At 42.9% G+C, this 144,179-nt stretch overlaps 1 protein-coding gene across 5 annotated transcripts; it reads right to left on the bottom strand.

Annotated features, from left to right (window-relative positions):
* Positions 1-59,604: 59,604 nt before the first annotated feature.
* ELAVL4 (ELAV like RNA binding protein 4) lies at positions 59,605-143,163 on the bottom strand. 5 transcript variants are annotated; one of them, XM_036850217.1, is made up of 7 exons: positions 142,890-143,163; positions 109,002-109,242; positions 84,754-84,857; positions 69,171-69,324; positions 66,724-66,949; positions 65,006-65,044; positions 59,605-61,977 (listed from the first exon to the last, which is right to left on the bottom strand). In XM_036850217.1, exons 1-7 carry the CDS (start codon positions 142,896-142,898, stop codon positions 61,650-61,652), a joined length of 1,101 nt encoding a protein of 366 aa, XP_036706112.1. In that variant the 5' UTR covers positions 142,899-143,163; the 3' UTR covers positions 59,605-61,649. The 5 variants fall into 5 exon arrangements, with proteins under 5 accessions (XP_036706112.1, XP_036705934.1, XP_036705844.1 ...); XM_036850039.1 differs by having other exon boundaries at positions 61,213-62,019; positions 142,890-143,119; XM_036849949.1 differs by lacking the exon at positions 142,890-143,163 and adding an exon at positions 142,118-142,233 and having other exon boundaries at positions 61,213-62,019.
* Between the last annotated feature and the right edge of the window lie 1,016 nt (positions 143,164-144,179).

Below are 144,179 nucleotides of genomic sequence, written 5' to 3'. Positions count from 1 at the left end.
TCTGTGTACAATGGATTTGAGGGCTGCATTCTCTAATCACCATTCTTACTCAGACTGCTTTCCATCTCTTAGGCAAAAACTTTTCTGTGCCAGGCTCTGTGCTAGGCATTGGGCACGCAGTGGTGATTCAGAAGTGAGCCTTGACCTCCAGGTGAGAAAATAGGCATATAAATAGTGATGACCATATGGTGTGATAAGGCTGGGACAGAGGACTCGCCAGAGCCCAGAGAGGGCACCAGAGGGAGGTTGGGAATCAAGAGAGGCTTCCTGGAAGAGGTGACTCCAGAACCAGTTCTTGAAACCTGGGTAGGAGTTAACTGGGTGATTGAGGAATAACAGGCAATCCTGAGGACAGAAAGGGGGTTGTGAGAGAACATGGTATGTTCAGGCAGTCTATGAGGGGAACCAGGCCGGAGGAAGGCAGGGCTGGGCTTTCCTGGCCTGGTTCTTTGTGCACTCTGCTCTTTCAACGTAAGATGTTTTTCTCTTTGGCCCACCTCACACCACCCTTCAAGGTCCACTTTAGATTCAAAGTCTCTCTTGAAGCCTTCCTTGATCCCTTCCCTGGTCCCAAGTAATTTATTTTGAGGACCTACTAAGTGCTCTTTACATACTTCATTTCATTTATTCATTATGGCATCCCTCTGAGGTGAACTGGGCAGTTCAGTTCAACATCTGTCTAGTCCCTACTATGTGCCATGCTCTGAAAACATAGAGATAAATCATACATTGTTTTTGCCCCCAGGTAGCTCACATTCTAATGGAAAGATACACCTATCAACAGATTATTTTCAATAAAAATCATATTGGTGATCCAAAGTTCTTAGTAGCATTATTTACAATTGTCAAGATATGGAAACAACTAAAGTGTCCATCAACAGATGAATGAATAAAGAAGATGTGATACACACACACACACACACACACACACACACACATACACACACAAACAATGGAATACTACTCAGCCATAAAAAGGAATGAAATGTTGCCATTTGCAACAACGTGGATGGACTTGAAGGGTATTACTAAGTGAAATAAGTCAGACAGAGAAAGACAAATATTGTATGATATCTCTTATATGTGGAATCTGAAACATAAAACAAACTGGTGAATATAACATGAAAGAAACAGACTCACAGATATGGAGAACAAACCAGTGGTTACCAGTGGGGAGAGGGAAGTGGGGAGGGGCAATACAGGTATAGGGGATTAAGAGGTACAGACTACTATGTATAAAATAGATAAGCTACAAGGATATATTATACAACACAGGGAATATAGGCAATATTTTATAACTATAAATGGAATATAACCTTTAAAAATTGAGTCACCGTGTTGTATACCTGACACTTATATGATAGTGTACATCAACAATACCTCAATGATAAAAAAATAATATTGGTGCTGTTATCTCATTTTTTGCAGATGAGGAACTCAGACTCATATTTATTTATTAATGACTTTGCCCAGGCTCATAAGGACAGTAAGTGGAACCCAGCTCTGGGTGGTGTTGAAGCCAGCGCTCTGCTCCCTGCTCCTAAGACACTTAATCATGGTCTGTCTGCCTTGAGGAAAGGATGTATAAATAGAGATGCTGATAGACTTGACTTACCCCTGTACTTGGTTTTTAACTCATTGGAAGCAGGATCCAGTGTTGTAGAATGCTCCTGCGGAGAGAGATCTTGAGGAGGGGATGTGAACTAGCACTTAGGAAGTGCCCACTGACAGCCTGGGCTTCTGATGCCAGTCCCACTTCCCGCTCATGTGCCCCTTCCTCTGTGCTTCCAACATGCTCCCACCCTCATCGCCCCTGCTTCTTATCTCATGATGAACAACTCTTGGTCCTTGCCCATTCATTTGTCTGTCTTCCTTACTGGCACAGTTTGGAATCTTCAGAGCCCAGCATAGTGTGTGGGCTGCTGTCAGAATGTGGTAATCTTGAACTGGATTGATTTGAATTCTCCTTATTGATTTTCACACGCTCTTACAGAGTTTGCATGTGTCTCTGTGAGCATTTGTGTGTGTTGAGTCTCTGGTTTTTGTGTGGGCTCATTCGTAGTTTGCATTGCATGCGTGTAGCTCCTGTGTGGGGTCTTGCATCTGTACGTTTCCTGTAAGGGCATCCAGAGCCCCTTCTGAACCCTATGCCTCTTCGCCTCATAGGCATCATATCCTGGCCAATCCTAAATGTCCCTCTTTTCCAGAAATACATTTCAAGGTAACTTTTGTCTCCTAGCCATGATTGAGATAGTTCTGAACACCATGGGGTTTAAAGTCTGGCCTCTTGGTGCTTTATCAAGAGCCTGCGTTTGCCGGCTGAGCTCCCCAGCTCTGTGACTGCCGGCAGTGAGAGTGGGCTGGCTTGGTCCTGCAGGGGAGTGGGCAGTAAATGGTAAAACTGTGCTCAAGCCCCTGCCTTGTCGGCAGCCCCCAAATTACCCGAGCTGCTTTACAGTTTCTTTAAGGGGCTAAGCTTTCGGAGGGAGGGATGGAAAGGTAGGAATTTGGAAATTGTTGTCTTCAGACAGTTTGTGTTTTTGGGTGTATAAGAAAGTCATGTCTCCCGCCCCCCCAACAAACCCCCCCAATCAGGGTGTTTTAATGATTCAAAATCATGAATATTAAACCGATGGAAAGTTGACAGTATTTAAATGAGCATTATTAAGAGACACATAAATTAACAGGGTTTTTAGTTCTTGTGGAACCGCCATTTCAATGTTAATTAAACAACCGGAGTGCTCGGGCGCTTTTGCAGCAAACTGTCCCCAAAGTGTGCTGCAGAATATCATTAGGGGTGGCTGCCTTGCTGTTTAATTATTTCCAAGTTTTTTTTTTTTCATTGCTGCAATAGTTTTATGCTTGTCTTGCATTTGGAAAAGGTGATGGGGCTGAACCTCCAAGGAAGAGGTAATGTGATCTGTCGGCCCCATGGTGACGACCTGACTTGAGCAGTGCTTGTCCCTTCATGCCAGCCCCTTGTGAAGGAAGCCCCAGATGACCCTTCGGGCCTCCTGATGGACTGGTCCATGACTGAGTCTAGAAGGCACCTGGATCCTTAGTTGCAGATAATCTTGCTCTTAGAAAGTTGGGGGCCTGAATTCGGATAGAGCCCCAAGCTGGGGAAGGAAAGGCAGGGGTGACAGTGAGACAGGAGGTATAAAGGCCTCCACAGCTATATTTGAGGCAGTGTGGAGTGGAGGAGCCAGGAATCCTGGATCTGCTCTTGACTCCATAGGTCTGAGCTAAGTGACCTTGAGGCACTGCCTTGCACTCTGTGGTATCAGTTTCTTCGACTGTAAAATGAGAAGTTTAGATTAGATCCTGCATTCTCAAAGGCAGCAATATTGCCCCCAAGAAAGTGGCGATATTTCACCCCAAGAGGGTGAAAAGTGGTTCTTGGGGGTTGAAAAAAGCTTACTCTTTCAAAAATGTATAAAACACAGATACACAGAGTACACAGATACACAGTGTATCTGTAGTATTAAAATTTCATGGGGCAGAGGGGATTAAGAGAAAAAACTGTTTAAAAACACTTCTTAGGTAGTAAACAATGGAAAAAAGATTGAGAAATAGCGGACTGGATGAACCCTAGGATCTTCATCTGTAAAGAAAAGAAAGCCCACTGTGAGGTGGCCTGATGGCCACATGCCCTGGATACAGAAATGGTCTGTTATTACCTGTGTGAATTTGGCTGAGCTCTTATCTCCCCTGGGCCTCAGGGGCCTCGTCTTTCAAATGAGGACATTCATATCTTGCCAGTCCAAAGGCAGAGGGCTGGACCAAATGAACTTTTGGCCTTTAGATGCCAGGGAAGTGGCTGGTGAAGTAGAAAGATGCAGTTCTGAGTCCATACTGGGCTGCAAAGGCAGAGGGTGTGGCTTCTGGAACAAGACCACTGGCATCAAAGCTCAACTCTACCACTTAAAACTGTGATTTGCTGATCCCCATCCTATGCAAGTATTTCCCTGGAAATACTGAAGGAGGAAGGGGGAAGGGAGGCTTCAGCATGGTCCTGAGTCCCTTGATCACAGCACCGTCTACTAGAGGGCTGGTCTCACCAATATTGCCAACACCCAGCATGAAATGCTATAAGAAGGAGGCCCACTTCACTCATTCATTTGTTCATTAAATATTGTCTCCTATGTGCCAGGCCCTCTTCTAGATGCTGGGGTTGCAGCAGTGACCCAAACAGACCTGAATCCATGCCCTCAGGGAATGTACATCCTGGTGAGGGCTAGACAATAAAGGAAATGCATAAGAAGACAAGTAAAGCTGAGGAGGGTATGAGGAATATCTTGTGCGAAGTAGTTTTCAATGGGGCGGTGAAAGATGGTCTCCTGAAGAAAGTGATATTTGAGCAAAGACTTGGAGGAGGTGAAGGAGGGGAGGGTGTGGGGCAACACAGAAATAAACAGTAGAAATGAGGAAGGAAGCAGTCCATGGTGAGGGAGGTACGTCATGCAGGAGCCCTGAAGAGAGCACTTAAGCCTATCTGAGGGGGTCAAGGAAGGTTTCCCAGGGGCATGATGGCTGAGTGGGGACTTTGGAGACAAGTAGGAGTTTGCCCAGTAGGCACAGACAAAGGGCATTCTAGCAGAGGAAGAAGTCTGTGCAAAAACATCATGAAGCCACGAAACATGTGTCAGGGTGAAACATGAAACCCGGGCCCAAAGGGGCTCAGTGACTCACTCAAGGCCACTTAGTAATAACAATAAAACAAATTAATGTTAATAGTGGTGGGTAGAGTCAACACTGAGTGAGCTCTTAGTGTCTGTCGGGCCCTGTTAAAGTCTTTCTTTGTGTTGATTGCCTTAGTCCTCACAACAACCCTACAGAGTATGTACTGTTCCTAACTCCATTTTGTTAATGGGGTTCAGAACTCCCCCAAGGTTGCACCGGAAGGCCCAGACATGCTTTACTGTTAACTAAGGTTTTCACTCCAAGCTCCAGGGAGCTGAGCTGGGCCACAGGGTAAATTTCTTTCCCTAAGCTCATCAGGGCTGTATTTCCCCAGACTGCAGCAGGCCACTGATGCTAAAATCCAGCTCTCGGATCTTATCTCTATGATTCAAGGAAATACTAATCCAATGCCCAGAGAAGCGGAGGGAGGGAGTGACGGTGGGTGCTTGTCCCTATGCTTGGTTGCAGTGGGAGGTTGGGGATGGAGAGACCCTCCAAACAGAGGTGCTTGGGTAAACAACTTCTCTTTTTTTTTAAGACTTTTTTTTAATGTGGCCCATTTTAAAATTCTTTTTATTGAATTTGTTACAGCATTGTTTCTGTTTTAGGCTTTGCTTTTTTGGCCCCAGGACATGTAGGATCTTAGCTCCCCAACCAGAGATCCAACCCGCACCCCCTGCATTGGAAGGCGAAGTCTTAACCACTGGACTGCCAGGGAAGTTCCCAAACAACTTCTCTTTTATGGTTCTTTAATATTCATTTAGTTGTTCTATATCCTTCAAGGTAGATTTATTTAATGGCATGTGACAATTTTCCTAATACATTGTTAAATGGAGAAAAGAAAAATACAAAACTATCTATTTAACTATCTATTGTTTATCTATATCTATCTATCTATCATGTCTATCTATCATCTATCTATTGTCTATCTATCTATCTATCATCTATCTATCTATCATCTATCTATCATCTATCTATCTGCCTATCTATCATCTACAGCTATGTAGGTATATAGGAATGTATACATTTGAATGAAATCCACTCAAATGCTACTGAGAGGTCCAATTATCCATCAGGTTGTGCATTAAAACATCTGTGAGAAGGGCCCAACAGGAGATCTGGTAACAGAAAACAGACTAGATTTGGGTCGACATCAAGTCTGGGCTGATATAAGTAGGGTCTCTAACCTCTCTCTAATAGTGTCCACCTGGGGAGGCCACATAATGTGAAAGGAACACAGCATCAGTCTTTTCAGGAGAGGCCAAGACCTGGGTCTGGCGTTGAACTAGGGTTTCCCCTCCTTTGGTCTTGGCCTTCTGGCTGGGCCTGGGTTTGTTCACTGGGGACCCAAGTTAAGAGGGCCTCCAGCCGGGGATCTACCTTCCTTCTTTCACAAACCCATTTGGACAAGTAAATGTTTGTTTAATCTTGGGGTTATGGAAGGCTTTAAAAGTCAAGACTCTAAAGACAGAAATCAGAAAGGAAAAGATTAGTAAAGCCATAAAAACATAATACATATCAAATTATTACAGATACTTGTTTAAGATGTTTTCTATATTACACTGTAAATTCCATGGGAAACAGTATTGTGTATACTTTTTCCATTGTTATTTGACTGGTCTCTGACACATAGGAGGTGCTCAGTAAATAATAATAACATATAATAATAAATAAACCACAGGGATTTCACCACACTCTTAGTATATGTTATGGTTATAGGGAATAATTCAATTAACAAAAATAATAAAAACTTTCTTTGGAATGTTCTCCATTCTTTCTTCCTAGCATATACCAGGATTAATAGAAAAAAGTTCATAAACCTTAGGGTGGATTGCAAAAATGGCCACAATGCTTTAAAATTCTTTCATCAAGAGGTGTAGTGCATTTCAGGCTGGTTTTGTCTTGCTTTGGCCAATAGAATAAATGGCATTGGGAGAGTTTTAAGTCTAGACTTCAAGAGGCCTCACAGCTTCCTCTCTTGGTGTTCTTGAAACACTGAGACTACCACCATGTGACCAAGCCCAGGCTAGCCTGCTAGCTGATGAAAAATATGTGGCTCTGTTGACCCCCTTACCCTCAGTTGATAGCCAGTGAACCCCCCAGAAACAAAGCTTCCTAGCTGACCCACAGCTATACACTGACAGATGAATCAGCCCAGCCAAGACCAGCAGGAGAACCCACTTGAGGATAGCCCAAATTGCCAACCTACAGAGTCCTGAGCCAGGGCTGTGCTAAGCCATTAAGTTTAAGATGGTTTATTACACAGCAATCGATAACTGGTTAAGACCTCTTCAGGGGGATATTCAGGACTAATTAGAAAGTGTTTCATCTTACACCCTGCCAGTAGAATCACAAACAAAGCTCATTGGGAGAGAGTGTGTAATGACTATCTGGTGTAGGAGCAAAATTTTCAAGAAGAACCAGTTTGAGCAGGTTTTTCCACAATGGATAGCTGTCTAAGGGAGAGATCGTTGAAGTGTGGTGGTGGTGGTGTTGTGGTTGTATGTTGGTGGTAATGATTATGAAGGTCCAGACGTTTCTCCAGTTTTTATTTTAAATTTATTTATTTATTTATTTATTTTATTATTTATTTTTGGCTGTGTTGGGTCTTTGTTTCTGTGTGACGGCTCTCTCTAGTTGTGGCAAGCGGAGGCCACTCTTCATCGCGGTGCACGGGCCTCTCACTATCGCGGCCTCTCTTGTTGCAGAGCACAGGCTCCAGTCGCGCAGGCTCAGTAGTTGTGGCTCATGGGCCTAGTTGCACCGCAGCATGTGGGATCTTCCCAGACCAGGGCTTGAACCCATGTCCCCTGCATTGGCAGGCAGATTCTCAACCACTGCGCCACCAGGGAAGCCCTCTCCAGTTTTTAAAGTACAAGTTGCCACAACTCTTCTTCCTCGGCCCCAAACAGATTTTGTCCACCTATTCCTAACGCCACTACAACTCTCATGCCAGAGAAAGTCCCCATTACCTGTAGAAAAGTATTCACAATTCCTCTATATTATTTGACCTCAAGAGACTTACCCATTCCCTCTCAGGTCTCAACACCATCCCATATACACAATTGTCATCCAGACCAGTCTTGATGATCTAAACACACCTCTCTTTTCATGCCTCTGTGTCTCTATATATGTTCCTTCTACCCAGACCTAGTCTTCATCTGGCAAGTCCCCACTCATCCTTCAGGGCACAATTATACAATGTTACCTTCTTTGGGAAACTTCCTCATTAGATGACATAAGTCAAACTGTCTCTGAGCTCCCAGATCTTGATTACAGCATCTTGTCTCATTAGGAGCTAAACTTTTCTCCTCTCCTCATCTCCTCTCCTAAACTTGTCTCCTCTCCATCTACAAGTAGAGTCCCCATCTAATTCCTGTTTGTAGGTGGATTTCTAGGACGTGGCCTGGCATAGTGTAGGAACTCAGAAATATTCTTTGAATGAATGAATAAATGAAAACTAACCTTGGAGCAGGGTTTTGCAGCATACAAAGCATTTTTATCCATTGTCTCAGATATTCTCATTAACCCCATTTTCTAAATGAGGAAACTGAGGCTCAGAGCAATTAAATGACTTGTTGGAGGTTTCTCAGTGAGTAAGCAGAAGAGTCGGGAATCAAGGCCTTTGAATTCCAAAGCCCAGGCTGTGTAATGCATAGTCATTCATTCATTTATTTATTCCACCAATATTTAATTTGTGGCCACTCTCTGCCAGGTCTGCTCCTATACCTCTTCCCGCCTTACCCCTATGCTGCAAATACTGCCAAGATAACTCTTTTCTGCCATATTTCCTCTATATCCTTCACATTAGTCTCCCTGGGAAGTCTTCATTGAACCCAGGTTGGGTCATGTACCTTATCTCTATTCCCAAAGCTCTTAGATTTTCCTGTCATAACCCTGTCTTCCCTACTGGGCTATGAGGAGTGTGAGGGCTCCCCGGAACCCCATATGATCTCCATACCAGCAAGTTCTTTGTTGGGTTAGAGTGAGGGGGCCACGTGAATGATGAGGCTTGGGGTGTTCAGCAGAGGACAGACCATGAAGGGGCTTCTTAATCCAGTGAAGGGGCTTGGACTTTATCCTGTAGGCAGTCAGGAGCCAGGGAAAGGTTTTAAGCAGCTGAAATACCAACATGTAAGTGATAGAGAAAGTGGAGTTCTTATAGGAAAATGAGAAGGGTTGCCGGAGAGACTGGGAAACCAATACACAGGCCGGGGGAAACCAACACAAATGAAAACCTCTACACAGGTCTCCTTATATACCCACCCCTCACTTCATGTGCTTCAGTGGCACCTGTGACTTTTCTTTAGGGGACGGCTCTCAGGCTACTGGATGCTAGCACTAGCCCACTATCACATACAGCCAAAAGTACCTGGGAGTTGACCGATGATTGTTGGGTGGTTGCAAGGGAGAGTGTGAAAGCCCAGCTCCACTCTTGAGTTGGGACAACTTACACTCTGGAGTTCTCCTGCAGGATCAGGCTAAAATATACTCTGTGTAGGACTTGTACCTGAGCTCACACCTTTGTTTGGCTCCTTTCCCTTCCTGTCCTGCTTTTCCTACTTCCTTACTAGTTTCTCCTGGGAGCATTTCCTTAATAAATCACTTGTACATGAATCCCCATCTCAGAGTCTGCTCTGAAGAAGCCAATGTAAGACACATACATGGGTATACACATTGATATACAATTGGGCATACAAACTGTGCTCATGCCCCAGAGCAGTGGCTCAGAAACACACACTCCCCACTCCCCACACACCAGGTCTGTGAATAGATACAGGGGACCATGGATCCTACCTCCTAGGACCCCAGTGAGAATTGACCAATCCCATAAAGCTGAAATGAACTTCTTCTGCCTTCTTACATCAGTTCTTTCACAGGGCATCCAAAACATCCTGCAATATGGGCAAGGATTGCTTCAGCTCCTTTTAACAGGTGAGGAAACTGAAGCTCAGAGTGATTGGGTGACTTGCCAGAGGCCACAGAACTCACCTGGTTTCCTTGATTTCACTGTCTGATTTTCTTTACCATTCTGTTCCTCTGAGGGACACTGTATCTAAACTTAGGGAAAAGGTTTATACCTTTGTGCTACAAGATGAAGATGAGTAGCACAAGGGAGTAAATGGATTCCTGCATAGAAATCCAGTGCATCCAACCAAACCAAAGACACAAAGGTGTCTGGGAGTTAGTGTCAGGGTTAAGCAGAGCACCTGAATGGTGGACAGAAAATACTGGGAAGTACCGAGGTTGAAGAAAACTATGTGTTCTTCAGGACCTTGTTGGCTAGAGGAAGAGCAGGAGTGTCCCTTAAAACTAACTCTGCATTCACAGTGTACTGGGGGCAATTGAAGAACGTACTACGTGAATGAGGCCACATGCTCAAAACAATGATATAATAAAGGACATTGAAATGAAGCTGCTCAGGTTCTTATGGACTCACAGTTCTAGCATAACCTTCTCGGGAAGGTATTCCCTGGCCTCCAAGACTGGACAATCTGGCCCTCTCTTGTGTTCTTATTGTTTCCTGTTACCCTCTTTCACAACTCTTAATAGTTGGTAATTTCAGTTTACTGTCTCCCTGACTAGACTATGAAATCCCTGAGCAGGGACTAGGTCTAAATCGTTTATGGGGACTTCCCTGGTGGTCCAGTGGTTAGGACTCTGCGCTTTTGCTGCCAAGGGCGAGCGTTCGATCCCTGGTCGGGGAACTAAGATCCCACTTGCTGAGTAGTGTGGCCAAAAAACAAAGTCGTTTATGAATCCTATTGTCATGTCACAAATTGAGCCACGATTCCGATCACAATTTAACCTGGCTCTGGCCAGAGACTGATTCTGGACCCCAGGTCTCAATCTTGGCCAGAGACTGAGCCCTAATCTTGTTCATAGCCTGAGTCTTGATCTTGGTCACAACCGGAGCCCTGACTTTGGTCCCAGCCTGAGTCTGATCCTGGCCATATATTGAGCCATAAACCTGGCCCCAGACTGAGTCCTGATCTTGGTCGTAGACTAGACCCTGGATCCATCTAATACGCCCATCATTTCACAAGGGGCTCAGTCCAGCCAACTCTCTTGCTATTTAAACTGTTCCTTGCATATGTTTTCCCCTTATTTCACCTGTTTCAGCCCCACATCTCTACTAGCCCTTGAGCACCCCCAGGGCATGTCTGCCCCACAGGCTAGCTCAGGGTGGAGCCTCTGCAGGCTGCTGAGAAGGTGTGTTTACTGTGGCTGCCCTGGGCAAGAAACAGGAACCAGTAAGGTCAGATCATAAAGGAACTTCCTGATTTCCTCTACCCTGGCCATCTCTGTGATCAAAGGACATTTGAGAAGATTTATCTTTTTACATGCTACAGAATCCCATGTAACAGAATCTGCTTTTCCTTAACCAAAAGTCTGCCAGAAGTGTGAGAACCGTCAGTAACTTGAGGGCAAAGCAAGTGGGAAGGAGGACTTTCGCCCTCCCAGGCAGAAAATTAATTATAAAATCAGATTGTGTTACCAGAATTGTTTATATCTGTGTTTAAGGAATTTGCCATCTTCTGAATCTAATAGATGGAGCAGTCAGAGCTTGACTGCTACAACAGTTTTAATTTGTTTGGAAATTAGTCCAAATAATGAAGAAATGCTTTTCAATACAACACGAAGGCAATACAATTGGCATGTTTCCTTTAAACAACAAGGACAATACAGTTCACAACATTGAATAATTAAAGAAATGCATATGTCAGAAACAGGTACACTTCTCGTTTGGATGGATGCCTCTTCTAAGGGGATACTAACACCTAACAAGGTTCATAGTTTAGTCTTTGGTGTCTGTATCATTTTTGCCCTTTAGAATAGACATGGAAGCGGGTAGGCCACCTTACCTTCCATTTCAGAGCAGGAAACTCAGACTGAGAGGATGGGGTCATCTGCCCAGGGGCACAGAGCTGAGCTGGTGCTCTCAGCACCCTCCATGCTGTCCCTTTCTGGGTTTGGTAAAGGCTTTGCCCTGGCAAGAAATAGGTAAATGGTTTTCCCTGGTAACTTGTGGGTTTTAAAAATGGGTAAATTAATCCGAAGTGTTAATTGTGAATGGTGATATAGACAGAGTCCATACATTACAGCCTCAGAGTCTATTTTCACATAGAACTGTCTCCCTGCCCCAGTTTTATCATTATCAAGCCACTGTGTGACCCTGTGCATGTCACTTTTCCTCTCTGAGCCTCAGTTTCCTCCTCAGCAAATGGGGGTAATATCTACTTCACCGATTTGTATGGAAATTAAAGACATTGTGAATATGCTAACAAATAGTTGTGAATTAGTTAATTGGCGGTTGTGAAGTGTTAGACACTGGTCAAGTCCAAGATGCTATAGTGCTTAGAGCCATGCTTGGTGCCCAGCAAGTTGTGAGCCGTGCCTTCTGGGGTTGCCCCTGTGCCCATCCTCAGGGCATGCCCGTCCTTGAGGTGAGATGTAGCCCCTCGGTTCCAGGAGTCACAGAAATGGCATTCCTCAATAAATGATTGAGCTTTGAGAGATCTCATCATAAAGTTTGGGAAAGCTTCTCAAACTCACTCCTGAAGAGGAGAAGGTTGCTCCTTGGTTCCCTGCTCCTTCTTTTGCTGGGAAATTTCAGTAGATTCGGGTATGGCCTTGGGGTTGGGGGGCAGGCTTGCCTGTTGGAGCTGAATTTTATTTTATTTTTTCTGGGTACTGAGAGGTAGACCAGATTTCAAAAAGCAAACAGCTGGAGGAAGGGTTTGCCAGGCAGACGCAGCAGCCTGAGCAAATGTGCAGAGGTTCAGGGAGCAGGGGAGGGAGAGGCTGGGCAGTGGGTGGGGGCCAGGTGGGGCTAAGGAATTAGACTTGTTCTTCTGACAATTGGGAGCCATTAAAGTTTGGGGGAGAAGAGTAGCATTTGCTGATTTCCCAATAGGCACTTTGCATATGTCAGCCATTTAACCCTGTGAGGTAGGTATCATCATGCCCATTTTACAGACTGAGAAACTGAAATTCAAAAGGCAGAAGTAACTTGCTACAGTCACACACTTTGGAAGGGTGAGAGTCAGGATTTGAAGATTTGAGGCTAGTTCTAATCATTTCCAAAACCCTTGCTCTTTCTAGCACAGCTCGCTGCCTCCCAGTGCAAAACGGTATATACTCAAGTGGGAAATTGGTGAGGTCAAGTTCCTGCGGGTGGGGACCATGAGGGATTGAGCAAAAGGAGAGACCAGAACTGCCAACTCCTGATTTCCTCTGTTCCTCCCAACAGGAGGCTCAGAGGCCTGCAATACCAGGTGGGCAAGGCAGTATTCTCCCCTCCTTCCCTTCTCTCATCTTCTCACCCCTGCTGTTCTACTGGCCTCCCTTCCCCTCCAGCCTGTTAACCAGCCTTTTATCACACTCCGAGATGTCTGGGGACAGCCTATTTCCGTGGCTGGGTCTCAGTCCTGATAAATGATTTGCATGCACAACACACAGCTGAGAAATGGTGGAGCTGGGCTGGAATCCAGGAAGTTAGAGCTTTTTGCATTGCACTGTTCTCACCATGCCTAGCACATAGTACGCGCTCAGCGAATAGTAGCTCTTTCCCTTCCTGCAGGAGCCAATGTCCATCCCACTGGAGGGTCAGAATTTCAGAACCTGAAGCTACATTGGCTCCACCTTTCCCTTTGGAGGTAGCTCTTGTCCCTGGCCAGATTTCAGCTTTTTCTGGAGGAGTAGGGGTGCGGGGGTTTTCCTGGGTCCACAGCTTAGGCTGAGGAGGCTGTGGTCCAAGGGTCTGGCCGTGGAGAGAAAAAGGGTGGCTCAGGGAGGCCCTGGCTGCTTTGCATGCGGGATGAGGTCTCCTCTGGTCAATTTGCTTTCACTAATGTCAGGCCCCTGCGGCGCTGTCGTCGGTTGCGTAGCAACTGACCGAGCAGCACGGCAGAGGTGGCCATGCATAAAAGATGACACATGATGGTGGGGCATGGGGTGACGATTTGAACATTTAGATACAGTCGCAGCAGGAATATGAACTGGGCGCTCCACATGCGGCATGGGGGTGGGGGACTCTCTTTGTCTCCTCTCACGTCATTCAGAAAGCCGGGTTCCCACCATATTTATAGAGGTTTGGGGAAAGGGAGCAGAAAGGGGAAAGGGTGGTGTTCGGCTCCAGCCCCCAGAGAGCCAGGGGCTGAGTTGGTGGGGGCTGAGAGGGGAACAGGGAAGGAAACAGGATGGGCGGCAATGCCAGCAAGGACAGAGGGCCTCAGGGCACCCTGAGGACCTTCTCTGGCGGCTTGGATCCTGGAGACCATCCCTGCCCTGGTGCAAGAGTAGTGAGAGCGGCTGGTCTGGATACCCCTCCTCTCGGGTGGGTCTCCTCTGTGCTGCTCCTGACAGCTGCGGGGAGATGAAGAGTGCTGGACTTGGCGTCTCCAGGTCTGGATTCTAGTCCCAGTCTTGCCTTTTCCTGAAACTAAGAACTTCAGCAGGTGACTTTAAATTACATTCAGTTTAATCCATTCAATACCAATTGAGCACCCGCTATGAGCTGCCCGATGACCTAGGGCCTGGGGACACAACATTATAAAATACAGTCCCTGCCCTTGAGTAGCTCTCAGTGCGTTGGGAGAACAGATGTTCAAATCAATAAATTATACTCCAGTGCAATGAGTGCAAAAATAGACAGACTAGGGAGGAGGTGATTTCTGCCCTGAGTTTTAAAGGTAATATAGGGCCTGACCAGGAAGGCAAGGACCGGAGGGGAGCTCCTAGGCAAAGGAAGCAGCGTGTGGTCTCAGCAGGAGGTGAAGGGAACTTGAAGATGTTTGATGTGGCCAGGCAGTAAAACTTAGTGCCTCAGTGTCAATGAGGTCATGTCTGGTCATCTCTAAAGGTCCTCCTGGATGTGTGGGCTCAGCTTCCTGCCCACTCCCACCTCATCATGCAAGGGAGAGATCCCCTCTAGGAAAGAGTAACAAACCACACAATCACTGACGGCCACTTAGAAGTTCCTGGAAATCCATCTGACCCCAGCTCCTGATTTTCGAGAGAAGGAAACAGGCCCAGGGTAAGGGAGGGATGGGCAGAGGCCACTCCTGAACCTGGTGGGGGCAGGGGAGGGAGAAGAGGGGACAGCAGTCAGTGGGGTGGTGGGTCCCTGTCAGTGGGGATCCTGAGGTTCTGATGTGTCAGGGAATGTGGTGGTTTCATAGAGACTGGCTCCTGCAGGAAGAGCTGGTCTGGGAAATAACTCCACTGCAAATGTCACCTTCAAATGTAAACTCTGAGAGAGCAGGTCTTTATTTTTTGTCTGTCCTAACATCAACAGGCACAGGTAGGTGCTGGCTGAGTAATTGTGGAATGAATCATTTCTCTTTTGCCCAGGGCTTCAACGAGGTTTTGATCCTTTCACAGTCTTTAAGGTGGGTATTGTATGCCCATTCTTCAGATGAGGAAACAGCTCGGAGAGGAGCAGGGACTTGTCTAAAATCACACACAGTGTCAGATGCTGACCCCAAGTTTTCTGACAGCTCTGCCGTGCTCTTGTGCCTCCACACCTAGGACTTCTGTTCTGAGTGAACCAAGGGTCAGCTTGACACTGGTGACAGATAGAATTATGATGTTGGGAGTTTGGCCAGAAAGTTGGATTTGAGGCTATCCCTGAGGAATAAAACTGCCCAGAAAAAAGATGTAATTTGGCTAAAAACTTTGTTTGGGCCTCCCTGTATGGGCTCATATATCAAAACGGAAACTCTGACCAGGCAAGGGGGCTTCCTTTGTACCTCCTCACAGTTTTTCATCACTCAAGGGCACCATGCGGGAGTTCAAATTGCAGCTCTACCACTTATTTGCTAAGTGAACTTGAGTCATTCTTTTTGCCTCTATTTCTCAGTGTCCTTCTCTGTAAAATAAGGACACTAATAGTACCCACCTTGTGGTGGTGTTGCAAGAACTAAATAGATCAATATATGTGGCATGTTTAGAGCAGTGCCTGGCATGTGGTAAGTGCTTAATAAGGTTATTATTATCTTGGAGGGATGCAATCCAGCTTGGGATAGGAGTTAGAAGATGAAAGTTGGGGAAAGACCTCCGAAGGGATCTAATAACATGGGTTGAGTCTAGGAAGGTATAGGAGTTAACCAGTCGAGAAGTGGAGGGAGGACTTGCCAGACAGGGGGAACAGGAGGTACTAAACGTCAGAGCCTCCGACCTTTTATTTAGTGGATGGGGACCTGAGGTGCAGAGAGGGTAGCTTCCCTGTGGAAGGTCACGCGCTAGGTAGTAGCAGAGCCAGGCTGACCTCCAGGCCCAAGGCCTGAGGGCAGAGAAGAGCTCTGGGTACCCCAGGGGCAGAGCCTGCACAGAAACCCAGCCCCAGCCCTCTCTACTGGACTGTGTCTGGAGGGCAGAGGGCAGGGGAATGGTGGAGAGGCGAGATGGGCCTTCTTCCATGTCCAGCGAGTCAGAGGGAAAGCCAGGTCCTGCTTGACCTTTGAGCTGCCCCCTGGGAAGAAGGGAGTGGTAACTCAGATGGGCTGGGGGCGCTGATGCTTGGAGCCTCTGGCAGCTGAGGGGCTCACTGGGCTGCCAAGTAAACGGGTCAAGCCCTGGCATTATTTGTAGATCTGGAACCTGAGTGTGGGAGCAGGTGCTGGTCTGTTTAAGGTCTCAGGAGGCGCCCGGAGGAGGCAGATGCCCCCACAGTCCACATCGCCCTGTGCAGGGTCTGTGCATCTCCAGTTGCCTTTATAACCTCTACGGGCTTTAGCACCTGTGCGGGGCTGGACGGAGATTCTCACCTGGAAGTTCCCTGGGTGAGTCCTTGACTGACCTGAGCCAAGACTGACACGACGTGAACCCTTGACTGACATGAGCCTAAGAATGTTGGTCTTGGAGACAGCCTCTCTCGTAAGATGTATTCTGGTTGATCCTGCGAATTGAGTCATGGTGGCCAACGGGAGTGGTAGCTTCTTGGGAACAATTGCTGTCTAGAGAAATGCACCGAGGGTTCAAATCTCTGCTCTACCTCCTCCTGGATGTCTGACCTTGGCCAAATTACTTAACCTTCCTCCCTTTCCTTAGCCATAAAATGAGGATAGTAGTAGCACCAGCCTCAGAATTATTCAGAAGATTAAATGAGACTGTGTAGGCAAAACACTTGGCAAATGAACGATCTGATGCAAAGGAAATGCTCAGCCAATGTTAACTATTACAGTAAGTTTCAAATTTAACTCACACTCCAGCCCAACTCTGCAGAAAGATTGCATTATTTTTTCTATTGATGATCTGGCCTTCCTTTTGAGACTCCCTTCTCTCCCCCTGCTAGTTGTGGGGAAGATATAGCTTTTAGTTCCAGCCAAGATAAAATTCTGGCTATTATTTTAATGTCAGAGGCTACATATTACTTCATCTTTCTCTTGGAATTCTTTCTGGAAGATTCTCAACTTTACATTAGACTGGGCAAGTCTCATGTACTTGGAGAAGCAAAAGAAAATAATGCATTAATAATTTCCAAAATGTTGCCTCTGCTACCCTTGTATTATTGTATTAAAGATGCAGGGCTCGCACCATCCACTCTAGGCGGTGGCTAAGGTTGCAGCACATCTTATACCTCGAGGCCAGAACCAGGCACAGGCTATCCTGGGCGGGACTGCTGGAGTGGGGCCCCTTGAGGGCACCTGCCTGCACTTGCAGAGGCAGCTGGTCACAGAAGCCCTCAGCAGACGGCCCCTCGTCTCTCCACAGGCCCCGTCTGCACCCCCTGCTGCCACTCCTGTAGGGAACACAGTTCCAGCCACCTGATCTCCAGCTGCAGCCCTGGTCTGGTCCTCAGAGCACTGTTCAGAGACTTCCTTCAACAGCTAACAGAGAAGAGCAGCGGCTCTTGGGCTTGTGTTATATTTCTTTATTTTTTAAAAAACCAAACACCCCAAAATCCACTCCCTTCTCTCCTTCTGGAAACTCTTCTCTGGATCAGCATCCAACTGTCTCTCCCCCACCGGCCACAGAACCCAGACTCACAGTCAGACGGAGAGCCCCAGAGGGCCCTGGAGGAGCGGTCTGATGGGGGCGGCCCACAGATGCCGCCTGCAGGAATCAGCCGGCAGCTATTCAGAACTCTGAGTCAGAGCAGTATCCCTGGCCACATGCCTGCAGCTCAGGCCTGGACAGTGGCCTGGGCCACTCTAACTCACCAAAGCATGCTTGATTTTAGGTGATATGTAAGGTGGTTTGAGGTGACCTTTTGCAAGTTACTGAACCTCTGTGTGCCTCAATTTTTTCTCTCTAAAGTGGGAAGAATGCTAAACCACATAGGACTATTAGATGAATTAAATGGATTAAATAAGTCAATTTTTAAAAAAGCTTTTAGAACAGCCTCTGACACATAGTATGTGCTATGTAAACATTTGTTATTTGTTAAATTTGTTATTTGTTATAACAAATATATGTTATAACATATATACTATAAATAACATTTGTTATTTATTTGTTAAATAAATAAACTGCAAAGGACATTGCATTAAACAGCACTGAACTCATACGTTGAGAAAGTGGATTCCATTTAACTCCTCTTCCAATCTGTCTGATTACATCAAGAGGTACATACACCTTGGTTTCACACTAATATGTCTTGAGCGTCTCTCTAAGACTTGCTTTTTCCCAAATAGAAGGCAGGCTTCAGACTCATAACCTCTAGCAGGCAAGGACCTGTCTAGAATGTAATAATTTTGTTTTCAATGTAATTAATTTTACATTTACTTTTCTCTTCCTGGTATGTAATACTGATTTTCCATTTATGACGTGATATAAAATTTATTTAAGATAAAAAGGGAATAAATTTAAAGAAAAATATAAATTAAATAATGGTATTGGTGACTTATGGACATGGCAAAAATGGCGATACTGGGAAGTATATCCTGGAAGTTAGGGAAACACAGCAATGAAAAAAATCTGTCTATCTATCTATCTATCATCTATCTCTATCTATCTTCCTTCCTCCCCCACCCCCATCCCTCCTCTCTCTCTCTCTCTCTCTTTCTCTCCCTCTCTCACATCCCTAAAGAGGAGTTAGGACATCAATCTTTGGATATGCTTTGAGGAGTGTCTTTCTCTGCCTGTGACCCACGTGGGCCCAGCCTGGCAGAAGCCATCCTAGTGTACCAGTGTGTGTGGCCCAGCTCTCCAGACGTGCCCCAGGCTGGTGTCTCTTGAGGCTCTGCCACTGCACATCTCTCTCCCCTCATTCTCTCTCTCCCTCTCCTTTAATCTTCTTGCCTGGCAGAGTGGCTGTAAATTACCACATTAATTTCCAAATCAAGCCAAGTTCCATAGTAACGGAACAGCTTCCATCCAGACCTGAAAAGATTCATTAGGAAGTTGATTTGCTAAGTGCCCTCAACTTACTCCTTCAAAAGAACTGCTGCATTTACCCAATTGTGGTAGCTCTCCAGGGACCAGGGCTCCAAGTAGCTGTGAGCCTGACACCCAGGCTGCAGAGTGAGTCCTTGATCCAGTGGGGTGGGAAATTTGGGGATTCAGTAACAGTGGAATGTAGACATTGGGTGGACATCAGAAATTTGGGTACATCGGTGGGGAGACGCTGATCTGCCTGTCCCCTTTGAGACCTCCTGGATGCCTTCAAGTTCTGTTTGTAGGTGGGCTTGCTAAACTTGCTGGGAGAGGTGCCTGAGGAACACTTTAGGAGGGACAGTCAGGTCCCAGGATGCTGGGATTGTGACAGTGGGGCAAAAGTAGGGGCATAGGACACCCCAACCTCTTTATGTCAGGGGGAGGGCCTGAGTAGCCAGGGAATATATTTCATGGTTAAAAGGGGCTGGTAAAATATTTGTTTTATAAGGTTCGAGTCATTTTCGATGTAAAGTGTCCCAAATAGGCTATTGCTTGGAAGCCTTCATATTCTCATCTATAAAATGAGGATAGTAATACCTTCTTACAGAGTTGCTTGTAGTGAGGCCTGAATGGGATCATGTATGTAAAGCCCTTAGTACGGTGCCTGGCCTGAAATGACTTCTCTCCATCGATGATGATGACAGTGACGATGAGCAGTGACGAAGGTGACGATTCACGGTCCACGTTTCTGACAGCAGCGCTACTATCTCCTCATCCATCCATCCCTCTCCCTCAGCACTCCCTTACTTAGCGAGCGAACAGATCCTGAAGGCGCCCCTTCCGAAACATCTCTCCGTTCCACCGCCTGCTCTCCCCTCACCCGCAACTGCTGAGGCTGTGGTCACGTTTCATTTGGACGCTGGAAACAGCTTCCTAACAAATGTCCCTGCCCTAGTCAAAGCTGAGAGGGGCGAGCGAAGCAGTTTCTTCTCCTCTTCCCTCCCTCCCCTCTAAGAAATAGTGGTTAAGGTTAGGCTCTGAAGTGATTCAAACTCTGGGGAAGAAAGACACAGAGTCTGGTCAGGATCCACTGCTCAGTAGCTGTGTGACTTCTGGTAAGGGACTTGACTTCTCTGAGCCTACATAAAACTATGTGGTGCTTCTTCTTACCTTACGAAGTACTATTAGATTCAGTGAGATTGTGTTTGTGAATTGGTTAGCCCAGAGCCTTCCGCAGAGCAAATGTCTGGTAAATTTTAGCTGTTCTGCTCATTTTCCTGGGCTGGGCCTTATGCTAAGTCCTGGGGCCCAGACCTGACAGTCAGAGGTCAGCCAGCCTGGCCAATATATCTGTGAGCTGTGAGGTCTTTTTGAGGGAGTGACAGTAGAGCCATTCTTTTAAATTTGAGAAAATATTTTGAAGAGGCATCATGTTTATTGCTTTCACATATTTTACATGATTTAATTTAACTGTGAGGAAGGCAATAATAACAACAATAGCTGACAAATTATTGAGGATCTACTATGTAGCCTAGCTCCGACTGAGTGCTTTTCGTGTATTGTATTTTTTGATTCTCAGACAGTCCCATAGGGTTAACATGACTGTCGTTTCCCCATTTAACTGGCGAAACAGAGGCTCAGAGAGGTTAGACAGCTCAGGATCACGCAGCTAGAATGTGGGGTCTTCCTGACTCTGGATGGAGTCTCAACTCCTGAAGACCCAGAAGACCCATTTTGCACATGGGAAAACCAAGGTTCAGAGAGGCGGCAATCCTTTTGGAAGGGAGTTGCAGGGCAGTGGTGTGACATGGGGGGGTGGGTAGGTTCAAGGACTGTCTGTGGGGGAAAGCCAGGGCTGATGCGGAGGGCCACCCTTCCAGGAATAGAAACACGGTGCTACCCCTCCTGGCAGCACCTTCCGTGGGGAGTGCCAGCAGTTTCCTTTGAAACAACTTGAGGCCAGTGTGCAGGCTCGCCCAGCAAAGTCTTCCTAATGGCATTCCATATTTGCATTACACATTCCTGTGTGCCATGGTGGTGGGGGGTGCCCTTGTTTGAATTTGGCAGAAATTAATAAGTCTGAGCAGAGAGACACCACACATCGGGCTTAACATGGCATTGTCACCCCCTCTAATCTGTTAGGCAATACAGCCCTACCGCAGCTTCCAGTGTAGATGAGGAAAATAAACACATGCATATTTATGACTTTAAAAGATTTCTCTTTATCCAAGCGTGTCGCTTTCTTTTTATTCAGCATATCATCAGATCAATAATTAGTCCCCATACATTTTAATAACTGGAGTTTTCACTTATGATTGTTTTTTCATAATTTTGCATTTATGTTTGACAAGTTCAGGAACTTGTTCAGTTTGAAAAGGGAGGAAAGAAGTCAGGGATGTTTTTTTCTTGTGCTGTATGTCCCAAATCTAAAAAAGCAGAGGAGGTGTGAGCTGAGAGTGGCTCACCGAAATCTGGGGAGTCTCTTGGCCTGACTCTGTTCTGAGTGGTTCTAACCTCAGGGCTGTGTGTGTTGGAGTTGGGGGCAGGAATTGTATTCTTCATTATCCACTGTTTTTTGTTTTATAATTAGCAATAAGCTCCGTTCAGAAGGAGATCCACTGGGGAAGGTGTGGAGTGGTTCTGCATGTGTAGAACTACAGCAAAGCTTATTCAAGAGGTGTCTCGGCTGCACACACTTCTAGCTTTGAGCTCCTGTCTCTTTTAGGAAAGGCCATTGTCCCAGTGGTGGTTGGTGGGACGGACCTAATATCCACTGACACCTACTTTATGCCAGGTCCTTTCTGTGTTGCCATTAAACCCATGATAAAGTTTTCTGTAGGTACTATTACCCCACTTTACAGAAGAGGAAACTGAGTTCCATAGAGGGTACATGAGTCACCCTGGGCCACACAGCTGAGAAGACTCTGAACCGCAGTCTGCTTGACTCTGGTGGCTGTACTCCTTTTACTGTATATTCTCACTCTTTCCTTGGCAAGTGGCTCTTTTCCACTTTTCTGTTAAGATCCAGCCCATGAGTAAGTTCTTCCAGAGAACCTCCTCTGGCTGCTCAGGTGTCCTCTGTGGCCTCCACACTACTGTGCTTCCCTCTGTCATGGCGCTGGTCTCTGCTGTGGGCATGTATATCAATGCACCATATATGCACCCATGTGTTGTGGACATCTGTCTACACTATGTCTCCCCCATTAGAAACTGGACTCCTCAGAGAAAGGACTATATCTTATTTACCTTTGTGTTTCCAGGCTTGGAAAATAAGTATTTGTGGGAGAAAGGAAGGGAGGGAAGGACAGAGCAAGGTGGGGAAAGAACAATAATTATATTAAAATAAATTGAGCAGATTCTAGAGTTGCAGTCTTTCTCAGTGCACCATATTCAGGCCAAATGGAGGAACCTCATTTCTCTTTCCCCATCTTCATTTTATTTTTTATGAATGTGAAGGTTTATTTATTATTAAAGACATATGATTATTTTAAAATGAACTGGGTGCTCTGAGTAAGGCAAGGAAGGCTACAACTCGGTCTTTACTTTCTCAGACCTTATAATGGAGCTTGAGAGAGACACACACACAGGATATGTTAAATAAGTAAATAAGGGAGCTTATTAGGCAGGGTAAGAAGGAGTGGGAATGCACAGTTACTTAGCATCCGCAACTGGCCAGGAGCTGAGCTAGGTACTTCACATACATTATCTCCCTTAATCCTCACCCTTGTGCAGTGGGCATGACAGCCCCCATTTGATAAACAAGGAGTCTGAGGCTAAGGTGGTGTAGGGGCTGAGTAAGTGATTAACAGAACTAGCTGGTCAGGAATGTGGACTCAGGTTTGTAAAATTTCCAAGGTTTGTTCTCAGTCAAGTTCCCAAATGAAGAGAACAGTCAACCCAGAGTATGTGAGTGTCTAGGGGTAGTGGAGGCTGGGAGAAGATATTCTGTTGGCTTTTCATCTCCTAGCCTGCTCAGCTGCCAGCCCCAAGGCACTCAGGCCCTGAGCCATCCTGATTCTGGTGGGATGCTTTGGGGCTCAGCCTCAGTAGTGGGTGGGTTCTGGAATTAGACTCACAGTCTGAGACTAGCATGCTGGATATCTGCTGGGAGCCCTCTGACCTGCAACCTCCTTTCTTGGTGTTGGCCCAGTGGATGCTTGCCTCAGTTTCCCCGATGGATCTCCATTGTCTGCCAGAGGCCTCAGCTTAGCCTTCAGCCTGCTTGGCTGATACCTTGATTCTATATATAACTGGTTATTCATTCTGATTAAAGGGGTACTAAGAGCGATACCGTGTCAGCAGGTGTCTAGTCGAGAAGCAAACCCCTCTAGATATTTTAAGCAGAGAGACTTTGTTACAAAGCTATTGGATGGGCTGGAGAGTAAAAGGGGATTAAAGGGGATGCTCCCCAGAAATCAGTTACTGAAAGGCAGGCATTACTGCTCCTCAGTCTGGAGAAGTAAAAGGGGGAGAGTGGAGGCTGCACCCCTGCCGACACTCATGGAGCCGATGTCAGTGCAGCTCCTGGAATCCAAGAGTTCATACTCTCGCAGGGATGGAAGCTGAAAATGGCTTCAGTTTTCTTCCTGTCTTCTTATGGCTCATGTGTGCCTTCCAACTGCAGAACCAGACTGGAACCCAGCTGGCACGGAGGCTTGAAACATGTAGTTCTCAGGTTTCCAGCCCTAATGGTGCACAGAGGAGTATAGAACAGCAGGTGTAGGGCTGAAGACCAATGACAACATCCAGTGCAGGATGGAAAGAGCAGGGGCTTGGGAATCAGATAGCTTTGGGTTCAAATCCTGGCTCTGCATTAATGGGTCCTTGGGCAACTTACTTAACAACCTCTTAGTTTTCTCACCTGTAAAAAGGGAATAATAATAATAATAATAATAATACCGTCCTTTTAGGGCTAGTGTGAGGCTTAAATAAGATTATACACATAAAGCACTTAACAGTCCCTGTCCGTAGTAAGTACTCTCTATAAATGTTAGCTCTTGTCGGCAAGAGTGTTTCAGTTCACTTCCCTTCCATATGCACACAACCCTATGTTTCCTGAACTGCTTACCTCTGCTTCCTAAACATTACGAATCAGTGCCCAAGTTTACCACCCACGGGGGCTTTTAAAAACAGGCCAGGTCCTTGGAAGATATTGTACATTTGCAGAGAACCTTCCCATCTACGCTGCAATGAAGTGGGATCCTACCCAAAGTTGTGCTTTTCCTCACTCTCTTCACCTCAGTTTCCCTCTGTGATACCAAGAAAGTTAACAGGGGTTTAGCAAGAGTAGAAAGTGCCCATTATGTGCCCACATCTGTGACCTCCTTGACTGCCCCTGATGACCATTACGGTAGGGATTATTGACTCCATTTCATAGAGATATTGTAGATTCAGGTGACCTACCTTCTGCTTGCCACCTACTCCTGCCTCCGAGGCCCCGTGGTAGGAGTTGGAGGGCTGGACTGCTTGGGTGGCGCTCAGCTCCTTTCAGCAAGTGTTTCCTGGGCGCCCACGGCTGGAGGGCACACAGCCCGGCAGCCACTGCCAAGCCCATCCCATCTGGAGTCAACTCACGAGACTCACGCGGCTAGGAGGGGGCTGGCAGCAGGAAGAGGACGGTGTGAGAAAAGAACATCTCATGCTCCCCTTGCCCACGCACGAGCCTCTCCTGGAGAAGTTGGATCCAGACACTTGATTCTGCTTTCTGGCTCTTCAAATGCAATACTGGGCTGGTTCCAATTCAATCCCATTTTATGTGGGTTTGTCGAGCATCTGCACAGACGGGTCAGGCCCAGAGTCTACCCTGGAGGAGCTCAAAGTCTGGGGAGGCAGACGTGAAACAGGAAGAAGACACTGTGTGGTCAGCTCGATGTCAAGTAGGCACAGGGCTTGTGGGAACACAGAACATGGGCTCCTAATTCTGCCTGGGGGGTCAGGCACAGCATCTCAGAAGCTGCGGCTTGAAGGAGACAGAGCATCTGGTTTGATAAAGGAGTTGGGGATGGTGTCCAGGCACAGAGATCAGAATATGCAAAAGCCATTTGGGGAGCTGAGAAGTGCTCAGGTGGCTGATGCATAGAGGGCAGAAGCAACTGAGGCAAATGCTGAGGCTGTGAGAGGATGGAAAGAGCTGGCTCATGAAGGACATTGTGAGTTCTGTCTGCAAGCTTAGACATCTTCCTGGGGACAGTGGAGCGCCGCTGATGGGTTTTAAGCAGGGAAGTGACATGGCCAGATTCATGGTTCAGAAATAGCATTTTGGGGCCAGAGTGGAGCAAAGAACTGTCCAGTGGAAGACATGGAGGCCACGGAGGGGGAGGCTGCCGTGTCTGGGGAGAAATGGTGGTGGCCTGGATTGGGGCAGTAGAACAAGGCATGGAAAGAGGGGCAGGTTTGCCTGGGTGACACTGAGGAAGTAGAAGCAACCAATATAATAACCTTAACCATAACAGCAAACACACAGAGCTCTCACCATATGCCAAGCACCGCTCTAAGCACTTGACATATGACTCATTTGGTTCTCACAATAACCCGAAGAAACAGGCCCGGAGGGGTATATGTCATATTCCAGGTTATATGCCTAGTAAGTGGTGGAGACAGGATTCAAAGTCAGGCAGTCTGGCTCCAGAGTTCATGCTCTCAACCTCACACTCTACTGCCTCTTGAGATCGCAGTGCTTGGTGGCTGATTAAGTGTGGGACAAGGGAGAGTCCATGATGCCTCCCAGTTTCTATAGACGCTCATGCTGTCCTGTGCCTTTAAGCAGAGCAAGGGCAAAGCTGGGGGAAAATAGAGAAGGAAACACGGCTGGACTCCTCTGTGGCTCCTGACCACCTAGACTCAGATCCCATTTTCTTTCTGGGCCCAGCTTTTTGTCCTCCCTTTTTATATAGATTGAATATTTGTGTCACCCCAAGATTCATACTTTGAAAACTAACCCGCAATGTGATGATATTTGGAGGTGGGGCCTTTGGGCAGTGATTAGATCATGAGGCAGGGCCCTCATGAATGAGCTCAGTGACCTTATAAAAGAGACCCCAGAGGGCTCCCTTGCCCCTTCCTCCATGTGAGGACACAGCAAGAAGATGACTCTCTATGAACTAGGAAGCAGGCTCTCACCAGACACCAGATCTGCCAATGCCTTGATCTCAGACTTGTCAGCCTCCAGAACTGTGAGAAATAATTTTTTGTTGTTGTTGTTTAAGCTGCCCAGTCTGGTATTTTGTTATAGCAGCACAAACAGACTAAGATACCTTTCCTGGCATTCTGTGGGAGCCTTGGCATTGTTCAGAAGCATCAACTCCTGATGAACCCTGGGACTTCCTTTCCTCCCCAAGGGGTCCTGAGGACACAGAGATGCTTCAGACATGACCTGTGTCATTGACAGTCTTTCAGGGGACATCCCTGCTTCCTCTCTCCCACTCCCTAACATGCCCCACTCATTAGCATGTCCTCTAAACTATCTGTGGTGAAGGACCTTTTATTTTTCCATTTCTGCTATGTTTTGGACCAACACTCTTGTAAAATATAATAAAAACGTCTCAGCAATATCAGATTGCTATAAAGGTTTCTAAGTCCCTACTCTCACCTTTCCCTTTTTGTACTTCTGTCATTACGGACTGGTTATAGCTCACGGACCAGCCCCAGTTCACAGACCACACTTTGCTGAGCACTGCTCAAGTCCGTTTCCAGTTCCACTACCACCACTCTGGACTAAGCGAACGTTGTTACTTGCCTATTTCTGCAACAGTCTCCTAAATGGTCTGCCCTCATGCATTCTGGTCCTCTCCAAGCCATCCTCCCCCTAGTAACTAGATGGATTATTCTAGCACATAAATCTGACCATGTCACGCCCTTGCTTAAACCTTCCTGGGACTTCCCACTGTCTTCAGCGTGGTTCATGATAGACGCATTCCCACTTCTTGCTTCTTATTTAAATTCTCACTTTCCTCCTCATTCACACACACCAGGGTTCAAGTCATACGAAACTGCTGCAGTTTTTGAAAATGAACGCATCCTCTCATGCCTCAGGGCTTTCGTACAGGCTGTTCTCTCTACGTGGAATGTCTTCTACTAAAAAACCATTCATTCTTTTAACCGACACTTATGGGCTACTCACTCTAAGCTAAACATGCGAAGCACTGGGACTGCCAAGGTGAAGAAGATACAGCCCCTGTCCTTTAGGAGGCCGTGATCCAGTGGAGGGAGAGAGGCAAGTAGACTGACAGTGACTGCACAGTGGGGCAGGGCAGTGACAAAAGAAAGCACAGGGGCAGTGGGAGACCAGAGGAGGATCTTGCAACCCAGCCTGGGGTCAGGAAAGTCTGCCTGGAGTAGATAACACTTGGACAGATCACCAAGGAATCATTCAGAGTAGCCTGGCAATAGCAGAGGTGGGAGTGAGGAAGGGTGATCTGGGCTGAGGAACAGACTACGCAAAGGCTTGGTGGTACCAGGCAGGAAAGGGGATGGAGGAATGGCAAACGAAGTCTTCCTCATTGCCCAGCTGTTCATTGTCACACCCTGTGCAAGGGACACAGCAGTGGTGCCAAATATCCCACACGTGAACACACACCTATGACTTAAATACACACAGATGTAAAAACATATATGGACAACCTCGCAAATATTATGCTAAGTGAAAGGAGCCAGACACAAAAAGTTATATGATTGTATTTATATGAAATATCAAGAATAGGTAAATCCATAGAGACAGAAAGCAGATTAGTGTTTGCCCGGGGCTGGGGGGAGGGGAACGTGGAGTGACTGCTTCATGAGTACAAGATTTCTTTTTGGGATGATGAAAATGTTTTGGAACTAGAATGGAGGCGATGATTGTACAACATTGTGAATGTGTACTAAGTGCTGCTGAACTATACACTCAAATTGATTAATTTTATATTATGCAAATTTTACCTTGATTAAAAAAAAAATATGTGGAAACCCACAGACATATTCACTCAACAAATAATTACCGAGTGGCTTCGGTGTGCCAGGCACTGTATAAAGCACAATAGATTAGGGATAGTTCCTACCCTGAAGGTCCCACACAAGTAAGTCACACGGATATGAGCCCATACAGACAAAACCACAGGCCTCACGAAGACATGTGTGCACATTCAGTTAACGTTCATTTAACAAATATTTATTGAGTGCCTACCATGTGTCAGGCAATAGGCGGGGTGCTGGGCCTGAATGGGGAATGAATAGACATAATTACTGTCCTCGTGGCTTAAGGACACAAACACACCTCTGTAGGCCTCACCTACAGAGGCACACCCAGACTGAAGTACACAAACACACACGTACCTAAACAAGGACGCAGCCAAAGTCCACCAGCCAAATACGTGTTGGGTGAAATAAATGAGCAATAACACACAGACAGGCGAGCGTAACCCCATCTCCCCAACCTGTACACATCCCTCATGCAATCAATAGGAGTTCCATTAACAGTCAGATTAAAAGAGGCTCGGGATTTCAGAGCCTTCTCAGGAGAGGGGAATAAGCAGGCCTCAGTAGAAGGGCCTGGAGCATTAAGAAAAAAATCTCCAAGTCTCACTTAAGTGATTTTTGGCAGAAATCAAATTAACGGCGAGACTATGGACTGCTGACAAGGTGCTCCATCACACTCTGCTGTGTGAATGTGTTTCTTACACATGTTGTTTTCATTAGCACTTCATTTGATAATGATAAATGGCATTTTCATTTGAAAGGAAAATATTAAAAAGTTCTGATTTGCAAGAGTGAGTTAGAATAAATGATATTATTATGTTCTGCCACTTGTGTGGCTCAGAGAAAAATAATAATAATGATAATAAAAAACCCCAACAGCTTTCCCTGCTGAAGAAACACAAGCATTTTATTTCTCCAGCGGGCCATTTGCTCGCCATCAAATCTGTCCTTGGCGCAGAACCTGCTGAAAGGCGATGGTTTAGAAGAGTGGGGGAGAAATGCTGGAGACATCAAAGGCCATCAGGAAAGGTGACCTTGGGAAATCCTGGCCCCCCACAGGCTAGCAGGAGCGATTACGCACTGGCTGAGCCTCTGTTGGGGCCTGGAATGCACTTTCTTGTCTTTGAGTCTGATTTCAGCATTTTCTCCTTCAGTTTGTAGAAATCTGGCCTCTTCTGGACCTACTTCAAGGACCCTGGGGTCATTTTGAGGGTTGATCAAGTCACTACCCTGCTTACAACCCACAAAGGGCTCCTATCACCTACAGGATAAAGTCCTAACTCTTTAGCTTGGCATCCAAGGCCCTCGGCTACCTTTTCCCTGTCCCCAGCCTCAACTCCCACATTCCCCCACGCTCCTCTTATGCTCCAGTTACAATGAACTCTGTACCATCCCCTGTACATGCTTTCTTTCCTACCCACATGCCACGAGGAACCCCTGGACGACTCCTTGGGTGAACTCCTACTCATTCCAAGAGCCAACTCAAGCATCTCCCTATGAGACCTTGTCTGAATCCTCTTCAGGAAGAGGCTTCACTCATCAGTTCCCAAGCCTCATTTTACATACTTTATCATGGGTGTGATTGCATGAAATGGCCTGGAGCAGATGAAAGGCTGCAGGTCATTGGCGTGGTGATGCAGAGGATGCGGGCAGGTGCAGAGAAAGAAGCACTGTGGCCGCATTCGGGCCCAGCCTGTAGAGGGTCTGGTACCTTTAAAACCTCTTTGGCCTTGCCCACCTCAGGCTAATGAGTGTTCCCTTCTCTGGCTCTCACAGCACTCTGGGCTACCTCATCCTATGACCCATCACACCCAGTTGTCTGCGTCCACAGCTCTGCCCTTTTCTTGCCCCTAGACCAGGAGCTTCTTTAGCACAGGGTCTGCTCTGTGTTCTCTTGGTGCTCTCAGGGCCTGGCTCAGGGTCTGCTCAAAGTGAGCATTTGTTAATCAAGTAAGTGGATGGTGGCCTCTCTAAGAAGGGCATGTCACCTAAACCTAAACAGAAGTTGGGAAAGTTGAAGCCTGGGGAGAATTGTTGTTGTTTGGATGACTTTGTTCTTGGTATTTCTTCATAGCAATAATGTAACCTTTCTTTTCTTCAGAGGTGAATCAGAGTCAAATAAACTTGTTTGAAAACCCAGCACATCCTAGCGAGGTCGATGGCATTAGCATGTACTGGGAGATTTCCAATGTCTGGCATCAGTCCAGGCAATTGATGCATCTCCCTCCTGTCTCCTCTGCAGCAGCGGGAGCTTGGCATGAAGCGAGAGGGCTGAGAGTTTGCTGCCTCTGGTTGGAGTGAGAGCAGCTCAAGGTCAGTGACCATGGCAATAACGCAGGGCTTTGAGGCCATCTTTGGTCTTTCTTCCTAATCGTGCAACCATCTACCACCTCATTTTTTTTTTTTTTTTTTTTTTTTTTTTTTTTTTTAAACATCTTTATTGAAGTATAATTGCCTTACAATAGTGTGTTAGCTTCTGCTTTATAACAAAGTGAATCAGTTATACATATACAATATGTTCCCATTTCTCTTCCCTCTTGTATCTCCCTCCCTCCCACCCTCCCCATCCCACCCCTCTAGGTACCACCTCATTTGATGCCCTCCAAAAGCCCAGTTCAACTAACATGAAATGAGCTCCCACCAAGTGCCAAACACCCTACCGGGTACTATTGGCAGGAGAAGTCTGACTATTCCCATATTAGAGATGAAGAGACTGAGGTTCAGAGAGAGGAAGGGTCTTGCCCAAGGTCACATATCCGGATAGTAGATGAACTAGGACAGGAATCCAAGTCTGTCTTGCTTTTATCTAGGTTAAGGGTCTCCCTCTTCCAAGCATCCATAGGCATTCAGCCCTGGAATGGGTGCTGGCGGAGAGAAAGGGCTGAATGAGCTGGGGAAATAGGGACAGAGAGGAGAGTTTGTATCCTGGCTGACACGGAAGGTATCCATAGCCAGGCTCTACTTCTGCTCATCCCACATCTCAGCCTGTACTCCAGTCACACCTAAGCATTCTCTAAGCAGGCCCTGCCACCTTCTTTTTTTAATAAACTTTGGGTTTATTTATTTAATTAATTTATTTATTTATGGCTGTGTTGGGTCTTCGTTTCTGTGCGAGGGCTTTCTCTAATTGTGGCAAGTGGGGACCACTCTTCATCGCGGTGCATGGGCCGCTCATTATCGCGGCCTCTCCCGTTGCGGAGCACAGGCTCCAGACGCGCAGGCTCAGTAGTTGTGGCTCACGGGCCTAGTTGCTCCGCGGCATGTGGGATCCTCCCAGACCAGGGCTCGAACCCGTGTCCCCTGCATTGGCAGGCAGAATCTCAACCACTACGCCACCAGGGAAGTCCCCTGCCACCTTCTTTACTCTATGTCTTTGCCTCCTGCCTGGCAAGCCCTTCTATCATCTTCACCTGTTAAGATCCCTAGCATCCTTTAGGATCCAGCTTATATTCTACCTCCTCCAAGAAACCTGCCAGCTACACTTGGTTCCTTATCCCCACAGCACTATGAGCCATGTGGGGTCATGGATTTCTCTAATTCATTCTTGAATTATGCCTGACACATACATAGTAGATGCTCAGTAAACGTATACGTAGTGACAATCACCATAGCATGTTCATCATTATTAACATTGTAATACTTGTAAGATTTGTCTAGAATGGTGCTTCCCAGCCAACTTTGGGTCACTTTCTCCCTTGAAAATCTGCTACTGGGAGTCACAGACCCTCCTGCCACAAACACACAGAGAAGTCACATCTTATGCAGGAGTTGGATTCTAAAGACAGTCTGTGAGGCAAAAATCGTATGTAATCGAAATTACCCTTGCAAATCCTTTGAATTTCCTCTAAAGTCCAGAGTACATAGTCTATACAGCAGATAGTCGGTTTACATTTGGGAACCATGTTGCATGAAAAAGCCTTTCTTTTTCTTTTTTAAATTTTTTTTCTCATTAGTCATCCATTTTATACACATCAGTGTATACATGTCAATCCTAATCTCCCAATTCATCACACCACCACCCCCACCCTCGCCGTTTTCCCCCCTTGGTGTCCATACATTTTTTCTCTATTTCTGTGTCTCAATTTCTGCTCGGCAAACTGGTTCATCTGTACCATTTTCTAGGTTCCACATATATGCGTTAATATAAGATATTTGTTTTTCTCTTTCTGACTTCACTCTGTATGACAGTCTCTAGATCCATCCACGTCTCTACAAATGACCCAATTTCGTTCCTTTTTATGGCTGAGTAATATTCCATTGTATATATGTACCACAACTTCTTTATCCGTTCATCTGTCGATGGGCATTTAGGTTGCTTCCATGACCTGGCTATGTAAATAGTGCTGCAATGAACATTGGGGTGCATGTGTCTTTTTGAATTATGGTTTTCTCTGGGTATATGCCCAGTAGTGGGATTGCTGGGTCATATGGTAATTCTATTTTTAGTTTTTTAAGGAACCTCCATACTGTTCTCCATAGTGGCTGTATCAATTTACATTCCCACCAATAGTGCAAGAGGGTTCCCTTTTCTCCACACCCTCTCCAGCATTTGCTGTTTTTAGATTTTCTGATGATGCCCATTCCAACTGGTGTGAGGTGATACCTCCTTGTAGTTTTGATTTGCATTGCTCTAATAATTAGTGATGTTGAGCAGCTTTTCATGTGCTTCTTGGCCATCTGTATGTCTTCTTTGGAGAAATGTCTATTTAGGTCTTCTGCCCATTTTTGGATTGGGTTGTTTGTTTTTTTAATATTGAGCTGCATGAGCTATTTATATATTTTGGAGATTAATCCTTTGTCTGATGATTCACTTGCAAATATTTTCTCTCATTCTGAGAGTTGTCTTTTTGTCTTGTTTATGGTTTCCTTTGCTGTACAAAAGCTTTTAAGTTTCATTAGGTTCCATTTGTTTATTTTTGTTTTTATTTCCATTACTCTAGGAGGTGGATCAAAAAATACCTTGCTGTGATTTATGTCAAAGAGTGTTCTTCCTATGTTTTCCTCTAAGAGTTTTATAGTACCCGGTGTTACATTTAGATCTCTAATCCATTTTGAGTTTATTTTTCTGTATTGTGTTAGGGAGTGTTCTAATTTCATTCTTTTACATGTAGCTGTCCAGTTTTCCCAGCATCACTTATTGAAGAGACTGTCTTTTCTCCATTGTATATCCTTTTCTCCATTGTATATCCTTGCCTCCTTTGTCATAGATTAGTTGACCATAGGTGTGTGGGTTTATCTCTGGGCATTCTATCCTGTTCCATTGATCTATATTTCTGTTTTTGTGCCAGTACCATATTGTCTTGATTACTGTAGCTTTGTAGTATAGTCTGAAGTTAAGGAGTCTGATTCCTCCAGCTCCGTTTTTTTCCCTCAAGACTGCTTTGGCTAGTTGGGGGTCTTTTGTGTCTCCATACACATTTTAAGACTTTTTGTTCTAGTTCTGTAAAAAATGCCATTGGTAATTGGATAGGGATTGCATTGAATCTGTGGATTGCTTTGGATAGTAGAGTCATTTTCACAATGTTGATTCTTCCAATTCAAGAACGTGGTATATCTCTCCATCTGTTGGTATCATCTTTAATTTCTTTCATCAGTGTCTTATAGTTTTCTGCATATAGGTCTTTTGTCTCCCTAGGTAGGTTTATTCCTAGGTATTTTATTCTTTTTGTTGCAGTGGTAAATGGGAGTGTTTCCTTAATTTCTCTTTCAGATTTTTCATCATTAGTGTATAGGAATGCAAGAGATTTCTGTGCATTAATTTTGTATCCTGCAACTTCACCAAATTCATTGATTAGCTCTAGTAGTTTTCTGGTGGCATCTTTAGGATTCTCTATGTATAGCATCATGTCATCTGCAAACAGTGGCAGTTTTACTTCTTCTTTTCCAGTTTGGATTCATTTTATTTTTCATTTTATTCATTTTATATCTTTTTTTTCTCTAACTGCCGTGGCTAGGACTTCCAAAACTATGTTGAATAATAGTGGTGAGAGTGGACATCCTTGTCTTGTTCCTGATCTTAGGGGAAATGCTTTCAGTTTTTCAGTTTTTGAGAATGATGTTTGCTGTGGGTTTGTCATATATGGCCTTTATTAAGTTGAGGTAGGTTCCCTCTGTGTCCACTTTCTGTAGAGTTTTTATCATAAATGGGTTTTGAGTTTTGTCAAAAGCTTTTTCTGCATCTATTGAGATGATCATATGGTATTTATTCTTCAATTTGTTAATATGGTTTATCACATTGATTGATTTGCATATATTTAAGAATCCTTGCATCTCTGGGATAAATCCCACTTGATCATGGTGTATGATCCTTTTAATGTGTTGTTGGATTCTGTTTGCTAGTATTTTGTTGAGGATTTTTGCATCTATATTCATCAGTGATATTGGTCTCTAATTCTCTTCTTTTGTAGGATCTTTGTCTGGTTTTGGTATCAGGGTGATTGTGGCCACATAGAATGAGTTTGGGAGTTGTCCTTTCTCTGCAATTTTTGGAAGAGTTTGAGAAGGATGGGTGTTAGCTCTTCTCTAAATGTTTGCTGGAATTCACCTGTGAAGCCCTCTGGTCCTGGACTTTTGTTTGTTGGAAGATTTTTAATCACAGTTTCAATTACATTACTTGTGATTGGTCTGTTCATATGTTTTATTTCTTCCTGGTTCAGTCTTGGAAGGTTATACCTTTCTAAGAATTTGTCCATTTCTTCCAGGTTGTCCATTTAATTGGCATAGAGTTGCTTGTAGTAGTCGCTTAGGATGCTTTGTATTTCTGCAGTGTGTGTTGTAACTTCTTTTTCATTTCTAATTTTATTGATTTGAGTCCTCTCCCTCTTTTTCTTGATGAGTCTGCTAATGGTTTATCAATTTTGTTTATCTTCTCATAGAACCAGCTTTTAGTTTTATTGATCGTTGCTATTGCTTTCTTTGTTTCTATTTCATTTATTTCTGCTCTGATCTTGATGATTTCTTTCCTTCTGGTAACTCTGGGTTTTGTTTGTTCTTCTTTCTCTAGTTTCTTTAGGTGTAACGTTAGATTGTTTACTTGAGATTTTTCTTGTTTCTTGAGGTAGGCTTGTATAGCTATAAACTTCCCTCTTAGAACTGCTTTTGCTGCATCCCATAGGTTTTGGATCGTCGCATTTTCATTGTCATTTGTCTCTAGGTATTTTTCTATTTCCTCTTTGATTTCTTCAGTGCTCTCTTGGTTATTTAGTAACGTATTGTTTAGCCTCCATGTGTTTGTGTTTTTTACTTTTTTTGCCTGTAATTGATTTCTAATCTCATAGCATTGTGGTCAGAAAAGATGCTTGATATGATTTCAATTTTCTTAAATTTACTGAGGCTTGATTTGTGACCCAAGATGTGATCTATCCTGGAGAATGATCTGTGCGCACTTGAGAAGAAACTGTAATCTGCTGTTTTTGGATGGAATGTCCTATAAATATCAATTAAATCTATCTGGTCTATTGTGTCATTTAAAGCTTGTGTTTCTTTATTAATTTTCATTTTGGATGATCTGTCCATTGGTGTAAGTGAGGTGTTAAAGTCCCCCACTATTATTATGTTACTGTCGATTTCCTCTTTTATAGCTGTTAGCAGTTGCCTTATGTATTGAGGTGCTCCTATGTGGGGTGCATATATATTTATAATTGTTATATCTTCTTCTTGGATTGATCACTTGATCATTACATAGTGTCCTTCCTTGTCTCTTGTAACATTCTTTATTTTAAAGTCTATTTTATCTGATATGAGTATTGCTACTCCAGCTTCCTTTTGATTTCCATTTGCATGGAATATCTTTTTCCATCCCCTCACTTTCAATCTGTATGTGTCCCTAGGTCTGAAGTGGGTCTCTGGTAGACAGCATATATATGGGTCTTGTTTTTGTATCCATTCAGCAAGCTTGTGTCTTTTGGTTGGAGCATTTAATCCATTCACGTTTAAGGTAATTATCGATATGTATGTTCCTATGACCATTTTCTTAATTGTTTTGGGTTTGTTTTTGTAGGTCCTTTTCTTCTCTTGTTTTTCCCACTTAGAGAAGTTCCTTTAGCATTTGTTGTAGAGCTGGTTTGGTGGTGCTGTATTCTCTTAGCTTTTGCCTGTCTGTAAAGCTTTTTTTTTTTTTAAAGATTGATTGATTGATTGATTGATTGATTTCTATGTTGAGTCTTCGTTTCTGTGCTAGGGCTTTCTCTAGTTGCGGCAAGAGGGGGCCACTCTTCATTGTGGTGCACGGGCCTCTCACTATCATGGCCTCTCTTGTTGCGGAGCACAGGCTCCAGACGCGCAGGCTCAGTAGTTGTGGCTCACAGGCCTAGTTGCTCCGCGGCATGTGGGATCTTTCCAGACCAGGGCTCGAATCCGTATCCCCTGCATTAGCAGGCAGATTCTCAACCACTGTGCCACCAGGGAAGCCCTGTAAAGCTTTTGATTTCTCCATTGAATCTGAATGAGATCCTTGCTGGGTAGAGCAATCTTGGTTGTAGGTTCTTCCCTTTCATCACTTTACGTATATCATGCCACTCCCTTCTGGCTCATAGAGTTTCTGCTGAGAAATCAGCTGTTAACCTTATAGGAGTTCCCTTGTATATTATTTGTCGTTTTTCCCTTGCTGGTTTCAGTAATTTTTCTCTGTCTTTAATTTTTGCCAATTTGATTACTATGTGTCTCAGTGTGTTTCTCATTGGGTTTATCCTGTATGGGATTCTCTGCTCTTTCTGGACTTGGATGGCTATTTCCTTTCCCATGTTAGGGAAGTTTTCGACTATAATCTCTTCAAATATTTTCTCGGGTCCTTTCTCTTTCTCTTCTCCTTCTAGGACCCCTATAATGTGAATGTTGTTGCATTTAATGTTGTCCCAGAGGTCTCTTAGGCTGTCTTCATTTCATTCTTTTTTCTTTATTCTGTTTTGCAGCAGTGAATTCCACCATTCTGTCTTCCAGGTCACTTATCCGTTCTTCTGCCTCAGTTATTCTGCTATTGATTCCTTCTAGTGTATTTTTCATTTCAGTTATTGTATTGTTCATCTCTGTTTGTTTGTTCTTTAATTCTTCTAGATCTTTGTTAAACATTTCTTGCATCTTCTCGATCTTTGCCTCCATTCTTTTTCTGAGGTCCTGGATCATCTTCACTATCATTATTCTGAATTCTTTTTCTGGAAGTTTGTCTATCTCCATTTCATGCAGTTGTTTTTCTGGGGTTTTATCTTGTTCCTTCATCTGGTACATAGCCCTCTGCCTTTTCATCTTGTCTATCTTTCTGTGATTGTGGTTTTTGTTCCACAGGCTGCAGGATTGTAGTTCTTCTTGCTTCTGCTGTCTGCCCTCTTGTGCAAGCTTTCTGATGGGAGGGACTGGTAGTGGGTAGAGCTGGGTGTTGTTCTGGTGGGCAGAGCTCAGTAAAACTTTAATACACTTGTCTGCTGATGGGTGGGGCTGGGTTCCCTCCCTGTTGGTTGTTTGGCCTGAGGTGACCCAGCACTGGAGCCTACCTGGCTCTTTGGTGAGGCTAATGGCAGACTCTGAGAGGGCTCACACCAAGGAGTACTTCCCAGAACTTCTGCTGCCAGTGTCCTTGTCCCCATGGTGAACCACAGCCACCCCCGCCTCTGCAGGAGACCCTCCAACACTAGCAAGTAGGTCTGGTTCAGTCTCCTATGGGGTTACTGCTCCTTCCCCTGTGTAATGATGTGCATACTACTTTGTGTGTGCCCTCTAAGAGTGGAGTCTCTGTTTCCCTCAGTCCTGTCGAAATCCTGCAGTCAAATCCCTCTAGCCTTCAAAGTCTGATTCTCTAGGAATTCCTCCTCCCATTGCTGGACCCTCAGGTTGGGAAGCCTGACATGAGGCTCAGAACCTTCATGCCAGTGGGTGGACTTCTGTGGTATAAGTGTTCTCCAGTTTGTGAGTCACCCATCCAGCAGTTATGGGATTTGATTTTATTGTGGTTACACCCCTCCTACCGTCTCATTGTGGCTTCTCCTTTGTCTTTGGATGTGGGGTATCTTTTTTGGTGAGTTCCAGTGTCTTCCTGTCGATGATTGTTCAGCAGTTAGCTGTGATCCCGGTGCTCTCGCAAGAGGGAGTGAGCACACGTCCTTTTACTCCGCCATCTTGAACCAATCCTCAACTTCCAACTTCTTGTATCGTCATTTGGGGAAGGCAGAAGGGAGCTCAAAGCCTTTCTTTAAATAATAGAATCACCACCCACACACCAAGATGCTTATCTGTAGAAGAGGCATGAAGAAAGTCAGATTTTTTGCAGGATCAGCAGATCTCTGCCTGTATTTACAAATTTTGGCATCAACTTCAAGGGGTTCATGGACTTCAAAGCTTAGGCATGGACCTCAAGTTCAGAGCTTTTTGTATAGAGCTTTATTTTTTATTCGTTTATTTTTTTAATTTATTTTTTATTTTTGGTTGCATTGGGTCTTCGTTGCTGCGCGTGGGCTTTCTGTAGCTGTAGCAAGCAGGGGCTGCTCATCGTTGTGGAACACAGGCTCTAGGCACACGGGCTTCAATAGTTGTGGCATGTGGGCTCAGTAGTTGTGCCTTGCAGGCTCTAGAGCGCAGGCTCAGTAGTTGTGGCCCATGGGCTTAGTTGCTCCATGGCATGTGGGATCTTCCCAGACCAGGGATCGAACGTGTGTCCCCTGCATTGGCAGGCAGGTTCTTAACCACTGCACCACCAGGGAAGTCCCTGGTATAGAGCTTTAAAATGTACAAAGTCTTTATCATGCAGTAGCCTATCTTAATCTTCAAAACTATCCTTTGAAAGGGGTATCACTGATATTATTCCTACTTTATAGATGAGAAAATTGAGACTCAGGGAGGCAAAATGACTTTTAGTCCAAAGATCTGGCCTCTTGTCCAATGACTTTCCCTAAAGACTTCCCTACTCCACTGCCCTGATGGCCACATTGAAGGTTTGAATTAATCCTTCATCTACTTGTCAATGGAATAGGAGGCTGTGTGATCTTAGACTAGTTACCTAACCTCTCTGAAACTCAAAAGCTGTGTTTGCAAAATAAAGATAATAACACCCACTGAGTAGTGTCCTTGTAGGATTAAATGAGCCATTGGATGTGAAATTGCCTGGCAGGGTGCCTAGGATATTGCAGAGACTCCCTAAGGGTTAGCTTTTCTTCATCTCTCCTGGCATTCCTGGGAAATCAAATAGAGAAAAGGCTTCCTCTGCGCAGTGTCATCTCCCCTCCTGACCTCCAAAGGGCTTCAAAGACTTGGAGTCTTGGGCAAAACTGCTTAAAAATATGCAAATACGTTTCCTTGTCTTTGAAATCTCTGGCTCCTCCACGCCATTTATTGAACACTGAGTGGAGAGCAGAGAGGCAGACACCAGGGGTCTGTTCAATCACAAATTTTGTGTGACTTTGGGCAGGTGTCTTCAATTCAAGAAATACTGATGGAAGCACAAATGCTTCATCTGGGCTTTGCAGGCCCTTCATGATCCTCTACTTGAACCCTCCAATGGCTGCCCGTTTCACTTAGAGTAAAAGCTCAAGTCTTACAGGGACCTATGGAGCCTACATCAGTCAGGGTCCAGCTGGGAAAACAACCCACACCAGGTAATTTACTAGAGATTGTTTAATACAGGGAGTTAGTTACAAGGGCATTAGAAGAGCTAAAAGGGCAACAAAGGGAAGGTGAGGCAACCCAGAGATTTGCAATTGCAGGGGAATGCAACTTCCCCTAGGGATGCAGGAATAAAGGGAGCCCAAGGGCTGGAGCTGCCCCACTGGAACCAGAACCAAGGTGGGCCTGTCTGGTGGGAGCTGGAGCCATGGGAAGCTGTGGCCCCTACTAGATATACCACTTGAAACAGAGAAGAGTGGGAGATATACTTGGCTTTTCTTCCCTCTCTCTCTAACCTCCTGCCAGTGTCTCCCACTGGCCAAACCTAGCCAGAAGCCAGAGAGCAAGGGAGAAGTACAGAGAAGGATGAATATGAGAGGAACCCAGCCATTGATGGCACACACCCTCAGGATATGGTACACCCCTCTCCAGCCCCCTATTATCTCTTTGAACTCATGTCCAAAATCTTACAATTCACTCCCTGTGCTCTAGCCACATGGGCCTCCTCAGTGTTCTTTGGACACACCAGACCTTTACATTTGCTGTTCCTTCTGTCTGTATTTTGCCCACTAGATATCCACATGGCTCCCTTCCTTTTTCTATCACTTTCTAAGTGAGGGTTTTTCTGACTATTCTACTTAAGTTTCTAGCCCCCTCCCCACTGGCCCTCCTATCTCCTTCCTGCTTTATTCTTCTCTCTAGTTTTTATGACCATTTAACAGTGTTTGCATTTTACATTTGTATGTGTATATTTTTAATGTCCTCCTCTTCTTTCTAGAATGTAAGGTCCATGAGGGCAGAGATTTTTGTCTGCTTTGTTTACTGCTATATTTCCAGTGCCCAGAACAGAAAAGTGCCTGAAAAATACTCAATAAATATTTGTTAAGTAAACTAATGGATAACTCAAGATCCAAACTCCCCCTTTATTTTTATCCATTTGTTCCTGCAGTGAACTCTAGGATACGTGTGGGATACGGGTTGGAGAGGGGCATGTAAAGAGGCAGTCTGAACAATTAGGATGCCCTTCTGATTGCTGGGCCTTTGTTTCCCCATCCATAAGGCAAAGGGGCTGAGCAGGAGACCTCAAGAGACCCTTCCAGCCTCACCATTCTACAAATCTAAGAGTATTTCCCTGGCAGAAATACTTGGAAGATAAAATTAATCCTCTCCTTAATCAGCAGTTCCCATCTCTGCACGTGACTTGTCAGGGGAACTTTTCTCCGATGCTCACACGACACGAGAACTTGTCACATCTTCCATCTCCGGGAACATCCTCACCTGAAATTGAAAGGTAAATATTTCAGTTGTGAGTCTCTCTGTCATGACTCAAATAATTTTAAAATTGCTTAGATGTCTTTGCCTAACAATGTTCAGATTGTTCTAATGCAGGGGAAAACGGTAGTTTTAGACACAGTAATATTGATAGCAGCTAGTAATTTCCATGTATTTCTCACGGTTATTGGCGCTGTGAGGATTACCAGGCAGAATTTTTTACTTATTAGAAAGACATTCTATGTCGAGGGCCTAGCATGGTGCCTGGCAATAGAAGATGCTCACTAGGTGATGACTTTTGCGATCATTATTTTCATTGAGTTGGGTTAGAAAATAGCCATGCTTATTTCCAGGATGCTGTTTAATGTCTGCAGGGATCTCAGCTCCAAGGGATTTTATCCCCAGCAGACCCCTTTAGAAACCAGGACAGGCCCACTGCAAGAGTAGCAGAAACTTTGTAGGGCAGAAAAGAATTAAAGGATTGAAAAGTATTGAGAAGAGTTTACGACTAGGGGTTCAGTGGAAAGACAGCCCAGGGTTGGCCCAATCCTTCTCTCATTCATTCAGCAGGTAGTCTCTGGTGCCTTCATGAAAATCAAACTCTGTCCCTGACCTCAAGCAGCTACCGATCTAGTCAGAAGGACAAGATAATGTGCTGTAAATATCAGTTAATGGGCCTCAGTGCAGTGCTAGGGGAAGGTACAGAGCATTTCTTTGAGTCTTTAGAACATCAAAGAAGGCTGTTTAAAACTATACATTGAGGGAATTCCCTGGCAGTCCAGTGGTTAAGACTTGTTGCTTTCACTGCTGTGAGCCCAGTTTCGATCCCTGGTTGGGGAACTAGGATCCCACAAGCTGTGTGGTGTGGCCAGAAAAAAAACCCAAAACCAACTATACATTGAATCAAGCACAAGTTTTTTTTGCCACTTTCACTCACCAGTGCCAGCACAAAGGAAAAAGGAACTAATATAGTAAGCAATTATCACCATTTAAATGACTGTATTGTTTATTCATGTGGTCATTTTAATCATCTGTTTCCTTCTTGAAGCTAGATAATTTTATCTGCTTTGTTAACTGCTTTATCCCCAGCCTCTAGAATCATGTTGAGTGCATAGCAAATCTCCAATAAATATTTGTTGGCTGATGGACTAGACCAACCCCACTGCACAGAAGAAATAAAACTGGCCCCTGGTCAGGAGAGGAGGTGTAACCAGATCCTGGAAGGCTTGAATGCCAGACCAAGCATCTTGACCCTGTGTTCTGAGGCCCTAGAGAGACACTGAAGGATTTTTTGCTGGAGTGAGGTCTTCTCAGACTCCTGTTCCAAGACCTCTTTCTTTCCAAGTTCCTTTTTTGTGTGTTGCTTGTTTTATTTGACTAGGCGAGTCTTACTTGGGAGTTCCCTAACAAAAGTCTTTCAGCGAGTGAAAGGGACCTAGTTATCTGTTCCTCCCTTTCCCAAATTCAAGCCCACGTTCTTCCTGTAGTTAAACCCAAACTCCAGCTAAATTAGGCAAACATTTTTAAATGGCAACTCAAGAAGGATGTTTTAGTGATTGTGTGATGAAGATGGCAGATCTTTGTCATCTTATTGCAGCCTGAAGGACAGCTGGTAGGGAAGTTACTTTGAGAGATTTTAATAATGAGTCCAATTCTTGCTGTGTATAAGAATGATGACAGCTGGATGCCAGCTTCAGAGGATGGGTCAAGCTTTGGATTTGTGTATCTGTGCTACTTGTCATGTATCAGCGTATTTTTTTTATATTAACAAAACAGTTCATATTGACAAATATTTCTTAACCATCTACTAGGTTCCAGACACTGCCCTAGATGCTGGCGCCAGGGATTCAGTGTTCACAAGAAGCCATGTCCTTACCATCAAGGATCTTTTAGTCTAGTAGGGAAGATTTAACGCATGGTCATAAGATCAGCATAACAAAAATAGCTTTCTTATCTACTATGTGTGATTGACATACATTTTCTTATTTAACTCTCACAGCAACTCATTAAGGTTAATACTTTTATCTCTGTTTTATTAGACAAGGAAACCAACCATTGCAAAGTCAGTAAGTGACCCAGTCAGGATCTGAACTTAGGTCTGACCCCAAACCCATGCTCTTTCCACAGTGCCTGTGTCTTACCTTAGAGGAGAGTTAGTTTATATATGTGGGATGGGGCTGGGAGAAGGGCAGCTATGCAGCATGTCAGGGGTTCTTAGAAAAGACGAAGATAGAGATGGAAACTGGCTAGGACAGGGAATGGGAAATTGAAAGGGATAGAAGTGTTGGTCTGCTATGGAGGTGGGCAAATCACCGAGTTCCAGGGGTCCTTCCATATGGCCAAGTTCTACCATGGCAGACTTCCTGACCCCTCCCGCTAGTTACACCTCACATTTCTGATTCTCTGCTTCTGATCTACCACTTCCATTCCCTCTGATCCCTGGGAGAGACCCCAGTGACAGTTCTGCTTCTGTCACCAGTGCCACCCCAGCACACATCTCCCACATACATCATAGTGGGCAGGTTTCACTGCAGGTTTCAGCTATTCCTTCCAGTGATAGGAGAGAAAGTGCCACTTGCAAATGGAAATGCTTTTCTTACCCAGTGTTTGCAGGAGTAATTCTGCTGTTGAAATTGCCTGGCCCTTGTTGGCCCAGAGTTTCTTCTTAGGCACTCCCTCCCTCCTCCATTCATTCAGCAAGCATTTACTGAGGCCAGTTCCGTGACGGGCCTTTGCTGGGCTCTGTGGGCACACAAGGGTATTAGACTTTGCTGCTCCCTCCAGGAGTTAACATTGCAGTGAGGAGACAGAATGACTCTAAGGCGTACGTGGTGGGCGGGGTGGAGGCCTCTTCCAGGGCCTAGAGTGAGGGAGGACCAGACCCTGAGCAGGTTCACTGCTGATGCGAGTGGGAATGTGGGTGGAGAGGGCCAGTGAGGAAGGAGCATCCCAGGCAGGGAAACCGTACGTACAAAGGCATAGAATTCCTGGGGTCTCATAACACTTTGAGGACTTCGGGGTTCCAGAGGGAAAGGGGCCAAGACAGGAGATGAATCTGGAGAGATATGCAGGCGTGAGATCACGGAGGGCCTTGAATACCAAGTGCGGTCATTGCTGGGGTCACCAAAATCTCTAAGCGATTCCTCTTCTTCCAGAGCACAGAGCTTGACTGCATTCCCAGCCTCTCCTGCAGTTAGAGTGGCTCCACAGAAACCTCAACATGTGATCCTCTTTCTCTTCCCCTGTCGGCTGACTAGATGCAGAGGAGTCCAGGGCCACAAGATGGAAGGAGCTTGGCTCTACATATTTCCACTCAAAGGAGAGCTTCCTGCCCATCGGGAACACCCATTAGGACTTTGTGTGAATGAGAAGTAAACGTCCCTGTGTTAAGCTACTGGGTGGGTGAGCTTATCTGTTACAGTAGCTAGCAGATACCTTTACTCAGTGATCCTCAAATTCAGCATACACCCCAATCACTAGCAGAGCTTGTCAAACACAGATTGATGGGCCCCACCCCAAACTTCCAATCTAATAGATCCTGAGATGGGGCCGGAACACTTGTATTTTTTATACAGTTTATCAGGTGATGCTGGCGCTGCTTGTATGGAGACCACACTTTAAGAATCACTGCCTAAACTATTCTACCAGGTTCCAGGGTTTCACCCCAATGAGAGAGGAATAACCTGGGGTCTCCTGAGCGTAAAGGCACAGCTGCATAGGAAGGGATCTTGGTTAGATGATGATGATAATGAAAACAATGACGATGATGATTAGGGTCAACATTTATTAGGCACTCACTGTGTGCTCGCCTGTGTTCGAAGTCATTAAATCCTCCCGACAATATGATAAAGTAAGTATTCTGAAATTTCCACCTTGGAGGGGCAAAGGCTTCTGTTGCAAAAGTGCCTTAGCTGTCCCCTCCCTCAGGCTCTGTGAGAGGAGGAAGAAGCAAATATCCTGGGAGAGGTAATGAGATTTAGCAGAAAGAGTACATAAAATTTGGAGTCAGACTGGGCTAGAATCCCAGCTTCTCCACGGACAACCTGCAGATCCTGGGAGAGTCACATGACTCCTCTGCATTTCAGATTCCTCACCTGTAAAGTGGGAAAAATACTATGTACTTCAAAGGGGTGAAGGATGATGACAGAGAATGTATGAAAGCTCCTGTCTCCTGGTTTGTACTCAGGAAAAGGCATCATTGTTATTAAGTCTGCTCTGAGCTCCCAGACCCCATGCCTGGGCTTGGCCTGCCCATGTTAGTGTGTGCAAGTCTATTCCTTTTCCCTGAACTGCCTCAGTTTCCTTTGGGCACCTGTGGGCAACTGTATGAAGATGGAGGGGAGGAGCTGTAGCTACCTTTAGCCACCACCCTGTCCAACCGGTGTTGAGCTAGAACTCCATCCAGCCTGGCTCCCTTAGGTCGCCAGTGCACATAGGTCTGGCCAGCCTGATTCAGATGTCCTAATCCTTTTATAATTCTTCTTGGGGCTGTCCTGACTTCAAGGCAGTTTCATTAGGTTTATATTTAACTCTCCCTGAGCACAGAGATGGGGCCCAACAAGTCTTTGCAGAGGGAGAAGGTTGGGGGTGAGGGTTAATGGCCAAGCCAGAGCTGGGGGTAGGCAAAGCAAGCCCCAACTTTGTGGCCTTAACAGGACAGAACTCCAGGATCCAGGTACTTTCCTGTCAGTAGGTCACTTCTCAACCTGCCTTCTCAAATGCCAGGAACATAGCTGGAATCTTGGCTGGAAACCCCCAGGCATTGCTAGAAAATGCCTTTTCATTTGCACCATAGCAGGACAGTCCTTGCTCATTTAAACTATATTTAACCTCTTTAAATGCAATCCATTTCTAGCTTTCCCTTTTGCTTGGTCTGTGTCTTTAACAATCTGGTTAAAATGTCCTACAAGCTCTGGCAATGACACTTCTGAAGATCCCTGGCTAATCTCACTTGAACCTGAAAACAGTGCTACAAAGTAAGCAGGTCAGAAATGGTTATCCTGAGGGAGAGATACTTGGTAGAGGTCGCATAGTGTAAGCCTGGCAGAACAGGGATCCAGATCCTCAGGTCTTAATATTACTCCATACTCTTTATTTAGAAAGTTGACAAGACATATGAAGTCAGTGACCTTAGAATAAAATCCACAGTCCTTACTCGGGTCTGCAAAAGCCTGCGTGATCTGGCCAGCTCTCCAATGTCTTCTGGCATCTCTGTCCCTTCCCTCCCTGTTCTTCTGCCCTTCTGGCCATCTGTTATTTCCTAGAATCTATTCAGCTCTTACTACCTCCAGGACTTCGCACTGATGTTCTTTGCCTGTCTCTTTCACAGTGACTCCTTCTCATTCTTCAGGTCTCATTTCAAAGTCCTTTTCTCAGGGAAAAGACTTTTACCCTGCCTAGGTAGAGCCCCTCTGCTATTTCTTCCATAGTATTTTCCTTCCCAGCCCTTATCACATTCTGTAATTATTTTAATTATTGAATGAACAGATGGATTAATGACTTGGTACCCAAGTCATTCAATTCAATTAATTTAATTATTAGGCAAACATTTATTGAGCACCTACTAAGGGCCACTCTTTCAGGAGCTGAGGTTACAATAGTGAACAAAGATACAAGTCTCTGCACGATGGGGAAAATGTCTAGAGAAGGGAAGGAAAACAAATGGAGTTAAGGGTCACTCCAAGGGTTTTGGCTTGAAAGACTAGAAGGATGGTGCTGCCATTTGCTAAAATGGGGAAGAGAGTAGGTTGAGTGGATGAGAAGGTAAAAAGGAATGGTGTTTTTGGCTATGTTAATTTTAAGATGCCCTTTAGACAGTAAGGTGGAGATGTCAACTTGGCAATAGTATATATGTCTCCAGAGTCAAGGGGAGAGATATGGGCTGGAAATATATTTGGGAATCTTCTGAACATTAATTATATTAAAAGTCATGACCCTGGATGAGTGATTCTGAGAAGTGAATGTAGTTAGAGAAAAGGTCCAAGAGCCTCCAATATTTAGAGTTCAAAGAGATGAAGAAGAAATTGAGAGATGGCCAGAAAGGTAGGAATAGGAAGCAGAGTCTTCACTTGAGAATGAAGATGAGGGAGGAGGTATTGGAGGTTTGAAAGAAAGAGGAGAAAGCAGGAAGACATCATCTAGGAGCGAGAAAGTGTGAATGAACTAGAGTGCAGTGAAATGAGGGAGGGCCCAAAAACAGAATGTTTGCAAGGGTGGGATTATATGTTTGATCATGGATTTAAACTGAATAGGAAGGGAATTGGGGGCATGGGGGGTGGGAGGGGGACAGACAGTAAAAAATGAATTGAAGGTCCCAGTGGGCTGAAGGGTTATTTTGAGTCAGGGTACTAAAGAGAGTGGGATAGGAAGTAGGCATTGACAAGAGGATGCTTGAAATTGAAATTCAGGTCTTAAGGCCTAAGGTATGAGCAGGAAGGGGAGTAATGAGGGGGAAGGAGAAGCAGAGGTTGAGGAATTCAGAAGCTAGGATATTGTAAGGATCATCTATGTGCATATTGAAATCATCAAGAATTATGACAGATTAGTTTTGGAGAGTCTTAGTGTGGTTTTGGGGAGTATTTATGGGAGATAAGGTGTGTGCCTGGCACACAGTGGGTTCTCAATCAATGCAATTTGATCACTTATTTGCTTAATATTTATTCAGGGCGCTGGGACTTCTCCCTCAGGTGCTTCCAAGGGAGGGCCCCGTGGAGGGTTGTGACATTACATTTCAGGTTGGGGTGGGGGTTGGGAGACAAGGTTAGGGCACGAACCTGGCCTCAAGGGAACCTGTGGGTCCCTGCTGCGAGGCTGCCCCGTAGTCTAGGGTGCAGGCCCTTCTGCGGGCTTCAGGCTGGACTCCCACCATAGCCACACGCCTTCAGCTCCGCGGCGGCAGCAGCAGATGGTGAGAAGTGGGTGGGCTGGGGGTATCTGCAACTGATCCCACAGTCGCTGGATTAATGAGGCCTCGTGCCCGCCTTCTTTTCTGCAGTGTGCCAGCCGACAGTAGCTTCCTTTGCTGGGGTGGGTTTGTTTGTGGGAAATTTTTTGGCAGTGAAAGCTCAGCACCTGATTGAAAACTTCCTCTCCCCCTCATTTTTCCCCCTCCCCCAGCTCCTAGACTTGTTCTAATGTATTCTGGGGCCTCAAGCCTGCCCCCGGGGTTCTTCCTGGTATCAGACTGATGAAGCTAAGATCAGGTAGTCCTGCTCCTGCATCTACAAATGGGGAAACTGAGGCCTCAAGAATTTAAATATTCATTCTGTCACAGGAGGCTCAGGACCCTGCACATATTCTAGGCCCTTCCGGTGTCTAGCTGCATCCCCAGGTTACCATAGATCCACAAGTAAGAACTTGGATTGTTCATATTTCAGGTTCAGATGTATATAAGCATATCTGATGGATATTGAGATCGTGGGGAAAGGAAGCATTGGAAGCCAGATCACAATGTGGACAAGGGGGTCCCGAGAGAAAGCATCACTATAAGCGTGGAGGGAGGCTGGCACAGAGGACAAGGTTAGTAAAGTGGCTTGCAGATAAGGAGCACTAGTTGTGGGCATAGTGTAAAGCTCTTCTTAGCCCACTTTGGTCTGGCCAAAAAACTATTTCAGTAAGACACTCGGGGTCCAGCAAAGTGAGATAAGAGAAATAAAGTGTGCACCCCTAATGATAAGCAAGAGTGAGAGAGCAGGTGAGAAAGAGAGATAGCCCTGGGGATCTGGAGGTGAGCGAAGATGCTGAGTTAGTGGGATGGCAGGGATTGAGGCCACACAGAGCATGAGAGGTCAAAGATAGGTCAGTGCCACTGAATGGGTAGCCCAAGAGGAGCCCTGTCTGCACGGCAGACGGATGCAGGCAGCAATACGGCAATGACAATCTGGAGGTGAGTTGGGATGGAACTCACAGCAGTGGAGACAGTAGGCGCAGTGGACATCTGGGGTGAACCTGAAGTTCAATATAGGCTTCGTCAAAGTGGTCAAACTGAGAGACACAGGCAACGGCCAAGTGGGACAAAGTAATAAGCAAGCTTAAACCGCTGAGACAAAGTTTTCTAATCTTTGTCACATAGTGGTGTATGTACAAAAATATTCATTTGTCCCAGTAGGGTAGAGAGACAGACTGTTTGGGGCCAGAGATGATTGGGGGTTGTAAGAGCCCAGGGCTTGGGTTGTAAAAGCCCAACCCCCTGGCTGCTCAGAGGGTTCAGGAAATAAACTGAACAAATCAATAAGAATGTGTTCACTGGTTGGGAAGCTCTGCAGTAAGGAATGTATTTTTCTCAAGTAAGAAGAGGTCTTGGGGAGATAATCCAGGGTTGCTGTAGCAGCTTAGAGATACCACTGAGGACCTAGGCACCTCGTGTGCTTCTAATCTGTTGTTCATAGTTTTTGACTATTGCCTTCATGGTTGCAACAACACACTTGCAGTTCCAGACATCACATGAGCATTCCAAGTGGGAGGAAGGAAGAGGGGAAGGAGGGCAATGGCAAAGGGAAAACACTGTGTCATCTTTTAAAGAGCTTTCCTGAAAGCCTCACCAAGGACTTGTTACATCTCATTGGCCAGAGCTGTGTGATGTGGCCACATCTAACCGTAAGGAAAACTGAAAGGTGTTTTGTAGCTAAGCATTTTGTTGCCCCAATAAAATCAGAGTTCTGTTAGAGAGGAAGAAGAAATGTGGGTAGGCCTGTGACAAATGCTGCATGTATTCAGGGAACAGTACATAGTATTGCATAGTTGAACCACAAACTGTGAGGCAGGAAGAGGAGAGGGATGTGGCTAGTTGAGCCATCAGAGCCTAGGTGATACAGGGCCTTGGAAGTCATTCTCAGGCTTCTGGACCATATCACCTTGGTGATGGGACTCCACTGATGGGTTGTAGGCAGGGAAGTGATTTGGTCAGATTAGTGTTTTTGGCAGATCATTCTGGCTGAGGGGATGAGAAGAGTGCAGATGTTGAAGAGGGGAGGTCTCCTGTGAGGTTAGTACCAGAATCCATGTACATACATAGAAGGTCTCCAGTTAATCTCTGAATGAGATGATAAGACTTAAACTAGGATATCAGCCATGAGGAGGGGGAGGAGGGGAAGAATCTGAGAAATTTTCAGGGATAAAAATGACAGGGTTTGGTAAATGATTGTATAGTTAGGGGAAGGGGGTTGGAGTTTAGAAATACCCCTGGATTTCCCCCATTTATTAGGATGAGGAATACAAGAGAAAAAGTAGGTCTGGAGTATATAGTTGACACTTGAACATCATGGGTTTGAACTGCAGGGGTCCACTTATACACGAATTTTTTTCAATAGTAAATACCGCAGTACTATACAATCCATGGTTGGTTGAATCCGGGATGCAGAGGGCTGACTGTAAGTTATGTTCAGATTTTCAACTGCCAGGAGAGTTGGCACCCCTAATCCCCGAGTTGTTCAAGGGTCAACTGTATAATTCGTTCAAAATCTCACAGGATGCTGGTGGCAGAGCTGGGAACTGAATCCAGCTCTCCTGGGCCAGTGTTCTTTCCATTACTCTATTCTCCAACCTCTATCCTCTGGAGCCAGGAAAAACAGTCCACTGATGTCATTAGATCCACTGATTCTTCTCCCCCTTCTCTACTCACCAAGTCATGAGAGCCCAGAGATGAAGTTAATATGACGGTGGCACCTTGCTCCTGGAGGGCCCAGTTTGACGAGGATGTGCTAAGGGGGTGGGCAGATGGGGCCAGCATAAACCCCAGCCCTGCTGTCACTGATGCTGGGGATCAGGGAGGGCCTGAACTGAGCATTAGCTTCTCCCCACAACTATTCTTTCTCTAATCCCTGCTTCACGGTTGGCTTGTATGTTAATTTCCCATTGCTGCTATAGCAAATTACCACAAACTTTGTGGCTTAAAATAACACAAATTTATTCTCTTATAGTTCTAGAGGTCTGAAGTCTAAGATCAAGGTGAGGGACTTCCCTGGTGGTCCAGTGGTTAAGAATCCACCTTCCAACACAGGGGACGTGGGTTCGATCCCTGGTCGGGGAACTAAGATCCCATGTGCCACGGGACAACTAAGCCCGTGCTGCAACTACTGAGCCCACGCGCTCTGGAGCCCGAGCAACAACTAGAGAAACCCATGCGCTGCAACAAAGAGCCTGCATGCCTCAACGAAAGATCTTGCATGTGGCAACTAAGACCCGATGCAGCCAGAAATAAATAAACAAACAAATAAATAAATATTAAAAAAAATAAGATCAGGGTGAGGACAGGGCTGTGTTCTTTATGGTGTCTTTATGGGAGAATCCATTTCCTTACCTTTTTCAGCCTTTGGAGGCCACTTGTGCTCCTTGGCTTGTGGGCCCTTCTTCAAATCACCAGCACATTTTGCTTCCATCATCACATCTCGTACTACTGACTGATCCTCCTGCCTCCCTCTTATAAGGACTCTGTGATCACATTAAGCTCATCTAGATAATCCAGATATAATAATCCAGAATAATCTCTCCATCTCAACAGAATCACATTTGCCAAGTACTTTTGACCATGTAGGGTAACACATCCTTGAGGTCCAGGGATTGGGATGTGCACGTCTTTGGTGGGGCCATTATTCAGCCCACCACAGCTGAGCACCTTCATCCTTTTTGTGCTCAGCCTTGTGCCTGACAAATAGAGCACAATCCTTGCCCCTGATGAACTCACGGTTTAGGGGCAAAGGCAGAGAAGTCAATAGCAAATTACTGTGCAGGGTGAGAGAGGGAAGAACAGGGACTTTGGGAAGCCAGAGGAGTGGTACATAACCTGGTGTGGGCGGTCGGTGGCGGGGAGGGAGCTCCAGAAGAGACAGTATCCATGCTGAACTTTGAGGAATGTGTAAGAATTAACCAGATGAATAATAATGATAATAATAATAATAAAAGGAAACATTTATTAGTTACTGCTATCTGCCAGGCTGTGTTTTAAGCACTTAATGCATATTAATGCATTTGATCCTCTCAATACCATGTAAGGCAGGTACTTTATCATCCCTATTTTATAGATGAGTAAACTGAGGCTTTGAGAAGATGATCCATCGGCTGGAATTTAGGTCCTTCCCACTAATCTTTTTTTAAAAAAATATTTATTTATTTATTTTGGCTGTGCCAGGTCTTAGTTGTGTCATGCGAGATCTTCACTGAGGTATGCGAACTCTTAGTTGCGGCATGCAAGCGGGATCTAGTTCCGTGACCAGGGATCGAACCTGGGCCCCTTCCATTGGGAACACAGAGTCTTACCCACTGGACCACCAGGGAAATCCCCCTTCCCACTACTCTTAAGGTAAATATCTATGTCTTTCCACGGCTCCTGAGGCCCTTGGTGATCAGGTCCCTTCTACCACTCCCATCCCAGCCCCATCCCCACCTCCAATGCTGAGTCACTGGGGGCTCCTTTCAGCTGAGCCTCGTTCCTCTCCACCTCTGGGCCTTTGCCCAGGCTATTACCCTCTGCCTAGGATGGGACATACTCACCTTATCCTTCAGATCTCAGCTGAAATGCCACAGTATCAGGGCATTCCTGTCCTCAGCGGGCAGATGTCCTTGTTACTCACTGTCAGAGTAGCCTGCACTTAACCTTAACAACACTTACCCCCTACTGTATACAAACATCTCTTTTGTCCCCTCATTGTATTCTCAGTGCTATATAGTAGGTGGTCAATGAATATTTGCTGAATCAATAAAAAATATAGGGGAAGATGAGTCTAGGAGTAAGCAAGGGCAAGACTGTCAGAGAGCACCTAGTCCAACCCTTTCCTTAAAGCTTTGGGAAATTGAGGACCAAAGAGGTGCAGTGACTTGCCCAAGGTCACACAGTCAGTCAGAGGAAGAACTGAAGATTCTGACCCCTGGTTCTGGGTTACTTCCATGGTTCCCAGTGTGATGCACCTGACCTTGCCCCAGTGCCTGCCTGTCCAAGTATGATTTATCCTTCAAGATATAGCTGATTCCTAAACATCTCTAGGATGCCTTTCTTTTTACACCTCAATTTCATCCCACCCTGCCAAAGTTAGAATTGACTGCTCTTTTCTCTGTGCTCCTCAAACAAACGCCCTCTGGCTTTGATCTCGCCCTGCAATGCTCAGCTTACCTTTTTTTGGGGGGGGGGGCTGTGTTGGGTCTTTGTTGCTGCACGTGGGCTCTCTCCAGCTGTGGTGAGCAAGGGCCACTCTTTATCGCCGTGTGCAGGTTTCTCATTGAGGTGGCCCCTCTTGTTGCAGAGCACAGGCTCCAGGTGCCCTGGCTTCAGGAGTTGTGTCTCGCGGGCTCTGGAGCACAGGCTCAGTAGTTGTGGTGTACAGGCTTAGTTGCTCCGTGGCATGTAGGATCTTCCCGGACCAGGGCTCGAACCTGTGTCCTCTGCATTGGCAGGTGGATTCTTAACCACTGCACCACCAGGGAAACCCTCAGCTTACACTTGCGCTCTTCCAAGGCAAGCACTGTGTCTGATTCCTCTGTACAGATGTGATGTGTGAAGTGTGTTGTGATACAGGAAAACAGAGAGAGGTGGGAGTGTCCAGGAACCCAGCCTGAGGGTCAGGGAAGGTTCTCAGGAGGCAGTGAATCAGGAGCTGAACAAGCTGGATTAGCCACGTGGGTGGTACATGTGTGTTTGTGTGTGCTTTGAGTGAAATGGGGCCTGGTGGTAGAGGGCAGGGCATTCTAAGGAGAGGAATCTTAATATCTGTGAGTTGGGATAATGCGATATCCACATGGTGGGTGAGTTTGGGGGCAACCCAAAGCCCCTTTTCTCTGAAGGATTCAAATAAGGAGGTTGAACTGACTTCCAAGGACTTTCCATAGCTAACAAAGCAGGCAAGGCCAAGACCAATTGGGTGACAAGTTGGGGAGGGCTGCCCTTTACAAATAGTCTGATTGGATCATCTTGGGTGAGACAGAACTTATGACTCTTGTGCCTACAGCCAAGAGGAGTAGGGCTTGGGGATAACAGTCTTTTCCCAGGTATTTGCTTATGAATGGAAGTGTCTCATCCTCTGCTCCAAAGCCTTCTGGCATCCTGCTTTTCTAAAGAAGTCCCCTGCCTCAGCCTGAGAATTCAACTCTTTTTCTCTTATTCTGCTGCCACCCGCCCATCACTGCCTACCTAAGCTCCTCAGCACCTGCTTTCATCCCTTCACCAACCCCAGGAAGGCCTGTCTTAGCTCTACCTTGCCCAACCACTCCCCACTGTACTGCACAAGCTGCTCAAGCTGCCTGCCCTGCCCAAGCCATTCTTTACCAGCGGGCCATGTTGTGTAGCACATGACCCCAGCCCTGGCTTCAGCTATTTGGACCAGGTTGGGCTGTGAGATGGTGAATTAATGGTACCAGCAACTTGTAAACACCAACCAACCGGGGCCAATCCGGTCCCTCTCTCTGGAATTTGAACTGTTTATTCAGGGAGAAGTGGACCTCTGGTAAAGAGAAATCACTGAAGAGCCACAGGGAGTAAGGAAGTGAAATGGCTGAGTCACTGTAGTGGCCAGGCTCCAGAGGATGGACCAATTTGTTCTCTGTTTGCTGAGGAGCAATCAGAGCCTCTGCTGGTGTGCGGCTGGAGTTATTGTATTTCGAAAGCAGCTTAAGTGCCATGAGACCAAGTGAGATTTCCAAGAGCTTATTCCCACATGCATCCCTACTATTTTGTCCCTCCTTTACTTGAGGGTTTCTCTGTTCTTTACATCCAGGGGCATCCACCAACCTGGCCAGTTGGCCCTGTCCACAGTCTTTTCCTCTGGGAATCTTTCTGGCTACAGTTTAATTCCTACTATTCTTCACTGAGTGCCAGAGACTTGATGTATTTTATCTCTGATCCTTCCTTCTCTGATCAGGAATCTCAGAGACATTAAACAATTTGCCAGGGAATTCAAACCCAGAACTTTCTTTCACCAGAACTCTCCTCTTACCTCCAGGTCATATTCTCTTCCCTTTCTGGGCCCCGGAATACTCCTTTCACTCCCCACAGATTTTATAAAATTTCCTGTGAGTCTCCTTTCAGCACAGAAACTATCTGGCATGGCTAAATAATTGTTTCATATGTCTTGTCCTTGTAACAGAATCCCAAACTTCCATTCCTGTTTCTTGTTTGTTTGTTTTCTGTCATAGCCTAATGCACACTGTCATGCACAAAATAGGTGGAAGAAAAAAAAAAGGCTGAATATGTTTACTCATTGTGTGCCCCTAGCTCAGTGCCTGGCATGTGGCAGATGTTCAGGGTAAGGATTCTAGTGTAGACAAGGCTTAGGTGGGTTTCTCCCTGCCCCCCACCACCCTGCCGTACCTCACAGGTAAGTGGGTGTTCAACTGATGGTGGTGGTCACATTAAAAGGCCGTCAGTGTGCTTTAGTGGAAAAACAGTGGATTGGAGCCAGATGGCATGGGTGTAAATTCCAGTTCTGCCACCTGCTGTACAACCTTGGGCAAGATACTTAACGTCTCTGAGTCTGTTTTGTCAGATGTAAAATGGGGATTATGTTATGTGCCTCCCAGGATTGTTTTGAGGATTTGGGGGCAACACAGGTAGTGAAGGAGCTCCCACCACAGTAATACTGGTTCACACAATGCTTTAATTTGTAGAGAGACTCATAGGGCCAGCTCCAAGGGCAGCTAAGGTGGCTTGTAAACATTCTTACCTTCTGATCCTATCCTTGACTCTTTTCTACCTCAATGACTTTTGGTGGTTTAAATAGATCTGTCAACAAATAATCTTGTTTTTTGGCACTGCTGAGCAAACAGTGTTTAAAAACTATTACTTTTAGTTTTTCTTTGTCAATTTGCTTGTAAACCAATATTGTTGGATCTGTTTTTCCATTAAAGATTTGGGGAGAAGGTTAGCCCCAGGCACAGGGCATTAATGTTATTTCCCTTGTTCGTTACATAACAGGACTCATCTCCACCTTTAATTGAAATGAAGCTCTAATTACGACAGAATTGGATCACAGCCAGGGTGGTATAACCGGGGGCTTTGGGGCCAGATAGGCCTGGGTTTGAATTCTGTCTTCACCACCTACTCACTTGCACAAGATACCAAATCTCTCTGAATCTCTTCATGCTCAATGTTAACCGGTGATGTTACCCTTCACTGGGTTGGCAGAAGGACAAAATGCTAAATGTATAGTGTCTGGCATATTGGAAGGATAATAAATGCTAGTGCTCTTTCTAGAAACCATTTCTTAAACCTCGAGGACTTTGCTGGAAACTTTTTAAAATAATTACATGGCATCTTGCAGTGGCATGTGAATCCACTTTGTATTTGAACTACTAGTAGATCAAGCTGGACTTGCATAGGGAAGCTTTTTGGTAATTAACCCGGGGTTGGGTGATTTTTAAGCCAGTTTTCATTCTGCTGCAGAAACAAAAAAAGAGGAGACTGGAGAAGTGTTATTCCTTTAATTGAAGGAACACTTTTATGTTCTCAGGTCTATTTTAATCTTAAGTGCCGATTATGCATCATTCTCTCCTGTTAACAGACGCTTCTGTAAGTGATCTGCACAGAGAGAAGTATGATTCTAACATAAATACTGTACCATGAGAAATTATCTTATTACCTAATATGCCAAAAAGTTAATAAGATAAAGGAACAGTATGAGCCATTTTTGGACAATATTAAAACTTGATTTTAGCTCATGGAAATAAAATGTAATTTCCTGTTATTATTCTCTTTTTCAGGTAGAACAAAGGCAGTGAAGGGTGTAAGGATATTATACAGCTGTGTTCTGTGAACTCTTGTTAAGGCTGTGGAATGGATCCAGGAAGGATGGCCTCAAATTAAGATTTTAATAGCTCTTCCATTTAGAACTCACACTCTTGCTTTTAATGCTGTCTTGTTAGATCTGATTTTTGACTTTGCAGGTGAAAGTAGAAAACCCCATTTCCTATTCAACTGTACAAATGTTTGCCTCTGTGTGTTTGCATGTGTATGTCTGTTAGGGAACAAATGCATTGTGCCTACAGAAAGTCAGGACAAAACAATTTCAAGAACTGAGAGTTTCCTGAATCATCTACGGTAAAAGGCAATTAAATGCCGAATTTTGACAAGGATAAAGTAGCCAGACCCAAATACTGACTGAGTAGGGGCCCCAAGAGACTTTGTGTCAAATGTACTTTTAAATGTTATTCTTTGGGGTTTAAATGTTTTATTCAATAAATAATGATTAATCTTGATGAAAGAAATTTAAACAGGACTCAAGTGGATAAAAACTGCTGGCTGCAACCATCATTTGGTCAGTGCTTGATCTTTGGTAGTGGATGTAAGTAGTTTTGATGCTGGTGGTGATGATGTGGGGTGGTTATAGACACTAGCATGTTGTTTTTGGCCCTCTTCTCTTCCTATCACTTTGACAGAAATAACACTAAGTAAATGCCCTCAACCTTCTCTGGCATGCAATTCTTCATCCAGGCAAAACATAATGTACCTAGGACCTGAAAGAAATTTAATAATCTCTGCATTCTTGTGATTTGTTAGATCTTTCCTACAAACACCTACAGAAACTATACAATGTTTGCCTGGAGATTTGAGGTAACAGGCTTACACTTGCAGCAAGACGGATTTTTTTATTAGATGTTAGGCAAACAAGTTGTGCTGATGATGGGAAGTGTTGCCAAGAGAGTGTATGTAGAATGTCCTTCTTTGGATACTTTAAAGATCTATTGAAACACCTACAGCTAATTGTGAAACTTTCAGGATAGATCTGTTGGAGGCTGGGGAATGAACTACATGAACTGGTAAGATTCCATCAACTTCCAATATTCCAAAATAAGTATCCATTTGTTTAAAGTGCACTAAAATGACACCTTTAAGGAGCAGGGGTGGTGATGATTGGTAATAACTATCATAGGTTTGGGAGCAACATTTTTAGACCCTATGTACACATTTGCGAAGCTCTGTTATTCCTGGGGGTAGTAATTAGTTTGAATGCCCATTTCTCTTCAGAAAAGGAACATAGCAGCTGGTCTTTAAGACAAAACTAAAAGGAGAATCTTTAAGTATGCGAAGTTCAGGCTGACTTAGAGTTTTAATATTTAGCTTGGTTAATTAAATCCTATTCTTTGCCCTGAATTTAATTATCCCAACCATTGAGGTAATTTAATATAATAATAAAAAAGGAGCTAATGAGAAATGGAAGAGACTCTGACTATTCCTTCATCTGGATCAGTGGGGGCATTTCTTCTTCAAGTGTCAGTTTGTGGGTGGTGATGTGATGTTTTATGGGGTATTATGAATTTTCAATTAGTGAGAAGATGAAAAAGACAGGCAGTAGATCATCAATGAATGATCATATCAGGAAATCACTGAAAAGCTCATCTGTAAAGTTCAGGGCATATTTTAATATGACTTCATGATACCTTAGGCAATCTTTTCCCCCTAGGCTGAGCTTAAATCACGTTCTTATACGCAGTATGAAAAAGTCCTTGTTTAAGGTTTCTATTCAAAGGTAAGAAAGTCAGATATTTGACACTTCTAAGCAAAAATGAGCTTAAATAAAGAGGTGACCTTTCTTTTCACTTCCAGTACAAGATGGTCTGTTTCCTTACTATTGCGCAAGCTCTGCCATCTCAATGCTGAGGTGCTGTGCAGTTGTATCAGACTTGGAGTCAAATCCCAGCTGGAAATTTGCTAGCTGTTTCAAGTTAATCTCACTGAGCCTCAGTCTTGTCATCTGTGAAATGAGGATAGTGCTATCTCCTTCTTCCAGATGGCTGCAGGACCAAGAGAGAGAACGTAGAGGGCACCACACAGCCTGTCTGACGCATAATAGAAGCTCCGCAAATAGTGACTCCCTTTCTTCTGCACAAGTCACAAGTATGCTTATAAATGAATAACAGACACTAGTGCATCACAATGCCAAACACAATGCCAAATCTGTCGGCTCATTATCAACCAGGACAGTGCTCCTCACACTCTAAAGTACCAGTGATTCACCTGGGGAGCTGGTTAAATATAGATTTGCATTCAGCCAGAGATTCTGCATTTTAACAAGCTCCCAGATGACACTAACTGCTGGTTGGAGACCGTACCTTTAGTAGTGTGGAACTAGGGCAATGACTTTTGAATACTGAGTTGACTTTGAGAGACTGGGCTAAGTTGCAAAACAGAAATTTACTCTACCTTTTTTGTTTGTTTGTTTAATGGTAAAAATATTGGGGAAATCTGAAGATGCTACAGAAAAAAAAGTGTGAGTGAACACATTTAAAAATCTGGGAAGCTCAAATCCATTCTACACACTTTCATTTATTGTCTGGACAAAGTACAAATAATTCAAACACAACAAGATTATGAAAAAAAAAACATTTACAATACTTTCCCTCAGAAATCATCTAAACTAGCAAGATTAACATGAAGTCATTCATTATAACTAAAGTATACAACTGCCTGGTCCTAAGATTTTTTTTCCTTTTTTTTCCCCCCCCAAAGAGTGAACACTTCATAGAGAAGAGATTTTGGCATGCCTTTCCCACTAATGCTTAGCAAATGCATCAAACTTTGCCAGCAAACTGAGTTCATTCATAGCAGGTGATGTAAAAAGGTTTCCCTGAATGTTGAACGAGTGTTCTCTGAACTGAAATCTGGTGTTTTTTTTCTCAAAACCAAAAAGAGGAAAAAAAACAGAAAAAAAATTTAAAGGAGGAGTCTATAATGCAGCCGTGGTTTTCGTTACCTCTCTACCACTACGGCTACTACTACAAAGTTTGCCTCTTCAGTGTGAAAACAACAGTTCTGTCTACATGCACTTAGTGGGTTCAGCATGAGAAAAAAACGCACAAAATAAGCACAAGTTATAAATAACCATAACGTTTTATTACCATTAAGACTAAACTGGTATTGAAAAGATTGTATATAACAAGACAAGAAAAGCAATAGCAAATTTAACTATCAACTAGATTATGCATAGCGAGTAACTGTTTCTATTACCCAGGGAAGAGCATGAACCCTTGTATTTTTTTGTTTTGTTTTTGTTTTAAATATATAACCGTACAAAGCACAAATATACTAAAATGATCAGTGCACTGGACGTGGGAGAATGCTCCCTCAGTCATTTTGTTCCCTTAGCTCTGTTTTGTTTTCCCCAATCTGAATTACATTAAAATAAAGACCCAGTTGTTTTTATTTTTCTACTGTGCAGTAAGAAAAAATATTCACAACAAACATGACAATATATCAAACAATAGTTCTACACAAGTTACCTTGATACCTCTTTAACTGTCACTTAAATATCATAAGAAAACATTTTAAGACATATACAAACAAAACTAGCCAAGTGTTACAACTTATAATAAATTAACCCAAAGAAAAAATAACTTTATATATATATATTTATATTGTATATACACATACACACACAACAGAATGACACAATAATATGCTTCTTCCCATAGTTTAAGTAAACAAATAAGTAGTCTAGCCAATCTAGCTATATTTGATCTCGGCCATAGGCATCATCACATCTGCGATTAAATAAATAAGTGTTTCAAGCAACATAAACAGTGTTTCAAATGTACCAACACAGCCCAATTCTATCAGCATGGGCTACAAAGTGAATTTGAAAATTCCTTAATGAATTTAAAGCAAATGTAGTTTTTGTTTTCGTCTCCTAAACACATTACATTTAACTATGATACTAAGATATGTAAATAATTTCGTAGCACCTACTGCTCAAACTAAGGAAGTTTTAGATCAAAAGGAAAAATTAATCTTTTTAATTTTTGTTCTGCTGACATCCCATACTGATGACTTAAAGAAAAACTGTCTTTCAACTCATCTCCTTGCTTTTGGGTTTTGACTGTGGGGAACTGTGGTACCCTGGGTAGAATGAACACTCCTTTCCCCTAGTAATTAATAATTTTTTAATTATTATTACATGCTATGAAAAGATATGAAGATCATCTGTTTATAGCCCATCCTTCAAAAAACAGTCTACGAATCCAGTTTAAAACACACATCTTGATCTCTAAAAAGTTACCAGTGCAGTATGAACGCGACAAAGTTGTCAATTTCCCCTAAATTAGCCAGTCAAAATATTTTTTTCTCAAATCCAGATTCTCTTGTAAAAATTCTTTATATTTTATAAAAATAGATTTTTCTTGAAACCCATTTTCAGCAAAGAGACCACCTCTTTGGCAACGTTAATGTTATTAAATTGTTAATGTCATCAGGTATCCCCCTCGCCCCCATCCCCTAACAGAAGACTGTTTTAGTTCACATGATATAAAAGAAAAAAGGAAAAATAAAAAAATTTGCAAAAGTTTTTTTAATTTTTGCAATTTTTATTATTCCTCTTTAATTTGTGTGGGTTTTTTTTTTTTTAACCAATCTGATTGGATCAACATTTTGACAAAAAAGAAAAATCTTTTTTTTCTTTCTTTGAATCCCATTACTTTGTAAAAATTGTTTTATTTTTATGATTTTTTTTGTTTGTTTTTTGTTTTTCTTCTTCAAATGAGCGAATGGTCATCTTAAAAAGACCCACCTTCAAGGAAGGTAGTAAAGTTAGCTGGCTGGGTAAAAATCCCTGCACGTCGCTATCTATGTATATTATAGTCAACAACGACAGCTATGAAAGAACATTCAATGCATCAAAGGTATTTTTTTGTGTTTTTTTCTTTTTTTCTAAGCATTATAAAATCCTTTCCTGGTACACCTCAGGATAATCCAATGTTTTAATACTTAGGCAACACTGGCTTATAAAGTCCATGGTTGAATATAAGCCTTGAAAAGTTTGTTTCTCTCTCTTTTGTGTGTGTGCGTGTGTATGTGTGTGTGCGCGCGTGTGTTTTGTTCGTATATATTTATATATATATTTTAATAAGTAAGGATGGGAAATTCAGGACTTGTGGGCTTTGTTGGTTTTAAAGGAAACTTGCAACACTCGGTCTCCCAGGCGGTACCCGTTGAGGCTGGCAATGGCCATGGCTGCCTCATCATAGTTGGTCATGGTGACAAAGCCGAATCCCTTGCACTTGTTGGTGTTGAAGTCACGGATGACTTTGACGTTGTTCACCGCACCAAAGGGGCCGAAGAGCTGCCAGAGGACACTCTCGTCGGAATCAGGGGACAGGTTGTAGACAAAGATGCACCAGCCTGTTCCTGTGTGACCAGGGATGTTCATTCCCACAAGGCTTGTCATCCCGTCAATGGTGATTGGGGAGAACCTGGGGGGACAAGCAGAAGGGGGGACTGGTCCAGACATCAGTCTGACCGTGGATAACACACAGATGCACAGACACAGACACGGGGCAGAGGCCTGAGTGAGTGTTTGCAGGAGAGTCTTCAGGGTTTAAAAACCAAAATACAAAAACTAATGTCTGTGGCATTTCTTCTAATGGGAACAGACTGGCTAAGGCACGTATATGCCAAGAGAAAGGCCTAGGTCAACTCCTAAAAACCACGAAGAACTCCCAGAGCAGGGTTCTGTCATACTGTCAATCAAGTATATGTTCACAGGGTATCCCACTCTGACCCTCACCCTCCCTCCCCACAATAGATCGTGAGCTCTTCAGAGAAGGGGCCCTACTTCATTCATCCTTTTGCTCTACTTATTTATTCAGTGGAGCCCATATGGGAATCTCACAGACATGACACGTAGAAAACACTCAGTAACTGCTTATTGATTGAATAGGTGAATAACACTGGTGGATGTCGATGCTTGGGACATTTCATTTATTTTTTAAGCCAGTTTAGGAGATGGCCCTAGAAGTGCTCAAGTCTACCATCTTTGCAGTCCCTTGACTTAACGGTTGTCAAAGATCTCTCAGTATTATCAGGCATGGAGATACACGAGATCTCTCGATATTATGGGGCATGGAGATACACCCATTGTTATTAATCCAATGGGTGGCTTATGTTTCATTTAGCATTTATTCAAAAGAGTTCCGAAAAAAACCCTGAGCAATAATAATAAAGATGTATCACTCCTTGATGCTATATTATCTGGAATTCATTTCTAAGCGTCACAGGAGTGAGATTTCAAGTGGTTTGTGCACTTATATATCTTGAATCACTGTACATTAGAAAAGCAGAAAACTGTTATTTGTCCTATTACAACTACTTTTGTATTAGCCTTCAAAATCTTCTTAGTTTTCACGTAATCTTGAAAAGAAAAACAATCCTTTAGATTCTATTCACCATCTGATAAAATATGTATGTGATTCATGATGGATGCATCAGATGAAAACAATTAGGTTACCAGTGCCTACAGCAGAAAAAATATTTATGAACATTTTACTTTATACCAAACTCATACAGGTATTTTGACTCTATACACTGACTAGTATCTTGCTTTTCATGTGGTTAGTTTTTGTTTTTTGTTTTTTTTTTGAAGTGGGGGATAGGAGGAGAGGAAGCAAAAACTGGGGAAGTGAACGGATAAAGTGTCATTTAGGAATGTTTTTAAATTACGCATATATTATTAGAGATTCAAAAGTCCTATGAAAGAATAGTTGTGTATCTAACTAAAATTTAGATAATCAAATGGCTGCTGAAGATACGCTAAACATAGCGACTCAACAGATATTATTTTTGGTATTGTTCACTACGTCAGTCTTCCCTCTTACTTAAAAACAAATAACAGGACAAAACCAAAAACATCATGGTACAGATTCTTAGCAGGGCAAACCCATGTCTAATTGTTATTTGCATTATTTCTGAACATTGTCTTCTCAACCTTCTCTCCTCCAACTGAGTCAATTGACCTCTTTCGGTTTATAGGTAGAGAATGGCTAAATATTATAAGGCCAACGTCAGGGCCAGCAAAGAGGTTTCAAGTAGAGCCTCAACTGTAGATGGTAATGTTACCTGGAGCACTTTGCTAGGAAGGACTCTGGATCCAAATCTGGGTTTAACAGGAAAAGAGAATGCTCTTATCAACTTGTGAAGTTTACTGTGGGTGGGGAACTGGAGGAGACGGCGTGTGCATGCCGCACTGCAGTTGTCTTTCCTGACCTCATCTACGTATAAGCATCACTCTCTTCATAATATTTGGTGCAACCTCACAATAGTTCAAGAGGAGCAAAGGTATTGGACAGAGCTGGGAAAAAGTGTAAAATGCGTGGGAACAGGCAAGCAGTATGCTAGACACGTGGAGATAATTCACAGTTACCCTCATGGGGGCCGGGATTGAGATTCGAGAGGCTGGCACCCTGACAGTGAAGTCTGCAGTCAAGTTACTTTCTCCACTGCGTGCCAGTTTCCAGAGCAGGGTACCTACCATGCACAGCAAGTGGTGAAAGTCCTGCCTCATACAGGGAGTGTGACTTGGACTGTTCAAGACCACATCTCTTTCCCTTGACTGCAGGAAGGGGAATTAAAGTGTGCAGCTCTACAGAGCAGGATGATGAAGATGTTATCTCCCTAGCAGCTCAGTGGGGCTTATCAAAAGTACACGTGGGAATCTCATGGACACAGTGACATAAAGCACCCAACCTCCCGAGATTCAGTTTCCAGACTAGGTCTGGAACACCCTTGTGACTACATTCAGAAAGTCCCCCAAACCTTAACACCACAAAAAGGTTTTAAATAAAAGAAACAGCAAGTGTAAAACATACATACATATATAACCAAGGGAGGATTGCTAATAACTGCTAAAACCTGTAACAAAAGAAACCCCTGGTTGAGGTGCACACAGATACACTTCATTCTCAGGCTGGGCCCTGAAATGCACTTTGAGCTGGGGGCGGGAGTCATAAGGTCATCCACGCACTTATTCATGCTTTGGCCAGGGCTGGTAGTCCGAAATCTAATTTTTCCACTGACAATCATAAGATGATTAGCGAAATGTTCTAATTTTGATTTGCTGGAATCTGCCCTCTTAACTGAATCTTGGCATTGCTAATGTAAAACAGTTGCTTTGCAAGTTTGCAAAATCATCTGGCAAAGAGTCACAGCCTTCCCTCTTAGGGGAGCCGCTCAGAGGACCAGATTATCAAAGGCTTGGTAGCTGTGGCACCTGAACCATAGGAGAAGCCCACCTGCAAATAAAAGAAAAAGTGAAACACACAAACACACTTTGTGTGCCCTAAAAGAAACAAAACCAACTGAGGTCTGAAAGTAAAAGAGAATTTGACATGCTGGTGGAAGAAAAAGGAAGAATTAAAAAAAAAGTAAAGTTAGTGAATTAAAAAAAAATTCTAGCCCCAGTCTGTGCCAACACGGACATCTGGCAATCTGTGGAGTTTTAATTACCTCTTTACGCCATAGGCCATATTAAGCAAATTGTCCAGCCTGCAAAGAGAAGGAGGGTCTCTGGGTTAATGCCTCACAGATGGCAAGATCGCTCAATGGAACTATTAATAAGAATGCTCCATTTTCAAAGAAGAAAAGCTCAAAAACTTTCCCCAGTGCTTAGGAGTCTATCCGCTGGTAGTTTCCCCTTTTCCTGCCTCCAACTAAAGTAATTCATGTTCAGGTCAATGCTAGAGTTTAAAGCAAGTGTCTAATGAACCTTCCTTTCTTTCAAGGTCTCAATTAATCCCACTCCCCCCACCTCTCAGAACATTTGTGAGGATTTTATTTTACGTTGTGCTGTGAAAATTTTTAAAAAGGGGTGGCATCTTAAGTTGTTCACCTTTTACTGTAATGAAATTTATGAATAAAGGTCCCTGCTCCAGATTAACAATATAAGCACACACATCATGCATATCAGAATGGATCTTTTCTCTTAGCCTGGCTACTTTAACTAAATCTTCTTACCACACACATCTTTTTTTTTTGATGTGGGGGGAAGTTTGAGGGTTCAGATTTTTAAAAAATTAGCTCACTATTTACAACCTGAAAGCACCGCCCAGCAAACTGCCATTTTGTTATAATCTCCTTCACCTTCAGTATCTTACTTGGGGATAAGCTATTCACATCATGGGGCAGTAGTAACCATAGTTTCCACCATTAGAAGCCTGCTGGAAAGGTTTTTTACATAAATACTGCATGTACTCTCACCCAAAATAAAAATTAGATGACTTGGACTCTTCATGAAATCATTAACCATTTCATGTTCGGGGGGCATGGGAGTACACTCCAGAGGCTGATTTTTCTCCTCATTGTGGCTAGATGGAAGGGCCTACTATCTTCCCATGTGATGTTTGAAAAAGAGAAAGACCTTTTCATTAAAGGGAAGTTGGGACATGGGTGGAAAAAATAATTTTTAGAATTATTATGGGTAGGTCAAGAATATTCTTATCTCTTGCATAACAGAGGTCGGACTGCCTACATGGTCAAGGTTGGACTGCCTACATGGTCAAGGTTGGACTGTCTACATGGAGAGAAATCTGCCTTTCAGAAATGTCCCAGGAGAAGGGGAATGCCCCGTTGCACCTGGAGCTTCCTGGGGGTTGGGTACCCAGAGGAAACACTAATAAGGCTTGGACGAAGTCTTCCTCCTTGTCTTCCCGGAGTCTGCTGACAATGTCAGAGTAAAGGTAACACAGAAGAGAGGATCCCCTCTACCCCCACCAACCCAACAGAGTTACCGGCAGAGGAAGGAGGAGGGCAGACCAAACCATTCCCTCTGGCAAGGATGTGCCTCCGGGGCTGCTCTTTTCTTTGACTTTACTAAAAGCCACTGCCTTAGCTTTAAGTCTAAACTGCTGAATGTGGTCACTTATCTGTGATTAACTCTTGTTGAAACTGAACCTTCTTATTTGGTTAAGTGCAGAAATTTTGTTTCAATCAAAGAATCTGAAGATTAATCACGGTCACAGCGGTAGTTTGAAAGGGGCCTTAGAAAAAGCATCTGGTCCAATCATCAACATTTTACAGCAGTGGAAACTGAGATTTGGGGGCAATTTCCCACAGTGATTCCTAGAGGCAGAGGTTCTCACCCCGCCCCATGCTTCAGGGCCGTGGGCTTCCCTGGCTCTTGTCCAGCACTCGTGTAGCAGGGCTCTTTCCCCCGTGGGCACGCCTACCTGAACCTCTGAGCCTGGTGGTGGAGTGGGCCGGGGTAGCGCCGGTTGGGGGACTGGTAGAGTTGGGAGAGCAGGGCCTGGCTGGACTTCTGGCTGGGGTTGTTGGCAAACTTCACAGTAATCGGTTCCGTAGCACCACTGGGCTTCTGGCCATTCAGCCCTTTGATTGCTTCTTCTGCCTCAATCCTCTTATCAAACCGGATAAATCCCACCCCTCTGGACACTCCTGGGGAAAGAGAAAGAGCCTTGATAAAGAGTGAACAAACCAAACTGGTAAACATCTCCAGGAAGAGATGCGCTGGGTCCCATGGATTTCCCTGGGGAGTCAGCCCACCTGCAGGGCCAGGGCTGAGCCTGGCTTCCTGAATCCTTCTCACCCATCAAAGTGCACCTGCCTGCATTTCTGCCATCATGGCCCTGGACAGTGACCCCCACCCACAGAACACAGGCATCTTTCTCATCTGTCCCTTCCAGCCCCCCCCGCCACCCTGCTCAGTCCTCAGGTCTCCCTTCAGTTGCTGTAACTGATCACCCACTGTCCAGTTCCTAGTCCTCCAATGTGTCCACCACACCTGGCAACTAAATAATCTATTTGAAAAGCAAACTCTGACCATAGTATACCTTTTAAAAACATCTTTTATACTTTTTCTGCACCTTTTCAATTTTTAACCTTGTGCATGGTACCTATTCCTCATTGCTCCCCACTCCAAACACAGAAAAACAAATGAACAAAACCCACAAAAAAACCCTTCCATAGCTCCATGCTGCATACAGATGAATTCTGGACTTCTGGGCATGGCATTTAATGCCCTTGATGATCTGGCCCCAACCCCCTGCTGAACCTCACGTCAGCCATGCTGAACTGCCAGATATTTCTTGAACAGGTTATGATGTTCTTCCTCAACTCCACACCTTAGGGTATGTCCTATCCACCTATTCTACAGGATACATCCTATCCACCCAGCATGCTCTGTCCCTCCTTCTTGCCAGATAACTGCAAGTCATCCTCCAAAACTCTAGTCAAACATCAGCTCCTTGATGGAAACTTCCTTCCCAACAGTGCCCACCAGGCACAGCACCCTCCTCCTGAGCTCTCGTTGGGCAATGGACAGCCCTAGCAGGTACTCATCACACTGGAGTCTTGTACGGGCAGGACTGTGCCACCTTCATCCCTGGTCGCTGGTGTCCCTCTGCGCAGCGTCTGGGGCAGAGCTGCCTTCAGTGAGGGTTTGTTGTAATAGTCAAATGATAAACACATGCTAAATGGCTCCCAGGGGGTGCTTTAAATTAGAGTAGGTGAAAATCTTCTGTCATCAAAAATGCAGCCTGGGGGTAAGTGGGGGGAGGGATAAATTGGAAGATTGGGATTGACACATACACACTACTATATGTAGTACAGATAACTAATAAGGACCTAGTGTATAGCACAGGGAACTCTACTCAATACTCTGTAATGGCCTATATGGGAAGAGAATCTAAAAAAGGGTGGATATATGTATTTGTATAACAGATTCACTTTGCTGTACACCTGAAACTAACACAACATTGTAAATCAATTATACTCCAATTAAAAAAAAAATGGGGGCTTCCCTGGTGGCGCAGTGGTTGAGAATCTGCCGGCCAATGCAGGGGACACGGGTTCGAGCCCTGGTCTGGGAAGATCCCACATGCCGCGGAGCAACTAGGCCCGTGAGCCACAACTACTGAGCCTGCGCGTCTGGAGCCTGTGCTCTGCAACAAGAGAGGCCGCGATAGTGAGAGGCCCGCGCACCGCGATGAAGAGTGGCCCCCGCTTGCCGCAACTAGAGAAAGCCCTCGCACAGAAACGGAGACCCAACACAGCCAAAAATAAATTAAAAAAAAAAAAATGCAACCTGGGTGCCTTTCTTACTGACAGGTGGTGGCAGCGGTTGCTTTTCTTTATGATGGCCAAAGTATCACAGCATCAGATCCTGGGTTATCCCTGCACTGCTACTAACTAACTGGACAGAAGTCACATGCCCCGCTTTGGACCTCTGTTTCCTCATGTGTGAAATGAGGCAGTTTGAGGTTGCCTCTAACTTTACAATGCTATCATTGGAGCCAGAGCTATACATATAGGCTCTTTTCACATACAAAAGTAATGTTATTTGGTTGAGGGTTGAAAGAGACTTTGAAGGTCATTCAGCCCCACTCCCAGCCTGATGGCTGAATCCTCTTTACAACTCTGCCAAGTAGTTTAGCTGCTGCTGGAACAATTCCCACGATGGAGATCTCCTACTTCCCAAGATGGCCCATTTTAAATTTCGGCAGTTGATTGATAAAAAGTCTTTCTCTTAGGTCAAAAATCTGTTTACTCATGACCCGTATCCTTTTCCCCAAGTAACCACTACCTCTCCGCTCCCATGGGTCACAAGGCACTGGCTGGTGGCACTGAGACACAAAATAACGACAAAAAAATACTTAACCTGTGACTTGATCCACCAGGATTCGTGAGGTGATGATACGGCCATATTGTGAGAAAAGCTGTTCCAGTTCCTTCTGGGTCATGGTTTTGGGAAGGCCGCTAACGTAGAGGTTAGCATCCCTGATTGAGGCAGAGCTTGGACGCGCGTATGAGACCTAGGAAAAGGCAAGAGGTGCTAAATCCATTACAGGCAACACCCTCTGAGTAGAGACTGAGTCGACAAATGAGATGACAGCCCCGCGTCTGTCATTCTAACTCACAGTGTCAGTTCAAATAACTCTGTAGTTCAGATTTTTAGCTACTTTTGTAATAGTAATGAGAACCAGGAGAACAGCAATAGAGGAACAAAAGGAGAGTTGGTGATAACTTAAAACAAATGCACAGATAAGGGTCTCTAAGTGCAGAACAAAATAGCTACTGTATGGCAGCTGTTAAATGCAGAACTACCCACGCATGGAGTTCTGAAGATGTACCTCCTGGATGTGGGTGTATAGATGATTTACTGTATCCAACACATAATAATCTTTGAAAAAACCAAAAAAAACCCCATGAAATTCTGCTCTGCAGATTTCTTTCCTTGCCAACCCCACCCCACCCCCATCCCCTTCTTGAACACATAAAAGCGATCAGGTTCTCTGCAAGATTTTTTTATGTCCCATCCTTTGCGTTGTTCCAATCTGTTCCCACAAGGTCTGCTCTCGCTGAATGACAAAGTGCTGGTGAAATGGGGCTGAATGAACATCTGCTTGCGAAACTGGATATGTGACCTTGTCATAACATCTGCAAGAACCAGTTGCCTTCTAACTTTGAGGCGGAGCAGATGAAACCACAATAAAAAAAAATGAGGGCAGGATGGAAAGGAGGGAGGGAGAGGGCAGTGGAGAGAGAAGTGAGCCTCACCGATGGTTATAATAAGTTCGACTTTGTAAATTTGTCCTCCCGGATCTCTCAACTGCTTTTTTTTTTCCCCAAAAAGCTAACACAGAAGTGTAAACAGATCTGAAATTCCATCTGCAAGAAGCCAAATCTGTAGCAGTACACATAAGCAAAGCAAACCCCAGCAGTCATTAATTTTAGACTTTCATTTACTTATTTATTTATTTTTTAAGAAAACAACATCAGACATTTGAAATATAATTTACAGCTAGTCTAACAAAAGCACTTTCCTGCTAAAGCTATTTCTGGGGCGGTTATGGCTCAGAATAGATGATGAAAACAGTCATTTCAGAGCACATCTGACAATGTTGGACAGGAAGGGACCTATATGCCTTATTAGCATTTTTTAGTTTTATTTAATTTGTATAACCAATTCACAGGACCTGCTAAGACTATCGGGGTGAGTGAGTGAGTATGTGTGTGTGTCTGTGTGCTCTGCATACACAAAAGCACGTTTGCAAAAGGAATTATACATGTTAAACTGGACTTTTGGCATTAGGAACTAAACCTCCAGCAGGGAAGGAGACCTTGCATCTGAGAATGGGTCTAGCAGCGGATCACGCAAAGAGGCGTGAAGGATGAGCAGACCCCCTCACCCATGGCGCTCTCCCCCTTTCCATGCTGAGATGCCAGGTCCCTTTCTGGGTCCCATGCCTAGAAATAGATGTTGACTCCACAGATAAAATGATGTGAGCGACTCATCTGCCTTGCTGACCTCCTCCTGCCGATGGAGCAAGGCAGCCAGTCTGAGCATTTACCCCTTCTAGAAACTCAGGGGTGGCCTCTGTAGGCTCCTTCCCAGCACATGGATGACATGCGCAGAGGCCATTTCATGGAGGGTCCCTGTGTGTGTATCTGGGGGTGGGGACTGAAGGACCAAGAATCCCATGTGGCTGCCAGGACAGGGCATCACTCTACACAAGGTCCTCCTACCCCTGTCCTTTCAGGTTATAACTTAGCAGAAGTATTTTTTAGGCACGAGGAGGGAGCGGTAGGGAGAAGGAAATAAAAACATCACAGTGATATGTCTATGGTAATGAGGGTCACCCTTGTCTCACCCCTGCCAATTACTGACAAATTATCTGAATGATCTTCATGCTCCCCCCAAACATACCTTCCCACCTCTATGCTTTTGTTCATAGGGAATACTTTTCCACCTACTTCCTCAGGTCCTAATCCCACTCTTTTTAAGGCCCAGATCAAATGCCACCTTCTCTAGACAGCTTTTCCCTAATCTTACCTCCTCCTAAAAATCCCCCTCGAAGTGCTCTTGATGAACCGCACCCATGGTACTTAAGCCATCTGACCTTGATTTTCCATCTCTCTATCTAGTCTGCTGATCTCCTTGAGGTCATGGGTTGTGTTTGTGTGTCTTATTCATCTCTGTGGTTCTAGCTCCCAACACAGAGCCTGATACTCGCAGGGTGCTTAACACCCGCTGAAAGAGTGAATGAACACCCACGGATCATGATGAATGACTTGGGTATTAATGGCTCTTTGGGTTAATTGCAGCTTGGATTCCTCCACTTAAGGGGATCGCTGAGAGTTAAGCATTCTGTGTTTTCCTACTAAGTCATAGCTGTGTTTTCCTACTAAGCTAAGAGCTAAGAGACATGTTTCCCATTCTCCAGTATCTTGGGTTGGAAGGACTGAATCTTGTTCGAGAACTAGATTTAGAGGCCTCTCTTAGCAAGCATTTTCTGAGGATCTACTATGAGCCAGGCATAGTGCCGTATGCTGGGGATACACAACAAGCAAGAACAGGCGTGGTCTCTTGCCCTAAAGGACTTCCAAGTCCAACAGGGGCAACAGACAACACACAGCAGGTAGTCAATAAATAAGCTGAATGGAAGAATGGTGCATATATGGACCAATTATCATAATGCTGCAAGATGTGTGCCATTCCAGGGCTGTATATGTGGGGCTGGAACATAGAGAAGGGGAGGCTAGTCTCCCTTTTAATTAAGGGTTAAAAGGGCCAGGAAGGAGACAGAGCTGAGGTGAGACTGGTGGTGAGGCAGGTCATATCACAGTGTGTGGTGGGGTCAGGGAGCCATGGCCTGATGAGAGCCCTCCTCTGTTGTGAGGACAAAAGAGATGATGAAGGTCAAGGGCTTAGTGCAGTGCCTGCCTGGCACCCAATAAATGCACAATGGGTAGTAATGACCTTGATCCCCTTATTTTTGGGCAGCTAGAGCTGGGGTACAGGGGAGAGCAGGCTGGGGACAGATCTGCTAGGGAAAAGGAGCTGGCACTGGAAAGTCAATGACAGAACCAAAACCATTTCCCCAAAAGAGGATTCTGACAGAGGCAGAATCTCAGCGAGGGAGTTTTACTGACAGACCCCAGTCACTGAGCAGTGACACGTCCCTAGGGTGAACAGCACCTCAATCATTCACCAAGCCTAAATCCCGCTTAGTTTTTCTCCTCTATTTGGAAACTTAGGTCTATTGTTCTCTTAGTTCCCTGTCTAGGAAACCTGCAGAAGTGGGAGTGGGCGAAAAACAACACGAAAAGGATCTTCCCACATTCAACATCCAAATGCTTGCCCCAGTATCGAAACTTTTCAAGTTTCTTCATACATTTATTAAACCCTAACTGAGTGACTACAGGTGTCAGGCCCTTTGTTAGGCTGAAACATTTCTAAAACAATCGCTGACTTTTAGCCCCTCCAGAGAGTCCGCCATTGCTGGCTTATTAACCCCGCTAGAGCCCGAGGCTTCCAACGCTGGAGAAAGTGCCCTAAAGAACCCTGTGCCTCAGACCATCAGGATCCTGCTCACTTCTTTCATCCAGAACCTCTGAAAACAAGACTGGTATTTCTACGCCCGCACCAATCTTGCTCTGGACCTCAGGAGCTGGAGTGAGGAGATGACCCCTTTCTCTCTGGGTAAGGGTGGCCCAAAGGCAGGTGACTGTACAAATGATCTTGATGGAAGATTTGCAGTCACTCCAAACTCCTTATCCCTCCCCATCCCTGCAGGCTCACAGTAACCCCTACTCTCCACAAGACTGACAGTACAGCACGGAGCTTATGAGACATGGGCTGGCTCCAGTACTCACTAGCTTTGTGACCTTGGGCAAGTAATTTGATCTCGATAAGTCTGTTTCTTTACTGGTAAAAAAGGGGAACAATTCTCCTTTGATGGGTTATTGTAAAGAATTAAGACGACAGACTTAATGTGTCTAGCACATACCTAGAGTTTAGTATCAACTTGGTAAATATTATTATGTGATGCCTCAGACGGGCTTTTGTGGGTCAGTCTGGGACTAGCCCCCATTGGGACACGCCTTCCAATTTTACCACACAAGCAAACATCCGGAACACTACCAGTAAGCGCCTACAAAGCACTGCCCTCCTCCATCGGACGGGTGGGGGTCTGGATCATCCTTTACCACTTCGCAGCCATGAACTTCCTTTACCACATTCCTACAGATTCCACTGCCTCACATCCACAAAGTACTTTCCACTTTCCAAAATGACTTCACAAGGCTGCTCTCTGCGGTAAGGCAGGCACTGTCATTCATCACAGATGGGGCAGCAGGACCAGGGCTGGGGCTGCCCCTTGCGACACAGCACTCACAGGTTCCTTCACCGGCTCACAGCCAGGGCTTGGCAGGGTGGGAGGAACAGCACGGCCTGGGGAAAAGCTTTCCTGAGTCATCAGGCAACACCTTGGTCCTTGTCTGACCCGCCACGGTACAGAAGAAGAGAACAGTTGGAAAGCATGATAAAGACATGATCTTGGGTGCTACGAGGAGGGTAAGATGAGAGGAAAGGGGCTTCTTGAGGAAAACACGGGTATTAGAAGATGAGAGTTCATTCATTCCTCCCCTTCTTGAACACTTACTGTGTGCCAGGCCCTGTGCTGGGAGAGTTTTGGCTTTAAGGGTTCCACAGTCTGGTGAGGGAAGTAATCAGACAAGTGGAGGGTGTAATACAGAGGGCTGCTCCTGACAGGGGGAGACTCGTTTCCCACGCCCGGCGTTTCCTCCCACGCGGAGGATATGCCCCCTGGAGTAACAGTCCAGGCCTCTTGGTACCCCTGCAGCCCCTCTTCTCTGGGGAAGTGGAGCAGTGGCTCTGAATAGGCTTCAACAAGGGGGATGAGCATGTGGGCCTCAGACTCCGCCTGCTTCCTCCCTCCCGGGAGCCAGATGCCAGCCGGAAGCCCACTTTCTACTCCAGGCTCTAAGTTCTATGGGAGCCGCCTATGCTCTCCTGCGGGGAGGCCTATGGGGTCCAGAGCACCTGTGACACAGTATGTCAATCTGTCAAAGTGTGGAGTTCCATGTTAGGAAGCCCATTGTGTCCACGGAATCCATTTGGGCCTTAATCATTAATAAAGAACTTAGGATTCCATAAGTTTTTCTCTTTTTGTCTTATCTCTCAATTGGTTTAAAACGTGGATGTACAAAACAGGGGTGTCATTTGTTGGGCCCTTTTGAATTACAAGGATCTCTCTACCATTAACCGGATGTTTTCATGAGCTAGGCATTCTATTCACAAAACTGCTAATCTCCACAACCATAATTCATGGTAAGGGGAAATAAGGGTGACAGGTGACGCTGGTGATCTCAGCAGAAAGCATTATCCTTGAAATCTGTTTCACTGAAACTTGATGTTGGAAGTGACCTCAAAAGTTCAGGGCAGGATGTAAGACAGCTGGCCAACCACCTTACACATTTCCAAAGACAGGAAGCTCACTACCTTACGAGGCATCCTACACCATCACTGGCCATCACTGATTATTGGAAAGTTCTTCCTTCTGCTGAGTTCAAACCTGTCTCCCCCGTAGCTTCCAACCTTCTCCTGTTTCTATTCTGGCTCCACACACTAGGAGCGTCCTTCCTCAACACCCCTTATCTTGTGGGTCTCACTGATAGGTGATAGAGCATCAGGCAACTGTATTTTGAGGCAGGTCACTCCAAGGAGTTTCTCATTTATGTTACTTTAACTGAAATGGAGCGTCTATTCTGGAATGGAGACAGGGGTTAAGAGCAAGCGTTTTGGGGTTAGAGAGATGCAGATTTAAATCCTCATCACTTACTAGCTATAAATGGTAAGGCTTGAGGTAAGTCACTTACACTTTCTGAGCTATATCACTTGAATAACCTAGTTTAGAAGCTTTCTAATAGAGCTATTAGAACGTTAAACAAGCTAATGCATATACGATCCTTAGGCACTATGCCCGGCACACAGTAAATGCTCAATAAATAGTGGCTTGGATACAATTGTTGTGTACTTAGGCCTTATGCCAGACACTGGGGGTACAAAGATGAATACAACAGTCCCTGACACGTAGGACTCTTAGTCTAGCAGAGGAGACACACTCCTTTCAGAAGATCAGGCTGCAGATTTTCCCCAGTCTGTGGTAGCACCCGGTACTCTCTGAGTGAGCAGAAACTCCCTAGAGCAAACAGATCCCTTGGGACAGACATTCCACAGAGACCAGGAGGATGGCAGCAGAGAACAGACTCTGGTGCTTCCAGGGCCTTCTAGGAGCACACCCTCCCTGGGACTTCTGATCCCACCACCAGGAGCTGGGAAAGAAGAAGGAAGCCAGCTGGCTCCTAGAAACAAGAGTTTTGATTGTGAGGATCAGCTTACCCCTGTGTTTGTGGCTGCAGCCCTGCCCACAGGCAGGACAGGTGTCTGCTTATGTGGCCCCACTCCTCAAACTTCCCCCACCCACCACCTGATATATGATCTATGACTGATATGATATTCTTTTATCTTGAGAAACCTGATGGTAATGTTTCTAATGAGTTCTGATTGTGCTACTTCTTGCTGCTCAAGACCTTCAGTGTTCCTCCAGCACCTTGTGATGGAAGCTCAAATCCCTTACCTGAGCATCCAAGGCCCTCTGGGATCTGGCCCAGCCTCTCATCTCCTGCTAACCCTTCTAAGCACCCTATGCCTCAATTCAAATAAAATGTCTCTGGTTCTTACTGTCTGTTCATCCTCGTGGCAAAATGAACTCCTGCCCATCCTTCCAGGCCCAGCCTGAATGCCACCTCCTCCATGAAGCCCAGACACAAATGACTGCTCTCTCCTTGGACTCTACAGATGATACACATTTCAGTGGCAGCAGCTATCACACCCTGCCTCCCATCACAGCCATCTGTGCTAACACCTCATCTGCCCAAATAGTCTGAGCATTCTAGCGGTCTCTGCAGACCCTCTGTGGCATCTAGTCTCAAAGCCTTACGTAGGGCAGGAGCACACATTCTCTGAATTGAAACAAAATGTGTAATATACTGTATGTAATGCATTTTAGCTCCTTTCCCAGGCACTGACTCTGATGTGGAGAAGGAGCTAGAGGGAACCACAGATTTGAAGCGTATCCAAGAATATCATGAGAGTACTTCTGGCACAGAGTAGGCTGGATAAATAATTCTTTTAAAAAATGGTGTGGTGATAGAATTCGTGTGCCTTAAAACTTCTTTTAAAAAGTCCATCTAATTATCAAGGGGGATTATTGGTACGAGGACCTTGCTGTCTGTCTAGTGACCCCCAGAAGGGAGAGATGTGCTAAAGGTTTTATGGCCTGGTTAGCGGAAGAGCTGGTCTCAGACTCAGGGTTTAAGACACTGAGTCTCCTCACTAAACTTCAACTCCTGAATCTTGCTATACTGGTAAGACTGCTGTGGCCACTTGGAAGCTCCACGATACTTTCCACTATACAAAGTAAGACTTAGATTCGTTCTTTACGTATCTCTGAAACATGTAGATGGGAAAAAGTCTTCCCCTCTCCCCATGTAATTTTTACCTTAGGGGTAACCCTATTCACTATCATCTTCATGCTGGGGAGCATTACTCAAGCAATCCACTATAAGCCAGGATTACCTATAAGTGAGATATTATTAGTTCCATTTTCCAGACGACAAACTCTGGCTCAGTGAGGTCAAGTACTTGTCCAAGGTCACACAGCTGAACTAAGACAAAGCTGGATATGACTAAGTTCTGGGATCTTTCCACTATGCCAGGCTATCGTGGACAGTGAAATAGAAGCCGTGTACTTGGCACAAACTGCTACTTTCCCTGGAAAGTTACCAAGCTGGAGAGATCACGCTATAATATTTTATTAGTTAGACTTAAAGTTGGAAGGAACCATTCTGTAGATGAAGAAATAAGTCCAGAGAAATTAACTAAGTTGTCCAAGGTCATCCTAGTAGTTTCTAACGGAGCTGGACCGGACTCTCCATCTGAACTCAGAGCTCTTTTGAGTGGACAGCAAGGGGTAAGGGGAGAGGGATGTGGCTCTATGACCTTTGACAGACCAGCTGATCTGCTCTGGGGCTTCATGGTAACCATGGAGAAGTGATCCTTTATTCCCCAGGGCCGCTGATGTTCTAGGCCAGCATTGTCCAACAGAACTTTCTGGGATCAAGAAAACATTCTAGATCTGTGCTGTCCAACATGGTAGCCACCAGCTACAGGTGGCTATTGAGTACTTCAAACATGCCTAGTGTGACTGAGGAACTGAACTTTTCATTTAATTTTAATTATTTTACACTCAGATGTAAATAGCCATATATGGCTAGTGGCTAGTAGACAGAACAGCTCAAGGCCCAGGAACAACACAAAGTTATAGCATCTCAGAGCTAGAAGGAACCTTTAGAATCATTTAGTCAGACTCCAGTCTGGTATAGGAATCCCTCTAAGTCACCCCTAATGACTCCATTTGCATGTGTCTGACAATCAGGGACTCACTACCACCCAAGGCAAATGATAGACACATAGATTCTCTTTCCAGATTCTTGACATATAGGATGGAGCTTCAGAGTCACTTTTTTTTCCTCTAGAGAATGGAAAAGCAACCATTGTGGAGTGAATATGTGAGTGCAGCACCGTTTGGCCATCTTCCTCATTTGCCTCTGGACAACCCTTAGAGCATCTGGTCTTTTCAAAACGTGGAGCTGAGAAATGGACAAAAGACACCAGGGATGGGTTGACCAGAGTGGACAAGAAAGGACCACTGTTTCCTGGGATCTGGAGTCCACAATTCTCCTAAGACACCTGGGGTGTGCTGAATTTTTTTTTAAGCAGCTCACGTCACACTGTGGGATCTTTTACACTTGTAAACAGCTAAAGCCCCCAAGCCTCATTCCACACACTTCTGAAAACTTAAGTGTCCTTGTAACCTGCGCCTGCCCAACTTTCTTTTGTAACCCAGACACAGGACACTGTGGATGACCTTTAAGATACTGGGAACATAAGAGCCTCACTGGGCAGAGAGTAAGGGAACTGTATTTCCATCTCTCAAACTCCTACACCTGTATCTGAAATTAATCACTCAACAGAAGTTAACAGGGCGCTAGGAAGCAAAGCAGCCAAACGGAATGTGTCACAGGAGAGAAAGTGCCTGGTACAACTGGGGTAGACGGGTCTCCCGTTTCCACTGGTGTTGTGACCCCCTCTCTTCACTCCTCGGGGATTCAGTGATCCAGTCGCCCCTGCTGACCTTGGCAGGGAAGCACTTCCACACCGGCTCTGACTACAGCCATAATGGGGGAGGAGAGAAAATGCCTTTTTATTATTAATGAGACCGAGGGAGGTAGTCTATCATTTCTGGGTGGGGTGATATCTGCCAGCAGAAAATGATCTGCTAACTCTCCGGGAAGCATTAAGAGCAGTGATAGGAGAAATAATTGCTTATGCCGAGAGCAAAGAAAAGATGCCTCAGCGGAATGGAGACCTTTAGCAAGGCAGGTGGATTGCGGGCGGGCGGAGGGAGGGAGGTGAGTCTCCCTGATGACCCCTGGCAAGAGAAAGAAGCAGGAGGGGCAAACTGGAAACTGCAAAACTCAAGTGTGGAAAGATCCCCTGGAGGCACCGTTAGTGCTATTAGAAGAATAACGCGAAAATGGCGAAATGGCTAAGCAACATCAGAGCAAGAGGCTGAAATAAAGGAGCTGCTCTCCTTCTCGGAGAAGCGAGGGTTTTTCCCCCTTCTGAAAAGCCTTCACTCACACACCTTCCCCTCCTCTAGCTCTGCTCCCTCTGGAACCAGGCTGTTGCCTCGCGATAAAGCTTCTTTTTTACTCTCTCACCTCCTCTCCTGACTGAGTGCCAACCCTCCTGGGTTCAGTCAGAGTGGCAGTTGCAGCTTTTTTGTCCCCTCATCCCGACCTAATCCTGAAATCACTCACACCTCCAGTTTGCACAAAGCTGCGCTCTGGGAATGCTTTCTTTAAATTCATATTTTTATAATTTGAGTAATAGCTTAATGCAATGATTAGGAAAAGAAAGGCCACAACATCATTTGTAAATGTAATGCAATGAGAAAAGGAAGGAAAAATATAAAAACGTTAATAGCATGGAGCTGGGAACGGCTGACATTGCCTTCATTACATGATAATGAATTTTCCGAATTATTTATAAATAAGCCTGTTTTGCTTTTAAAATGAGTCAAAAAGCTCCTAATAGAGCTGAGGAAAACCAAAGTCTAAGGCTGACAAAAACTTAGCACAGCAGCCTGCAAGCCGCTGGTTTCGTTCGTCAAACAACCTAAGTGACGCACCAGTGCCAGATGAACCTACTTGGAGCTTTACTTTGACTAGATCCCTCTCCTGCTCAAACCGTGCACAGCTCCCTACTCCGGCTCCTCTACCCCAATCAAGTGGGAACCCCTGCAGCCCTGTGGCAGCCCCCATCTCACTGCATTGGAGGTGCTCCTTCGCATGTTTGTGGCTCCCATGAGAGACGAGTTTCCAGAGGCAGAGCAGTGAACGCTTCTCTAATTCTGCTCCTCAAACTCAGGTTAAAACCCAAACAGGTGTCCCACTACACTGAAAGGTTTAGGATTCTAAATCCTCAAATTCCATTTTGGATCACTTTTTACTGAAGGCTCTCAGTGTAACTTGTATATCAATCCAAACTTTTGGTAAACATATCCCTCTTTTGAAGCTACTACAGAACCATCTACTTTTCTTTGTTCCTAATTAATGCAACACAGAGCTGGACTACTGCAACTGCATTCAACAGAGTGCTTCTTAGAAAGAGGCTGGAATTCAGAAGCTGCTCTTGTAAATGCCCTGCAGAGGTTCAGGACTGGGATGGGCATCCACTGTGGGGGCCAGGAGTACTGGGAATCATCTTCCAGAATCCACAGCCATTTTGCTCAGTGCTTCTCAGCGTCTAAAGTGATCTCTGTTGGAGACAAACGGGCGGTGGGGTGGGGGGTTGGAAGCTAAACAGCACTTCCAAGGCCCTAAACAGGGCAAATAATCTCCACTGGGTTTATGGTTGAAATGCTGAGAAAAGACCCAATTTTGGGTCTTTGGCAGGCTAGTCAGTGTAAGCCCATGGTCCATACCCCATGCCTCTCTGACTCACATGGATGGAAGAATCTCCAGGGCACTGCCATCCCTAGGTCGCCGAAGTCCTAGGACTTAGCTCAGGGCCTGGAAAGCAAGGGTCTGAGAAGATATGATCTGAAGTCAGGTCTGTCTCCTGATTGATGGCAGAAGCCCCGAACCACAAGTCTGTTTACTGAAGAACCTGGAGGAGCCATGCAATTCATCTGTTTGCTTTTTATATATCTTCCCTCACCAGGGAGTATAACCCATGTGTGCACAGAGCCAAATACACACCCACACACTCACAGAACGCATGTGCTGCTGAGCAAGCAGGCAGTGAGACATTCCAACACTGACGACCTATTGCCAGTTATTTTTAAAACATTTTTTTCTTATTCCAAATCTAACTTACTCACTGTGTGATCCTGGATAAGTCTCTTAACCTCTCTGGGCCTCAGTTTCCTCAATTGTATAAAGGAGAGAATCACTATTTTAAGAATCAGAGCCGATGTGTGTAAAGCATCTAGCCCTAGGGAAGCTTCAAGGGTGAAATGTTATTAAACGTGCGTAGGGGTTAGAATACTGTTGGACACAGAGTAAATACTCAATATAAGGTATCATCACTATCATTATTATTATTATTTCCTTTCAAGGTCATGCTCACATATTAAGTAGCTCCTCTTCTGGAAGAATCTTTCACGGCACCTTTGGATGTTAACTCAGCTCAACTGCTGGCCACTTGTGTGCCTTCGGACAAGTCACTTCATCTCTGAGCCTAAACTCCAAGAGGGGTGGGAACCTGGTCACTTTCTCCCACTAAAGAAGTTATAATCCAAAGAACAATTCCTCTGCAGTCATGTGTTTGCAAACATGTACTAGATGGTTCCAAGGAGATCTCTGTAATGCATGCTTCCAATGAAGATACTTGTTTTTTTTCCCCAGATAGGCAAGTTATCTGCAGTCATCCACACTACTTAGAGGGGCTTATTTAATGAAGCATTCTCTTTCTCTGCTTTGATGCTGTGTCTACGCTAAGATTGTATTCTCCTTGAGGACAGGGGCCTGGTCTTGCCCTCCACATGCCCTTAGTATTCACACACAGTCACATTACATCCCTCTTAATAAAGGGGAAACGAACATTTGTTAACAGGGAACCATCATTTGTGGGCACCTTCTACTAGCAGCCTAGTAATGAATCATTCACTTTCAAAATGCAAAATAGTGTTTGTGCATTTAAATTTGAGTTCAGAGGCTGCAAACTGCTTCTCCGTAAGTCATCTCTTAAGTTTTGTTTGGCTTGCCTACATAATGCTCTAAAAATTTTTGAGTTGGTTTTTAACCTTTAAAAATTGGGAGATTTGGCATAAAATATCTAGCTTTTGGTTTCTATTGAATAAGTGGAAGATCTGACAATGATCTGGGTTTAAATAATCAGTAGTAGCCGAAGAACAGCTGCCCTTTTTAGTGCTCTCCAGCTCACTATAGTCTCCACTACTCCCTCAGGGCTTTCTAGAACTATCCCTGAATCTAGCTGTTCATCATTAACCTTCAAAGCTTAGGAATTAACTCTTGGTTTTCCTGCATCTACGTTGTACATTACATTTGAAGTCGTGTGTTTTGCAGGAAGCAAAAGGAGGGACAGACTGGACCCAAGTTTGCAAACATGTACTACATGATTCTGAGGAGATCTCTATGATGCACGCTTCCAAAGAAGATACTTGTTTTATCCAGATAGGCAAGTTATCTTATTCCTTCATGGGAATAAGAGCAAAGAGATAAATCTCATGTCACTTATCAAAGCAAACTGAAGCAGAAGAAGTAAATAGTGGCCTGAAAGGCAGAAAGTAATTTAAAAAAATTAATAAATGATGAGACTATTAACAGCACACAAAAAGGGTTTGCTTTTTTCCTTCCCTTTAATATGATTTTTACCTGAAACACTGTGTCCCTTTAGGAAAGGGAAGAAAAGTTAATAAAGGAACCTATCACTCAAACTTAATTTTTAGTATGGCAAATAAACGCTTTAATGAAAGGGCTGAAATCCCCAGGTTTGCACATTAAATTTTCATTCATCGTAGAGAATGGAAATTATTGATTCAGCCGTGGCATCATGCATTTTGAATCCTACAGTGCCTCGGAAGCCCACGTTGCTGCTGGGTGCAAATGTGTTGGCAGCATTTTGATGCAGGGTGAGCACAGGGTGGGTGAGGGAGTGGGGAAAGGGATATAGAGATGGGAAGGAGGCTGACTGGTTCTTCACAGAAAGAAAATAATCAATGTTCCTTGTTTCTAAGATCCACTGAGACACAGCACTTCTTCTGATGGCATCATGGACCAGGGGGGGTTGCATTCTGAGATCAGAAAAGCCGGATCCACTCAGCCTTTTGGGAATCTCCGATGGCTTCAAGGAATACTTTATTTTAAAAAAGCAGAATGGATGGCTAAGAGTTTGACCCTAAGCTCTTGGGGAGGTTTGGGTTTTAAGAAAACTGTAGAGGAGAGAAAAGCATCTTTCTCAGTTCAAGATTAGGGAAGAGCATCAAGGGAAGAGCAAATGTCTGACATTCTAATGCTGAACTGGATAACACAGAAAAATCAATCAAACCCACAAAGACACCTCTCAAACTGCTGTGGCCTCATCAAAGAATCAGGTGACAAGAGCATCCCATCTCAAAGCATTGAAAATAGGTATGTTTTTCCTTTGAAAGAAATTAATGCTCCTGTCTCTCAGAGGACTACCCCATAATTAAACAACTCTCGATTATTTCTCCCTTAGAGAACTCACAGGGACTGATTCTAAGCTGCGACTGACGCAACCTGTGTCAAGCCCATTTTGGGGTCTTTGTGAAGCCCAGACTGTATGAGATCAGGAAAGTGATCATCTTTAGAAAATAAGCTAAACTAAACTGCAAACGTGGAGTGGCTTAAAAGAAAGGAAAGAAGGAAGCAAGGATGGAAGGAAGGAAAGAAAGGAGGAGGGAGGGAGTGGAGGAAGAAAGAAAGAAAAAGAAAGAAAGAAAGAAAGAGAAAGAGAGAAAGAAAGGAAGAAAGAAAGAACAAAGAAAGAAAGATAGATATAAAAGAGAGAGAAACAGAAAGAAAGATAACCACCTAATATATTCCAAAAAGAGAAGGTTTCTGTTTTGTTTTGTTTTTGTTTTGATTACCTCCCAGCTAAGATTTTCTTACACCCGTAGCCTCCTGTCAGTCTGGATGTTGGAAAAGTAGCTCTGTTGAACCCAAAAGTTCTGGTTTTGTGCTTTCAAATGCTGAGAGCTGGTGCCATCTATAGCTTTCCATTCTGGGAGAGGTTTCTCTTTTGTCCTACTTCGCGTCAGACCTGCTGTCGTGAGGATAAGAGCGCCCAGGAGACACCTCCCCATGGTTTAATAGGCTATGAAGGATGGGACTCACTAGTCAGCTGGCAGCTGCCCCCAAACCGGGTGCTGCCCGGAGGTGGGGGGAGAAGGGAGAGGGAGGCTGAGGCAGAGGCAGGCTCCATCCAGGAGACCACCACTGGCTGTCGGGGGGCAGCGGCCGAAAGCAAACAGCACCACCTCCTCAAGGACCCTCCCAAGGTCAAGTCTGAACGGAGAGAGCGACTCTCCAGCCACAGAAATGTCCATTTGGAGGAGCAGGCGCTGGGGGGCTGCTTCTCTTTTTGGACTTGAAACAACCCCTCCTGAGATATTATCCACCGGTCTGATTATTTTTGGATTGCTAGAATGTTTACTTTTTCATTCCTCCCCAGATGCTATAGTACCTGTCCCTCTTACACCAGTGCATTTCTTTTAAACTGATTTTTCCTTTGCAAGTCTTGCTTAGGAGGGTCCTCTTCACCTTTAGGTAAAACCAAGACGCTTGGCCTCGCATGGGAGGCCCCGCCCACCTCCTATCCTCATCTTTTCATCATCTCCCTGCTCAACCTCAGGCCATAGTGTGTTCTATATGTCGTTCCCCACTCACAATGTTTATATACATTTTCACAGCTTTGCATGTGTTGTTCCCTCTGCCTGGAACAGCTTCTTCCCTTGGCTCGGCTCCGACCATCTTTGCAGGCTTGAGCTCACAGGCATTCTTGATGGGGGTAGTCGTCCCTGGCATCTTACCTGCTCTCTGGATTGGAGGTCCCACAGCTTGTGGTCCCCTCCCTCTACTCAACCCTCAGCTCTTTCTTCTGTAATGATCTGTGTCCCTCACTTAGTACAGTGGATGGTAAATGTCCTTTGAATAATAAATAAAGAACGCCACTGCCAGCTCCCTCGTAGCCTGAATTTATTTGATCAAAGGAATGAAATTTAACCAGTGCCTCCCAAATAAGGAGCTAACATGTAACCTCTTACCTTTATGGTTTTGGTCTGGAGTCTGAGTCCATTTAAAGTGTTGATGGCTTTCTCTGCATCCTTTGGATCAATATAGTTAACGAATCCATACCCCAAACTCTGTCCTGTGGAAACATTTTTTAAAAAAGAGAGAGAGAGAGCTCATTATCTTTATAGAGGTAACACTTCCCATTGCAGTGCGTCAAAACCCTCTAGTACATGGTTCCTTTTATACCAGGGTTTACCCCCAGGTTGAGAAGTTTCTAGTTCTTCCATCTCTCACTCTGGTCAGCCTTTAAACTCACAGGAGCTGCCCCAGCTGGGAATGGGTAAGTGCCCCTGCACGTCCACACCATATACACACAAGTGTCCACTTAATTGGGAAGAGGCAGGGCAGGGCAGTGGAAAAAGAGCAGGTGTGGTTTGTTAGAAGAGATCTGAACTGGAGTCCTGGGGCTTTTCCTATCAGCTGTGTGACTCTGAAGAGAATTCACTTAATCTCCTGTTTTCCCCCCGACGTTTCTTCTCTGCAGATAACAGCACTCGCCACAGACAGGTTTGAGAGGGTTAACGAGATACTGAGCATGGAATGCCTACCTAGAACATAGTAGCTGCTCAACAAAAGACAGCTCTGCTATGCTCAGTCCTGTAAAATTGGGACAAGTGCTGGATGCAGTAGCTGTGTCTGCTGCCTCAGTCATGCCAGCCATGCCTACACTCAGAGGACTGTAGCAAGATCTGAGCAGCAAAGACTGGAGACATTTATAGTGAAGGCATGGCCAGAATTTAAAGCAGTTGCAACAAATCATTCATTGCCCTCATCATTCCCCCAGCCTAAGAAAAATAAAAAAAGGAGGGGGGGGGTTCTACTGGAAAGAACTGGGGAGCTCCTAACACAAAGGAGAGAGTGCAAATACACTCTGCAAAGAGGATTTAGCTACTTTAGGTGAAGATGGCATCAACTTGTCTGAAAAGAGAGGTAGCAAGTGACAGGGCTCCCCCTCTAAGTGAAATAAAAATAATGTGCTTGTGATCGTGCCACTGATTATAAATAGTCCATCAGCTCTGCCATGTGTCATCAGCCAAAAATATCATTAGGAAACTTTACATTTTCTGACATACTCTTTAAGAAATACAGAGCTTAGGGTGGCTGCAAAACCAGCTTGAACTTCCCAGGCAATGTTATTGATTTGTGGGCGGCAGCAGAGCCGAAGGGGAGGAAAATGGCAGGACGTCACATGTCAGGAAAGACTGATTACATAAAGCGCTCTTTGGAGTACACTCAGACCAGGGCTGGGAGACAATACAGCAAAAAGTCTGCCATGTCCTGGTGACAGGAGCCCACTTCAGCAGCCAAAAAATCTTTCCAACAGCTTCTGTTTTGCTGGTAAATGTCTGTGTTTGTGTTGGTCGTAGGAGGGAACCTGGGAAAACAAGTTGGGTTCCGGATCAGAAAATGGGTGACTTTATTATCCTTTATAGGGTGGAAGTAAAGAGAATCATGAGGAAACTCAATTGCGTTTTTGTCCCCAAAATGGAAAACCCCAAATGACAATACATTAGGATATTCCTTCTGTTTTGGAATAACAGGGTTAGAACAGGAAAGACAGGGGCAAACTTCGCCAGATATGCCCTTCCCCAGCCAGAATTAGTAACTGAAGAAGGGGGAGAAAATGTTGAGCACGCTGTAGCTACCGGGGCCCTTCTCTGTTTCACTGTGTTATGTGTGGTGTGTGAGTGGTGTGTGTGTATGAGTGGCAAGTGCACGCGTGCACACGCACGCACACACACACAGGAGAGTAAGAGAGAAAGAGGTGTGTGTGAATGCAAGACCCTGCTACATGTTCTCAGAAAATTTTTTGCAAATCCAAAAATACATGAGACTAATTCATTTGTTTAAAAATATCATTCATCCTAAATTCAGCTTCACCTCATCAAGCCTAGCTAAATTCACCTAATTAAATCTATTTTCATCATGCAAATTTATCAGTCCTATTTACCTTGTATATAAGAGAAGCCTTAAAAATTGCTGTAAAATAGTCTTACCGTTATTTCTTTTAAACAGTCATGCACCAAATTGAGGGGCTTTAGAGGGCATTTTTAAAGTAATAATCTCAATGACAAACCTTATGTATGAGTTCTAGGAAACAGGTCAGACAGAGTCAATCTATCCAACTAAATTTAATTTGTATAAAATTACAATGAAATATGAAAAATATAGACTCACCACTTAACTGCACTTAACCACTTAACAATGACTCATTGTACTGATGGAATATATGTGGAAGAATTTATCATGCCTACCAGTGGTGTATGTTCCCTGATATACTATCTTTCTTTCCAATTATTCATATATTTATGGAAATCTTAAATATATATAGTGGCTATGATTTTTATAGTCTATATTTTATCTTTATTTTAGAACTTTGCTTCAGGAGGAAGGAAAACACACTCAGATTCTAGGAAGGTTCTGAAGGTCAAGTGAAGGAAAGACTCCTGCCCAGCAAGATATGCCATATCTACCCACCTGCCTGTGTAGTCCCAAACCCACCATCACCTTAGTACCTGACTGCAATTAGCACAACCGTGTTATGCTCACCTGCTCTAGGTTTAGAGAGAGACTGCATTTAACGTCAGGAATGAGGGTGCTTTGGGGAAAACTAAAAACTAGATGAACACCGTTTCAGAAAGGAAAGGGATTTTAAAAGATCAGAGATTTTCCTTGATATAAAATAATGAACTGCAAACTCTAAAACAGGACACTGCACTGAATAGGAGGAGAGAAGTGGAAAGGCTTGCCTGTGAATTGAAAGATATGAGATAAACTGGCAGCACAATAAAACTACCTGTGGTTAGCCTAGTTCATGAACAGGCTTCTTTACTTGCTTCTTTGCCATCATAGAAGGAATACAGCTAAGTCTCATAAAAAATATTCAGTGGAGCTAAGCATATTCTTTTAAAACACTCTTGAGAGGATTAAATCCCTAGGTAGAAAATATAAAAACCCAAGCCTCATTTCTTTCAGAAACTGTTTTAGTAGTGAGGGAGAGTAAAATGAGGAAGAATTTTATGTTTTAATTTTGGTGGCAATGTACTGGTGATGGGTTTTGGATTTGCATTTCTGTATTTAAATTGTACACAGACATAGAAAAATACAAATGAAACATATTCACAAAGAATACCAACACTATTTCTACGAGGACCAAGAGAGCCACCATGCTGGGAAGGCCCAGGGGACCCAGTCTGGAGCCTAGAACTAAGTGTGTCTATCTGCATCCCAGAAATAGATAAGGTTTTTTTTTTCTTCTTCTTCTCAAATAGCTTCATCGTCTCCCTTTATCAGCAGCAGCAAGATTTGACCATACAGGTATGGCAACAGTAATTTCAGAACAGAAAATCAAAACAAACTTTATTTTGCTCCCAGTTTATGAGCTTATTTTGATAGCAAGCCAAACATATAAATTAAATCATTGAAGTTATGTTTATTGAATCATCAATAAAGAAAAAACAAAATCATTAAAGACAAGATAAAATATTATAAAATGAAGGCTACCTCCAATATTTAGAAACTATAGTGACTGCCTGCTCCTTGATGCCCAGGTGATCTACAACCCTTACTTGTGACCAGTCCTTAGCAGTCCTGAACAGCAGGCTTGGGTAAGAGGCCCAGTGACCATGAATGGGCAAGAAAGGCATTCTTGGCAGTTTGGGATAGAAACTTAAAATTAGAATGTAGTTTCCAAGGGAAAACTGTTATACATAATGGCTACATTTTTAAGGCGCTTCAGTGTATTTTGGATTAAACAGATTCTTGTTTTTAACAAGCTTTTCTTAAATCTGCACCTGAATATTTCTATTTTTTAAACCGCGCACATGTGCATATACACACACAAAGACACGGCGTGTCTTCGTACTACAATGTGGCAATATTTCTCTTCTGTTATAATAATTTCTATACCTAACTTCTCCCCGTAGAAAGCAAACACTTCTCCCTACAAGAACTAGTTTATAAAGTCTGCATGCTTGAACATGGTAGGTACTCAACAAATATTTGATAAGGGAACAGATGGATACATACACTTGTACTAATTCTCCGTTGCTGGAAGCACATGACCAGGATGTGTTTATGTTTGGAGGGAGAAGAGCATGAGAGGGGCACCTGGGGAATTCATTTCGTATTTGTGAGAAAGGGAGAACAGGACAACAAGCTGACATCAGGGACTGGAAAACACAAACAAAAAATGTCCTGGTGGGTTCCCCTCCAGCACAGATCAGGTGAAAAATAAAAACCACCCTGGCTCACGTTTCCAAAGAAATCCTGAGTTTCCAAAGTGCCTTTCCACCCATTATGTCGCATTTGAGTCTCCCAACAACCCTGTGGGAGAGAGAGTCATCATTTATAGATGTGGAAACTGAAGCTCTGAGAGAACAGTGATTTGCTCTACTATCCCTGAATAGCTGAAACTGAGTCTAGATCAGGGGTTGGCAAACTGTTTTATGTTTAGGGTGAGACAGTAAATAGTTTAGGGTTGGTGGGTCTTCCAGTCTGTCATGATGACACTGCCATTGTAGCGTGAAGGCTGCCATGTACAATATGTAAACTAATGAGCATGGCTGAGTGCCAATAAAACTTTATTTAGAAAGAAAGAGGCAATGGGCTCAATTTGGCCTTTGGGCCATAGTTTGCTCACCCCTTGGTATAGACCTTTTGACTCCAAATCTAGTCCCCTTTGCCATTACCACAGTTACTCCACTGGAACTAAAGTGTTGTTGACAACTATACTGAGGCCCTGAAATATCTCTGAAGTTGTTTTGAACCACCTGAGAAAAAAGTAAATTACCTTCAATAGTTTGTGTTAAGCACTTTTATTGTATTCAAATGCTAGGAAATGTCACCATCATAGCTGATTATAACCCCTCATTTCCCAGTCATTCTGGATAGAAGTTGCTTTCCCTTGCCTTTGGGGTCCTGGGGGTTATGACAGCAGGACCCTAAATATGACATCCTTATGGCTGATGGCAGCAGCCGAGAAGCTGTGCCCTCACAGGGCTGACCGGAAGGAGCCTCAGCATTTCTGCACTGCCAACCTGCACACATTGCTCTTTCTTTCTCCAAAGACCATCATTCTCCAGAAACCGAACAGCTACTTCCCTCATCTGCAAAGCCCCCAAGGGGGCAGCCAGATGGGTACCTGCTGTTGATGAAACCTTCTGAGTTGAGTAAGGAATTTTTGTGGATGTTAGAACCCTTAGCTCAGGCTGAAATTCTGTTCTCAAAGCACGTGATCAAATCCCCAGTCACCTCAAGGTCACCTGCAGGGCAGTAATCCACATGCTGGGATAACCTCAGCCAACTTCAAATCCTAGGACTCCCTCCCTGCCAGCCCTGAGATGACTTTCCCTGTTGTCCACTGCCTTGAAATCTACTTCAACACACCCTAAAGAGGGTCAGAGAGCTCTGAGGCTGTTACTGCATGTACTCATGTATGTGTGGCCCAAAACTGTACTTGCTGTATATCCTTGCTTAATTCATTTAAGCTTCACCAGCCTGTTTCCTTATCTGGAAAAACAGGGATAATCCCTTATCTTCACGATCAAAGGATCACCGTGAGGATTAACTATATTAACATGTGGATGAACAGAAGCTACAGTTTATTCAGTGCCTACTTTGTGCCAGGCACTCTGCTAAGTGGCTTACTAAAATTACCTAATTTAATCCCGTGGGAAATGGGTACCATTAGGCCCATTGTAAAGATAAGGAAAGTGAGGCTAAGAAATGTTAAATAGCCTGCCCCAAGTCAACCAGGAGGTATGCCTCCAGGCTAGGATTTGAATGAACTCAGGTCTGTGTGACTTCCCAGCTCACGCCTTTTCTCCACAGGGTTTGGTCTCTCTGCAGAGGCGCAGCGGTGTCTGGCATCAGGCAAGAACTCAAGGGGATGCACACCCCTTGTGTTGGGAACTCTTCCCCTTCTTCACAGTGACTGGGATGCTTTGAGATTCTAGAGCATCCATGGCTCTGTTCCTTCCCAGCTCACCTCTGTGGGTGTTTACACTTGCTGGACAGTCTGAGTCTTGGATTTTCTCCTGCAAACTCAGTGTTAGTAGAGCTAACTAATCAGAGGATTTATTTTCTTTTGGTAGTTCACACAATTCCCTCAAATTAAGTATGGTTTAAAGTCTTGCTACTCTAAGTGTGATCCCTGTACCAGCATCACTGGCATCACTGGGGACTTGTAAGAAATGCAGCTTCAGCTTATTGCTCTGTGACCGTGGCTAAGTTAAGTGAACCTCTCCACACCCTGATTTCTGAGAAAACTACACATCTAACCCATAGTCCCAGGGAAGGGAAGCTCTGACAGGAACGCTCTCAGGACTTCTTAATATATGCTATTCCTTTTCATCCGCAGATTTTGCATTCTTACTTTGCCCCTTTTTGCTAGAGTAATCTCACCTGCAAAATGGACTTAATATTACTTTTTTCATGGTATTATTAGGAGTATTGAAAGTGATAATGCATGTAAAGTGCCTGGTATATAACAGAGGCTCAATAGATGCTGGTTTCTTTTCTTTCGTCTCCCATGCCCCAGTAGATACTGCCTTACACCGTTGCGTCTGAGGATGCTATCTTCTGAATGAGGTCCCAACCTCCTCAAAGGTAGAGAATGTTTCTGATGCTTTTCTTTCACATTGGAGTACATAGCATGCAATAGGCATACTAATTCCACAAATAACTGACACCTACTACATGCTAGATACTACGAGTGTGCCTCCAATGACCAAGAAATTGTTCCTGCCTTCAGGTGACTTGTCTCACTCCCTCACCCCCCAATCAGAATATCAATTCACTGATGGCGGAAACCAAGTATTTTTTGTTCTCTGCTATGTTCCCAGAGGATGGTGGTAAGAGGTATGGAACCAGATCCCATGAGACACATCTGAAAGACCTGTGGGCTTTAACCTTGAAGGAGAGAAGATTCTAGGGGTGCTCAAAGCCCTTTCCAATACTTGAAAGGTTGCATGGGAAGTCAGGGGTAGGCTTGCTATGTGGTGTCCCAGGGGAGAGAATGAGAATCAGGCAATAGAAGAAAGTGAGGGAGTAGATTTTTGCCTTGATAAGAGGAAGAACTTTCTACTAATGATTTTATAAGGATACAGGCTGCCTTGTGAGGTGGTAAGGGCCCTCTGACTAGAACTACGCAAACAGAGGCCAGATCTACATTTTATCAAGAGATGTTGCAGCAGTTAACAAGATCAATTCATAAGATACCTTCTAATGCTAAGATACAAAGGTTCTAAATTATATTTATTTGAGACCCCATGCTCACAGTTTATCCTGATTTCTAACTGAGAAAATAAAAATAATAGAGAATATTTATTAAGCACCTACTGTGGGCTAAGCACTTTACATATATTATTATTTAAATCTTTACAACCTCTGAAGCAGGCATTTCCATCCCTGTTTTACAGAAGGGGAAACTGAGGCTTCAAAAGGAGAAATAACATACCCAGGGTTATTTGGCTAGAGAATAGTAGCCAGACCCATCTGACTTCAGAGCCTGTGCACTTTCTGCTGTGCCCTGGTTTCTTGAATATGTGCTGATTTGTGTGTTAAACACCTGCCCTGACACAGCACAGTGTGCCTGAGACTTTGAGAGAGCCTGGGTTTTCTAGTACTATCTCCAAGTCTTCATTCTTTCCATTTAATTTCAATATATACCCCAAAGTATCCCATTCCCATCTTCCACATTGGTTGTGTCTGTCAGACTGGACCTGGTAGGTCATAGAATGACAGTCTTGGAAAGGACTTTTAACTATCAATCATCCTTGAGTTTCTTCTACAGATTTGGCAACTGAGGACCAAGGAAGAAGCAAGCAGTTCATGGTCTAGTAAGAAAATCAGAACTGTGAATCAACAACTATAGTAGAGTGTGGCTAAGTGTTGTGACAGTGAGGAGAGAGGGTTTTCTGGAGGATATAATTGAGCTGAGACTAATTTGAAAAGATTGATAGGCGATAGCCAGGCCATAGACAGAGAAGGGCATTCCAGGAGGAAGGGGACAGCTTGAGCATCTATCCCTGGAGGAGAGAAGACTGCTATTCAGTTTACAGCTATCACTTCCAGGAGGCCAGTGCTGCTGATGTCAACCTGAACTGTCAATATCGATTCTAAGTTGAGTGCGCAGATGTATACATGAGATCTCCCCATACCTCTGGCACAGATTCAGGAATCATTTAGACATCTGAAATTTTGAGTGCCTCTGCTCTCTGCCAACAACAAACACTATTAAAAAAAAACAGGACCCAGCCTTCTTATTCTGAATTCCCAAAGTATGTAAAATTACATTGAATCAGTACTTGGTTATTTCCAGAGGCTACATTCTGGCTTCCTAAGTAGATGAAATTTCCCAGTTGAGAACTCATCATGCGGCATCAAGATGATAACAAGCAAAGCACTTGGTCCATAGTGGGCATTCAATATAAACTTGTCGAACTAAATGTATGTCTCAGTGAACCCTAAGCTCCTTAGGGCAGGGACGTGGGTCTTATTAATCTTGGTACAACCAATGTCTGGCACATAGTAGGCTTTCAGTAAATCCATGTTGAATGAATGAATGTATGAATTCAATAAGCAAATGAATAGTAACAAAATAGTTATCATTTTTTGAGTGCTTACTATGTATACTGAGTGCTTTATTTCTTTTTTTCCAGCTTTACTGAGGTATAATTGACAAATAAGCTTGTAAGATCATACACACTACCATATTTAAAACAGATAAGCAACAAGGACCTACTGTATAGCACAGGGAACTCAGCTCAATATTCTATAATAACCTAAATGGGAAAAGAATTTGAAAAAAGAATGGATACTTGTATGGGAATAACTGAATCACTTTGCTGTACACTTGTAACTGTGTATCAACTATACTCCCAATAAAATAAAAATTAAAAAAATAAAATAAAGTGTACATCATGATGATTTATATATATATATATATATATATATATATATATACACATATATAAACACCTTGTGAAAAGATTCCTCCCATCTAGTTAATTAACACATATTTATCTTCTTTTTTTTTCAGTGAGAACATTTAAATTCTACCTGACTGCTTAATTTGTATCATCTCATCTGCTTCCTAAAACAATCTTACAAGTTAGGCATGGTCACTGCCATTTACCATTGAGAAGTCATGTCCAGAGGCCTCAGATCCCAAGACACAAGTCCCTCTGACTCTAAAGCTCATACAGGCTTTCAACAGAGTTTCCTGATTTCAGAGACGATATCAACCAAACTGTTCCAGTAGATGTAAAACAATACCTCTGTTACTGGGGTGAGGTACTTGGAAATTCAGAGTATATATGATGATTTCCAGGAGTCCCGAAAGCAGGAAGGACCAGTTACAAAGCTACACTATTTCATAAAGAAAGCCAACCAACCAGTTCTCAAAGGAGTGTTTTTAAAAAAACTTAACTCTTTTGGTTTGTTCTATAAAGTAAGTTGCTCCAAGTGACAGATCTTCAAACATACACTTCAATAATAAGCCTCAATAAATGAAAAAACTGAACTAATCTGAACCTTATTTTTCTTCTGCCTGTTCAGGAAAGAAAGGAGATTCATAGGATAAAAAGCTAGTATCAAGTACTTAGACTTAGTTAAAAAAAACCAAAAGGAAAAAATATTCTAGGTAATGTACCGGGGAAAATAGAAGCCTCAGTGACAACTAGCTTACCTTCAGCATTTATCACACAAAAAGAGATGTTCAGACTGATGACCCTGGGGCAATAAGAGATTCTTAATAGAAGCAACATTAAATTAAATTATGTTCAGAACACTCTTACAGACAGGAAAGAATAGTCACATATTTAAATATTTTTAACAAGGGTCAAAACAAAAAGAGGAGGAATTTGGCAAACTCCCAGCTAGCCAGAGAAATGAACTAGAATTCTTAACTCTTGATTGGCTTACTCTCACATGAAACAGACTTCTCGATGTCAGACAGACAAGACCTTCCCCCTAGAATGGATGTGAACCAACAGGTGATTCCAGAACTGCAGCTGATGTCAGAGAAGGGTTTAGCAACAAAGGAAGAAGAGGCAGAAAAAGTTATCAGGTTAATACTAATTATATACACTGTAATCAGCCTTTGGGAAAAATGAGATTGTCTATGGGTGAAATGTCTGTGGGTGAAAGGAATTGCTGTATTTAGGCACAAAGAAAATTACTTCCAAAACTCCCATCAGACACTATTCTTATAAAGGGCAGGTGGAGGCTCCTGATATCATATTGGGATTTAAATTAATTAAGATAAGTTATGTGAGAGGGCTTGGCACAAGGGAGACGTTTCATAAATATTAACTGAATATAAATCTATTAAAATTGCCTTTATTCGAAGTAAAAGAAAATTCATGGCTCTCAGCGAAGGAGGTGAGATAAATAACTGGTCTGTGCAAAGCTAAGTCAGGATGTCAAATATGAGTTGCAGAAGAATGTTGTCTGAAAACCTTTACCAGTGTCTTTTCTGAACTAAGGGCATAGGGTTCTCTGGCCTTGGACTTAACCACTAACGGCTGTGTGGAACTCCCCGTCCCTACCATCAAGTTCAATGATAGTGAAGTACCATCAGGAAGCTCATGACTGTGGTCTGAAAGCTCAGTTTGGCTCCAACAAATGTTGAAAAGGAAAGAAATTCCCCAGATGCGTGAAAAAGAAAAGAAATAAGAAGCAAAAGTGTATTTTCCCTTTTCTTCACCATTCAGCTTACAGTTAGGAAATAAGACAAAATAAAGAAATCAAAAGCCAAGGACAAAAGAACTCACACAGAAATGGGTCTGTGGAGTAAGAATGGAGGAGGGAAGTCATCTTCTTTTGTTGTTCTTTTTTTTTTTTTAAAAGCTAAGGGCGTCTGGGGGAATGGCTGCACCAAGCAGGTGTGACCAGCTTCATCACACCGAGTCAAATACCTGGGAGACGTGAAAATGAAGGAGTGCCTGGGATCTGTGTGAGGATCACCAAATGTAAACACCTTCTAGTGGCTCAGCTCTTTCAGGTGATGGAAAATGCAACGTCACCCTGACAGTCAGGAGACCAAACGAACCCATAATTTATATAATCCCCAGAACATACCCAGTACTCAATAATTTTCAACAAAAATGCCTAGTGTGTGATGGGACTTTGCTGGTGCTAGAGAGATGGACCCATATGGCATCATCTTCCGTCCCTTTTGGGAGTCGGTAACACTTTCCTGGGACACCAAGGTCTCCACTTGCCCATCCACATGCAGTGGATGACCCCACCTCTTTCTTAACAAAGGAAATGAGGTCATCAGGTAGTAACTGGCTCAAACTGTCTTCTTCCCTTCTACCTGGAAAACTTATCCCTAATGGAGCTCCATTTCTCCCTCCTGGCTAAGAATGTACAGTCCATAAACTGCTGGAGAAGAAAAGCTTCTTTGGGTAATGTTACATGTTATATACCATTCTTTTAAAGATTTATAACACACATTAGCACAGACTCAGAGAAGTAGTGATAAAAAGAAACCCCTTTATAACTTGGTTTACTTCAGTTTCCCAAACTCATGCGGTCACATAACCTATTTTAAAAAACATATTACCTATTAAATACCTTTGGGAAAGACTTTTAGATGGGATTCCCAAATGAACATTACTTTTTCAAACAGGACTGAATACTGTCTCAAGATATAATTACCCTAAGGTGGGGGGGGGTGTGGACCCCGACTCTGAGCTACAGTTCCTAAGATAGCAGAGGCGCCAGCAGAAAACAAGGAGACCAAGCCAGAGAATACCACTGTGATAGTCCATGATTCTGTTTCTCAGAAGACATCACACAGACTTGCTTCTGGGATAATCTAGACACAGGACAGAAATGCACAGTGGGGAGGGGGTCAGACATCTGTGTACATATTCACATGTTAGTACACATTGTACAAGTCTGGTTCTAGCTTGCTGTGTATCAGTAGTCAGCATGCGACAAGCTCAAGGTGTTTCACTAGGAGAACCAAAGATCCAGAGGAAAAACAAAACAAAATTGTGTGTGGCTATGTGGACCCCAAGCAGGAACACACACTTATAGGTACGTACATACAGGCATACACATGAACACTATCTATATTTAACTAACTAGGCATACAACCCTGGGAGGCAGTACAGTACTGTAGGTAAAAATAGAGATTTTGGAGTCAAACAAACATGGGTTCATCTTCTCCCTGCCACTTAGAAGCTGTGTGACCTGGGACAAGTTACTTAACCTTTCTGAATCTGTTTCCTCACCTGTTAAATAGAGCAAATAATACCTACACCTCGCAGAACTGCTGTGAGAATTATATATGTCAGGTGCTGTTCTGAGTGTTTTACATATACTGATGCTCACAATAATCCTATCAATATCCCTATCTTACAAATGAGAAAACCGAGGCGCAAAGAGAGTAAACATTTTCCTGTTATACAGCTAGTAAGAGGTGAGGTTGTGATGCATACAGAGGCAACTAGCTCTTAATCACTAGGTCCTCCTGCCTCACACAATCCTGGATTATAGTAGGTCCACAATATTCCCCTGGAAGACACAGACACACATACACAAATATATAAACACCCTACACCTCCTCTTCCTCTCTGGCTTTTCAAATCTGCTGTTTTTGTCATTAGTTTATTACACGATGCAGTTCAAGTGGGCAGCATGCAGACACCAGCTTCCCAAACACAAGGATCCTGTGTGGCTGCTCAAGGAACAGAGAACAAATTCAGCCCTGAGAAATGTTAGTTCATTCTGAACGATGACTCACAGCCGCTATTTTCACAAACAGCCTGCTAATTAAACTTTCGTATGAACTCTGCTAACCAATTTTTCCAATGCATGGAGAAAAATCATTCATTATAGACCGGAATCCAAAATCTAATATTAAAGTGCAAGTAGGATCTGTGGCATTGTAATTTGATCAGCTTGAGCATTAATAACAGTTACACACTGATGTCTGAGAGAGGTAATCAGCTTTTGTTGAGATGTACGCAGATAACTGAGCAAAACATTTGGAAGGCAGACTAGAAAGCAAAGCTAGCTTATCACAGGGGTTTTAGTATTTACCCTGCCCTCAGAAATCCCCTGCCTACAATATTCTATCTTCCAGGTGACCACAGTAATAGCCTGAATTGGTAGAGCACTTTAACGACTTACTGACACATCAGCAGTTCATCTGATGTCACAACACACAGTAAGGTGGAAAGAGCCAGTGTTATCCCCATTTTATGCACAACAACCCGAGGCGCCCAACGGCTTGATCCACTGCAAGCCCCAGAGCTAGAGCTAGAAAGAGAACTTGGTGGATCTTTCCATTTCTTCATGTTGCTACTCATAAAAGTGGCCTGATTTTTAAGACAATCTCAGAAACCATCCTGACATTTTCAAATATTGAACTAAAGGCTTTAATTTACAATCTTCCAGAACCACTAAAACTGCATTAGTAAAGTGCATTATTACTGTAGCTATTTCTGAGGCTTACTGGGATACATCCTACACAGCCACGTTCACAACTCAGGATGAAATAGCAGAATGCAGGGAACCCTCTCTGTGAAGGACTCCTATCCCAATTGGCAGCAGCATGTGGTCAGACAGACACAGGTACACAGACAGCTTGGCCACCTGCCAACTGTGTGACTTCAGATCAGTCATTTTAAACTCCATGAGCCTTGGTTTCCTCATCTGAAGAATGGGGTCACCATTACCTCTTGGGGGCAAGGTCAGGATTAAATGAGATAACAAACATAAAGTGACCGGCTTCTAGCAGTACTTAATAAATCTGAGTTCCCATTCCATCCTCCTGCCTTCTCCTACTTGGTCCTTGGAATTACATACTGGGGACTGAACCAGGACAGAAATCCACTTTCCCACTCCTCTCCACTCCTCTTCTTTTGTCTGTTTGCTGGCCCAGTGGTAGAACACTTAGAAGAGGGAAGGAGTTATGGGATAGAAGGGGCCCCTCACATTTACAGGTTGTTTTAGTTTACAAGTGTCTTTATCTGTCACCTGGTTTGAACTCACAAGTACTATCCAAAGAAGGTAGGGTAAGGATTTATCTTTTTACTGTATATTGAGAAAATGGAGGTCCAAGGGAATACAGTGACTTATGCAAGGCCATGCCTACATCTATTAAGTGTGTGTGTGTGGAGGAGGGGGGCTGTGGTGTAGGACTTTGACTGACATCTGTCTCACTTCTGGTTAGTCCAATGCACTGCATCTGGTATTTTTGACCAGGAAGTTTGTGTGTGTGTGTGTGTGTGTGTGTGTGTGTGTGTGTGTTGGGGAGTGTAGAGCTCTTGGGTAGTGCTCATTTCTTTTGTACTTAAAGGGTGGCCTGTCTCATTGGGAAGGCTCCACTGACTGGTGAGGGGCACTGGGAAGAGAAAAGGCAGCTGAGGACTAGTTGCAGTTTCCAGGGTCAGGACCAGGAAGTGAGAGTGACATTCGTTTTTTCCTCTTTCTTGTCCAGCTCAGGGTCCCGGACAATGGGGAACCTGCCAGGATTCAGTGTAGGAACCCTCACCAGGGAGATGGAAGCAGAGGACTGACGTTCCTGTGTGCCCAACCTTGGGAGTGAGGGGGAGGGGGAAGACTGCGGAGACTCAGAAGCCACCAAGACCTCAGTCCAGGGCAGCAGGCAAAGAATCTCGCTTCAGGACGCCTCCTTTGGCACACGGTCTACACCCTATGTTAATGAAAACAGGGGTTCCACTCAGGCAGCTTCTCTGCGTGGCTGCCTGCTCTGGCCGTAAAAAACAGGTCGATCAATCCAACATGGATTTAATTTGAGAAAAGGAAAACTCTATGTATGTGATTTCAGGCTTCATATCCTATCCTGTAGTAGAGCTGGCAATGGGCTCCACGATCAGAGGCTCTAGTGAGTGTGGTGGGAAGGGGAGCAGCGCTGAGATCCTGGTTACCATTTGAGAAGGGGATCAAGGTTGTCACCATCCATATTTCCTTGACATAAAGAAAACACAGATTAGGGGGCCAGGTGGTCTGTTACTTCTCAGACAAGTCACCTAGTGACATATAATTTACAAATTTTCTCTCTGGTCTCCTTTTACCATTCTACACCCATTTCCCTTCTACCTTGTTTTTTAAAAAAATCTATGGCTATTTTAATTTTAGCTCTTTTCCATCTCATAAGCCAATTCAAATCCTTTTTGGATCAAATGGCATATAAATAAATAAGGAGGCAGGACAGGAAACAAGCCAAGAAAATAAAAAAGAGAGGAAGAAAAAGAAAGGAAAATAAGAAGCCAAATGTTTTCTTCTTTGGGGTGCACTGGCCTTATCTGTAAAGTAAGTATAGACATTGCCTATATTGGCTACTTTAATAGGGTCAGAGGAGGTACTGAATATAAAAATCTTTGAAAATAAACATGAAAGGCAAATATCAGGGATTATTAAGTATATATTTTATGCTCATACTACCAATAAAATGATTTAATCTGATTTAAGACGTTTGTGATGAGAAATTCTATTAGCAGCCATAGGAGTTAGGGTAATTACCCTAATTAGCTGCATCCACTTAGTGTAAATGGTGACTTGTTCCACCAGACATCCAACTACAAAACAAGGGCCAAGCAGAAAACCAAACTTATAAATCAGCAAGAAATTGAAGTAGGTGGAAAGAGAGGCACTCAGAGAACATGGCCCTGACCTCAGCAAGAAAAACAATGATTCTCAAATCACAGACACCATGGGAAGTCTGCAAGTTGTCCACCTCCTGTGTTAGGTCAGGTTATTTATTAGCAAAGTAGAAGGAACACACTTCGGAGTCTGACAGACTTGGGTTCAAATCATAGCTCCAGAACTTATTAGCTATGGCCTTGGATAAATTACTTAAAACTCTCTGAACTTATTTCATAAACACAAAGGGGGTACTAACAGAGTAGTTCTGACTATTCTATTCATTATTCCTTGAAGATATCTCTGAAACTTGGCTCAGCTGTGTACTGGTCTGTGTATACAGACTACGATGTACTCTCTACCAAGTTCAAGGCTTGCTCCTATTTGATACTTGCTCTGAGAACCCCAGCCCACAGTGATCTTTTTATCCTTTGAACACCCATAGCTGATGTTTTCTTCATCTTCATTCAGCAGAGGCAGGTAAGGTAATAGAAGGACCATAGGTTTTGCACTCTCCAGCTAACGGACTCTAAGCCTTGGCTTTCTTATCTGTAAAATGGGGACAATACCACTGACCGTGCAAAACTGGTACAAAGCTTCAATGAGATAACATATACGGCATGCCTAGCACTGTAGCTGACACACAGTAGGCAAACCTCGAACTTCATTGTTCTGTTATGCATCCTTTTGTGCTATCTTTCCAATGAAATTAACAGCTAGGGCCAGGAAAGGTGAGTTTGGGCTTTGGTGAAAAACAAAACAACCCCCCCGCCCCCGCCTTCTCCCCACAAAACAGCAAGGTGGCACCACCTTTACACATCATAAGCAGGCTCCCAGCCCCTCCCAGACCTGCAGGCTGCTGTAGGGTCCTGTGATTTGTCCTGGCCTCCCCCACTCACTGGCCCTGCTAGCAGCAACATGTGGGCACAAACTATGTCTTACCCTCTTAAGCTTCCTCACAGAACCTGATACAGAATTTAAGAGAAGAGAAGGAAAGGAAATAACATTTATTTGGCCTGAGGGAGCAGACACTATATAAATATAATTGGCCGATTGAAAATGTTTTACAAATGTAAAAGCCTTATACAAATATATGGCCTCCATCTGAATTTTATCTTCTTTCCAAACTAGAAATATCTTATCCCATCAAAGCTCAATTTGGGGCCGTAGAAAAAACAAAAATGCAACTTAAAAAGATCTTTAGTTCTGACAAGGAATAAAAGACAGATAACAGAGTTCATCAGTTAAGAGCAGTAAGGGAAATGTGGAATGGGGGCAGGGTGGAGGCAGAGTGAAAAAAGAAATCACCACTACCACAGCTCACAGAAGACAAGAAAAAAATGAATTTCCCATTAACACATTTCAGAAAGCACTTTCCTCCTACCCTGAAGCTGACGAATTACATTTTTAGATAATGTGTGGAAATTTCAGTTTGACATTACCTTTCTGCTTAGTTCCTAGTCTCAATCAACCAGGTCATTTTACAGAGAAGGGGGAAGTGAGTAAGTGAGTGTGTGTGTGGCGGGTGTGTTTATGTGTTGGGGGAAGGAGGGGTGGTTAGTGAACAAGGAATTGTTCTTATGAACCAAACAGTCAGCTAAAGTACGGAAATAGAAAATCCTTAAAATACCCAGTCCTGATTCACATCCTAGGTAAAAATCCTTTGAGACATCTCTCTTGGGATGTGAGAATATTTTTCTACGGGTTATCTGAGTTCAGAAGCAGGGCAGAACCCTCTGATTTGGAAGGGAAGATGAAGGGAAAGATAGCCAGGGGGCAAAAGAAAAGCATACCTGGTCTATAATCCTGCCTATTGCCGTCCTGGGGAAAGAAATGTGTCGAAGGAAACAGATTGTGCCTGCACAAACTCTAAACCTCACAGCTCCACTCAATTGCCAACCTGTCCTAATTAGAAAGGATGGGAGGTCTCTGATTGCCCTTGATGGGTGTGTGAGAGGCACAATGATTACATGGCTTACTGTCTGCACTTAACGTTCTGACGTTCTCTAAGTTCCCCTTAATAAAGCAGACCCCTATTCTCCTGTTCTGTAACTGCATTAGTTTGCCAAATCTTCTCCATACCTAAAAATTTTCCATTCACCTCCAATAATAATCAACCCCCTCCCCAAGTCAACAACTCAAAATTCTTTTATTCTTCTTTGTGGAATATGTATAAAATGACTGCAGGGAGGTGATAAATAAAATAACAGATGCAAATCTGCCTGATTTTCCTCTGAATTCAAGAGGCACATTGTACTGTACCAAGTACATTTTCAAAATCAGCAGCAAAATATGCTGGTAAATGCTACTATTTCCTCTACTCTTCCCATCGTTAACGAATATCCCTCTGATATGCATGTAGAAAAGTTCATTTAGCTAATCGATATCTTGGGATTTTCTTGGATATGCATAATTGAGGCCGGGTTTTAAGTATGCTTAAACTTAAGGCAGCATCCATTTCAATACGGCGCTTGCAAGATAAAAAAAAGGAGAACACAGTGAGGGGTATTTTGTGAAGAGAGAATCTGAAGGTAAAAACCACTCCAAGTCTATGCTTCCTTGTTCAGGTAAGCAGCAACCTGCTTAATTTAAAAACACTGGCATTAGTGAGAGAGTGGCATGGACATATATACACTACCAAATGTAAAATAGATAGCTAGTGGGAAGCAGCTTCATAGCACAGGGAGATCAGCTCGGTGCTTTGTGACCACCTAGAGGGGTGGGATCAGGAGGGTGGGAGAGAGGCTCAAGAGGGAGGAGATATGGGGATATATGTATACGTATTGCTGATTCACTTCGTTATACAGCAGAAACTAACACACCATTACAAAGCAATTATACTCCAATAAAGATGTTAAAAAAAAAAGGAAAAAAAAAGAAAAACACTGGCATTTATTTAATTCAATGCATAGCATGCTATTTTCCAAAACAAAAGATTTTGAATTCTAATTATATTTTCCCTGTACTAAAAGTTCATTCCCTAGGCAATATAAGCTGAATTGGTTTGTGAAGGGGAGATGTCAGTTTAGTATTTTCAGGGAAACTGCCAGAAATAAACTATAATGGGATAACTCACAATTAGTCAGACAGCCAAGAGTTTAAGTCCCAGCTCCCCTACTTGGGAGCTAAGTCACCTTGGGCAAATGACTCAATTGCTCCTAAGTCCGAGTTTCTTTGACTGTAAAATGACTGTCTTGTGGATTACGTGAAACTCCATTTATTGATCTCAGCACAATGCTTAGCACATAGTAAGTACTCAATAAACATTGGCTATGATTATGAATCTCCAAGAAGTCCCAATTTACTATTTAAATGAGCAACTATATGTAAAGCTTTTAATATAGTGCCCAGAATACACAGAAGGCACACAAAAACATACAAAAGTTGCTGCTATTATTTTTATTCATCTTTGCTGGGTGCTGTCAGAAATTATACTAACAAAACTTACCCTAGGGCTGAATTCACATTTCAGGAGTGAATTCAAAGCGCTTTCATATTTTAGGATTTTTTTCAGCGCCTTTTATTGTTTATAAAGTTATCTTAGAAGGAAAACAATTAAGTTCTCATAGTGTCCCTATTAGTCGTTCCTCGTAAGTATATGAGGTAACATGAGGTAACCCACAACCCTCACTCTCCTCTCCCTCTTTAACCCAAGGGACTGTATCCCATGTAATGCCTCTTGGCCTTGATGCTCTAACAGACAAAGCCCCCTGCCCAAGCCCCCCACTGCTGTAGTCCACACTCCACATCATACCTCCTGAGAGGGACATACAGGATTATTAGCACTTTCACAAATCCGAGAAAAGCGAGAAGTTACCCAAGGTCACTGAATCAAAACTGAGATGGTTCCTTTAATTAGAGATGTGATTCTACATACAAAGCCTGTGGCAAAGAATTCACCCTGATGTCTCCAGTAGCGAAGCATCTTTTTTGCCTTATTCTGCTCTTTCCACTAAATGTTAATATTAATTAAGCCAAAGATGTGTTATGAAGGAAGAAATGAAGAGATGGATTAGAGGTGGGGTTTAGGAAATGTTGTCTTTGTCCGTTGGGGTGCAACTCTAACTGTCTTGATGTTTTTGTATGCTTAGCTTCACTTGGCAATGCTGCTTCAATATAAGACTACCGCTTCCAAAGAGGCATGTCCCAGCTCTACTTCCTTTGTCCAAAGCACAGAGGAATAAAAAAGGCTTTTGTTCTTAGACTGGAATTTTAGCTCCATTCCTTTGCTTTTCTTCCCTCTACCTAAATCCTAACCCCATCTTTCAACCACCGCCGCCCCACTCCGGCCAATAGCTCCAGCTAACACAGACTTCACCCTTTCTCAGCCATCCACAGCCCGCATAATCTATTCCATATAGCGGTCACTCCATATATTCAGTTTTATAATCGATAGTGTTCAGTTTGGACCACCTTGTCCTCAAAACCCCCGCTTCAGAGCTCTCACTTGCCTGAAATGGACAGAAAACTCCTCTTAAAAACTGCATTGTATGGGCACATGGAGAGTGACATCAAGTAAAAATATAATTCTTTTTTTTATCTCTATGATGCAAATAATCACACAATCTAGATAGGCAGATCAAAACTATTTGTTGTTGTACACTGATTTATTTCTGGTGATTTTTCTTTGTTACTTTTCCCCATGCTTTCTCTATTCCTTTTGGAGAGAAGTGATAACAAGAGAGACAAATATAAAAATGCAATTTAGCATTCCAGCTGTTCTGGCTTTAAGACATACCCTGAGCCGCCTAACTCTATCCTGGTTCAGCCGTATGTTTCCTCCCCTAAAATATTGATCATCTAGGAACCTGGATTCAGAAATGCAATCTCAAAGCTTGAAAAGCAAAAAGGCAACAAAATAAAAAAAAAATAATATGAAACTAATTCAATTATCTGTAGTCCACAGGAATAACAGAATTTTTACCAGGGGTTTGGTGTTCTTTGCCTGAGTTCCTCAGTTGCACAAATCATTGTGGGCCACATGCCACTTTCCTTCCTCTCCAGCAGCAGAGGCTGCAGGTGGATGGAGGAGAAAAATAAAGGACATACCTTCCAGAGCCTCCTTGTGTTCACAGCTGCACACAAAAGCGACTTGGGACACACGTTTTCTCTCCCTGGTACCTAGATTATCCTGATAAGCAGCCTTTCCCAGTTGGAAAAAGAAAATCTAGTATCTCTGAGAAGATATTAACAGAGATGTCCAAAAGCACTGTGAGGGAATCTTAAACCTGGCACTTTCAGTAAATTTGGGTCTCCACTGAAGGCGGAGTTATATCCCCAGAGGATGATAAATATTGTTATCTTTGCCTCCCGTTATACACAGGAGTATTGTTTTAAGCCATGGTGCATCAGGTGCATTAGGTGCAGAGCACGGCCAGCAACTGGTACTCAGAGGAACCCAGTGTTTCATTGGGTTGTGGGGTGAGGGTTAGCAGGGATCTTCAGGTACCACAGGCAGGGGCACCCTGCACATGCTTCCACATAAGATCACGCTTTTGGAAATTGGGGGTGAATCCCGGTTCTACCACCTGCTAATAGCTGTGCTGTCTGGGGAAGTTACTTAACCTCACTAAGCTTCCGTGTTTTCATCTAAGAAAATGTAGGCTGTTTTTAATGTTAAGTGAAATAAGGTATGTTCAGTGCCTAGCAAGTACCTGGCATAGAGTAAGTACTTGACAAATAATAACAAGTATGTCCTCAGTACCACAACATTTAAGTCCATGCCCAAATTCAAACGGAGAATTCGTTGACAACCCATAGCCAGGAGTGAAGCCAGCCTACTGGCAACACCATTAACAGTTTCTCTTTCCCTCCCTTCCTTCCTTCCTTCCTTCCTTCCCTTCTTCCTTCCTCCCTTCCTTCCTTCTTTCTCTCTCCCTCCCCCCACCACCACCTCGCCCCCTCTCTTACTCTCTCTCTCAATTTTAGAAGCCAGAACCTTCTAAGGGAATCTATTACATTCTCTTAGGGAGTGGTTTAGGCTGGAAAATCTTAATCTTGAATTCTTATCTCTTTGCCACTTCCCACCCCCCAAATCCTCCCACTGGATATTTAGAACTCCTTGTAAACTTCACAGGATCAAGATGCATTGAGATCTGTAGGAGGTGTTGGAGGAAAAGGGGGACTGGGGATGTTAAAAATCAGGGCAACAAAAATACCGATGATGTCATTTACCCTGACTTCTGAACCACTAGCAGCAGCCTTTTAACTTGGCTGGTGTGAAACCTCACCTCTCCCAGCCTGCGTTATCACTTAACCCCAAATGCAGGCCTCAGAGCGTCTTCCATCAGAGAGATCCCCACTCCTTCCCCGCCCCCCTACAGCCCTATCTCTCCCTCCTTCTCTGACTTTTAGCGTAGCCAATTAAACCTGAACAACGGGTGGATGGAGGAAATATGCTGCATCTATGGAATGGTACAGCAGGGACCAGTTTCACTGTTAATTTAAAATGCTAGAATTAATTAGGTAGTGTAAATGAAGAATTTAATAAGCACTCTTTACAACCACAAGTTCTACTTTTATTAAACACTGCTACCAAATGAGGGCAAATATCTCTGGTCCCTCTATATTTCCCTGCCTCATTCCCATAAGTTCTCTGCAAATAAAATTTTTTTCCCCCCTGAATTTAAAAAAATGCATAATTATAAATTTATGCCTGCATTGTATTTCTGCTTTCAATCCGTAAGCTTCTTCTTTAAGCTCAGATGCTACTGAATGTCTCTGCTTGTGCTGGAGAGGGTGCTAAACAAACCAAAGTTGACAATTTTGGTTTTGTATACCAAATTAAAGGCTGTCTTCGAAGCTGTCACTCTTATTCAAATACACTCAGTGAACTACCAAATTAGCATTCTTTCAGTAAAGGAATCTGCTTGTTTAAACATGTGTCTTTAGAAAACAAGGAACAACACCACGAATCAGTACTTCTCAAAAATCTTGCTATAGTTCTAAAGGAACTCTTTTGAAAAGGTGATTAATAATATTCACTAATATAGCTGGCAGAGTCCCTATTTAGAAGGTAAGGCTACACCAAAAATACATTTTCTATACAGGAGTGGGAGGAAGAATCATATGGTTAACTGGTTTTAATTTGGTTTGAATTATCATCCTATTATATAAAGATTCTTCAGGAATCTAAACATTGGCTTTCTGAGAGCACAGGCAGTTCTGTCAAAGGATGGATGATCCAGGGCTCTGGGATAAGAACACCAAAGCCCTGGCCCATTTGGAGACCTTGATAAAATTTCTCTGTTCTAGCCATTCTCCTTGAAACATACTAACTGTACCTATAATAATAACACCCTCCCCCATTACTGAGAGACTGCTATGCAATAGGTATTGTGCTAGGCAGTATATATCCAGTCTCTCATTTAATCCTCACAATAAGCCCTTTGAGATAAGTATTCTTTTCCAATTTTACAGAAGAGGAAATTATGTTTAGAGGGTTATGTGACTTACATTTTCGACAGTTATTTTAGTTTTATGATTTTGCAAAATACTTAATATAAATGGGGGACAAATTAACAAGTGAATTAGAAGAACTGGAGAATATATATAGCTACACGCACATAAATACACTGGATTCTCTGATTTAAAAATCAAGATAATGTATCTCTGTATTTTAGAGTTTCCTTTTTCTTATATAGGTCAGCTGCTCTTCAATTAAACTGCCCACAGAGAGGGAAACAAAAGTCAACACCCAAAAATGACAAATACTCAAAGCTGAGTGTGAATGATTTTAGGACGGCAGCATCAGAGAACAGTAGCTGCACTGCCGTCACTATGTAGTCCAGTATTTTTCTAAGAAAACATTCCCACTTCCAGAAGGATTACAAGGAAACTACCCCCAGCCCCAGCCCCAAAGGACAGTAGCGTCAGTATCTGGCAAACATTAAGTCCTCAATAAATGGCTGTCAGTTAGAAAAAAATCAGAACCTAAAACTTTCAAGTATTGAAGTATAGGGTATTGTTTCACTTTCAAGTAAAAAGTCTCTGACTTCTCAGAGAGTATCTTCACAACAAACAAATAAATAAGATAAAATACCTTCATCAAGCATCTCCCTCCTACTACAGGGTAGTTTTATTCCAGAATGATCTGCTATCCTTGGGGCCTATTTCTCCCAGGCACAATGGGCAGTTGTGACCACAATGGCCCCCTTTAAAAGACAGTCTCAGATACATGGAAGAACACTGGACACACGCAAACCAAATGTTTGAGAGGAAAGGGATAGATAGATAAAAACTGGTATAGGGGAGGGCAGAGGGCAGAACTGAGAACTAAAGAACAAAGGGTAGGGGTGGCTGATTAAGAATAAAAGAGGACACAGCCAAAGGATTATTTCACATAAACTAAAGCTGAGGAAGCTCCAAAATCTTTATCTGCTTCCCAGTCCTACCAATTTGCAATATGGTTTCGTGTAGTACACATACGCATGTGAGTTTATGACTGTGTACCCACGCTGACCTTGAATGCAGGATACACGCTGCAGACACTCAAAAGGCATCACCACACATATGCATTTCTGCTAAGATCTGCACATCTAATGGAACAACGCAGCTGTGAATCCCAAGCCTAGAATATCGAAGAAGAGCATACCTGTAATTTTGTCTCTCACGAGTTTGCAGGATTCTATTTCACCAATGCTCCCAAAGAGACTCCTGAATTCCTCTTGGGTCATATTCTGGGGTAAATAGTTGACTATGAGGTTGGTTTTGCTGTCATCTGTGGCTGCCCCTGTCTGCATGGGAGAAGGACAGTTTCTATTGTTGCTGGAGGGTCCATTGCTTGTATTGGATGTCGGGCCATTTGACACCTGAGGCTCCATGGTGCTAATTATCTAAATAAAAATAAAAATAGTAAGCCTTTTGATATCTCAAAGACACAAAGTCTCTTTCAAGATTTTATTTTATTTTTTGTAAAGAAAGAGAACAAGATAAAGCAGGATGGAGCAAAGGAGATGGGGTTGTGAACACAGCCAATTTAGAAACATGTTTTTAACCAAAATGTTAAACTCCCCTTGCTATTTTTAGGCCAGCCCGTAGATTTTGAGCACAGACTAGAATGCAGTGCGAACTCTCCCATTATTTTGTTAATGAAAAGCTAATTCCTGTTTTCATTACACAATCACTCTCAGAAATGTATACTTAAGCCACACCAAATTATAATTAAAATGTAAAGTAATAATCATGATTAAAATTATAGTTCCATTAAAGCTGAAAAAGCTAAATATAGAGGGCTATGCTCACAAGTTCAAATACAGTACCTGTTTATTAACTGTCTCATAAAGTAAAATGACATTAAATTAAGTGGGGTTGTTCCATATGGGAAGGGTTTAGATTTTCACTGATACTTAATACTGATCAAACTTCAGATTTCATAAAGGCATGCTGGGGAGCTACAAAGTTATCTAATAATTTTTCTCCCCAGCGCCTCTGTTACTATTTCTCCTGGATCTCAAATAAAATTAAAAACATGAAAGAAAAGTTCTCTCTAGGTCTCCACTTTAAGTCTAGCACAGCCCCAGGCTGTCCTCTCACACATTACTTAAAAAGGACTTTTACTGTATCTAAACAGTTAATAAAACAAATATTTCCACGAATGTGTGAACTGTTTGAGGCAGCATGCATGGAAATAAAAGAGATCAGTCTCAGTCTCTACCCACAAGGGGCTTACAGTCCACAGAGGACACAGAAGGCAGATGGCTACAGTAGGACAATGGGCCTGTAACAGAGGAGCAATTAAGCCTGCTTAAGGGATAGGGGCATTCAGGAAAGTCCCAAGAAGATAGATAGAATAAGGTTTCACATGAAAAATGGGTTTAAGCTCATGGAGCCAGGTCCTAAAGATGCCTTGTATAGAATGACAGACATGGAGAATCACAAAACTACAGAGCCAGAAGTCACTTCAGGGAATAAAATTCAGTTCAAAACTGTCATGTTTGAGATGAATTCCAGAGACATCCAGCAACTTCTCTGTCATCACAGGAAAGTGGGGCAGAGTCTGGGCCTGCACCCAGTTTTCCTGGCCTCAGATGCAGCTCATCAGTCCCACTTTTCCATTCTATCCCAGCACCATCCCTTATTCATCCTTCATGGTGTGGTTTCTGTCTTACGTGAAATTGACCATCAACTCCTTGGAAATGGAATCATGCTCTGCCATTCCCTAGTTGTGGGACCTTGGGTAAGTGATTTAAATTCTGGGAGCCTTAGTTTTCCTCATTTGAAAGAGGAGAACAATGCCACCTGCCTTGCAAGGTGGTAAGAAGGATCTGGTGACAGATATATGTAAAGTGCCTGAATAGTGGTGGGAACATAACCACAATCATTGATATTTATTAAAGTCATTCTGCCGATCACCTGATGTGACTTCTCTCACTGACTCCCCACAAGAAAGCAGTGAGCCATATTCTAATATCCTCTACATTTTATAGACAAGGAAACCAAAGCTTAGCAGATACCTGATTACTAGTAGCTTCCATTACTACCATTTGGCTGCTCAGAGAATTTTGGGGAGATAAGCATGTTTATATAATATACATGTAGCAAAATGTACAAATCTTAAGGGTGCAACTCCAGGAGTGTTTACAAAGTAAACACAACTCACACCTAAGTAACCACCTTTCAGATCACAATACAGAACATGACCAGCATTCCAGAAGCCTTTCTTGTGTCCCCACCCCTGTTATTCATACCACCCCCAAAGGTAACCACTACTCTTGACTTCTAATCCATAGATTTGTTTTATCTGTTTTTGAATTTTACATACATGGAATCACACAATATGTACTCTTTTATGTCTTTTCACACATTATGTCTGGGTGTTATCCATGTGGTGAGACGTAGTGGTAGGCTGTTCTTCTCCACTTGCTGTAGAGAATTCCATTGTATGAAAATATCACGTTTTATTTATCTCTTCTACTTTGATGAACATTTGCGTTGTTTCTAGTTTTTAACTATTGTAGATAATGCTGCTATGAGCATTATATACATGTCTTTTGGTGTACACACACACACACACACATTTCTGTTGGGAATATTCCTGGAAGTCTATTTTTTGGGTCATAGGGTGTATTCTGCTTTAGTACATACTGTCAATAGTTTTTCTAAGTAGATGTACCAATTGACACTCCCACCCGCAGCATATGAAAGTTCTAGTTGCTCATCAACTAGAGACCGTTTTTTGCTTTTGTTTTGTTCTGTTTTTTGCTTATTTACTCATCTGAAACATAGTGGTAGTAAAAAGGGAATGAGTTTTTAGCCAAGGGAACAGCTTAAAATTCTAGTTCTATTACTTATTAGCTCTGTGATCTCAGGCAGTTTACTTCAATACTCTTAAGCCTCAGTTTCCTCTTTGTAAACTGGAATAAAGCCTACTGTGCAAGGTTATAAGTTGCCTAGAACATAAAGTGGCTAGAAGCATCATAAATATTATTCCTCATCATGCCCTACATAGGTGAGCGTTACTGTAATCGTTTCTTCTTCTGATAATCACAAATGGGATATGAAACCAAAAGAAAAAAAAAAGAAGTCTCAAGAGGAGTCATGGAAATAAGGCAGATTGAGGAAGGTGGGAAGCTTCTAAGATTCTTTGCCATCATGTAGGTAACGTAAGTGGCTCCACTTAAATCATCACAACTTTCTTGGCTTCAGGTCAACTGTGGGATTGCGTTAGGCTGGTCCAAACAGCAAGGAGAAAGCAAAGGGTTCCTGAGAGGAATCGTAAATCAAGCTCTCCTCAGCACTGATAGAAAATGCACCCAGTAAATCCTATTCAGCTGCTCTGCCCTTGAGGCAAGGGCCCAGGAAAGAATGAGGGCGATGCGCCCAGGGGAGGGGTCACGCTAATGGAGATGTTGTTACGGAGCATCATTGAAACTCCTGGCTGAGAGGCAGGTTTCTGCTCTGCCAAGCCGTCGGCCTCCTGGTCTGTGCAGTGCCTCCGTTTGCTGTGTCGTCTCACTGCTTCACTGAGTCAGGTGTCCAGGCAACAAACACAAGGAGCACTGCCAACTCAATAAGGAACTTAAAAAGCAGAATTTATCCAATTCAGGAGGCTCGGGTGGCAGAACCACAGAGCTGCCCAACTACTACATTTTGATTTAGTGGCAAAAAAGCCAGTCCCACAATCTACAGAACACCTTCGCTGCTCCACTTTCTTAGGTTACCCTTCTTACGGCTCGGCTCTTGCACAAACACCTAGAAAATATTCTGCAGCGAGGCAGCTTTGTGGGTGTTAATGATGGCGTAAGAAGAATGTAAGTCATACCTAAGCATGCTGAGATTCTGCGGGACCAAGACTACTGAAGGTTACCTGACAGCCGTGTTCGGTGTTTGTTCACTGGATGCTCGACTCACAGACACACGTGGCAAAAGCCAGCACTTGTCCCTGTGAACATCTCCCTGCTCCAGAAAGGCCTAGGAAGTATCAAGTCTGCAGCAAAGAAATTTCAGTTCCCCAATCAGCTTTCTGGATCTCCTTACATCCTATGTGGATTTCCTAATTTATGTCGACTCCTGGAGCTGAGCCCCATCTGGACATCGGACCACCCGAACTGGGCCCAGACCCCTGAAAAGGAACCATGAGATACAATGTTCGGTACTGAGGTACTTTAACCAAACAAACCTATAAATTAGGTCAAGTCATTTCTCGTCTCATGGAGATGGAGCTCTCTTTGCTCTGCACACACACACTACACAGTTATCCTTTTGTGGACTCAGAAGGAACTGAGGAAAATACACATATGCACACACACAGAGTTTTCTCAATAAAAACGTACAGCTTCAAAGCTGAGAAACATTTGCAAATGTGTTAATATACATCGTGTAATAAGACCCCTTGCTGGTCTTAATGACGCATCCCAGGATGCAAGACAGGCTTAAAAAAAGAATCAGAAATGTAAAATGTCAGAATCAAATCTGATACACAAGTGAACCAAGAGCATTTTAAAATATTACTTGGAAAATAAGAAAGTTGCCAAGATGTAAATATATTGAATGCAAGAATATGAAACTGTGACACTTTAAGGTTACATGATAGATCTTAAGGAGAGGACACTTATAATCTCTACTTGGGAAACAGACCAGAGGTAAACATGTGTATTAGTGGGAAGCATATCCTCCAATAAATTCAGAGGCCGGCTCGGCAAAATCAGAACGCTTGCTTCCCTACTCTAAGGCCTTTGATGTTCTAACAGCACAACTGTCATTGCAAATAAATATATCAGTTACTCAAGTGTGCATATGGACTTTAATGAAGGATTCTGTGTGGGTCTCACAGACAACTTCGTAGCTGACCAGGTTCCAAACCCCTGACTTGCCTTCCTTCCCTCCTCTGAATGGCAATTAAGAACAGAATTACAGTCAGCATCCAGGATAGAGCATTGAGGAGGTTCAGTTGACTTCAAACTCTAATGGTTGTACAAAGCACTGCATTAAATCTTTTATGTTCCCGTGATATATTTTAAGAAACATTATACAGGCAGAAAATTTCAGGGGTAAACTATTAGAGCAGTGCACAATAATGTAGGCACTCAAATCCTGCCATTGTAAATGTTGATGGTTTGAATGACTAATTACTCACACTCAAGGCATTAACCTCACCCCTCCCATTCCCCCCCTTTTTTTTTCCTGCAAAATATACAACAAAGGCGAGAGGGAAGGCCTCAGGCATGCAGCTGCTGGATCATCACTCAGGGTCGTTTATCTCTGCGGAGGCAGTGGGGGTAAGAAGCAGAGGCTGGGCCAGGCTTCTTTCTTTCTCAGGATGTTCTTGAAAATAAGAGCCAACCCTCCCTGTCCTTCATGGCATCTCTGTCACCACAATTCTGGGTCCTTCCCAATGGTCCTAAATTAACTGTTCAATCACATCTTTTGCTATTGTCCACCCAAGGTATCTGTTACACTACTTCCTGGACATGCCCGGTTATATGCATTAAAAAAGGGTTCATTTCCACAATGGCTAGATCTGGGAATGTTAGATGAAGGGAGATGGAGCCCTGGAGTGCCAGGCACTGTGCTAGGTCCTGGGGATACACAGACAACAAAGACAAGGAGCTGGCCCTCACTGAGTTCACAGTGTGGATGCATGACTGATATCAGAGAACATTAGGGACCACCAAGCCCAACCCTGTAACTTTAATGAGGAAACTGAGGACCAGAAAGGGGAAGTGACTTGCACAGGTCACAGTGCTAGTTAGAGACAGAGCTAGGAGTTAAGCCTAGCCCTACAGGCTACCTCGCTTGAGTATTCTTGTGACAATGCAGACATGGCCCCTTAGATGAGAGTTTACGTCTACTTTTTTTTCGGGGAGGGTGTGAACGTGGCCATATCACAGAAATGCACTTGAATATAGGTGTGGAGACATGTCTACCTCCTTACTTTTCTGAGTAGAGTACTTTAAACAGTTCACAAAGAATGGCGACCTGAACTCTGAGCTCCATCGTACAGAGACCACATCTGTTTTGTTTATAATAGTATCTCCTGCATGTAGGACAGGGCCTGAGAATTGGTAGGTTCTGCATAAAGAACTACTGAATGAATGAAAGTCCTCAAAAGTCCAATAGTTTGCTAGATCCCTCTTAACAACCCTGTGAAGTACAAGCCAATAATTTTATTAATGTCCTCTCCATCTTACATATAACAAGAGGACAGAATACTTATTGAGTTGCTATTATATGCCAGGCATACACTTAGATATTATTTCAAATGCAGATTCTAAGAGGCGTTCATTCAAGCAGGAGGGCTGAAGCTTTGGCAGACATGGACCCTGTAGAGAAGCCGGTGAATGCCTTTGCTCTCAGAAAAATATATATGCACATAACATTTTAGGTACACTAAATATACATGCACATAACATTTTAGGTACACTAAATAATATATATATGCACATAAAATATATATGTGCATATATATATAATATATATATATGCACATAACATTTTAATATACATGTGCATATATAAAATATATATATGCACATAACATTTTAGGTACACTAAAGCCAATCCTTTGTCTCAGACTGAAATCTCCCAATTGATTCTAAGAGTAGCAATATAATCAAAGGGCAAAAACTTGCCTTCCTTCCCCAATCACTCTTTTCATGTAATTTCTTGCCCTCAGAATTCATTCACTCATTCATTCATTCAAACAAATATTTATTGCTGAAGGGTCCACATGTCAGAGGAAAGAGCAAGCACGTCCTGTGGCCAGAAAGTCCTTTAAGTATATTAAGCGAGACCCATTCTAAAATTCTGGAAAGTACTTAAGGCCTCCTTTAATATTTCTTCCATCGGCTCATGAATCTCTTACAGCTCCCTCTGTCCCCCACGCTTCACAAGGCTTTCATGTGCTCAGGCTTGGGGGAAGTCAGGTAAGAGTTATAAGGCTGGTCCTACTCCTCACAGCTGAGGAGATCACTGTTCCAGACCCCAGGTAGGCACAGCAGGGGTCCTACCATAGCCCTCACACCAATCCGGTCAGCCACACCACCCTGGTTTTGCTCCAGTATTTTCCACAGAAATGGCACTCTGACAATAAATTGTATGGTCTTGCATTTACGTACCTTAACCTAGTTTACACTTTCAGTATTTACTTCACGAGGCAAATAAAAGGTTCCAATTTTATATTAGAGGAACCTGTGTCGATGTAGAACTCACTACTGACATTCATCACGTGAGAGCCCAGTGCAGGGCCCTTGTACTCCCATCACGCCACTCTCGGCTGTCCTCAACTTCTGATTTTCTTGGGGGGTGGGGCAGTGACCTCGATACTCCATCATCAGTCAAAAGGATCAAGAGAAAAGAACCTAAGAAGGTCACAGGAATATGATGTTTCTTTTTCAAATACTCTCCCTTCTACTTTCAGCACCCTCTAAATGTCAGCACTCCCAGAAACTAGAAAGATGCTAAAGGAATTGTACTCATTGCAAACTTGCTTCAGGTGTGTACATCTGCGATCCACATATGTATTTTATTAAATATTGTAATGAGTATTTAAAGGTGTTTCCTTTTACCATGCTGGAGGGACTTTTGAAAATTTATGTATAAAGGCTAAGCCTTATGTAATAGAACAAGTGCTCCCAAGAGCATGAAGAATAATGTTTACCAAGGGCAGTCACTGAATTGAACCGTTAAAGAAATAGATTTAAATTATTCATGAGAACAAAAATAAAAGTCCTAATTCTCTTTGTAGGCATTTCCCACTTGACCCTTATAAAATTCTGACATGCACTATGTTAGACTCTGGTAGAGCAGCCCAGACTACTGCATCTCACCCACTTTTCAAAAGCCTGAAAAACAAATCCCCAAAGTTAGAAAATTACACAGCAGGCTCTGTGTTCCTGAAGACAGATATTATTTTTAGGAATAATTCCTCACTTCTCTTCTTGCTCCTTGAAAGATACTAAAAATGTCCTTACACCCCCCCCAATTTGATATTTCTTTAAAGTTTTGTCCATCAGCTCATAAACTCCATGCTTTTCAAGAGGTTTTAATTTGCTCAAGTCCCTTCTGATTAATTTTTTTTTTAACGTAACATTTTCCTGGTTATGATTCAACTGGGAAGGAGACACGTTATTAACGGGGCCCACGAGGAGGGGCTGAGATCTATGATCTGATCAGTCTAGGAAAAGGGAACTTGGGAATATACACCCACCCCCAACCAAATTATAGGTGATGACTCACAAAGACCCCTGGACCAGGGGAATCTGGCTGAACACTGCACTCAGGTCCCCCAAAACCATTTGTACCAAGTTTCTGTAGATTCTGCTAGACAGTAACTAGAAAATTCTAGAAAAAAAAATTTAATTCCAACTGAGGAAAACATGCTGGCAGTTTAATAATGCCTTTGGGCAGATGCACAAATAACTTGAAAGACCTATTTACTCTAGGAAGTTATGTGGTAATAAATTCTCAGCATATCTTTAAAACAAGTGTTTTCAATTCAAGACAAGTTTATTGAATGCTATTATAGACCAAGGCATTGTTTGAGGAACTGGGGAAACAAAAATAATTTGATCCCTGCCCTTAGAGGGTTCAAGGTGAGAGGATGGGAAAGGAGGGGAGGTAAACAAATAATTAAAATCAATCATATACACCCCTTTCTTTCAAGTAATTCCCTTCAGACTTTGTCTAACAATGCCCCACCCCCTCACTAAAAGCACGTAAATGAAATTACACATAGACTAGACATATGCCATTCTGATACTGAACTGACAATCCTGTTTCTGGTCTAAATGCTTACGTCCTAAACAAGTGACTATTTGTAACAATGAGGTAAGCTTGAGGCATCACTCCTTTGAAACAGCATCTTCTTCACTGGAGATGAACACCAGGCATGCCAAAAGTATTCTCAGTGGTGACAGTCAGGGCTTTTTAAAAAAATCAGCAGCCGCTGGAGAGAATAAGAGGCATTAATACTTAAAATAGCAGGGCCAGCATTTAAATGAAAAGCATCATCAAAATTTAATGTCTTTTAGGCATTATTCTCAAATTCACAGAAATCCAAGTTTTTAATCTTCTTCCCCAGACACATCACATACATTTCTCCTTCTAAATAAATACTGGCCTCCTTTATATCTTACAGTGTTTCTTTAGGGCTTCAGTTTGGGCCTAAAATGATTTCCTGGTGTGCCCATCTGGGGCAGTCCTGGTACAACCCCTGAGTATTTGGTTTTAACAGACTTTTACAGAAAACTCTCCAGAGCTGAGGGATGGCTTGATCGTCCAGTTCATTATAAAGACAGGGAAACCTTCAAACGACACCCACCCCCACGCCCCCATTCAGTCTTCTTCTCAGAAATGGCCAATAAATAAATACAATCCCAAACTTTCAATAAGATTTCTTCATTAAAGGCATATTTGAAAAAGACAAATGTTTTCATTTTAATATAAATGCGATTTCGTGGGCAAGCGCTCAGGCTTCCTGCAAAAATATCAGCTCTAATAAAAAAAATCAACTGGAAAACAATTCCTTTCCCATTCTACTCCCTAAGCCCCCAAACTCTGAATGTTTAATGTAGACAAAATAACCAAAATGCCTAATATTAAGCTATGGGTTCCTGTTGGGATGGGAACCAGTTGTGACGGAATATATGTTATCTTCATTTTCCATACAAAGAACATTAATGAGTCACTTGTAAAACTGTCCACAGACTAAATCGGACTTATCTTCTGATTAAATGCATAAACAGTAGCCAGTGGCACAATTCATGTAAACATAAGTACTGTATATTTACAAAATGCCTGGCTAGTGGCTCAGAGTATGAGCAAACTCACCAAGATTCAGCTGTAAAAAGCCACATGTTATTCTGTATCTATACCATGATTTAAAGCATTGGGTCACTGCTCTGAATTTAAGTTTTGTGCACACTCAGATTGAATTCTTCAGATATCTACACAAAATATTTTTTATTTTGAAAATTAATCTTGTTTTCTTAACACAGCTGGGGTAGAGAGGAGGAGGAGAGCAGAGGGGAGTAGAGGGAGTTAGTATCTAGAAAAATCTGCACAGAGCAACCTTCTCTTTGTTAAGAGGAATTGTATAATGCCAGCAGCCCTTCCAATTCGAAGGAGAGAGATTATCTGGGGACATTCTGAAGCCAAAGTTACTGAGAGAAACAAAACGGTTCTCAGCACCTCAGTGCATGTATAAGTGGCCGATGTATAAATTAGACCCATGGACGATTCACACAGCCTCATATTATATCTGTATGTTCACAAGTGAAAAGATCTTGAATGTCAATCTGATAGGGTAGTTTTAAATTTGAAAATTCGTGTATCACACTTGAAATTTTATTTATAATTTCCTCCTTCACTGACTTCGTTTTCTGTTTTTGTTTTTTGTTTTTGTATAAGAAAGAAACATTAGAAAAAGGGACACTCTCTGGGAAAGCAAGTGGGTGCAAGTAAAATTGGACTCTAGCAAACCAGGGTTGGTGAGAATGCAGACCTGGGCTGGGAGAAGTGTGGATGTGAATTGTTTGTGGACAAAATGTTTCCAGAGAACATAGATAAATATTCAAAGTTTGCAAGTGTCAAGCTTTAAAGGGCAGTGAAATAGTCTCTCTCTCATCATTACTGGTGGAAATAAAAATTGGCACAACCTTTCTGAACCTCATGTTCATATTCTTGGACCGATGATCCATTCTGAAGCTCAGAAAAGAATCCAGAATTCTGTAGACCAAAAGTATGCACAACAAGGTATATTAAGAAAAGTATACCCATAAGTGTGAAAAAATAGAAACAACCTGAGGGCCCAACAGAGGGGGTGAGTAAGTAAGTTATCATCTAATTTTATGACATGGTATTCCACAACTGTTAAAATTATGTTTATAATGGTTTTTATAACATGAGAAAATGTTTGTAATCAATGTAGAAAAAAGGTGAAATAAAAAATTGACTATGTCAATTATATAAACATGCACAGAGTAGGAGGGAAAAATTAAAATGTTAATAATAAGTAGTAGGATTATAGGTGATTGTTATACTTGTCTCCATCTCTATCTTCCAAGTTTTTTGGTTTTTTGTTTTACAATGAAAATATAGCACTTTTATAATCTGAAAGGAAGCTATTTTTAAAAAATAAAGAAAATGTCAAATCCTTCAAACCAGTTCGGAGCCACAGTATTAAAAATGATTCCATCTCTCTAGAGACTGTCGTACAGAGTGAAGTAAGTCAGAAAGAGAAAAACAAATATCGTATATTAACGCATAGATGTGGAACCTAGAAAAATGGTACAGATGAACTGGTTTGCAGGGCAGAAATTGAGACACAGATGTAGAGAACAAACGTATGGACACCAAGGGGGGGAAAGTGGCAGCGGGGGTGGTGGTGGTGTGATGAATTGGGCGATTGGGATTGACATGTATACACTGATGTGTATAAAATGGATGACCAATAAGAACCTGCTGTATAAAAAAATAAAATTCAAAAATTCAAAAAACAAAAAACAAAAACAAAACAAAAACAAACAAACAAAAAAGGATTCCATCTCCTTCCCAGAGCTGTCCTGCAGGATCTCTCCTTGGCCACACTCTGCTTGTTTCTACATAGGAGCCCAAATGAATAAAAATCGCATTTCTTGAAACAGTTTCTGATTTGGCCTCCCCTTCACCTACATCACTGCGCATTAGTGAGGTTACAATCTAAGTCTGCCTTATCGCCTGGCAGCAACCTTCATGAGGACAGCAAGGAGAGTGGATGATTTATAAGAAAACTGTTCCCTGGATCAGGGAGTGAAAAGTACTGATCTGTTCTAAAAGCTCCTGCTGACAAACTCTGATATTATGAACATTCTGCACTTGGACAAAAGCTCCCACTTTTCTTAATTACATGGTTTGAGCAGGAGCCTGCTTTCAGGATCTGCCCAATCACACAACAGCCATTTATTTTCCCAACTGCAGCTGCCAAAATTTCCCTGATCTCTGTTCTGTGCTCCATCTTCAAGGACATCTTGTGAATGTATGACACTGTCAAGCAGCATTCCACGCCATGCTTTTTGAGCTTCTCTCTCTCTCTTTCCTGCATATGGAGATCCTCCTAATACATATTTATAAAAATCTCATGAACAAGAAGCAAAGTGGAGAGGCAAAAAAAAAAAAAAATCACAAATACCAAGTATCAGAATATTTCTATCTGCTTTGAGGCAAATACTTTATTATGGCAATGAACCACTAATATTCTCTATTATCGGTGTGATGGGTTTACTTTTATTTTATGGATGCTGCATCCTGTAATTCTTTGGGTCCCCTCTTTGTAATATTGCTAGGAAAATGAGTGCCAAATCTGTAGCCCTCTATGTGTAAAGAAAGAGCATAGGACCTCACTGCAAACTTGATTTTTTTTTTTTTTTAAGCACAAACCTTACCCCTGAGTTTATCTTATTTTTAAAATTCTCTTAGTTTTCCTTCATCTCAATCTCCTCATTGTTCTATTTTTTAAAATCTCCTGCTGTATGCATTATGATTTGCTTCATAACAACAGAAAATTTTGGATTAGAACAGAGGATAAATAAGTTAATATTTCTGTCTTCACAAACAATCTTTTGTCTTTATCAAAACTTGCTTTTGAAATTTCACTAATTCATACTAATTGGGCAAGAGTCCAACTGGCATTTTAAAAATTGAGAAATAATAAGCCTTTTAAAAACACATGGTAAAGTTCAAAATTATTACCTTTATAATAAAATTCAAACTGCATAATATATAATTCTCAGATAAGACCCTTTTAGGACTAACTTAATATGTCCCTAAGAATAATTTAGATATGACACATCCAAATTATGATACACTAAGGTTACTGAAAAGAGTTGAGTAGGGTAACCATCTCCTTTGAAATCATAGACACAAAGTAAATTTGCTTGCAAACACTTCCAACTCTTGATATATTCTTTTTATCCCAGAAATTTACCTTTTAAAAGAGTGAAAGACTAACAGATATTCAGAATCAGCTGTCGTCAAATCAGTGCAACCTAAACTTCTTTAGTTACAGGCATATTTTAAAGCAAGGTGTAAGTCACAATTTACTAATGATAATATAGTGCTTCATTTGAATAGCCCCTCCCACAACTGAAGTTATCTTTTAAAAGAAGAAAAGCAGTATAAAGAAACAAAAGCCAAGCTAACTTCCTTAACATTAATGAGTTCCTTCGATGAGCCAAAAGCCATTATGTTAAATGCCAGGGATATAAAGGAAATAAAAGAGGTTCCTGCCTGCAAGGAAGTAAATAAATAAGTAAATAAGTAATTATTATATAATGTCATAAATGTGGTAATGGAGAAGCACATACAAAGTGCCTAGCAAAGTCCCTGCCTGGAATATGGCAAAGGCTCAATAAACGGAGATCCTGCTTGGTTTACACAGGAAAATGTCTAGGCAAGCAATTACCATGAAGTCCTTCCAATACTGCCAACAGTTAGCACACAATAAATGGTAATAGGTATCTTCACGTACGTTACTTCACTTAATTCTCCCACAACTTTGCGAAGTAGGTAATTGTCACTCCTCTCATTTACAGCTGAGGAAACTGAGGCTTGAAGAAGTGAAGCCACTTTACACATGACGGAGAAATGAGGCTTCAGGCAGTGTCCACTGTCACTCAGCCAGACCGCAACTTGAACTCAAGTCTGAAACCAAATTCTGTGCCCTTCCCTAAACCTCCACGTTTGAGGAAAGAATTCCTATCAGCATAAAATGCAACCCGGTAGTCTCAGAGAAAGTAAATGATCTAATCCGATTAAAAACATTCTAGGCTATGTGTCTGCTCTTAGTCAGTAAATACTGCCAAATAAATTGTTGTTACTGGAAAGATCTTAATTCAAAATTCTACGTGGTATAATGGAAAGAGCATGAGGTTTGGAGTCTATCTGATCTGGGTTTGAAAACCAGCTCCAGCCTTGACCTTGGCTTAGCCACTTAAGACTCTCTGAGGTGCAATTCAAATTTACTCATCTGAAAAATGCGAACAATTTTCTGTCTGCCTTGCAGGGTTACTGTGAAGACTGAAAATAACAAATTTAAGGCATTTGGCTCAGAGCTCAGCACACAGTAAGCACTTAATACATGTTCATTCTCCTGGTCCAAAACATGACATACTGAAAATATGTGCCCATTAAAATGTGTTGCAGGTGGCAAAGTTGACTAATCTGAGAGCTGGTAAGATTTATCCCTGGAATTTAATTTCTGAAATAGAAAAGAACACTTAAAAACGTTACTACTCATCACTATGTCAATGGCTATTTCCATTTTCAAAATGCTTCACAACATTAACTAATAAGTTCTCACAATAATACCAGTCAGGAAAATATAGAGCAAAGGAGGAGAGATTAAGTGAACTTTAAAAAAAAGAATAATGCAAGCACCATATTTAACACTTACAGACACAATTTCTGGTACACTTTGCTCTTTTAAAAAACTCTCTACTGTGAATGGGTTAAAGTTGGATACTTCAAATGCAATAAGCAGTCATTACGGTTTCTGATTTCTCAAAATGAAAACCCTTTTGTTTTCACGGGAAATTTCAGGAAATTGACACACTGCTCTGTATACTGAATATGGAGGGCATTCCTGGCTTTCCACATGGACCTGCTCAGGGTGAGAGAGTGGGGGGTATTCTTGGTCCACTTGGATGGCTCCTCCCTCCTGTGGACCCCAAGGGGCAGCTACATGGACCAAATCCGCCCTTCAGGAGGATTTTCCAGGCCACCGTCGGAAAGGCGCGGTGGCAAGTGCAGAGATAACACAGCAAGTGTCATCTCCCTGCAGAAACGAGACGAACCCTTACAAAGCCACTGGAAAGAATTCATTAAATCACATGCTAGACGCAGGGGAGTTTGTAAGCACATTCACACCCAACACCCCTTTTAATCTTCATGAAGATCCTCAGAGATGGATGGGATATGTCCTCCTTCCACCCACCACTTGCATTTTATAGGTGAGCAAACTAAGAGTTAAGGAGAAACCGGAGGGTAGAATGACGAGCCCCTGCTCACAATGTTCAGAGCTGGGATTGGAACGGGGGTCTTCCTGTTACTGACTCCCATCTTCCTCCCTTACCCACCATAACCTCCACAAGCCCTTAGAAAGCTCACTCTGCGGCCAGCAATGACAAACCAGAGCACACTGTGTTCTCTCTCATGCCACACTCTGCAAAACACTCTTGCTGGCCCAGAAGGCCCTCCTCTCTCATCAACAGGCCTAACACACCCTTCCCCAACACCCCATCACGGCTCCCTCCTCTGTCCCTTGTACACACTCTATCACTGAACTGTGAGCTCCTTGAGGACTGGGGCTGTGTTTCATTCATTTGTAACCCCAGGGACCAGCTCCGGGTTTCGTTGGTAGAATAAACAAGTGAATGGGTGGCTCTCTGCTCTCCATAGTGAAATCTGCTTTCCTTGCTCTGTTCCCCACCATTCAGCTCTTATCATAAACCTCTCTCATCTCTCTTTCTCTCCTCTTCAAAATCAATTTAAAAGTAGGAGCACTTTCATCTTCTAAAGCTATATGTACTTATCATTATTGTTTCCCTCACCTTCTTTCAAACTGTCTCAAAAGACTGTATTTTTAAGGCCAGGGATCTTCCATTTTCTGTGTAAGGCCATCTTTACAGCCTCTGTTTCTTCACCTCGAGATTCCTTTGACCTCTGATTTCCTCTGTTTCAGGCCTAAACTCATATTTCATTTTCACTTTGGGTTTGAATCTGGCTAAAGTCTGGTGATTAAGAGCCCAGAGAACATTTCCACCTGTGAGAGTTTCTACATGTCACACAAGCCAAAGCCAAAGCCAAGGGGGCTTCTTATTATTTTGCTGCAACAACTATCAGAGCCTGGCATGCCGGCCACGTTATTTTTTTTAAACAAATGAGAGACTACATTATCATGTAATTACTTCTACATCCATCCAATTCAAATCAATTCAAATACTTACCTATTGCATAGCATAATGGTTAAGAACACAGGCACCAGAGCCTGAATGCCTAGGTTCAAATCTCTGTTGTGCTGTGTGACCTTGGGCATGTTACTTAACAGTCCTATGTCTCAGTTTTCTCAATATTGGTAGAGTTCATAGGAATGTGGCAAAGATTAAATATTTTATTATTATTAGATAATTGAGTTCCAGGGCATTTGATACCTGCCCTCTAGGATTTCAGGTCTTGAGTGATTAGTAGATAGATCTGTAAACAAAGTTCCAAAATGCAATAAGGCAAGTGCCCTACTCTGAATGCCTCCTGCTGTATGTCCCTTCCGTGTTATGTCCCCTCCATGTCTTTGCATGTGTGCTCTCTCTCCCCCCAACTAAAATGCTTTTCCCACCACCATCTAAATAACCCTGCCATTTTGCAAAATTCAGTTGAAGCCAGCCTCCCTGACCCACACAATCTCGGGAACCCCCTCTCTGTCCTCTGTTGTGGTACTCACCACCCTGCATTCAGTCACAGTCTACCTGCCTGTCTCTCCACGGACTAGGAGCTTCTTGAGAGCAGGGCCTGAATTTTGGTTGACTTCCTGCTCCCAGCATGCAGTACAGAGAAAGAATTCAACCAAAGCCCACTGAATGAATCAGTAATCAGAGGCAGGGGTAGGGTGTTAGGAGAGTTTAGAGGGAGACAGCACAAGGACATCAGAAGAGACTTCCTTTTTCCCAACTCACCAGACTGCAGTGTGCTGAGAAAACCGTAAGAGGAACGTGTAGTTCTATATTTTTAAATCCTTTTCTTAAGCCTTTTCTTCACTCTTCCTGCTCTGTTTATCTTAGATGAGTGCAGGCATCAAAATCAAAACAAATGTGAACTAATGGCCAAGGGGGTCAAATAAATTCTCTGAGAATCACGATACTAACATGCCACTAACCACAAGAGGAGGAAAATATTTAGGGCTTCATCCAGTGCTCTGCACAAAAGGTGTGCTGTCAAATGCGCAGACAAGGATTTTTCTACTGTTAAAAAGTGTTTAACGGAGAGTTTGCTGTAAGTAATTTTAAGTCTACACATTGCTAACGAAAACAAAGACGCTTTGGGATAAGAATAAGCTGTATCTCTCTCTTTTTTAATCTTAAGATTTTAGTCTAATTTTATGCAATAGTATACACGATGGAGAGAGCAAATAAAAATATATAGAGGGTTCTATCTATATTGTAGAACTAATATTCTTCAGTTGCTCACACTGGAGCATCAAGTAGATTTATTTATAATTCCAGTTAGAATAGGATCCTTTGCCTGAACATGTTTGACCTACGACAACACACATTTATAAGTACTCAAACTTAAAACTAGAAAGTAGCAGACTCAAGAACTGAACTCAGGATTTCAGATCCCAAAGCCCTTTTATCAAGTGCCTTTCTTCACAGAGCCTCAGGCCTCTAAGGGCCTGTGACTCCAGGAGGATGGAGCCAACATAGCTTTGTGACAGAGACTGGCTGTTCCAGTCTCTACCACACTGATTTGGAGCAAATCAAATCTTATTTTCCTCTGGTGTCCACAATCCTTTCTGAGATGATATATCCTCGGTTTTGAGGTTACCTGCTCTCGTTTTTGAAGGCTGTACAATGGGAAGAAGCTCACATATTTCAGTCTAAATCTCCCCCTGTGAGCCCCGCAATAAACAACCGATATATAAAATGCACACCCTGAGGGGACTGAACTTAACAAAAAAAATTCTTCTTTATTAAAAGCCTACTACATAGCCAGGCCCTGAACCAGGCTCTTTACATATGCTAACAATTAATCCTCGGAACAAGCCACTTAAGTAGGTATTATTAACCCCATTTTATAGACAATTAAACTGAGGCTCAGACAAGTTAGTGACTTTACAAGACCCCACTACAAGTAAGTAGGGAAGGAAAAAACCCTTGATTTCTCTGACTCCCAAGCTCGTGCTCTTGACCACTATAACACTCTTAACGAACATGAAGAATCCTATGATAGTGTCAATGACTACTTCACTTTTTAGGCCCAGGCTCCTGCAAAGAGCTATCAGGAGATCTTACAAAATTATTTGACAAAACATCCCAGCTGACCCTGTCCTTAGCTGAATGATTGGCCAAAACTTCCTTCTGACCATGTCAGGACATTTATTCCATTTCACAGCCTCAACTGTAGGGAAAGAGAGTGGAGTCTCTCCACTATAGACTGGAGACCCCTGGCCTATTTATGAGTTCTCTATGTTGGGTTTTCCTGAGGCCCAGACACCTCAACCTAATCATTTAATTTCCTGCCACCCCAGGGATGACCACCCCACACTGAGTGCAGGTAAGGCGAGCCTGTCATCCCAAGAATCAGCAGCTGGACATGTAAAGCGCAGCCTTTCAGAGCAGGGCGTGGACTGCTCCACCCCACCAAGCAGAAGCAAGACATTGGCTGAACTGCTGTGGCCTCCCTGTGTGTCCACAAACACGTACTCATTAGTGCCACTCTCCATTATCTGTATTTTTAAAACAGCATTCCAGTGCTCGCTTCGTCAGCACATACACTAAAATAGCATTTCATTATGTGAACTAAGATATCACAAAATATATATTATCTAGTAATATCCACTTATTTATTTACTCTGTTGTCTGTCTTCCCTCTCTAAAACGAAAGCTCCATGATGGCATGTCTTAGTCACCACTGTATCTCCAGCACCTAGAACGGTATCTGGCCTATAGCAGGCACCAAACAAATATTTGAAGAATGGGACAAAAATTAATATTGTATGATAATAATAATGATGATGATCATTAGCACTTTATATGCCAAACACTGTTTTTAGTCCTTAATATACATTGGTCCATCAAATCCTCACAAGAGCCCTAGTTTAAAGATGAAGAAATGGAGGCACAGGGAGGGTAAGTGATTTGCCCAAGGTCACAGCTGGTAAAGCCAGGATTTGAACCCTGGCAATCTTGATCAAAAGTCCCACTAGGTTAAATGCTTCTTATTAATATTAATAACCACTAGGCTAAATGCCTCTTTTTAGTCCCCACCTTTTAAGAGGTGAGTAATAGATACAGGGAGACAGAACATGGGCTTTGGAATCAAACAGAGTAGGCTTGGAATTCCAAGTCTGACATTTCCTAGCCATGTGACCTTGTGTAAGTTATATAAGCTACGTGGTGCTCTTTCTTCAAAATGGGAATAAAAATACCTGCTTCCTAGAGTTGTTGTGAGGTTTAATGAGATAACCTACGTAAAGTTCTTTTGCAAAGTCAGACACATACACAATAAAGGGCTGCTATTATTGTGATATATCATTGTTAACTGCGTGGTACAGAGAGCAAGTGACATAAAGGAGTCTAGAGGAAAGAAGAATTACTGAGGAGTCACAGGTGAGTCATGGCGTTCAGGAAAAGTTTCACGTAAACAGACATACTCAAGACCTTCAACTTAAAAGTTACAGAACTGTGGTTGGTAAGCAACAGGAGTGTCAAAACCAGTCTTCTTGATAAGGGGGCTTTGGGTCCAGCACATCTCTCATAGGCTAGAGGTTAACAGCGCACCTGGTAAGAACCCATTTATGGACAATCTAACAGACATCCAACTATATCACTCAGTTAGCAATTAATTACTGAGCACCTACTGAGCCAGGCAGAGAGATAAACCCAGTCCTGACTGTTGAGGTGGTAGTAAAACAGACAAATCAACAATTGATTATACCATGTGGAAGACCACTGATGGAAGGGTGCGACAGTGCTAACAGAGGAGCTCTAACCCTGCATCACTCAGACAATCTTTCCTGGGTGAGAAGTCACCTCCGATTTGTCTCATGAAGTCAGGTAAAGAAAAGCAGAAGGATGTTGGAGACCCAGGGATCGTTTGGGCATAAGTACAGAAGAGCATGGTGCAGTTCCACAGTGGAGAATGAATGGAAGGCAGAGAGCTGCAGGATGGGAGGCTGGAAAGGAGGGCAGGGGCCAGGCCATGGAGGGTCTTCTGGGCCTGGTGAAGGTGTCAGGGCTTGGTCCTGAGCCATTAATCTAAAGTAGCCATTTCTGTGATCGCATCTCAACTCTGTGCCGGTAGCAATACACTGGTTCCCCGTGAAATGCGAACAAAACAGCACTGAGAAACAGAAAGAATACATTATTTTTTTAGGCTCACTGCCGAATTTTCTTTGGGGCCCTATTTTCTTCCTGAATAGATCACAGGCATTTTTAGCACTAGTGTAGTTTATCACCACCTCATGATACTGTTCCCCCTTTGTGCTCTAAAGTCATTTTAAACTCAACTCTGTTCAGCAAATGTTACTCTCCCTTCCCCAGCACAGTACCCGGACAACTTGGTAAATATTTGCTGAATTGGGCTGGATTCATTGAGTGACAACTGTATAAGGTAACATTGTACCACTGGGCAAGGCTGGGTCCCAGGGGGAGGAGGGGATAAGAAGATGACTGTCACAGCACCCTCAATAAACTTGAACTTCTAATGATGCAAATGAAGCATGCATGACCATAACATGCACGCAAAAGCAGACTGCAGGGTGTTGCGTTCTTTCAGTGGTGGCCTATTCACGTGGTGGGAGTCTGAATCCCACTCTCACAGCACTTTCACCAGATACTCAGTTCTTTGAGGGCAGTGGGCTATGTCTCCTTTACTAAGTCCTCAGAGACCACCAAATGCTAAGTGCTTAGTAAATATTTATCAAATGGATCTATTTAATCCTCACAACAACCCTGAGAGGGATAAATATTTTGCAGATGTGGAAACTGAGGCTCAAAGAGGTAATGTGACTTGCTTGAGGTTATAAGGTTAGTAAGTGGTATAGTAAAATTAACAACAACAATTATTATTGTTATTTTTAATTCTAAGGAAGCCCACCCTTCATTTATCATTCTCCAAATGTCTCTGTCACAGGATTCTCTTTTTACACTAAAATGGAAAAAGTTCTCTCTGCCTGAATGAAACTTGAAGTTTATAATTTGAGTTCTTGAACTCCAGTTGGCTTTCCTTGCTGCCATTCTAAGAATTCCAAAAGGCACTGAATGGCTCTAGGACAGATAGATCTGCCACTTCGCAGGTAAAGACACTCTTTAGCACAAAGCTTCCCTAGTATTGTCCCATTCTCTCCCCAGTCACCAGGTAAGAATTAATCCAATTTCAATTCAGTTTAACAAATCTTTACTGAATACCTACTATGTGCCAGGCGCTTTTCCCACTACTTCCAAAAATAAAATACTTAGTATGAGAGTCTTTGTGCCTGTCCTCTTAGGATTAAATCACATTTTACTTACTTTCATGCACAGAAAAATCTCAAGGGCAGGTAGTAAACCCTTAAGGGTAAAGACCAATTGACCCACCTATCTTTGTAGAGGAGTACAGTGCTAATACTTAGCAGGCATCTTAATATATCTTCATGGAACTTTAAAATTTTGCTCTGGAAGTAGACAGACCAGGGTTCAAATCGAATCCTTGCCCAATCGATTATTGGCTATATAACTTTAATTTACTTTCCAAAACCCCAGTTAGCTCATCCATAAAACAGGAAAATTAACGTTTACCTTTTAAGGTTGTTCTAAGGATTAAAAGGGATGCTGTCTGACAGTGCCTGACTCATAGTAAGCACTCAACAAATGAAAGCTTATTTCGCTATTTCTAGTCTCACATCTAGGTCACCTCCACTACTTATTACTGTCATTATTATTATTACTTTGCAGGTTCAGCTAAAATAGCTCGACCAAGGAATGAGATTTGCTAGTTAATAAATATTGTAATTAATAGAGAGCCCCAACACATATCATGCAGACATTAACTTTCAAAGATTTAGGATACAATGTTCCACATTAAATCTAAAATAATCAGAAGTCATCCTTTCTTTAATAATTTGGAAAATACTAGAGAATTTGCATTGCATAGCTCTGAAAAAAGGTGACTGTTTTTTTTCCCTTTGGATAATTCAGAGATCATTATCATCTAGAACAGTGTTTTTCAAACTTTACTAACCATGATCCAACAAAGTAACAAAAAGTAAGTAATATATTGAACACAGCAACTTCATATCACAACTCAGAACATAGGTAACTGAAACAAAAGTTTCATGAAATAATACCCTTACTAAGTACCAGCCACTGAAATTTTCATTTCTATTTCATTTGTTGTTTTAATTTTTAAAAATTCTGGTCAAGACTCAGTAAAACAGTTTTAGGCAAACTAGAACTTAGTAATTTAACTAATATTGTTATCCTGTCTGTTCAAGTGTATTAAGGATATAGCTTAACTAATCCTCCCATCAAGCTATGAAGTTGTATTAATTCTATTTTACATGTTAAGAAACTGAAACACAGAAAGGTCAGGTGACTTGGACTAAACAAACACCCACAAATTGATGACAGATCCAAGATTCACAAGTTTTCTAACTCTGCAATTCAGACTCCTTAAAAAAATTATGATAATTCAATAAACATTTATTGTACCTATCACGTGCCCAACATTGAAGTAAGAGAGCATTTGACATGATCTCCACCCTCCAGGGCTCCCAGACTACCAGTGGAGACAAGCATGCCTCGGCACATGCACTTGGAAGTCTGAAGCGGGTACTTTTCTATTCTGGAGGAAATCAGTTTATTCCAAAACCACCACCGTCTTCTCTCTGGCCACACATCCCACAAAATGAGCACTGGTACCTGTTGATGAGAGAATGCAGCAAACTCCTCTAATGGCACATTTCTTTACGATCTGAAATAAAGTCGATATTTTCCCCCCTACTGCTCTTTGGCATTGTAACCCTAAAAGCAGTCCTCAGCGTGACTGTACCAATGAGCAGTATCATCATAACATCACACCATGACCAGAAGAGTGCTTTAACGCTGATTCCCTCTAAATAACCAATATCTAATTTAGAAGCATCTTTATGGTGACTTCAACCTCTGAGAAATCATGATTCAATAAAGACAGGTCTTGACCCTGCTAAACCATCAGGAAACTCTAGTTTTCTGATCTAAGACATTGCATAGCTATCAATTAAAGTCAAAACCAAGTCAAAACACCCGAACCACCTTAAACCATAGCTTTTACCCGTCTCTCTAGTTTCACCTTTACACATCCTACGCTGCACTCATACCAGACTACTTATTCCTTAAGTAATTTCCCACCTCTGTGCTTTTACTCATACTCTTCCCTCCACACGGAATCCCCTTTGTCTTAATTCTTCTGCCTATCCATCTTTCCTGGCTCCACTCCAGTGGCATTTCCTCCAACAACAGTGAATGTCTCCCTCTTCTGCACATTGTACCTCCTCTGCTGAGACAATTTTCACATTCTGTCATGTCCTTACCCACTATATTAGAGTATGTTTAAAATACTGTGACATTCCAGGAGGCACTTGGAGTGTGGTTTATATGCAATAGACACAAAATTGTGTTTGCTGATCCCACACTGAAAAACTTGATCTGAAAAAGGAATTGCTCCCCCTCGCTCCCCAAGAAGTAAACTTTGGCCAAGCTGGATGTATTCCCAAACACTCTGGATCTAGGACTGCTGATATTGCTAACTATGTAACCTAAGGCAGGCGGCCGAGCTTTATTTTCTATAAAAAGGGGTTAACAGTCCCTGCCCTAACTACATTAAAGAGATTAAACTGCCATCACAGGGTCAAAATTATGCAATGTTAAGTGAATATGAGAAATGATCTCCATAGTCACAGATCCATTACAGCAAAACTGTGCTGGGAACAGCTGACGTTCTAGAAATGCAAACTTGCTCCTCTATTCTTGAACAACTGATAGTTCAGAAGCAGTACTGTTAAGATTATACCAACTGCAAGTCCGTGTCTCCAAAGTTCACCTGTTCAAGAGTTGTTATTAAAGCTCTTCTAAGTTAGAAGTCTTTTTTTATCTTCTTGCAGATAACCTTAAGCCAGAGGTGTAAAGCAAGAAGGAATTGAGATTCAAATATGGGCTTAAATATGGGTCATTTTAAAATAATGCAAACCCTTATCTGGCAAGGAGATCCTAAGAATATCCACCTGCCCCTTCCCTGTCCATTCACCTGCTCAAATCACTCACCCAATCATCTCTTTTTGGTCTTTCATTAATAGGTATGAGATTTTCCTAGGACAAAATATGTGAAAACGTCTTCTATTCTACCTTCTCAAATTTAAGCCCCTTTCTTCCACTGATATATTTCTGCCCATATAAACACAGTCTAAAAATCAACTGAATTCTTCCAGAGAGCTTGCATACCACATACAAGGCTGCTTACAAAATCCTTTGATGAACCTTGCTGAAGTCTTGAAATAGATACATGTGGAAGGAGAAAAAGTTCAACTGTCTGTCTGTTTCACAGTAACGGGTCTTTTGCATAAAAACATAGGACCTGCAAAATGGCACCTGGGGGATCAGATCAATTTATAATCCCTTCCCCTAGTTTTAAGTATTAAATTGAAGGGAAGAAAATTGCTCCCTTCACATCCTTCCTGTGATCATATGAAGTGGAATTCAAAATCCATGACACTAAAACAGTAGTCTAAGGTTATGTTTTCAGTTTAATTCTTGAATCCTCGGAAGGGACTACTTGTGTTATTTCTTCATCCTCACTGGTGACAGCAACAGGTCCCAATTTAAAACAGTTTGTGAATTTATTATGTGCCTATTTATTTCCCCCTTCAGAGCCTTGGGAAAAGGTATAAACTAAATTAGGCTTGGCCTAACACCAGTCCTGACAGCACCCATACCCCTTCCCCCCTGTGTGTGATCAACAACTATGTCAAGGCCTTTGGGGTGATTTTCCTCCTTTCTCTTTTCTTCCTTCAAATGGGAGGCTAATAAATTGAGGGCCAGCATTCCGCTCCCATCTCCCACACCTCTCAGTCAATCCGATCACTTCTAGAGCTGTTTACACTGCCAAAGCCATCCATCATCTTGCCTCACCAAGCAGGAGAAGAAAAACTGATGGCAAGTTAGAAAAACCTCATTAAGCCGGTTTCTACCTCAACCTCTTCCCCACTCCTTGAGAAACAGAACTTCAGAATTCAGCCTACTGGGGAAAAGAGGGATAGAGGAAAAAAAGCTGATGTGGTGAAGGGGAAAAATAGGTCCAAAGTAAGTTGGTTTCGGTGCCAAAGTCAAATAACTCACTCACTCACCCTATCTATCTATCTTAGACAACAAAGATGAGACCATATCAATTAACCTTAACTTCTTTTTATTTTCTTTCTGGACGAGTTATGAAGTTCCTAACAGACTCTATCAAGAAATGGGAAAACAGCATCAATTAAAATTAATTTTATGTTCACCTTTTTTCTAATGACTAAATCCCAAGTTAATTCGAACTCCAAAGGAGATCATGGATGTACCTTGTAAAAACCTAGGAGAATATAGAAAACTTAATAAAGTCACACAATTCCAGGGAAGAAGTGAGGGCTTGTCTATGTTTAAAAACTACTGTGTGTCAAACACAACCCCCATCCCCATGAGTTCTGGGGAGAGGATGGAGACCGTGAGGGTAGCATGCAATGTCACTTCTCCCCAGGACATCTGGCACGGATAGAACGACTACAGACTGAAAGAGAGTGAATGTCCTCTAGGCACCTTTACTTTTCAACTCCTGTGTGTGACTGGTGCCTTCAAATACTGTTTCTCATCTGATCTTCACAGAACCCCTGTGAGTCAGGCATTATCATTCCCATCTTAAAGATGAGGTAACTGAGGCTCAGAAAGCTCAAGTACCTCATCCGAGATCACTCTATTACTAATCGGAAAAGTCAGGATTCTAACCCAAGTTCACCTGACTCAGGTCCTTCGCACGTCCTGGTTTCTTAAGACAAAGAGCAATCTTTCCAGAGGCTTGCCTGTACAGGAGCCCTGTGAAGGTCCTCCGAGCCCAAGGCAGACTCGTGGTTCCCTGGCCTCTGCTAACAAGAACATGGGAATAGTGGTATCTAGTTAGAAACAAATCTAATTTTTCTACACGTGCACCAGTTGATGTAATATGTTTTTAGCCCCATCTGTACACTGGCCCTCTGGTTTCTAATCACAATAAACAGGTTGGTTTCAGGTCTGGAACCTTTTCTACCACAGAGACGATTAAAATATAATCAAGCTAGAAAGTTATCCTCCCCCAAAGCCACCTAAAACAGAGCAACTCCAAAATAAAACCAATTTACATATTTTAGCCCAAATTAAAAAGTAAAAGCTAAGGATTCCCTTTTAATATCCTGAATAATAAATGCATATTTACGTAAAGCTTCCTTTGGGGAATGGTTACTATGAGGACAACTTTCCCAATATTATTCATAAATATCACTTTTGTTTTAGTGTTACAGTAAGAATCTGGACTTGTGGGAATTGTACTGTCTGTACCCAGTGCAATAACAGAGATAATTAATATTGAAGACATGTACAATATCCAGAATTTTAGATGTGTGGTTGGCTGTATTACAAAAAGTAACATAAGAAAGGATGAGTTAAATCTGATCAAAATCACAAATTACAGGGACTTAGTCGTTTACTCCATTTTAAGTGAGCACTTGCCTAATGAAGGTTTCATTAGTAAAGATTGCAAGTTCCCAGGCTCTCCACTACAGACTTTTAAATAGCACTTAGAGCCAAAGTTTATCATTAAAGCTGTATTTACTACTGTTGTATCTTCAAATGGGGCACTAGAAAAAAAAAGTTCAACTCAGTTATTTTTCATGTACAAATTAGAAAGCAAAACTCTAAAGGGTTTAGACTGGCAGCTTAGGAAAACACAGGTTACTTGAGAAGCCATTACTGATACTTCCCAGGGCACACCGGGGGTCATGGCTGTCTATCTATACCACACACCTACACACACTGCACACAGTATCTAGGTATGTATGACAAAGTAACTCTCCACTAGCAAATGTCAAGTTTGCACAGGGGTTATATCAACTCTACTTCTATACAACTAAAAAAAGTTTGCACAGGGGTATGCCAAGGAGGTCACTATCTTCTCAGATTGTCCCTGGAGAGTAACATGGGAAAAGTTATTCTAAGAGTCATCTCTGTCAGAAGCAAGGCATTCTCATTTCTGTAAAATTAACAGGTTATCTAGCCAAGCTCCATGGGCAGCTGACAGCAGATAGACAAGTTCTTTCCAACTGTTCAAACTTTACCTTTTCCTAAGAGTGAACAACTGGATACATGGAACCTTATAGACAGAAATGCCCAGAGTAGCTTTTATTTCTATCTTTTAGAGTCATGCATAGACTCTTATAAATACAAAAGGAAAAACACTTATATACTTGAATGCTTCAACAGATCTTTTCCCATAATTTGACATAAACCTCATTGAATGACGTCCAACCTTAAAATCCCTCACCCAATTTTATCCCTAAATCACAGAGATTTAGCCTCTAATGTATCTTTTGATTAGTGTCAGAAGAAATGGTGACTTTGAGTTCCATGTTTCAAAGAAATGCACATAGTAAGTCTTCAACAAATATTTCTTCATCCAACAACAAATAATAGCCAGCCTCCACTATGGACACAGTTGGCAAAATAACGTCAAGGGCTAGTTGTTCCAAGAAAGTAGACAATAGAAGGTTTAACTGACTCAGAATGAGCAGGAGTAGATTCAATGCCACAAAGTGCAAAACAGAGGAAACCTCCACGCTGTGGTGTGTTTTTCAGAATTTGCCATCTTGACTGGAATTGTTTCTCTGCTTCCTCATATCCTGAAAAAAGAACTAAACCTCTTATAGAAAAAATACTTATGAATTACTACATTTTTATAGCTTCAAAATGCATAATTAAGAAATGAACTTTGATTTTAAATGTTATTTTCAAACCCAGAGTCCAAGGAAAGTTATTTTCAGGAGAGACCTATGACTTGTAATTTTTGTCCATTAAAAAAAAATCACATGTGCTATTTTTGTGTTTTACTTTTGTGGTTAAAAATAAGGCTTTCCAAAAACAACAAAAAACAAAAATTCAAGTATAACAATCACACTGACCTTATTTCTTCAACATTTCACTGCTTTTTCAACCAAAATTTATTTAAGAATTCCTTTATGGCATTCAGCATTTCTTGATCCTTGTACAGGGGGATCCACATTGGGGGGAAAATATTTCTGGTGTTTGATACAATGAGGATGTGAATAATGCTCTTCCCCAAAGCAAAAATGGTCAGTGCTAAAATGGTCTGGCAAAAGGTGAAAATCTCAGGAGTGGGGAGAGGGCACGGGGAGAGACAGAGATAAAGAGACGGGGAGGGGAGAGAGAAAGAGAAAGAGAGAGAGAGAGAGAGAGAGAGAGCCAGCAGCCTATTAGGAGCACTGACACTGCATAAGTTATTGCTTAATGAATGTACAAGGAACAGCATAAATATTACCACTAAGCAGAGTGGATGTGAACATCCAAAGCAAGCGAGCTGGCTGATTGCTTTCTCATTTTTTGTTCTTTTGTAACAATTTCATTTCCAAAGTGCTTGATTTCTATGGCTGATGCTCCACATCTATTGTGAGCACACTGCCTGAATGCTTAATGAACTAAACAACCAAATGGCTCATCTTTGGTGCCCCCAGCTAGCATCCCAAACTGGATATAATTAAAGGTGTGAACAAGCAAGCAAAGAAGTAATGAACCTGCAAAGTCAAGGTTCTGAGAAATTATTGGGCAACCTACACTGCACCAGTTCAGATTTATCACTCATTATCTCTTATACCGGCAAGGTGCAGGTCCACATGTTGGTACCCCTCTCCACTCTTGTCCTCCAGCTTTCTTTCTTCTTTCCACTTCTAGATGGCTAATTTATGACAATTACTGCTGTGACAACTCCCACTCACCCACAGATCACCTTTCTTTGTACACTTAAAAAGCTGCTGACCTATAAAAGCCCTCTACCCTTAAAGCACACTGAGACTTAAAAAATACAAGGATGTTCCTAAAAATACTTAAAAAATACAAGGATGTTCCTAAAACACACACACACACACACACACACACACTCACAAAATGAAGTACGAGCCACGTACTAGCCACGCTACCTCCTCCTTGTTTTTACCAATGTTTAAAGATTAGGTGCAAATGCTCCCAAAGAAAACACAATTCTCCTTACACATATACATATATTTTAATTTGAACCCAACCCCTTGATTGAAAGGGTATCTTCTAGTTCACAAATATTGTTATGGATTTACACATTTATGGTTTCTCAAGTGGCGACTAAAGAAAGGTGTTTGGTCTAATGGTCTGTGGGGTCTAGATATACCTTTTTGATGAATTTCTGTATTTTTCTAATAAAAGAACTTGGAATTTGTGAGGAGAAGAAGCCAATTCTTATGGGAAAACAGCCCAGCTTGGTTTTCTTTCCATTTTTAGATGCGCATATACTTGCAAGTATGTATACACATTTGGTAATACCAAAAGAGGAAAACCTAAGACAGGTGCAGGATTCCAGAAACACAAATGCTTACACTGATACACACACACACACACACACACATTCCCTCTCTCTCACATACACATATCTATCAAATGGATAGGAGATGGATAGTGGGCAATAAAAGGTTGACTTCACTTTCAAAAGGGGAATTGGCCAGCTCTGTACAACACAGCCCATCGACTGGAAAATAGTAAGATAAAAGCTTGAGACTGTTTATGTCCCCTCATACCCCCCAAATTCCTAATGACATTGGGAAAAAATACTGCATTGCAGCATTTGCCAGTGCATACTCATGTGTCTAGCATCCGCTGGCCAGCTCACCAACAAATGTACATATTAAGTGTCCAGGCATATAAATTAAGGGCCTGGTGGCCACAGATCATTGAAACTGATGAAGAAATTTGTCAAGGCCAAAGGACTTCTGTCTACGTACAATGACCTCTATCAAGACCGCCATTCCTTACTTGCGGTACACACTGATAATTTGTTTCAGCTTTTTTAAAAATTAAAATAGGGCATTAAGAAGCCAAGGGCTAACTGAAGCAGCATATCAACATATCTCCTCATGGAAGGAGTAGTTTTTGGTCTACATATAGGAAGAGAATCCACCCACAATAAGGAAATAAGAGCAAAGGGAAGAAATCAAACCAAAGAAAAGAACTTGCCCTGAGGAAACCCTTTTCATTGTCAGTGGTAACTCTTATTTGAGTAAAACACCTTGATTCACTTACAAATTCTTTTAGAGATATTAAACACACACACACAAAGCACCATTCATGCAATGATTTCCAGATTTAAAATTTCAAATAGATTATCCCCAAGAGAAATGCTAAGTTTAAAATATGTGAAGTCTAACATGTCTCAAACCCTATTTCAAGACAGAGTTTTAATACTAAAGTGTGTAGCTCATTTTCTTTCTCTTTCTTTAAAAAAAAATTCTATTGTTATTACCTCACAACAATCTGGACTTCCTCTCATAACAAAATCCTTGAATATTCAAAGGACCAAGGAAGGGCTATAGGAAGAGAAAAAAGTTTTAAGGCTTTGGAAAACTATCACACAGAAGCAAGCTCATCTATACCTGGCCAGGAGGATGACTTGAATGAATGGCAGTTAGGAATGAATGGAACTGAGATCACAAATGAACGGTTAAGTTGCTTGTTAGTTTTTTTAAACGGGATATTAAAATTGTCCTATAAATCAATGATTCTCAAAGAAATTTTTCAGCTATTTCCCCACCTAAGTTCATTCAAAATTTTAAATATTAAATGATTTAACTATTATATTTCAATGAGATACAAGAATATTCTGATCATTAAAACTGGGATGTAGTCAGGTGTTTTTTGCAGAAATATTTCCAATCAGATTTTCATTTCTTAATAAATGCACACTCAGCCTGTGCTTCCGTAAAGACACACCTCCACATGCAGGTAGTAGGTATTAATATTTTTAAGACAAAGAAGCGAGAAAGGTCAGCAGTAGAACCACGTGTCTTTTTTACAACCCAAGCCAAGGTGACAGTTCCTACAGAAATTATTTTCCCCTTAACTAAAATATGCAGAAAAATTCTCAGAAAAAAATAAATTTGAGATAATCAGAAAACTATTCTATTTTTAATAACAACATATGTTTACACACTCAAGATATGAGAGTAAGAGGTTCAAGTGTATGACAAAAAATACAAGTTTATTTTATTTTTTATACCTCAACAGTCAAAACAAATTTTAAAAATCCCCCAATAAGAAGACAAAACAAAAAGAAGCATCTGCAGGGAAGAAAGAATGGGAGGGGTGCAGAGATTTGCAATGGAGAGAGTAAAAATTAAGAGTACTTTCAATAAAGCCAATTATATTTCCTAACCTTTTAGCATATTTCAGCGTCTTTTAATCTCTCATTCTGGGGCTTAAAATTATCACGTACTTAATTTGTCTCTCCAGAAGAAACCGAAATAGATCATCGTTTCAGTTGTTTCTATGCTACCTTCTATTCACCTAAGTAATATACCTTTCAGTCCTTCTGGTACCCACCATCATGAGAAAAAGAGACTACTAGTAAAGCACACTTTGAGAGAGAAAAAGCAAGAGATGCCTGTCACCCAGTGCACGCATGGGTCCCAGACGTTCAGAGACGTTGGAAAAAAAATCAGCTTTTCACTCAGTTTATGCCAAGACCAGGACCAAATGCTGAATGGAAGGCAGTGGTTGCAAGGGTACAGCCTGATGGATCTTGTGGCTGGAGGCATGGAGAGGGAGGCGAAGCAGAAGACTAGAATAGAGCTTTTCATTTATTATTTTAAAAAGTAATTTCTACTCAGGGTATAAAATGAGAGATACAATGAACACCCCGGAACTGTAGTATCAATATCTGATTTAGGAAAAACACCAATACCACCTAGCACAAGATCATTGCTTAGGGTAAATGTATTCTACCTATATTTCTCTTATGGATATTTGCTGGAAATTTCTAAGAAATCATTCGCAGAACGTATCAGCTGTGGGAGTTCACTATTATGCTTCCGTCAACTTCATTCAATATAATTTACATTTTTTTCAAATGGCCTCACAGGATTCCTTGCGATTTTTCCCAGCACCATTTCACAGCAGGGAAAAGGGGGAAAGAGAGAGAGGGAGAGAGAGAAAAAAAGCAAGATTCCCTACCTCCCTTCCCCCTCTCCTTCTCTCTCTGTTTTTTAAACCAAAAAAAAAAAAAAAAAACCACAACAGGGGAGACAGAACAGATGCTTAAAAATAGATTTCTAAAAATCACTGTAAACCAGAGTTAGAAATGTAATTAACACCTATTTATAAAGAATAATTAAAGTTGGGCCGGCCACAAAGAACAGCAAAGATAATCAAGGTCCTGTCCCTCCCACCCCCCCGCCTTTTTTACACTGTTTGCAGTGTGTTCTCATGATAGCCACCTGCTCCCTACCCGGCTTTTCCTCTGTTCGTTTCCCCGGCAACCTTTCATTGGGTTTTCCTCCCAGCTATCGCTTTCAGTTGGGCTGCTCGGTCTAATCTTATTTGTTTTACACCCATCAAAACAAGCAGCCAGACAAAGGCAATCCGCTAAGAATGGGAAAAAGACCACAGCTTTGTTATAACATCTATGCAGAGCGAAAAGTCCTCCCGAGGCTTTTCTAGCAAAAAATAAGTGAGATGGATATGAATTTACAGCCTCCCCCCATACCAAGCTTTGAAACCCTGTGAAAGCTATTGCTAGTGAAATTCAAAGTCAAAGTGGGCACTCGTGGCATCTGATCATGCCATTTTGTGCCATATCTTCAGGGTCAACATCAGGCAACAGGAGCGGCACTCAAGGAGTTTCCCTGCTTCTTTTTTTTTTCAGAAAAAGATGATGCTAAAAATAGATTTACTACTTTGGCAGAAAGGTTTTCTACTTCCCCTTCTACATCCAAAAGTCCTGTTCCACAATTGCATCTGCTGGTACTGAGCCTCACCTCCTCCACCCCTCATTCCCAGCCTTCCCCATCACTCCGAGTAGGAGACTGAAAAAAGAAATGTGCCTTTAACTTTAACAGTCGTGCAATTCTGTTGAAAGCTCACAGAGGCGGTGGGCACGCCAGCCAACAGCGATGGTGACACTGTGATTGTCAAAAAAGACACCAACCTTGCTTGGCTAAAATGTGTGTTCGATAAAAGAGGCAGTGTGTGTGCCTTGTGTGCGTGCAGTGCCATTACACTTGGAGATGGATTCTGGTTTTCAGAAAAGAGAGACACTAATAAACACACACATACACACACAAACGATCTGCACAGTGATTTACGATGCACAGTCCACCATCCTTATGCGCGCGCACGAACACACACACACACACACACACACACACACACACACACACGGCTGGAACCTCCAAGCTGTCTTCCTCTTTTCACTTACCATCTTCAAGCCATTCCACTCCATCTGTGATCAGAAGAAGATGGACCCTCACACAGTGTGTCAAAAGCGGAAAGGAACGTTATGTAAAAGCTGACATTCCTTCTTACAGAGCTGCTGCCCAGAGAAGGAAGCAACAACTCAACACGCCAGGCACCGCTACACATACAAGCCGCCTCCTCTTTTTTATGAGGTCATGACAGGAAACTCTTTGAAATACAAGATGCAGCATTTACTGAAGCCCAAATAAATCACTCTCTTTGCCGTTTTGAATGCGCAGCCCCCCGAAACACAACTGCCCATGTCAACGTTCAGTATTCAGGAGCTGCCTCTCAAGGTTTAAATTTCCAGCACGGAAATGGAGAGATTCCTAAGCCCGCGGCAGCCACCTCGAGCCCCACAAAACCGAGGAGGCACACAGACAAACCCCCTCTCCCTTACAAAAAGAAAATCCTTCTTTTGCCATTATGGTCTCAGGTAATATAACCTATTTCAACAAACCAGCAATGATTTCAGCCCACCTCCCCTTCCCCACCCCCACCTTTATGTTGAAGGGAAAATTGACAATGACCTGTTAAAAATGACAATCTATTTCCCAACTGCTTTTCAATAAAAGGACCTACCCGCACTCTCTACACAAAAGAGGTAGTAAATGTAGGAACCAAACAGCAGCAGAGAACTGAAGTCTTGTGCAAGCATAAGACTGGTCAAGGTGGATGTGCTTTTCTCCCCTCCAGCGGCACAAACAACAGATTATAAATCTAGTCATACCTACCATAACCATTCTTATTGGCAAATATTGGGTCTCGCAGAGCTTCGACTCTTCTCTTAAAATTTGCAAAGGTTTCAGAATATATTTTTAAAATGACTACTATTGTAATATATTTATAAAGATCCACAAAACACAGTGTGGATGACTGTAAAGTAAATCAATTATTTTGGGGGGGTGGGGGGAGAGAAAGAAAAAAAAAAGAAAGAAAAGGAGCAGTGAGCTGAAACCCCTGATTCTAGGATGTAGATAAGAACAACTGAACAGAGCCTTGCTGAAATTGGCTCGAAGCTTCCCCTTTTTACATCCATTTATGGGACCATCTGTCAGCTGAAGCCAGGATCTGATTGGCTGGGGAAACGAAGGGAGGCGTTGCAACATCAGGTGCTATTTAAATTAGCTACTGCCAGATTGACGATGTTAATGATTTGGTGACCTCTACAACAACAGAGACCAGATTTCTGAACTGCTTCTTGTGTCTGGTAATTAAGGCCAGGCTGAAGCAACACAGCCATACTTGTATATTTACCTTTTCCTTCCTCCCAGCTCAAAAGTACTGTAACAACTGCAGGTCACTGGCGGCTTGCAAACCTTAACAGTGGGAGTGTTCTCCCTGTCCCCTGTCCTGAGGGCGGTACCACCCCACCCCTCTGACGGAGCGCTTTTCCCTTATAGAATGTTTTCAACCACCTTATCTTTTTGGACACTTGCTTTCTAGCAAAATGCATATTTAATGACCTGCCTCTGGGCTTAAAGATACAACAAAAGCACTTTAATGTGCTAATATATCTACATTTTAACTTTATTATTCCCCAATATTGCTGATTTTTAGTGAGTAATGCTCCTTCTGCAGCTAATATGGCCAGCGTTTCAAAAGAAAGCAAGTTTGAGATCGGGCTTGCTCTGTTAACCAGGTTCATACAAGTTTGCTTCAGAAAACTACTTCCTAATAAACAAAAAAGAAAAAAAGCTGTGGGGGGAGAAGGGGGGCAGCTGTCAGCCTCTACCTTTCTGCCTTCTGCCTGAGCTTTTCAAAACAGAGAATGATGAATGATTTATTTAAATGAATTTATTTCTCAACTTGGATAGGAACATGATCTGAATTTTTAAAAATCCACTAAAATACATTCTCTCTTTGCTTTCTCTACTGCTTCAGAGAAAGGTAAAACACACTTTTGACAACAGCCTCATTTCATAACTGGTACAGGGTGTTCATCTTGCCGAACTGAACACGTGATTTTGCTTCTCTCCTTCAAAGGATGTCTTTTTTCTTTGGCCTCGTAAAAGACTTGCAAA

This window comes from Balaenoptera musculus, chromosome 1, assembly GCF_009873245.2.
Source record: "Balaenoptera musculus isolate JJ_BM4_2016_0621 chromosome 1, mBalMus1.pri.v3, whole genome shotgun sequence".
Lineage (NCBI taxonomy): Eukaryota > Metazoa > Chordata > Mammalia > Artiodactyla > Balaenopteridae > Balaenoptera > Balaenoptera musculus.
The sequence above is the reverse complement of the archived record's forward strand: the minus strand, read 5'-3'. Positions and strand labels throughout refer to the sequence as shown.

Bases quoted from the DNA above. Each gene is read 5' to 3' on its own strand.
- ELAVL4 (XM_036849949.1), bottom strand. From the start codon at position 142,141: ATGGAGTGGAATGGCTTGAAGATG. The intron at 84,858-109,001 runs GTATGCTCTTCT...ATGTTTCCACAG, and splicing joins CGTGAGAGACAAAATTACAG to GACAGAGTTTGGGGTATGGA. The intron at 65,045-66,723 runs GTAGGCGTGCCC...TTCTCTTTGCAG, and splicing joins CACCAGGCTCAGAGGTTCAG to GCTGGACAATTTGCTTAATA.